The sequence below is a fragment of the Oncorhynchus mykiss genome, chromosome 29, assembly GCF_057628025.1.
Source record: "Oncorhynchus mykiss isolate SJ-2025 chromosome 29, ASM5762802v1, whole genome shotgun sequence".
Taxonomy (NCBI): Eukaryota; Metazoa; Chordata; class Actinopteri; order Salmoniformes; family Salmonidae; genus Oncorhynchus; species Oncorhynchus mykiss.
This window is the reverse complement of record NC_143050.1, coordinates 38,852,921-38,997,099: the sequence shown is the minus strand read 5'-3', so window position 1 is coordinate 38,997,099 and position 144,179 is coordinate 38,852,921. Positions and strand designations below refer to the sequence as shown.

At 42.5% G+C, this 144,179-nt stretch overlaps 5 protein-coding genes across 41 annotated transcripts in view; 1 reads left to right on the top strand and 4 right to left on the bottom strand.

Moving 5' to 3' along the window:
- Window positions 1-20,709, bottom strand: part of LOC110509593 (formin-binding protein 1) — a 107,900-nt gene extending 87,191 nt beyond the window's left edge. For 24 of the 36 annotated variants that reach the window (XM_090227148.1, XM_090227141.1, XM_090227143.1 and 21 more), the window contains exon 1: window positions 20,384-20,709. In XM_090227148.1, the coding sequence (XP_090083274.1) occupies window positions 20,384-20,407 (24 nt within the window). In that variant the 5' untranslated portion in view covers window positions 20,408-20,709. Of the gene's footprint in view, window positions 1-12,728; window positions 12,847-20,383 lie in introns of those variants that run through there. The other 12 variants (XM_090227142.1, XM_090227144.1, XM_090227137.1 and 9 more) reach the window with 5 other exon arrangements.
- Window positions 20,710-26,587: 5,878 nt separating this feature from the next.
- Window positions 26,588-31,701, top strand: LOC110509594 (RNA exonuclease 4). Its single transcript, XM_021590578.3, has 8 exons — window positions 26,588-29,077; window positions 29,231-29,595; window positions 29,868-30,020; window positions 30,308-30,501; window positions 30,653-30,741; window positions 30,839-30,913; window positions 31,014-31,088; window positions 31,188-31,701. The coding sequence occupies exons 1-8, from the start codon at window positions 28,865-28,867 to the stop codon at window positions 31,329-31,331; spliced, it is 1,308 nt and encodes a 435-aa protein (XP_021446253.3). The 5' UTR covers window positions 26,588-28,864; the 3' UTR covers window positions 31,332-31,701.
- A 63-nt stretch (window positions 31,702-31,764) lies between these two features.
- LOC110509595 (calcium channel flower homolog) lies at window positions 31,765-40,908 on the bottom strand. Its single transcript, XM_021590580.3, has 5 exons — window positions 40,312-40,908; window positions 36,846-36,918; window positions 36,608-36,733; window positions 36,122-36,229; window positions 31,765-33,596 (listed from the first exon to the last, which is right to left on the bottom strand). The coding sequence occupies exons 1-5, from the start codon at window positions 40,415-40,417 to the stop codon at window positions 33,509-33,511; spliced, it is 501 nt and encodes a 166-aa protein (XP_021446255.1). The 5' UTR covers window positions 40,418-40,908; the 3' UTR covers window positions 31,765-33,508.
- A 16,389-nt stretch (window positions 40,909-57,297) lies between these two features.
- ptcd2 (pentatricopeptide repeat domain 2) lies at window positions 57,298-61,631 on the bottom strand. 2 transcript variants are annotated; one of them, XM_021590581.3, is made up of 10 exons: window positions 61,275-61,631; window positions 60,776-60,868; window positions 60,546-60,675; window positions 59,909-60,026; window positions 59,643-59,721; window positions 59,444-59,535; window positions 58,630-58,743; window positions 58,474-58,548; window positions 58,262-58,375; window positions 57,298-58,118 (listed from the first exon to the last, which is right to left on the bottom strand). In XM_021590581.3, the coding sequence occupies exons 1-10, from the start codon at window positions 61,384-61,386 to the stop codon at window positions 57,894-57,896; spliced, it is 1,152 nt and encodes a 383-aa protein (XP_021446256.2). In that variant the 5' UTR covers window positions 61,387-61,631; the 3' UTR covers window positions 57,298-57,893. The 2 variants fall into 2 exon arrangements, with proteins under 2 accessions (XP_021446256.2, XP_021446257.2); XM_021590582.3 differs by having other exon boundaries at window positions 61,282-61,407.
- A 6,585-nt stretch (window positions 61,632-68,216) lies between these two features.
- LOC110509597 (microtubule-associated protein 1B) lies at window positions 68,217-130,979 on the bottom strand. The gene is made up of 7 exons (XM_021590583.3): window positions 130,584-130,979; window positions 124,154-124,255; window positions 90,477-90,559; window positions 77,400-77,540; window positions 72,168-77,151; window positions 71,754-71,992; window positions 68,217-71,541 (listed from the first exon to the last, which is right to left on the bottom strand). The coding sequence occupies exons 1-7, from the start codon at window positions 130,765-130,767 to the stop codon at window positions 71,386-71,388; spliced, it is 5,889 nt and encodes a 1,962-aa protein (XP_021446258.2). The 5' UTR covers window positions 130,768-130,979; the 3' UTR covers window positions 68,217-71,385.
- Window positions 130,980-144,179: the final 13,200 nt, after the last annotated feature.

The window sequence follows — 144,179 nt, the reverse complement described above, 5'->3', positions numbered from 1 at the left end:
GAATGTCATACATGATGAATAATTAGCTTCCCTACAGGAAAATACACTAACCTTCACACATCTAGATGGCCGGAGACAGCAGTGGTTCAAACTGTAGAACCCAGTTTCTACATTTGAATATAAACAATTATTTTATCAAAACAAAACTATGCCTACATCTGGGACCCTCAGGATGACAAATCAGAGCAAGATTACTGAATGTAAGTACTTCATTTACCTTCATAGGTGAATGTATCAAACCAGTTGCCGTGGTAAAAAATGTTTTGTTGTTGTGCACTCTCCTCAAACAATAGCATGGTATTTTTTCACTGTAATAGCTACTGTTAATTGGACACTGCAGTTAGATTAACATGTATTTATTCCAGGAGGGGAGTGTCTCTGCTGCTGTTACTAAGAAGCTTGATCTTGCAAGCTATTGTTAGCCACTTAGTTTGCAAAACCCAGCTGGAGAGAATGTGCAGTTATAATTCAATAGTTCTAAGATATATAGATGGCAAACAGTAGTGAATTTCATACAAGTGTAAATTGATCACCGCACTTAAATTGAGCTGCAGGAGTGACTCACCTCACGAAGCTCCCACTTTGCCTGTTGTGCTTCTTTGTAAACAAACACAAGTGACTGGCTCAAACCTGTTTTGGGAAACTAGTACCGGAAAAGCTTCATGATGAAAAAGCTTCATAATGAAAAATTATCTAAGGGGCGAAATTATGAATGCGATCTGCTTTATCTATTACCTAGTGCACAAGTTGACTGCAGGTATTTATTTAAAAATAAACTAATATTCAAAGCCCCAAAAAAAGAACTTACCAGAATGCTAACAAAATGCTAACAAGTACACTACATGACCAAAAGTATGTGTACAACTGCTTGTCGAATATCTCATTCCAAAATCATGGACATTAATATGGAGTTGGTCCCCCCTTTGCTGCTATAACAGCCTCCACTCTTCTGGGAAAGCTTTAGATTTTGTAACATTGCTGTGGGGACTTGCTTCCCTTCAGCCAAAATAACATTAATGAGGTTGGGCACTGATGTTGGGCAATTAGGCCTGGCTAGTAGTCGATTAGGCCTAGCTAGTAGTCCCAATTCATACCAAAGGTGTTCGATGGGGTTGAGGTCAGGGCTCTGTGCAGGCCAGTCTAGTTCTTCCATACCGATCTCGACAAACCATTTCTGTATGGACCTCGCTTTGTGCACGAGGGCATTGTCATGCTGAAACAGGACAGGGCCTTCCCCAAACTGTCACAAAGTTGGAAGCACAGAATCTTCTAGAATGTCATTGAATGCTGTAGCGTTAATATTTCCCTTCACAGGAACTAAGGGGCATAGCGCAAACCATGAAAAACAGCCCCTGACCATTATTCCTCCTCCAACAAACTTTTATAGTTGGCACTATGCATTCAAGAAGGTAGCGTTCTCTTGGCATCCACCAATCCCAGATTTGTCCGTCGGACTGCCAGATGGTGAAGCGTGATTCATCACTCCAGAGAACGCGTTTCCACTGCTCCAGAGTTTAATGGCAGAGAGCTTTACACCACTGCAGTTGACGCTTGGCATAGCACTTAGGCTTGTGTGTGGCTGCTCGGCCATGGAAACCCATTTCATGAAGCTCCCGACGAAAACAGTTATTGTGTTGACATTGCTTCCAGAGGCAGTTTGGAACTCGGTAGTGGGCGCTACGCGCTTCAACACCTGGTGATCGCATTCTGTGAGCTTGTGTGGCCTACCATTTCGCAGCTGAGCTGTTGTTGCTCCTAGACGTTTCCAGTTCACATTAACACGACTTACAGTTGACCGGGGCAGCTCTACCGGGGCAGCTCTAGCAGGGCAGAAATTTGACGAACTGACTTGTTGGAAAGGTGGCATCCTGAGGGTGCTACGTTGAAAGTCACTGAGCTCTTCAGTAAAGCCATTCAACTGCCAATGTTTTTGCTATGGATATTGCATGGCTGTGCACTTGATTTTATACACCTATCAGCAATGGGTGTGACTGAAATAACCAAATCCACTAATTTGAAGGGGTGTCCACATACTCTTGTATATAACGTAAACTCACTCACTTTTGTACAACGCCTTATTTTAGCGCCCCAAAAACGTAATACTTCCAGATCAACTGTAATGTCAATACCATTGTAAAGCACAATTTCTCCCCTTTCCAACAGAATCAATTACATGACCTAAACGCTGCCCTTTTCTGCATAATTCAAGAAGACAATGAGCCCTGTCGGGTCTTTTTTTTAAATGGAGGGTGGGGAAGCGAAACTAATGCGTGATAGTGAGAAGGAGAGATGTTGTGTGAAAAATTGCTTTGTTTCACTCATTCTGTCCAACTTATCACCTTATCGCCTCTAAGATGTAAATAAAACACTATAAAGAGTTTATATAATGTGTCATTACATAGCTATTTGAAGGTTTGTGTCGAATTTGAACAGCGGCTTTGAGAATGATGATGGCATGCAATGATGACGCAAAAAATGACTAGGTGTCCCCCCTTACCCCATTTCTGTCCATTTCTTGTTTTTAAATGATGAGGGAAGTTCTACACCTGGTGGAGAGAGATTGTAAGACAGAAATAGTTGCTTTATGCGTGCTGTACGTTACGACATGACGTAACGGAGGGTCCGTTTTTTCAACTTTTATCCAATACTATAGAGCCCTTACCATGTCGATCAACGCTTGAATGGAAACCTAGTTCACACCCCCGGTTTTGAAGTCAACACAGTCGCTACAGTCCCATTAGTTTTCTTTGTAGCCTCATTTGAATGTTGCGGTTGCGCACATTTGTACGGAATGGGGTGAGTTTACGTTATAGTGTACTAAGGACTCCATAGAGAGAGCAACATAAATGCTAACGAGTGTATTGCGAACATTTTGAAGATGCTCACCACTTAGCTAGATAGCTAACTAGCTACTAAATTAGAAAACCAAATGCACAATTGCAGAGCATCTAGCACATTTCAGACAGTTATTGACACACCTCCAGAAACACATTAGTCTCAGGGACCAGATAGTTAGTTATAAGATATCTAGCTGGCAAACATTTATTTTGGCATTCCATACTGTAATTAGATCACCTGGTACACTCTGCACGACAGTGAGTGACAAAAGGCGCCGGTCTCTTTTCGTTGGTCTCTTTTGCGTGTAAACAAACACCACGTGACTGGGGACGACCATAAGCTACATAATAATGTGACGGATGAAATGAAGAGCGCAATGTTCTTCATCTCCTAACGTACTGCACAAGGTGACTGCAGGTATTTACTTCAAAAGTAGCTACAGATATTCAAATCTATAAATGACATTTAAAAAAATCTAATAAATAGTTATTGGTATTGACGGTATTGAAAAACCATCCTGTGAGTTTTTCCAAATATGAATATTACAGAAAAACATTAAACAAAACATTTGCTTTGGAGGACTGCCTAGAATTGTGAGCATGACCACACAATTTATTGTCATCATGAGCCAAATCTATTGGTTTCTACCCAAAGTTGCAAAGGAAATGTTGTGATCTATTTAATAAACACAAGAGACATGCAAAAATGGATAAACAAGTGTGCTGGTATAGCATGAACAGCGGCATCTATTGGTCAGAACCTGTTACTTTCACACTACTTTACGGTAAATAATGCAACCGGCTTCAATAACTAATTGCTCTGAACAGGGGGGGGGGGGGAAACATCACTAGATTCACAGGGAATACGTTACATAGTATGGGCTATGTAAGCAATACTTCAGGCTGCAGCTTCCTACTACTTGTCAAACATAGAGAACTGATGATACTGTATACTGGTTGTCGGGGTGGGGTTGGCATGGGTGTGGGTTCCGTGGGTGGCTTAAAAAAAGAAAGATTTCTCATGTCTTTCTCATTGGTAAGAAGAAGTTTGGTCCAAATTGGATGTTGGATACCATATTTATTGAAAGAAATGATCAATTTGGGTGCAATCAATTAGTTTAGCTGAGATACAATTACATTTCTACAAAATAATTGTTCAGGAATGCCAATCGTACCTGTTTCTAACTCCAGAAACAATTTCAGAACAATCTGAGATGGTGGGTGTCATGGCTTGCTGAAATGACACGGAACGACTCACCAAAGACCTCTGTTCATAAATAGCCTATAGCCTTTCACTGAAGGCTAAAGGAAGGAGGGTAGTGTAACTCTAGTAGAAGGGCTTCTCGTTTTACCGTGGCCCTCCCAATCTTAGTTAGCACTGCTTCATATCGCAGTCCAGGAAGACCAGCAGGGTCAGTTCACACCACAAGGGGGAGGATCACATCACCCCCAAGTAGGAATCCACCTCAACACAACCTCCTGCCAGCCACTATACACCCAACGCTCTATTTTGGGGGGCTCAGATTGCCTGTACCGCATGTCTTTTAAGCAGGCACGCACCCTCCAGGTAAACACAACAGTGTATGGTGTCTGTTCCCGTGTTTTAGTTTAGTCAACACTCCAACATCGTACATAAATCTTTGACTAATGACATAGTACCTCTCTCTACATCACGTAGAGGCCCGGAAAGGCCGTGACCTCATGGTCTGTACAGACATAAACACAGACAGAAATGGCAAGGGCAACAATTTGGCCGTAAAGGTTAAAGTGTCGAGATGGGGCAGTATAGACATACTCTGTGTGAAGTAGGAAACAACCGTAAAGCCTTTTGTGAAGTGACCCTTTCTCTCTCTCTCCAATCATCAGAGAGGGTTTCATGCAGTCTGGACTGGAGACATTTCTATTTTATTAGTCATTTAGTCAGTTGTGATTAGAGATATTTCCTAAACCACCAAATAAAGGAATGCTGTTTTGGTTGCGTCTACTGCTCTGGCTCCTGGCTGTCACTCTGGCAAGTTCTTTTGGATGATCTGGCAGTACACCGTGTCTATCCATATATGGTTTGAGGCATGGTGGGTATGTGGAGTGAGGGATAAGATTCCATTATGTTTGTGTGGTCCAACTCTACTGTACCTCCATGGGGCTAGTCGGAGGCGAGCTGCATGCATGAGTACGTATCAAAGTAGGCCATTGTGGAAATGAGAACCAGGTTTTACGTAAGAGAGAGAGAGAGAGAGAGAGAGAGAGAGACACGTCAGCCTACTTATGCACCTTCCTCTCATTTCAAACCCGAAAATAGAAGGTATGACACTTCACAGATCTATCACCCGGACTGAGAATGTGCCTGTGGACGGTGATGAAATGGTATGCCCTTGCAGATGGTCCTTCTGGGGGAATGGATGTTGTCGGGGACATACTGGTTAATTAGTCTGCTATGGATGGAAGAGCAAAGATGTTCTGCAGTGACGATGACATGAAAGCTTAGGGCCACATGGGGTTACAGAGACTGCACTTTGGGGAGATGGGGTGGCTTCTACATTGCTGTACAATCTAACATGGACAAACATCTGGATATTAGTTTTGATTCAGCAATTGAAAGTTAATGTGATGAATTTACGGATTTGAGGAGACAAGCGTTAGAATGTCCTCACCAACATTCAGACTCGCCTCACAAAACAAAAAGAATCCCTGCATTGCTGTTAGTGAACCCCCTGAACCACACGATCTCTTCGGTTCTTCAGAGGATTAGATCCATGACAGTTTGAGTGAGTGAGTGAGTGAGTGAGTGAGTGAGTGAGTGAGTGAGTGAGTGAGTGAGTGAGTGAGTGAGTGAGTGAGTGAGCGAGTGAAGCAATGTAGGCTGGATCTGCCTAAAAGGCTATAGTTCATTCTTACTCCGCTACTTAGGCTAGCAGCCAGTGAGATACATACTCATTTAACTGACACAAGAGATAGGCCTGGGCCAATCAGTTAAATCATCGAAATCACTTGACATCAAACGGCCATTAAAAGTACCTGCCTTCCAAAGCACAGAGTCCTCGCTCTTTCATGTACTGTGTAAGCACATCTGGTCTGCATATTATCTCCCCCCCAAAAATCTAACGTTTTATTGTTTTTGTTGTTACGACTTCTATTTTTCTACTTTAATTTTCTTGTATGCATTTGTTGCTTTAGGTTACGGGTCATATTTTTCAACAACAATCCGTGCAGTTGGAATTGAAAAGACAAAATAAAAGGGGGGGATCTCTACTGTGAAATCAGTGGAACGCTGCATGCTTGCCAGCCGTAGAGCCCTTTACAAACACGTCTGTTGAGAGTGACTTGTGGCATACCCTCTCGATCTGGTCCCTGAGACTAATTTGTTTCTGGAGGTTTGTCAATAGCTTTCGGACCACTTCCCTGCATTTTGTATCACTGGATAGGGAGGACAACGTGGTGGACGGATTTGTCATATTATACTGTGGCCAGTTTGATTCTCTCTCTGTTTTCCTAACATCCTTCACAATACATTTATAGACACATAGTCTACACTGCAAGGTAGGACTCAATGCAGGACTCTGTGCAAAACGATGGAGAACTATCAGGGTATCGCAACAACTTCCTGTTTCAAAAGGTCTGTTTCCTCTCCAAAGAAACAACAGTTACTTCTACCCAGGGGACCAATCAATGGACCTGTTTCCTTTTGAAAATAAAAAAAAATCCACACAACACCTGGCATAATGAACTGCTGTCCCACGGTGATTGAAAAACAGGAACGATTTGAATACCTGATGGCGGAGATATAAGAAAACAGACAGGCCGAGAGGCACACTGTTCATGTCATAAGAGGAAATAATGCAAAGTTCTACGAGGAAGAAACATGGAGCTATGCCTACTAGACCTGGGAGGCGGTTTTCTTCCTCGTGTTAGCCAGGTGAAGCGAAAAAGGAAAGTGGCACGTCATCCTTTCAGTATTTGGACAGGAGAAAAATCAAACATTACTGAAACGTATGGTACTTACTAGAGGTCGACCGATTATGATTTTTCAACGCCGATACCGATTATTGGAGGACCAAAAAAGCAGATACCGATTAATCGGACGATTTATTTAAAAAAAATAATAATAATGACAATTACAACAATACTGAATGAACACTTATTTTAACTTAATATAATACATCAATAAAATCAATTTATCCTCAAGTAAATAATGAAACATGTTCAATTTGGTTTAAATAATGCAAAAACAAAGTGTTGGAGAAGAAAGTAAAAGTGCAATATGTACTATGTAAGTACACTAATGTTTCAGTTCCTTGCTCAGAACATGAGAACATATGAAAGCTGGTGGTTCCTTTTAACATGAGTCTTCAATATTAACAGGTTGTAGTTATTATAGGAATTATAGGACTATTTCCCTCTATACCATTTGTATCTCATTAACCTTTGACTATTGGATGTTCTTATAGGCACTTTAGTATTGCCAGTGTAACAGTATAGCTTCCGTCCCTCTCCTCGCTCCTCCCTGGGCTCAAACCAGCAACACAACGACAACAGCCACCATCGAAGCAGCGTTGCCCATGCAGAGCAAGGGAAACAACCACCCCAAGGCTCAGAGTGAGTGACGTTTGAAACGCTATTAGCGCGCGCTAACTAGCTAGCCATTTCACTTCGGTTACACCAGCCTCATCTCAGGAGTTGATAGGCTTGAAGTCATAAACAGCGCAATGCTTGACGCACAACAAAGAGCTGCTGGCAAAACGCACGAAAGTGCTGTTTGAATGAATGTTTACGCACCTGCTTCTGCCTACCACCGCTCAGTCAGATACTTAGATACTTGTATGCTTGTATGCTCAGTCAGATTATATGTAACGCAGGACACGCTAGATAATATCTAGTAATATCATCAACCATGTGTAGTTAACTAGTGATTATGATTGATTGTTTTTTATAAGATAAGTTTAATGCTAGCTAGCAACTTACCTTGGCTTACTGCATTCGCTTAACAGTCAGTCTCCTTGTGGAGTGCAACGAGAGAGAGGCAGGTCGTTATTGCGTTGGACTAGTTAACTGTAAGGTTGCAATATTGAATCCCCCGAGCTGACAAGGTGAAAATCTGTCGTTCTGCCCCTGAACAAGGCAGATAACCCACCGTTCCCAGGCCGTCATTGAAAATAAGAATGTGTTCTTAACTGACTTGCCTAGTTAAAAATAAAGGTATAAAAAAAATACAGATTTCCGATTGTTATGAAAACTTGAAATCGGCCCTAATTAAATCGGCCATACCGATTAATCGGTCGACCTCTAGTACTTGCATGACCATTTGACTACATTAGTGAGAGGATGGTGATGCGGTCTCTCTGTCTTCCAAAGAAGAAGTCCTCCATCAGAGCATCTGACAGCATGAGATAGGATAGGTCGACCTTGCGGCGATCGTCCTTGTTGGATGCACGACACACTAGAACTGACTGATGCAATCATCAGCCAGTCATTTGCCTTTGCCCTGAGAGAGAGCAAAATCAATGACGAGTCAGGAGTGATCAACCATGACGGCTGCACTAGCTACAGATCAATCCTCTTTATAAACAACCACGCACCATTATTGCCTAGATACAGTGCAGGTTAAGTTCATTTTGGATATGAGATCTCGAGTAAAAAGTCTAGGCCTGTTTTGCCTCTCATCACTCAAGGCAAGAGCAATCGAATGTTTCCAACATGAGCATAGATCTATCATGTCAGATATCTTGACCCAGAGCAGCAGATATACTCCACCACAGACCACACATTAGGCCTGGGGGAAACATAGATATCCTGGGTCATCATCACTAAATGGATGAGTTTAACCCGGGACCTGGCAAGTGGGGCACACACTGTGACATCATCATTGTCAGACAGGGGATGGAGAGAACAGAGGGGACCCGTCTGGCACGTGTCACAAACCGTTACCCATGGGGATAGGCCTGGGGCTAGTTCCTCCACATTGCCCCACCCGAGAGAGAGGGGGAGAGAGAGAGGGGGAGAGAGAGAGAGAGAGAGAGAGAGAGAGAGAGAGAGAGAGAGAGAGAGAGAGAGAGAGAACAGACATTCTGTGGTCTGACGCAGAGATGAGTTGGAACATTGGAGGAAATCCTGTTCTCATATGACAAGCAAACATACACCGTTTGCAAGAAGAAATTGCTAGATTTATATTTTATATTGTTCCCAAACATCTGTTCATCTCAACTTTCTATCAACGGTGAAGTCAACAACATCTTGGTTTGTTTGTGTTTTCTTCTTGCCTGCATCTCAAGAGTCAATCTCAAACCAGATAAATATTTATTCAGTTCATGTTTTAGGTTGCTAAGCAACATGTGTGGTGCAAGAGCCAATAATCTGCATGAGGGAGGCCCAGGGTCAACTTCTGCTTCAGAGAAACATTGGTAGCACTCACTTGTTCGGACTTCTCTCTCTGCGCTTGTGATCTAGGCTCATCGTGTGTAGGCCTACATCACTGATTAAACTGTGGAAACCTGTGGTGAATGTTTCAATTTAATTTTAACTATTGAAGCCTGTAGCTTCAAACAGTCACAGACAAAACACTGACTGTAGAGCACACCCACTTGACTCGAGAGATGTGCAAGCTATTAATAAGCACATAGTCCGGCCTACACCTATCTTCAACTCACCCCAACTATGAAATGCAAGTGAAAATATCAGGATATAATGCATTAATCAAGACGTGTTTTCTTTTCATCCCCTACTGAAAGTACAGTAAGATAACCATTTAAAGGAGACCATTAGCCAAAAACTTAACTGGACTGGATCTAAGGTTTTGATTGGGCTACATACAGTAGCTAATTTACAATCTGAGTTGTTGTTTCATGAGCCTTGAGATGTGTGTGACAAGTTAAGGAAGAGAGCGATCATTGCGTTTTGTCTTCTCTGGCACAGCAAGGTATGCAGGGAGCCGACACAAAACATGACAAATGACAGTCATTTGTTCCCCATTATTGTTTACTGTGGATCAAATAGCAGACAGCATTAGGGGCGGAGAGGGGGGGGGGGGGTGGGACCAGGTTCAGGTAACACACTGATTCACACAGGTGATTCACACAGGTGGCCAGGGCTACTGTGATTAGGCTCCACTCGTGTTCTCTCACGGTGTTGATGAGAGGGTTACAAAGACAGAGACGTCTCCTGACGATTACAGGTCCTACAGCACAGTGAGAAGGAAGACCTCAGTCCTTCCCATAGGAACACAGGGATGGGAGCCACACAAAATCATGTCCCCAACAGTAGTAGGGGAGAGTGGGGGGAGACCAGACACTCCGTCACCTGTCCTAAACAAGCTTAGTGTGTGTGGTAGACTAAACCAGATTAAACAGAACCCATTTGAATCATAGAGCCAAGGTTCTGCTATTTGTCATTGAAAATGTGGTTGAGTAGTTTCCTTCTCCCCCTTAACGTTTCACTCTTCTCCTTATCTCCTCCTCCTCCTCCTCCCCTGTGGAGCTCTTGAGTGGCACAGCGGTCTAAGGCATTGCATCTCAGTGCTAGAAGCATCACTACAGACACTCTGGTTCAAATCCAGGCTGTATCACAACCGGCCGTGATTGGGAGTCCAATAGGGCAGTGCACAATTGGCCCAGCGTCGTTTGGCTGGTGTCGACCGTCATGGTAAATAAGAATTTGTTCTTAACTGACTTGCCTAGTTAAATAAAAGTTTACTTTTAGTGTAGCCTGTCGTTGATTTGGCTACCGGTTTCAGGAGAGCAGTTCCCTTTAGGGAAAGAGACTGAGAAACTGAGGAGGCACATCCCGTGAAACCACACAATGACAGAAAGGCAGAAGCAATGTGAAAAGCAACACATCATATCATGCAAATCATTAGGCTACTGCTATCATGCCTGGCGAAAATCTGCATATCCCTACATCTCTCTCCCTGTCTTTCTCACACTTTCCCTTATTTCCCTAAAACACAGCACACCCTTTAATGCCTTCGCTCTTTCCTTCTGCCCTTCACCCTTCACTCTTCTCCTTCTCTCCTCCTCCTCCTCCTCCCCTGTGGAGAAAATTGGTTCTCCTTATCTCTTTCAATGCTCCTGAGCTCTTTCTCCTTTGTCCCTCCTTCCATCCTTGGAGTCATGTGGAAGAATTAGAGGTGAACCTATTCAGGCGGTGAACCTATTCAGGCGTCCTTGAGGGTCAGAGAGGGAGTTAGGGGGAGGGGGAGACATTAATAACACTGCCACTCGGCAGGTGGGTGAAGGAGTTGTGAAAAGAGGGAGGAAAAGGAGGAGGAGGAAGAGGAGCATGGGACCCCCTCTGTCCCAACAGGGAAAGGGGACATTGGGCCTATCTCCCCCACTAGGGTCCCAGTCCCCTGACCTCCCACTTCATTAAAGGAAAGGTTCACCCATTAGGAATGTTAATATTGCTCTCGAATGAGCCATTGATCATGTTTTTACGAAATTCCTACCTCGAGAAATGTTTAATTTAACGGAGGCTCTAGCACATTTCTCCTATTTGTCTGCCTCTTTAGCCCAGGGTGCATATCATGGTGCAGTTGCCAGAGATATTATAGAAAGGAGATAGGAATCCAATGAATGAAGGAGCGTATCACACACCCCCTCCCCCCAGCAGACTGTCGACCAATCGCGTGCACACAGCCATGCAATCTCCATAGAAAATCAGCAGTAGAATGGCCTTACTGAAGAACTCAGTGACTTTCAATGTGGCACTGTCATAGGATGCCACCTTTCCAACAAGTCAGTTCGGCAAATTTCTGCCCTGCTACCGCTGCCCTGGTCAACTGTAACTGTGGAAGAACTTGACTGGCCTCACTAATGCTCTTGTGGCTGAATAGAAGGAAGTCCCTGCAGCATGTTCCAACATCTAGTGGAAATCCTTCCCAGAACAGTAGAGGTTGTTATAGCAGCAAAGACAGGACCAAGTCCATATTAATGGCCATTATTTTGTAATGAGATTTTCGATGAGCAGGTGTCCACATACTTTTCGTCATGTAGTGTAGCTACATTTGCTAGATAGCTAGCTATCCAGCCCATAGAGAGAACATTGCATTGTGGATTTTGTAGTGAACTTGAGCCACAATGATTTTACATGTTGCTACCAACTTTATTATAATGCCAAAATTAAACATTTGTTCACAAAGAATATTGTTCTCAAAAATGAGTGTTATTTAACACTGTAAATTAAAGGAATGAGGGTGGATTTTTCCATTAAGACTCTCTCACTGAGAGGAAACAAGCAGGCTTGGGTTTCAGCCCTGGAAGTGACCTGAATGTCAAGTGAACCGCATGGGGTACATTGCAAGGGACAGGGACCCTGGGGGAATCCAGGGCCAGACCAGAGGTGTGGATCGGAACAGCGGAGGAGAAGGAACTCAGGAAACTAGAGAGGAAAGCCACATCTCAAACTTTAAAACCCTAGGCCATTCACAGCCCAGTACTGTACTCAGTACTTATCTAACAAGAGCTCGGCATTGTCTGTATCTATTACAACTATCGATGCATGAGCGCCAGTCAAACAAACAAAGCCCATGAGGTTTAGATTAATCTCAGTGAGTCTGGGACTCCAGCCCTGCCCTGTGGCTGCAGTCTGGAACCCTCCACTACACTACACTAAAACAGTGTGAGAGAAAAGCAACTTGAGGTACTTTCAAAGGGCCTCCTCGAGTCCCCGACAAACCACTTTCCCCTTTTTTATTAAATTAACGGGTGTCGGGCCAACAGACAGGCATGTGGCTACAATTAAACCACTAGACCCAGGCTAACATTCCTCCCTCTACTCCCCCGCTGCTGCTGTCCCCATCGAACCTGTCAGCTAAACATGCAGCTATTAAGGGCCAAGACTGGCACAGAAATGTGTTCAATTTCTTGTTGTGGAGTTGTGGTTGAGCCAACAAAAAAAACTCACTTTCAGTTGCTGCTCTCTGAGCAGTGTCGCCCTCCCTGATTCCATCGGCCGGTCAATGAGAGAGTGAGAGCTGCCTCAATGTGTGTATGGGAATGTGTGAGTATAAGTGAGAGTATCTACAGCGTCAGTGAAACGTTTGGACACACCTACTCAAAGCTGTCATTAAGGCAAAGGGTGGCTACTTTGAAGAATCTCCAACACTTTTTTGGTTACTGCGTGATTCCATATGTGATATTTCGTCGTTTTGAGGTCTTCGCTATTATTCGACAATGTAGAAAATAGTACAAATAGTTCAAATAGTTCAACCTTTTGACTGGTACTGTATGTCTGTGTGTGTTTGTCTGTCTCCTTCTCATGCTAACCCTGGCCAAACTCCTATGAGAAGTGAAAAACTAAACGGAGTGTTGAACTTGTTAAAGTAATAACCCCGAAAACGTTCTTCCCTTTCAGAGCCGGGATTTGAGCAGTGTACTGTGTAGTATGTGTACGGTCTACTTGCTATGATCCCTCTAGCGTAACTGAATTAAGAGCTTTATTAAGATTATAGGAACGTAAATGATTAGGCTTCCCTCTGTCATGGAATGTTGCCATGCTGAGTGGCGATCCGTCGCTCGGGGCAGGTGGAGCAGAGCTCCGACCTGAAGATCACTGATGTCAGGATTCAACCTTGTTCCCAGTTGTCGTGAAAGCAGCATACATCCAGAGAATGCCAGACTTTGATGACACCGTTTTATGACCAAATTTGCCCACAAGAAGGACCGCCGCGCCACCTTCCTGTTCAAGTGACCACAGCATAATAGTGATTCCAAAAATGTCTTGCATGCTGCTGTATAAATGATGTAATATGCCAGGGAGATATGCACACTGTAGCTAAGAAAGTAATACTGAGTGTATGTTGTGTAGTAAGCTGTTAGTAGCCCATGTGCCTCACCCTAATAATTGTGTCCCTTTCCCCTTCATAACTTAGCCTACTGTTCTGACTTGGTGGTGCACATGTAGCCTATAGCCTGTTTTAGATAAATGTTATGGGTAGTTTCATCATAGTGCTTGATGGTTTTTGCGACTGCACTGAAATGTTCCAAATTGACTGACCTTTATGTCTTAAAGTAATGCTGGACTGTCGTTTCCCTTTGCTTATTTGACCTATTCTTGACATAATATGGACTTGGTCTTTTACCAAATAGGGCTATCATCTGTATACCACCCCTACATTGCCACAACACAACTGATTGGCTCGAACGCATTACGAAGGAAAGAAATTCCACAAATTAACTTTTAACAAGGCACACCTGTTAATTGAAATGCATTCCAGGTGACTACCTCATGAAGTTGGTTGAGAAAATGCCAAGAGTGTGCAAAGCTGTCATCAAGGCAAAGGGTGGCTACTTTGAAGAACCTCAAATATAAAATATATTGTGATTTGTTTAACACTTTTTTTGGTTACTACATGATTCCATCTTTGTTATTTCATAGTTTTGAGGTCTTCGCTATTATTCTACAATGTAGAAAATAGTAAATAAAATAAAATAATGCATATAGATCAGAGTGGCAGCAAGTATCAAACCTTTAATGGTTGAGTGTTTAGCCATGTCCTTTTGATTGGTTTTGTCCTGCACTCACTGCCAATTTAGAAGCCTTTGTTAAGGTCTCTACAAGTGCAAGTGATATAAAACACCAACTATTAATTGGTATGCTGTAATACATAATTACATATAGTCTAAACAAAGGAAACACTCCCAGAGCAGAATTAGTTCAGTGAAGATCTTACACACCTACATTTAGAAATTGAGAGATTTTTATTTTTTACCTTTATTTAACTAAGCAAGTCGGTTAAGAACACATTCTTATTTTCAATGACGGCCTAGGAACAGTGGGTTAACTGCCTGTTCAGGGGCAGAACGACAGATTTGTACCTTGTCAGCTCGGGGATTTGAACTTGCAACCATCCAGTTACTAGTCCAACGCTCTAACCACTAGGATACCCTACCACCCCGATGGTCATGAGATGTTGTTTGGGTCCTAATATTAATGAGGTAGAACTACTACCACATATCACGTCAATTGGTACAGCACTCTCACGAACGGGTGCAACAAGTATAGCCTCTTAGAAGGCACGCCTCCAAATGTGTTGATGAGCCACAACAATACCAGGTGTTCCAAAATTACAGTATGGTACTGTATTCTGTGGGGGTGGTACTGAATTACAGTAAATTACTGGCAGCACAATAGCCAGGAAAATACTGTAGACTTACGGGAAAATGTTTTTAGATTCAAAAATACTAAACAAAACAGTATGGTACTGTAAGGGGGCAACAAATATAGCCTCTATCAAGGTTTCATTGTAATTCTACAGCAGTGTAACTGAATGCCATTGAGCCCCCATGATGCATTGCTTTTTACAGTACTGTACTGTAATATAGAATTACAGTCGGTAACTGTAACAAACTTGCTGCAATGTGTTACAGTGTAGAGTTCAGTGCTTCTGTAGTTACAAAATGTTTTCCTGGCCCGGTCCCCACTGCGAACCAATCACGGTTCACCACCCATGACTTTCTCCGTCAATAGCAGCATTTGTACGCAGCAGAGCTTCAGAGAAGGAAGAGAGAGGGGGTGCTCGGTGAGACTAAAGCTGTGCATACACAAGATACTGGTTTCCTTACTCAACTTATGCAAACAAAGAGAGAGAGAGAGAGGCAGGGAGAGGTCCAGTGTTCATACCTCCTGATGGGTTACAAGAGGGACACAGACACCTCAGGAGAGACTACATGCCCTCTGGACCAGAGAATGATCCACAGAGATTAGGCCTACACATGACATATTAAATATGGCACCAGTGGGCCTATATTTAGTACTAGCTCCGAGAAAAGGTATTCATAACAAAAACAAAACAAACCTAGTGAACAGGTAGGAGTAATCTGCCTATTTATTTGAATGTAATTTTGCATCATCAATTATAACAATGAGGAACGACAGCTAGGCCTACTATATAAGAACACTGAATTCGGAGCTGCAAGGCCAAGAGAAAGGATTTGTCCAAAAGAACTAAGAGCCAATAGAATGCGAGTTAGATTTACCGAGTCACTTCTGAGTTCGGTCTACACTGTTCAGAACTTTCTGCTCTCTGTGTCAAGTGGAAAATGCCTGTCTGTAGGTCAATAGAAATCAGATTATTTCTGAAGTCAACCAATAAACTGTCTAACTGAGACTCCCTTTACCTCAGTGGAAGGCTGTGTGCAGTGTAGGAGTAGCCTATGGACGACATCACTACTAGCTGAAGGAATGCGGCCATGGACCTATTCCTTTTCATTTAGACATGACAAGATTCATCCCCAGTATCATTACGTGGGGGTAGGCGATACACTACCACAAGTGATTCTACTCATATGGAATGCAATAACTCTAAGCCTGTTATGTCAGCCCATCGGTAGCCTATTACTGGTATTATTCACTCGCAAAGGCTCGCACACGCAGACACACACACAAGTACCTCACCAAAGGTATCTGTTTGATGAGAAACATAAATAAGTTGAATGACCACATAGGCCTACAGCAACTCTTGTTGACCACAGTTGTGTGTCAAATTCTCTCTCACAACCACTCCAAAAAAAGCATTGGGGAGCTGCTGCTTTGTTACAATGAAGCCAGAGTTGAAAACAGATAGTAACTAAGAACGATTTTCAATTAAACAGAAAAGAGCAACTAACCAAAACTGTACCATTACTACCTAAATGGAACATTCTCTCTCTAACGACGGGTAACCTGGTCTTTCCCTGCCTTTTCATTTCAAGACCAGCAGAAGCATCTGAGAGCGTCACATCACAAGAAGTCTGTCCACTTGGTCTATAACTCTCTCCAGTGATGTTCTTCTCTAGTGGTTGAGAAACACGGCTTGTTAACTGTGACACTGACTTCACTTCCTGAAATATCACTTCCTCACTCTCTGTGTGTGCTCAGGCCGAAAACACCACGAGCTGAGCTTGATAAGACCCATGGGGCAACACACCATTCCATAGGCCTACAAACGTAAGTTAAGATGCACTTGAAGAGTTTCATTCCAAAACGCTATATAATAATTTTCAGAAATGCTGGTGAATTAATATTTTATTGTTTTAAAGAAATTATGAAAGAGATTGGTGTATTTTCCCCACTATCTAATCATGGCATGGGGTTGTTAAATGTTTAAAATCTATCACTTGATGGTTTAATTTCGAGAGACAAATAATAATGTTTTTTTTTGCTAAATGCTATATATCCGCCTCACTCTCAGAGATATAAGTAGCACTGCTAGGTTTTATAAAATCAAATGTAACAAATGACAAAACATTTTATAACGAAATGTATAAATAATGCATTTGTGACATCAATATTTAGAAAAAAAATGTTTTTATTCACTACAGTAATATGAGATATGTATGTAAAACATTTATTTACATTTGACATTTCAGTCATTTAACAGACGCTCTTATCCAGAGTGACGTACACTAAGGGCATTCATCTTAAAATAGCTAGGTGAGACAACCACATATCACAATCAAATATACAGGATATGAACATTCCATTCTAGATAAACAATTGACATAGTGTTTTGTATCTAAAATCTATGAATGAAAAATCCTAGAACACTAATATTTTAAACACACATGAGGGTACCCATAAGCAATCATTTCAGAAGAAAGAAAGAGCTGTGAAAAATTGGTGCATATAGCGTTTTGGAAATAAACTCTTCACTTGTTCTACAAATGACAGCATAGAGATGTCACCACAGGACAAAGGGTGAAGACAGTGCCTACCCCAATCTTAAATTGGGTTTTGCATGACAGCAAGGGACACCAAACACACTAGCAGCTTTACCACTACTAGGCTACTGTAACGGATGTGAAATGGCTAGCTAGTTAGCGGTGTTAGCACTAAATAGCGTTTCAATCGGTGACGTCACTTGCTCTGAGACCTTGAAGCAGTGGTTCCCCTTGCTCTGCAAGGGCCGCGGCTTTTGTGGAGCGATGGGTAACGATGCTTTGTGGGTGACTGTTGTTGATGTGTGCAGAGAGTCCCTGGTTTGCGCCAGGGTATGGGCGAGGGGACGGTCTAAACTTATACTGTTACATTGGTGCCGTGACCCGGATCACTGGTTGCTGCAGAAAAGGAGGAGGTCAAAAGGGGGGTGAGGGTAACGGATGTGAAATGGCTAGCTAGTTAGCGCTAAATAGCGTTTCAATCGGTGACGTCACTTGCTCTGAGACCTTGAAGTAGTGGTTCCCCTTGCTCTGCAAGGGCCGTGGCTTTTGTGGAGCGATGGGTAACGATGCTTCGTGGGTGACTGTTGTTGATGTGTGCAGAGAGTCCCTGGTTCGCGCCCGGGTATGGGCGAGGGGACGGTCTAAACTTATACTGTTACACTACAGTCTGTTTGGTTGTAAAAAAAATTTTTTAAAGAGTGTCTGGTTCTTATTCAGCCCCATCAAAGCACTGAGCATCTAGTTGCAATGCATTATTTGCAAACGGTCCACCTCCACTGTGAACACTACCACTGTATGCTTTTCTGAAAGAAAGCAGACAGGAAAGCGTTTTGGAACACCCTGGGGCAATTATCTATCACCATTATCTGGCCAGCAGAGCACTGCATCTTGGTTCGGCAATAAGCTAGCGGTTAAGAGCGTTGGACCTGTAACGAAAGGTCGCTGGTTCGAATCCCTGAGCCGACTAGGTGAGAAATCTGTTGATGTGCCCTTGAGCAAGTTACTTGACCCTAATTTCTCCTGTAGGATGCTCTGGATAAGAGCGTCAGTCTGCTAAATGACTAAACTGTAGTAAGAAAAATAGGGCTGATGTCATGGCACAAATACGAGGCCTCAGAAGCACTAAGTGTTCTCCATAAACTTGGACCAGGGAAATTATTGGAGAAGAATTCAGGAGAACTGACCCGTTTGTAGCCCTCTCCTTCTCCCCACCTCTCTCTCTACCTCCGTCTCTCTCATGAGGAGAAACACGTACCAGATTTAACCATCTCCAGACCCCGCTGTTTCTCCATCTGCTAAAACTGACTTCATCTGTAGGAGGCAGGGAACTTAGCACACACAAGATTTCCCACTTGTTCCTATCACTGAGATTGAAGCATGTTTCAGATGTGAAGTACGCAACAGGCAATCAAGCAGGTTCTCATGGCATCCCACACTGTAACTTTGGAACCAGTGTCTCATTTTACAGCACAACAACAACTTCTGAAACAAAAGGCAAACAAGAGGAATTCCACAGGCTGTGACTGCTTATTAGGGCTCCGTAAAAATAGCTGTGGCAGTCCTGTAATCTTCTTCATTCTCATGCCGGAGTTTATGACACATTATGTGGGATTTGGGTTTTGTGTGTGTGGTCTGTTGTAGGCCTGTATCTTGGAATCCATCACATCTGAAGCACCTCTTCGAATATAGAATTAAGTTGCTTTCTTTTGGGCACCAAAAGCAGACAAGCTGAAATAAGTGAGAGCCTTTCTTCAAGGCTATTATACAGGGATTGATGTCTGTTGTAGGTCAACTTACAGCTTACATTTTTCTTCAAATTCTGGTATCAGGGCACATGAGTGGGTGGATGAAATGTGGGATCATAGCTGTGGAATTTGCAGTGGTATTCAGCTCTTCCCCCTACTTCTATTTGACTTCCTCACCCTCTTCCTCCTCCTCTTTATTTAAAATAAAGTTGAACAGAGGGCAATCACACGGTTTGGTTTCGCTAAATCAAGTGAGTTTTGACGATCCAGCATTGCACAACCAGTTTTGATTATGGTGCTTGCTTGATTGTTGGTTCTATGTGTGAGACATGAGAGGAGAACTAACTGTCATACAGCCCAGTGAGTGAGTGAGTTGTGTCAGTGTCGGTTCTGAGAAACCGCAGCCCTGGTATATCCTGTTCAACTTCCAACCGTCAACTCAGACTCTCCTCTGTTGCCAAGACAAACCATATATAGGAAATGTGTAGGCCGCTTAAATCTAAAACAAAATCCATAAGCACTGATAAGAATCCATCATATACCTGCTGCTCTTTTTTTGTTAAATATTCACACAATGTAGGCAAACTCATATTTTCAGAGTTTACAGGTACCCCACATCCACCAAACATTAATTTACATAGAATAATGTGTAGTCCGTGTCAATATGTAGGCTATTACAGTGTGTTCAGCTTTCTCATAACAAGAGAGACCAATTCATATGGTCAGGAATGGAATAGCGGTGAAATAGCCGAAGCACTGCCTGGAAACCCGAAGAAAGGGGTGTGTTTCAGATACGCATGTTAGTGTTATGTTGAATTGTGTTGAATTGGATGCATTGTGAAATAGCTCAGTGAAGATCATCATTATGATGTACAATCTACAACAGCCACATGCACAGCGGTCTGGAAAACCTAACTGCCTCAGTTAGAACTGGACATATTGACCACATCTATACAATAGCCTAGGCTACATGTCAGTCAAGGCAGGGAACATGATCAATTTCAATTCGCCTTCGTTGGAATGAGCTGATTGACTACTGGGAAAGATGGTATGGCTTTTATAGCAGTTGTTGCAATGTAGCTAATAAACATTCAGGCTTGGTTTGCAAGCAGTCTTCGGGATATTTCCTACTATTGATAGCCACTGATAGACCGTTATCTGCGCTGGTACTTACCCATAGCTCTGACCCCCAGCTCATGGTTCCAATGCGCTTTCCTCGTAATAATCCACGATTCAGACGGGGTGTACCGATGGTAAACCACTGAGGCGGGTATATATATCTATATCTTTTTTTTTATCTTGCTTTCAGGCTGACTGTCTCTTCGTGAGCGCCCTCCGAATTTGTCCTTCCCTCCTAGTGCGTTATTTTTTTCTTCTTCACCTCCTCATTCTGCCTTCTACAAAATGGCCAGAAGCCGCAGCATAATCTTCAAACGGAGAATGTGGTGCTGCTGTTCCGTGCTGAGGGCGGGAACAGCAATGACAGCGGCGGAGGCGCGTGCACTCAGGAAAAACGCACGAGAGTTTACGTAGTTGTGTGTGTGTGTGTGTGTGTGTGTGTGTATAACTTTTGTATATTATCTACCTCACTTGCTTTGGCAGTGTTAACACATGTTTCCCATGCCAATAAAGCCCCTTGAATTGAATTGGATTGATTCGTGTGACAATTGATAATCACATTATGATATGTATTTTTACACTGCGGTGACTGCCACCGATTTGCTCCTCAACCGTCCGTGTTTTGAATTAATTAACCATGACATACACATGGAGTAACGCTAAGAACAAATCATCCTATTAATAATGGGCCATGTCATATTATGGCCTTTATCGAAGTTCTAAAGGTTATGTAATATTTGTATCACTAGCCACTTTAAACAATTTCACTTTTATATGTTTACATACCCTACATTACTCATCTCAGTGTATATACTGCACTCTATACCATCTACTGCATCTTGCCTATGCCGTCCTGTACCATCACTCATTCATATATCTTTATGTACATATTCTTCATCCCTTTACACTTGTGTGTATAAGGTAGTTGTTGTGAAATTGTTAGGTTCGATTACTCGTTGGTTATTACTGCATTGTCGGAACTAGAAGCACAAGCATTTCGCTACACTCGCATTAACATCTGCTTACCATGTGTATGTGACCAATACAATTGGATTTGATTTGATTTGATGCATAAAGAATACTTCAAATGTAGACCTACATGTATTGTATGTATGTTGAAGTGTGATTTGGGTGCAGTGCTCTGAAACAGGATGAATGTGATGAATCATTAAGACAACACTGCTCCCTTGTGTTAAAGGATTTTTGTGAAAAACCTTTCTATGCCATCTCCTACTGGTTATCGTGGTTATTGCTGGGGATCAGAAATTATCTGTTCAGAGAGGCAGGTTGAGGGGATTTGGGGCATGGAGGTTGGGTTTGTTGTATTACTATATGGATCACACAACGTTGTTTTATTGATCTGTGTGTCAGTGTCAGCAGAGTATGCTACCTTGTAATTTAGTCGTATAAAAAAATATTATGCTAATGACGAGGAGGAAAGCGGTCCCATGCTGGACAGAGGAGTGTGGGGCAATGGTGAGGAGTAGGAACAGGGCATTTAGAGTACTGAAAAGCTTTCAACATCTGATTCAGCGTAAGCAGGCCCTGGTGAGGATAACTATCTGTCAGGCAAAGAGGCCATGTTGGCGTCGGTTCTGTGACAACATTGGAAGGGCGACACCTGTGGGAGAAGTGTGGGGGATGATTAAGAGGATGAGTGGGGTCAGAGGGGAGTGGGATTATCCAGTGTTGACGAGTGGGAAGGATGTGGCTGTAACAGATGAGGAGTAGGCAGAGATGATGGCCAAAGCGTTTGTCCAAGGCATAGCTCTGCAAATGTGTCAGGGGAAGGGCAGAGGGGGAGAGATAGAATGAGAGAGGAACATCCTGGAGTGCTGGATAGAAGGGAGGATGTAAATAAGGTGAAAAGGGCAATCGGTAAGGCTGGGTTAACCTCACCTGGGAAAGATGAGGTGTGCTATGTTATGTTGGCCCATCTTAGTGATGAGGCACTGGATAAGGTTTTGGTGTTGTACAACACAGTGTGGGAGGAGGGGAAACTACCAGGCAGTTGGAGGGAGGCAGTAGTGGTACCAATCTGGAAGCCAGGGAAGGACCCAACGAGACCAACAAGCTATCGGCCAGTAGCTTTAACATCACATGAATGTAAGATTATGGAACGTATGATTACAGAGAGGCTAACTTACTTCCTGGAGAGCAGGGGGCTAGTATGGCCACATCAGAGAGGGTTCAGGAAGGGAAGGGGAACTATGGACCCAGTGCTCTGCTTAGAAGCAGAGGTCAGGAAGGCTCAGGTGAACAAGGAGACTGTTGTAGCTGCCTTTTTTGATGTGGAGAAGGCGTATGATATGATGTGGAAGAAGGGGTTGTAATCAAGTTTGATGTTAATCTGGATAGAAGAAAGAATGTACAACTGGATAAAGGATTTCCTGTTTGGAAGGTCTATCCAGGTGATGGTGTGGAAGTCTCTATCAGGCCTGGTGGATAATGGTACACCACAAGGGAGTGTGATTAGTCCTCTGTTGTTCTCAATCATGATAAATTATGTTTACTCTCAGGTACAGCCAGATGTTAGGATGTCGTTATTTGCAGATGATGGGGCCTCATGGAAGAGGGTAAGAAATGTGCCATACATAGGCAGGAAGGTACAGGAAGCAATTGATGAGGTAGAGCGGTGGGCATTAATGTGGGGATTCAGGTTCTCTGTAGAGAAAACCCAGTGGTGGTAAATGTGATATGCTGTCTGACTAGGAAGGAGTGGGGAGCTGGTCTTTCCTCATTGAGGACCTTGTATGCTGCATTTATTCGATCTGTAATAGACTATGGCCGTATAGCGTATTAGACCTCATTGGAAAGGCTAAATGTCATACAAGGGCAAGGACTCAGAATATGTAGTGGGGCGTTTCGGATCTCCCCAGTGGCTGCACTACAGGTGGAGATGGGGGATATGGCATTGCGGATTAGGAGACAACAGCTGGCAATGCATTTTTGGGTCAACCTACAGGGACATGGGGTGTCTCATCCTGCAAAAGGGATTTTAAAGGCATGCTGGGAACATGAGCGAAAACAGAACACAAGCTTTGGGTGGGTGGGTAATACCCAGGTCAAAGGAGATGGGACTGTATTGAAGGGAGTTTAGTCCCACGGTAGCTATTCCTGTAAATGCACTGTGGCTACTCCCGCCTCCAGTAGTTAATCTAGAAGTGTTGGAGAGACTACAGAAAGAAAGGGAGGGTGTTGATCCATCTGATTAGTTTAAGAGGAGTCTGGATACTGTGTATCAGGATTTTGTGGCCATTTACACAGATGGTTCAAAAGATCCAATGACAGGACGTACTGGGTCAGCATTTGTCGTGCAGGAATGTGGGGTGGGAGTCATGAAACGTATTACAGATCGTCTGGCTATACAGTGCCTTGAGAAAGTATTCGGCCCCCTTGAACTTTGTGACCTTTTGCCACATTTCAGGCTTCAAACATAAAGATATAAAACTGTATTTTTTTGTGAAGAATCAACAACAAGTGGGACACAATCATGAAGTGGAACGACATTTATTGGATATTTCAAACTTTTTTAACAAATCAAAAACTGAAAAATTGGGCGTGCAAAATTATTCAGCCCCCTTAAGTTAATACTTTGTAGCGCCACCTTTTGCTGCGATTACAGCTGTAAGTCGCTTGGGGTATTTCTCTATCAGTTTTGCACATCGAGAGACTGACATTTTTTCCCATTCCTCCTTGCAAAACAGCTCGAGCTCAGTGAGGTTGGATGGAGAGCATTTGTGAACAGCAGTTTTCAGTTCTTTCCACAGATTCTCGATTGGATTCAGGTCTGGACTTTGACTTGGCCATTCTAACACCTGGATATGTTTATTTTTGAACCATTCCATTGTAGATTTTGCTTTATGTTTTGGATCATTGTCTTGTTGGAAGACAAATCTCCGTCCCAGTCTCAGGTCTTTTGCAGACTCCATCAGGTTTTCTTCCAGAATGGTCCTGTATTTGGCTCCATCCATCTTCCCATCAATTTTAACCATCTTCCCTGTCCCTGCTGAAGAAAAGCAGGCCCAAACCATGATGCTGCCACCACCATGTTTGACAGTGGCGATGGTGTGTTCAGCTGTGTTGCTTTTACGCCAAACATAACGTTTTGCATTGTTGCCAAAAAGTTCAATTTTGGTTTCATCTGACCAGAGCACCTTCTTCCACATGTTTGGTGTGTCTCCCAGGTGGCTTGTGGCAAACTTTAAACGACACTTTTTATGCATATCTTTAAGAAATGGCTTTCTTCTTGCCACTCTTCCATAAAGGCCAGATTTGTGCAATATACGACTGTTGTCCTATGGACAGAGTCTCCCACCTCAGCTGTAGATTTCTGCAGTTCATCCAGAGTGATCATAGGCCTCTTGGCTGCATCTCTGATCAGTCTTCTCCTTGTATGAGCTGAAAGTTTAGAGGGACCGCCAGGTCTTGGTAGATTTGCAGTGGTCTGATACTCCTTCCATTTCAATATTATCGCTTGCACAGTGCTCCTTGGGATGTTTAAAGCTTGGGAAATCTTTTTGTATCCAAATCCGGCTTTAAACTTCTTCACAACAGTATCTCGGACCTGCCTGGTGTGTTCCTTGTTCTTCATGATGCTCTCTGCGCTTTTAACGGACCTCTGAGACTATCACAGTGCAGGTGCATTTATACGGAGACTTGATTACACACAGGTGGATTGTATTTATTTTTTATTTATTTTTATTTTACCTTTATTTAACCAGGTAGGCAAGTTGAGAACAAGTTCTCATTTACAATTGCGACCTGGCCAAGATAAAGCAAAGCAGTTCGACAGATACAACAACACAGAGTTACACATGGAGTAAAACAAACATACAGTCAATAATAAAGTATAAACAAGTCTATATACAATGTGAGCAAATGAGGTGAGAAGGGAGGTAAAGGCAAAAAAAAAAAAAAAGGCCTTGGTGGCAAGGTAAATACAATATAGCAAGTAAAACACTGGAATGGTAGTTTTGCAATGGAAGAATGTGCAAAGTAGAAATAAAAATAATGGGGTGCAAAGGAGCAAAATAAATAAATAAATTAAATACAGTTGGGAAAGAGGTAGTTGATAGGGCTAAATTATATGTGGGCTATGTACAGGTGCAGTAATCTGTGAGCTGCTCTGACAGTTGGTGCTTAAAGCTAGTGAGGGAGATATCATCATCATTAGTCATTTAGGTCAACATTGGATCATTCAGAGATCCTCACTGAACTTCTGGAGAGAGTTTGCTGCACTGAAAGTAAAGGGGCTGAATAATTTTGCACGCCCAATTTTTCAGTTTTTGATTTGTTAAAAAAGTTTGAAATATCCAATAAATGTTGTTCCACTTCATAATTGTGTCCCACTTGTTGTTGATTCTTCACAAAAAAATACAGTTTTATACCTTTATGTTTGAAGCCTGAAATGTGGCAAAAGTTCGCAAAGTTCAAGGGGGCCGAATACTTTCGCAAGGCACTGTATATGCGGTGGAGCTGATAGCCATACTATTGGCCTTGCAGTGGGTGGAGGAAGTCAAGCCACACAGAGTAGTTATTTGCTCTGATTCATGTGCAGTGTTGATGAGTCTGCAGTCCTTTAGCTCACGTAGCAGACAAGACCTGCTTTATGAGGTGATACGAACCCATTGTAGGATTAGTCAAATTTGTATACAGATAAGATTTTCTTGGGTCCCACCCCGTATGGGGTGGATGGGAACGAGACAGTTGATCTACTGGCTAAACAAGCACTTAGTAGTGGGGATGTTGAGGTTTTAGTTTCAATGAGCAAGGAAGAGACAAAAATCCTGATATGGACAGTGATGTTGCAGAGATGGCAGGAGCAGTGGAGGGCAGGCATTTTTTTCAAGTACAGAGGAAAGTCGGGGAGGGGAGGGGAGGATTGCAGGAAGGGACAGAAGAGAGGAGGGTATTTACATAAGATTAAGGCTGGGACACAGCCAGTTGAATAAGACCTTAAATGTGATCGGAAAGCATCCAAGGGGAAAGTGTGAATATTGCCAGGAAACAGAGATCGTGGAGCATGTATTGCTAAAGTGTGGGCAGTATCAGAGGGAAAGAGAGAGGCTGAGATCTAGTATGTGGGAGAAGGCGATACAGGAAATTAGTTTAAAGAATATATTGAGTAGAACGTCATTAGATATAGTCTCAAATAGTTTGTTATATTTTTTAAGAGAAACGGGGCTGGCAGGTATGATTTAGTTTCTCCCTGTCTCTGGCCCACACTCCAGTACAGTAGGTGGCGGTAATGCACCATAATGTTGGATGCCAATCACCGATAAACCCCACTGAAGAAGCGGACTTGCTGTATGTATTGTCTGAGCACGGTGTAGATTTGATCCATAGTTCGGGGAATGGGAAATGGTGGTGAGTAGTGCGGATGAAATGGAGGAAATTGAGAAAAAGTTGGTGAAGCAACAGCTGTGCTGGAACGCAAACAATATGGGTGTCAGTTGTGATGATTTGGACCAGGAGGATGAGGGACAAGGACTGGAATGGTCGGTAGTGGAAAGATAGGAAAATGAGAGATCATGATACAGAAAGCAGTGGAGCATCTAGTAAAGAAAGCATGAAGAGGGCCAAGGTAGGAAGCAAAAGTACTTACGTGTTGGAGTGGAAAGTGTTGATAGTGTTTGATGAGACCACAGGGCCTCACTTACACCCTATCCAACTAACTAATGCCGTAGAGAAATAGGTAGGTGAAGTGAAATTAGCTCGATTAATGGAAATGGTAGATTGTTAATATTGTGTGGTAGCCTGGCCCCGCAATGTGTGGAAGCCATGTCCCTGGTGCTTATGCTAGATTGAGGGGAGTCATCACTGGGGTCCCAATATCTATGTCCACAGATGATATTAAAGAAAATGTGAAGGGAGGCAGAGAGATTGAGCCCAAAAGGTTGATCAGTAGGAAAGAGGGTCAAAGAAGTGAAAGCTTCTGTGATGTCAGTGATGCTGAGGTTTGAGAAAGTCTTGCCGGGAAACGTACAGGTAGGATTCCTTAGTTTCAATGTTAGAGAACTTGTCCCATATGCACTGCAGTGTTTTAAATGACAAAGAATGTGACGTGTAAAAGTGTAAAGGAAAGAAAATATGTGCCAAGTGTGGAGGGGCACATGATTACGGCAAAGCAATGTGAAGGTTAAGTGCTGTAATTGTGGGGGAGAACACAGTGCAGCATTTGGTGGATGCCATTGTTTGTAACAGTATAATTTTAAACCGTCCCTCGCCCATACCCGGGCGCGAACCAGGGACCTTCTGCACACATCAACAGTCACCCTCGAAGCATCGTTACCCATCGCTCCACAAAAGCCGCGGCCCTTGCAGAGCAAGGCGCACACTGCTAACTAAACTAGCCGTTTCACATCCGTTACACCATGTACAGAGAGGCTAGAGAGGCTCAGAGATATAGGATCAGTCATGATGTATCGTATGCAGAGGCCGTCAAACAGTTTTGTAGAACTACAGTGCGGACTGATGGAGCTTACATGGATGTACCTGGAGTAAGTGGACCTAATGTCAGGGCTGGTGCTTCTGATGGTCCTGGCATGGTTTTGAGGCCTGTTCAGAAATCTTGTGCTCATGAATGTGCTGTGTCAAATGACACTTTGATAATTGAATGAAATTGTCTTCATAGATTGTATTGGTAAGGTTATCAATACGACTCGGGATGTGGAAAGCAGAAATGCCAGGTAGAAGGTTATTGCGGAGACCGCAAAAGAGATATTGGGGGTAACAGATTGAAATGGTTGTTGACATGCAGAACAATCCTAAGGGTGGAGTGTTTCAGCATGATATAGATCAAGTTTAATGTGTTTGGGGAGGGTGTGGTAGAAGTCAGGGATTTATTTGTTGTTTTTTTTTAAATCATGGTAGTGCTGAATTAAGCAGATCGTGATTGATCGTACATTCCAGCACAGCATGCGGCATGCGATTGTTTGCGGACCGCCATTATAGCATAGAAGAAACGAAGAAAGAAAATGTTTCTAGGAACCAAGACCAACCCTCGTTTCCTGTCGGACATTCACATTTGTGACACATTGCAGAAGTACACATTTCAGCACGACGTACGGAAAAACATGTGTAGATATCTGTTTGTAAAGCATAACGAGTATGGCGAGTTTGTAAGTATTCATTAAGGTATTTGTAGAGGTGAACTATTGCGGTTCAAACCGTCAAATCATTGCTTTAGCAAATGTAATTAGCCAGCTAATTCACTAACTAATGCTTGATCTCCTGATCACATGTTAGCAAAACTAGCTAGCAAGCTAACGTCATCCAAGAAGCCAATTTACTGAGCAACAGGACGTTTGAAGTATAGTCGGCTGTCACATATTAAGTCAAACGCTAGTCGCTTAGCAATGTTTACTTTTTAGAATGAGACGTGAAGACCTAAAGTTATAATGAAAGTTCAGGCTGCCATTACACTGCAACGTGTCTTTAGCAGCTAACGTTAGCTTGCCTAACTCAAAAAAATAATTCGAAGAGGAGAATTGACAGACATATTTTCGAAATCAAAGCTCATAGTCCTCGAGATATGTCTAAAGTCAAGCCAGAGAAAACGGACTCTGCTGCTTCTTCTAAAACGCCAGAACCCAGCCAGGACCAAAAGAAAAAGAAACCTGTAAAGAAAAAGTTTTTTGAACACACCAAGAAACAACCAGTGGCTAAAGATCACGGTAAAACCAATGCATTGCTTCCCCCGAAAGATGCCGAACAGTTTTCAGCCAACTGGAAAACGTTACTAGAGGTAAGGACTTGGTAATGACTTGGCTAAGTCAGAAATGTTGTGATAAATATTTTGGATAGATGATAACAGACCTGAAGGCATTGGTGCAATGTCATTACTGTCTAAAATGGGATGTTGTGATGCTATTAAAGCTTGCTCACTCTCTACTTGCAGGTGTTCAAATCCAATCCCCTGCCAGTAAAAAATAAACCAGTTCAGCAGAACTCAAAGAAGGAAGTCCCTAAGAAACCCACTAAATACATTTCAAAGAAGGACGAGGTGGTGGAGGATAAGAAGCCTGCTAAAGACTTATCAAAGACAGTGAATGATGCAAAGCCCATGCAGGTGTACAGCAGGAAAGTAGGGAAGGACAGTGCCGTTCCCAATAAATCCCAGGTGAATGGGAAAGGTCCAGGAACATCGGGGACAGAACAGCCTAATGCCAAGAAGAAGAAACCGAACAACGCCCAGGTGGAGGGTAACACACAGATGAAGAAGAAGAAGAAAATAGAGGAAGTGGAGGAAAAGAAACCCACTGAGTAAGTCCATCCAGTGTTACCAATATCGCTCATAAGCAAAACATCTGACAGGTGTGTGTGTGTATAAATAACTATTGAGATTTTGACTTCAACAACCTCTCACTGTAGTGGAAGGCATGTGCACGGTTTGTGTCCGAGTGTTCAGTCACTTCAATAGTCAGTTGTCAAACTTGCATCCAAACATAAGATCAAATTGTCACATTATTTCCACTGGCACCTCAGTGTTGGTTAATGTGTGTGGGGGTTAATACATGTAATCTTTCCTCTACTAGATCGGACATGTGGTTTGATGGCGTGGACCCTGACGACATTGAGGCCACAGTGGGGACAGAGGCAGCGGATATCATGAGGAAGATGCAAGGCATTCGGAAGACAGATGCCCAGACCACAGAGAAGGCGCTGGTCAAGGACAGGGGGTTCGAGGGGTAAGTTAGAGGACACCAGCAGCTCCTAATCGTAAGGTGTATATCTGCATGTGCTCTATGACAGTAGCAACTGAGTTGGAAAAGTAGCGCTTTCTATAACAGACTATATGGCCAGATCCTGGATTAGCAGTCCTACTCTGAGACATTTTGTGGATATGGGCCCTGAGCTTACTTCACCATAAAGTACAGAGCAGAATGTTGTTGGCTGTCTTCAGTCACTTGAATGAAAAAAAAAATCTGGTGTGACCAAGCCTTTTTCTCTCCCTGTTCATCATGGCACTTGTCAGCCTTACTAAGGCGGTAGCTATGGACTGTGAGATGGTGGGTGTGGGGCCAGATGGAGAGGACAGCATTGTAGCCCGGGTCTCCCTTGTCAACCAGTTTGGGAAGTGCATCTACGACAAACACGTCAAGCCCACCGAGAAGGTGACAGACTACAGGACAGCTGTTAGCGGCATCCGGCCGGAGAACATCAAAAACGGTGCCCAGCATGAGCCAACCTCAGACCTCTTTTAACACTATATTAATTAATATTCATGTTCTTATGATGGCTTTGGAAATTTTGGACTAGATTTTCTGCGCATTGTTTTCAAATGTGACTTTTGTGTCATCAATGCTGTTATATGCTGCAGGTGAGAATGTAAAGACTGTACAGACAGAGGTGGCTGAGATCCTCCAGGGGAGAACGCTAGTGGGACACGCCATTCACAATGACCTTAAGGTACACTTCTATGATCTAACCTACACTAACTAAAACCTGACTTGACTTGAGAACATTGTCGACATTTACATAAACTTTCCATATTGAAATCTTTCAGATTTTGCTCTTGGATCACCCAAAAAAGAGAATCAGAGACACACAGAAGTATAAACCTTTCAAGAAAATTGTGAAGGTAAAGGCTGTTTTTTTGGGGGGGCAGGTATTATGTGTGACAGAAGGGGTTATAATAACACTATAAGAGGAATGTATGAACAGTGTCATTTTCTTTTCAGAGTGGTCGGCCCTCTCTGAAACTCCTGTGTAGAGAAATACTTAACGTCAAAGTACAGCAGGGAGAACATTCATCCGTAAATCAGCTTTTTATCAACATTTTTAAACATTTTTTAGATCACAATTATACAGTAGTCCTCTGTGAGCCGTAGCCAATGTCTGAGAATGTTTTGCAGGTCCAAGACGCCCAGGCGACTATGAGATTGTACACGATGGCGAAGAAGAATTGGGAAGCAGAGATCAAGGCTAGTCATAACAACCCAGACTTAACCAAGAAGACCAAAGAACCAAGGAAGCCCAAATTAGCAAAAGTCAAATGAACCTGACTGGTTCTGAAGTCTTAACTGCATCATTCTGTTATGGGACTGTGGACTAACCAGGTGGCTTGACTGAATTAATAACAAGTGTGTCTTTGGGAAGTGGATCGTTTGGTGACCCATAAGGATTGCACAAAGAAGTTTGTTCAAATGGATATTGACTTTATTCAAATCCCACACAGCCCAAATCACTCAAATATCCTAGTGCTCCTTCAACTATGCATCGATCTTTCATTCATTGTCTGGTACATCCTCTTAAGTGTTCAGATCGGGGTTTTAAAATGTAATCTCTTTATCTTCTAACGTCCACAGGTTAGGTTTAGAGAAGCTGTTGCATTTGTGGGCTTTAACATTAAACGTTTGATATCTTTAATCACATGCAGTATGTAATGTTTTTACACTTATGGATCATGTAATAACTGGGAAAAGACGGGCATTGTTTTAAAAGGCAGAATGTTTTTATTTTTGTCAGATGGGGAGAGAACAATGCCATATAATAAGCAACTGAGTTTGTGGCCTCCTTTTGAAGTTCCAGTTCATCGTGACATAAATAAGCGACCAACCAAATTCAACATCAATACACAGAAGCATATGCACGCAAACTACAGGTCAGTTATAATTTCTACTGCACGGGCAACCTGTTAACGTTTAAGATTAACGCTTCCCTTTTTTTGAGCCCATTGTTCCATAACAATATTGTGTGGCTGTATAGTGTAGGCATGAAGAACTACTGTGCCAAGAGATCATGACAAACTAAGGATTAGTGTCCCTCCTGTATATGGGCAATAGAGACCTCTGGTTTAATGCATGAAACATGTAGTCAACCCAATTTCTAGCTCTTTCCCAGTTGCTTTCTGTGTCAGGGAAGGTAACTGAAGCTACATTAGACAGCTGCTAACATGCTTATGTTGCATATTAATGAACTTAAGCCTAAATAGTATTTTATATTGTATGCCTTAGTGAGATTATCGCTGGTGTTCCTTCAGTGTTTCATTTTTTTAAATTTTTTTTTACAAAAGCTGGTTCATGTGGATAGTACCTTTTGCATTGGTTAAAGTGACCTGCAATAGCATGTTAGCTAGTTATCCAGTATCTAGGAAACAAAATAGGCCTACCTGAGAACTGGTTGTGGGTGACCATTTCAATGAGTAACTAAATTATTTCCAATCCAGAGCTAGTGGGAAATAATCCCAACGGTAGCATGTTGCTGAACACACCTGTGATCAGAGGTTGGACATAACAGTGTATATTTCACCTGACTGAGGGACAAAGGCAAATCATGGCTCTGTGTGTTACACACGAAATAGTCCCTGAATCAAGACACATTCCCTCATCAGTCCTTTAAAGCATGCTTCCATGGGGCAGATCCCACTACTGTATGTAGGGTCACAAACATTCTGAGGTGGCATAGATCAATCAGGTTCTAGAAGAGAACACCAATAGCATTTGAAAGGTTAAGAGGTGCTAAAGCAGCATAGCTATTCAACTCACATTCTTAATCGGGTTTTCTCAAGACACACGCAACATGCAGCTGTTTGATTAGATGCACATTTTTAGAATGCTGAGAAAGTAGCTCTTATACATGCACTGAAAGCTGTTATGATTCACGGTTACATCATAGTTCCGTGTCCGAGGTCCTCTGTAGGTACATTAAACCTAAACATCCATTGTATATCGCAAGTAATGGATATTAAACAAAAAGAGGACTTGTTATCTTTGGGTTTACTGGATGGAATGTATATACGTTTGGGATAACTGTCAATGGATGAATTTCCGGCGGCACAATGAGTAACATGATTTGGGGAAATAACTTCACAAAAACAAAGCTTTCACATTCACTATCGCCCAGGTTTCTTGAAAGGCGGATTGGCTAAGAGGGTAGATAACTTTTCCTACTTGCCAAAAAGGGTAACCAGGAAAACAAAAACAGCACAGCAGCTAAACCTTTATGTTAAAATGTCATGAAAACAAAATTCACACTAAGGACCAAACAACATTAAATATATATGGAAAAATTACACCAAGTAAGACATCAAAGATGCAGCCATTTAGGTAAATAAATAAACTCAGTAACAGAGGGAGGAAAGGAGAGGAGCAGGGATGACATCATTGTCCCTTGGTTAAGGATAGTGTTGTTCCTCTGTGGGAACAGATAAAGGGATGATGGGATAGCCATCTCACTATATTGACCCGTCAGTCGTCCCGGTCATCTTCTCCTCATCCCCCTGTTTCTCATGATTCAGCCTGGCGTAACTCACCGCATCGCCCCTGAAAGAGGGAGGAGAGAGAAGCAGGGAAGAAAGCATGACAAGTTAAATCTTATTCGTCACAAGCGCCGAATATGCAGTTAAGAAAATATTTACTAAATAAACTAAAGTTAAAAAAGATATAATAATGAGGCTATATACAGGGGGTACTGGATTAATGTGCTGGGGTACAGGTTAGTCAAGGTAATTTGTACATGTAGGTAGAGGAAAAGTGACTGCATAGATGTAACAGCAGTGTAAAATCAAAGAGAGGGGTGTCAATGTAAATAGTCCGGGTGGCCATTTGATTAGTTGTTCAGCAGTCTTATGGCTTGGGGATAGAAGATGTTAAGGAGCCTTTTGGATCTAGACTTGGGGCTCCGGTACCGCTGGCCGTGCGGTAGCAGAGAGAACAGTCTATGACTTCGGTGTTTGGAGTCTTTGCCGATTTTTTTGCCTAGTATATAGGTCCTGGATGGTAGGAAACTTGGCCTCAGTGATGTACTGGGCTGTACACACTACCCTCTGTAGCGCCTTATGGTCGGATGCTGGGAAGTTGCCATACCAGGCGATGCAACCGGTCAGTGCAGCCGTAAAACTTTTTGAGGATCTGGGGACCCATGCCAAATCTTCTTGAGGGGGAAACGGCATTGTCGTGTCCTCTTCACGTCTTTCTTGGTGTGTTTGGACCATGATAGTTTGTTGGTGGTGTGGAATTTAACTCTCGACCCGCTCTGTCGATGTGAATTGCGGTGTGTTTGGCTCTCCTTTTCCTGTAGTCCATGATCATCTTCTGTGTCTTGCTCATGTTGAGGGAGAGGTTGATGTCCTGGCACCACTGCCAGGTCTCTGACCTCCTCCCTATAGGCTGTCTTTATCGTTGTCGGTAATCAGGCCTACCTCCGTTGTGTCATCAGCAAACCTAATGATGGTGTTGGAGTCGTGCTTGGCCACGCAGTTGTGGGTGAACAGGGAGTACAGGAGGGGACTGAGCACCCACCCCTGAGGGGGCCCTGTGTTGAGGATCAGCATGGCAGATGTGTTGTTGCCTATCCTTACCACCTGGCTGCGGCCCGTCAGGAAGCCCAGGATCCAGTTGAAGAGGCAGGTGTTTAGTCCCAAGGTCCTTAGATTAGTGATTGAGCTTTGAGGGCAATATGGTGTTGAACGCTGATCTGTAGTCAATGAACAGCATTCTCACATAGGTGGTCCTTTTTTCCAGGTGGGAAAGGACAGTGTAGAGTGCGATTACGTCATCTGTGGATCTGTTGGGTCGGTCTGCGAATTGGAGTGGGTCTAGGGTTTCTGGGATAATGGTGTTGATGTGAGCCATGACCAGCCTTTCAAAGCACTTCATGGCTACCGACTTGAGTGCTACGCAGCGGTAATCATTTAGGCAGGTTACCTTTGCTTTCTTGGGCACAGGGACTATGATGGTCTGCTTGGGAGTTTTTCCTAGCCACTGTGCTTCTACACCTGCATTGCTTGCTATTTGGGGTTTTAGGCTGGGTTTCTGTACAGCACTTTGATATAGCAGCTAATGTAAGAAGGGCTATATAAATACATTTGAACATGTAGGTATTACAGACTCGGTCTGGGAGAGGTTGAAAATGTCAGTGAAAACACTTGCCAGTTGGTCCGCGTATGCTCAGAGTACACGTCCTGGTAATCCATCTGGCGCCGTGGCCTTGTGAATGTTTATTAAAGGTCTTGCTCACATTGGCTACGGAGAGCGTGATCACACAGTCATCCGGAACAGCTGGTGCTCTCATGCATGCTTCATTGTTGCTTGCCTCAAAGTGAGAATAAAAGGCATTTAGCCCATCTGGTAGGCTCGCGTCACTGGGCAGCTTGCAGCTGAATTTCCCTTTGTAGTCCGTAATATTTTGCGAGCCCAGCCACATCCAACAAGCGTCAGAGCCGGTGTGGTAGGACTTAATGTTAATCCTGTATTGAAGCTTTGACTGATGGTTCATCTGAGGGCATAGCGGAATTTCTTATAAGCGTAGCGATTAGTGTCCCGCTCCTTGAAAGTGGCAGCCTATAGCTCGGTGTGGATGTTGCCTGTAATCTATGGCTTCTGGTTTGGATATGTATGTACGGTCACTATGAGGACGAAGTCGATGAACTTATTGATAAAGCCATATTCCAGTCTGTGCTAGCAAAACAGAGCAGCATCCACGTCACTGGTACTTCCTGCTTTAGTTTTTGCTTGTAAGCAGGAATCGGGATAGAATTATGGTCAGATTTTCTGAAGAAAACAGGGAGATGTTGAATGTGAGATTCACAGGGTTACTTTGTCACTCAAGTGTATAAGGGGTATGAACAAAGCAGTCTCCTGTTACAAGACGTTACATTATTTTACATTTAATGAATCTTGTTACTGATTAATAACACCTGAAAATCTAAATGTTGATTGAGAAATTTAAACTGAAAGGGGAAAAAGTGCGAGAAAAAAATTTACATCTAAAATACGTACACTATGTACACACACAGTACATTCAAACCAAAATCTTGTCAATAAAAGTCTAAATAGAAAAGTCATACTTTTTGCCCAGGGAGGCGAGACCATAGAGGACACCTGTAGCAAAGGCAATGGCATTCCCAAACAACGTGGTGATGGAGAAGCTCAGGAATATGGGAAACAGTGCCATCCTGGAAATAAGAGAAACACAGGGATTGATTAAAGAGAATATGAAGTGTGTTTTTCAACTGTGATATAGGAAAAAGTGCCATCCTAAAAAATGAGTGTTTCCCAAACTCGGTCCCTTGGACCCCAAGGGGGGTCTTGCCCTAGAACTACACATCTGATTGAAATAATCATCAAGGTTAATTTTAATCAATTGTGTAGTGCTAGGACAAAAAACAAAATGTGCACCCCTTAAGGGTCCCAAGGAAGGAGTATGGGAAACACTGGATCACATTAAACCGGTAGTGGGTTTATCAACTGGTTAAAGGTTCATTTAAATTCTAGGCCAAGACAAATGGACAGGTGAGACCTGTGAAGCCAGCAGGTCTCAGTCCAGTTCTTACCCACAGTAGAAGAAGGCTTTCTGCCATGGCTTGAATTTGTCCGCTCTAGCCGCCACTGCATTCGCAAACTCAATGAACTGGCAGCAGAATGGGACTTCACACAGGAACAACACAAAGGCATTCAACCTTGAAACAGGAGGAGAACGTTAACACAGCGCTGGTGAATATTTTTTACACACACGAGCAAACACACAAAGGCACACACGTAAGGATCATATTGTGGAAAACTGAAACTTACACCATCCATACTCCAGCTGCGATGTTTAAGGGGTTGACAGTGACACACATCCACACTCCTGAGATGGCACATGCTTCAGTGGGAGAGAAAATTATATTACATGCAATGTTACATTTCTCATTATGCAACCAGATCAAGTACATACAGGCACAAATAGGGACACCATGAATACCAACAGACTATAATAAAAGGAGTCTTTGTTCCAAGTTAGAAAGATGATTCATACAAACTTATTCATACAAACTCAAATCAAATAAAGCTTAACTAGAAACCACAAGGGCCTGAATTTGTCATTTAAACGTGGTTTTGATACCAGGGAAACCAACACAAGAGGCTCAGCTCTTCTCTGGCAGAGAGCTATATTTGAGACAAATAGGAGGCAGATGATGGGTATTAATCAGAGTTTACAGGCCCCCTGCTAAGTTCCTACAAGGCCCCTGCTATGCACTGCCTGGTTGGCTCTGCTGGGTGCTACCAGTCCACTGTGAGCATGATTAGGGACCCAGACAATGGACAGATGGGATACTTACTCGTATTATATCCATTGTACTGTGTACACACACAAGTTGGTACAGACTTAAGTAAATTAATTCACACAGCCCACTACAGTAGCTCATCTTGTCTTTTGTACCCAACTTTGATTTTGGCAAAATTATTAACTTGTGGGGTTTGAAACCATTGAAAGATGCAGTATGCAGAAATTGCTCAAGCCATTTCCTGGTTGCTAAAATTCTAATAGTTTGCCTAATTTCAGTTTGTGACAAAACAAGCAAGTAAAGTGTAGAGAATCATTGTACCATCTAAACAGCTGTGAAATATTTTCCATAACCGACAATATTGTATTTTCAGCTGTTTGAAACTGGTGTACAACACCGAAAATAAAAGACATGAAGCATAGAAATAGCGCACTTAAAACAGATCTACCACTTCTTAGACATGCTTTCAATGAGAATGGCATATCTGTAACTTCTATTTCTATGTGAATTTGGTTAGGTCACCCAAAAAGTTACATACTGCAGCATAGAAAATCTTGAAAACACGGCTCAGGATTTCTATCAGGAGAGAAACCTTAAAAAAAATAATTGACTCCCTTTTTCTCCCCAATTTCGTGAAATCCAATTGGTAGTGACAGTCCTGTCCCATCACGGCAACTCCCGAGCCATGCGTCCTCCGAAACAGACCCTGCTAAGCCGCACTGCTTTTTGACACACTGCTCGCTAAACCCGGAAGCCAGCCGCACCAATGTGCATGCGACCGGCCCCCCACAAGGAGTCGCTAGAGGGCGATGAGACAAGGACATCCTGACTAAACCATCATGACGCTGGGCCAATTGTGCGCCGCCTCATGGGTCTCCCGGTCGCGGCAAGCTGCGACACAGCCCGGGATCAAACCCGGGTCTGTAGTGAACGCCTTATGCAGTGCCTTAGACCGCTGCACCACTCCGGAGGCTCTTGATGGAGATCTTATACTAGTGTGATTAAATGAAAAGTTATGGCACTGAATTTTTTTTTTTAATCCCACAGTACCAGACGAGACCATTCAGCTAACTAGCACACTCATGCCATACAACCACAGACACCCACACACAAGAAGACACACATACATGCAGTACTCTGCAGCAGCTAACATCAGAGGAAGCATATAGGACCTATCCTGCACTCTGATTCTACATCATGCTGAATAATACAGAGCCCATTGACTATGCAACGGTCCTGCATGGGAATGTGATACAGCGGCCAATACTCCGGTATCACAGCCACAGCAAGGCAGGAAAGGGATAGGTGGGAAGGGAGGGCAGGGCTGCAATAGACCTAATGCTGGGGAAGTGCAACATAAGCACAAACATCAACTCTGTCTGTCTCACAAAATGACTGTATAAATGAATGGACAAAGCCATTGATCATGTGTCACCATACATTCCTATGTGAAAATTTGGCTTCAATGCGCCATTGAGTTAAGTCGGTTATGATGGCGTCTCATGGAGGCGTAACATGTGCAGTTTGAGCTCGTCCAGGAAGTGAAGCAATTATTGGTACCTTGATTAAATTTTTTACTTATTTACATGAAAACTGACCACGAAGATTGCTATTTTTCCATTCACTATGAATAGGGGAACCTTTTTTCTGCTAACAATGCCTTCAGTCAGCCTTGAACCTCCGTGGCTTTAATAAGAAGGGCAGTCTTCTCCCCTGGTCCCACACAGAGTCCCTGAGGGAAGATATACTCTAGCAGACATTATAAAATAGAAGCTATCACTGAATAGATGACTTAGAAGATGTGTGCCAGTCAGGCAAGCAGACAGCCTATGATTGTGCCCATTCCCAGCCTCCTGGTGCAGTGAGGGGAAAAGGGGATACCTAGTCAGTTGCACAACTGAATGCATTTAACCCAACCACTCTGAATCAGAACATGTGACCAATGGGTTTAGCGCTGTACAAAGAGATGGGGTAGAGTGGTGTGCCAGTGCTTTGTCTGGGCGGGCAGACAGGGGCTCAGTGAGGAGACTGAAGGCCTTGACTAAACACTGTAATATTTCAAAGAATGCACATCAACAGAGCTTCCTAAAGAGAATATAGCCTCATTATCCAACAGCACAATACTCACAATTCTGTGTGTGTGTATCAACAATACTCGTATCACTGCCTGGTATGGCAACTGCTTAGCATCCGACCTTAAGGCGCTACAGAGGTTGGTGCATAGAGCCCAGTACATCAATGGGGCCAAGCTTCCTGCCGTTCAGGACCTATATATAAATGGTTGTCTCTACAACCGCACGGCAAGTGGTACTGGAGCGCCAAGTCTAGGTCCAAAAGGCTTCTACCCCAAGCCATAAGACTGCTGAACAATTAATCAAATGGCCACCCAGACTATTTACATTGACACCCCCCCCTGTTTTTACACTTCTGCTACTAGCTGTTTATTATCTATGCATAGTCACTTTACCCCTACCTTACAAATGACTTCGACTAACCTGTACCCCTGCACATGGACTCGTACCGGTACCCCCTGTATATAGCATCCTTATTGTTATTTTATTGTGTTACTTTTTTTTTCTTTTCATTTTTTACTTTTGTTTATTTAGTAAATGACTACTTATTGAACTGCATTGTTAGTTAAGGACTTAAGCATTTCACGGTAAGGTCTACACCTATTGTATTGGGCGATACAATACAATAGGATAAATACAACTTTATTTTATTCGATTTTTGGTCAAGGGCCATGTTAAGAAAATAAACAATAGGCTAGTATGCCAGGAATAGGTCATGAGAAAACCGTTTAAAATACTTGCCGGTAACATGCTTCATGATCTGTCACTGTCATGAAAGGCATAGACCCATTAAAACATTTAGAGACTGTAGACGTGGAAGCAGGGTGCGCCAGGACCGATTAGAATCGGACGGTCGTGTATACAGTAAGCAGGTGCAACCACAGGAGATAAGAAAATGGATGGTTAGCGTTTACTTACATACACCGCCCAGGACCCCAGCGATTTTGCAGAGCCATCGATACCACCATGACATGCCATCATCATCGGTGACAGGTTTTGGAGCTGCTGCCTCGTCGGAGTTCATTTTGCCCCAATAAATTATTCAGTGACTTGCCTTGTCAATATAACAATGGCCATTGGCTGGGGCTCACTAGGACAACGAAAGCTAACGTTACCTGGCCAACGTCAATGATATTGCTAACAGTTGACTAAAAACATATATTTCGTGTTAACGATAGCTTTGATCGTGTCTCTACTCTGGCTAGCTAGATAACAATCTATGGCGGTTATCAACTGAGCATGGTTTTGTCTTCAAGATAGCTCATAGCTAGCAGACTGGTTAACTTAGACGCTAACGGTTGCCTCTGTCGCCAAAGCCTGTTCGCTTGTGTCACTGCCAGTCGCCAAATCCTGTTAGCTTGTGTCACTGCCAATGTTAACCAACTTTCCTATCCAACAAACTTGCCAGTTATCCGTTTTTCTTTCAAATTAGACAGCTACCATTATTCATTTACACCATTCAAAAAGGACGATTATTACGACCTGCTCTCTCCACTGTTTCTTGTCCTGTCTTCTTCGGTGGGGTTTATCGGCGGTTGGCATCCAACGTTATGGCGCAGTACCGCCACGTACTGTACTGGAGTGTGGGCCAGAAACGGGGAGAAACAAAATCCTACCTGCCAGCCCGGTTGTCCTTAAAAATATTTCAAAATATTCGAGACTATATCTAATGACGTTCTACTTAATATACTCTTTAAACGAATTTCCTGTATCCCCTTCTCCCTCATACTAGATTCCAGCCTCTTTCACATATAAGAATTTATTGAACTTGCTGTGTTCCACCCTTAATCTTGTAAAAATAGCCTTGTCTCTTCTGTCCCTAAAAATAGCCTTGCCTGCCCTTAGTATCTCTATTCCACAGCTCCTGCCATCTCTGCACCATCACTGTCCATATCAGGATTTTTGTCTCTTCCTTGCTCATTGAAACTACAACATCAACATCCCCACTTCTAAGTGCTTGTTTAGCCAGTACATCAACTGCCTCGTTCCCTTCCACCCCCAAATGGGCTGGGACCAAAGTAAATCTTATCGGTTTAACCCTGCCATGGGTTTGCAGCACCTCATAAAGCAGGTCTTGTCTGCTACGTGAGCTAAAGGACTGGAGACTCATCAACACTGCACATGAATCAGAGCAAATAACTACTCTGTGTGGCTTGACTTCCTCCACCCACTGCAAGGCCAATAGTATGGCTATCAGCTCCGCCATATATACAGTCAGATGATCTGTAATACGTTTCCTGACTGCCACCCCACATTCCTGCACGACAAATGCTGACCCAGTACGTCCTGTCATTGGATCTTTTGAACCATCTGTGTAAATGGCCACAAAATCCTGATACACAGTATCCAGACTTCTCTTAAATGAATCAGATGGATCATCACCCTCCCTATCTTTTTGTAGTCTCTCCAACTCTTCTAGATTAACTACTGGAGGCGGGAGTAGTCACAGTGCATTTACAGGAATAGCTACCGTGGGACTAAACTCCCTTCAATACAGTCCCATTTCCTTTGACCTGGGTATTACCCACCCACCCAAAGCTTGTGTTCTGTTTTCGCTCATGTTCCCAGCATGCCTTTAAAATCCCTTTTGCAGGATGAGACACCCCATGTCCCTGTAGGTTGACCCAAAAATGCATTGCCAGCTGTTGTCTCCTAATCCGCAATGCCATATCCCCCATCTCCACCTGTAGTGCAGCCACTGGGGAGATCCGAAACGCCCCACTACATATTCTGAGTCCTTGCCCTTGTATGACATGTAGCCTTTCCAATGAGGTCTAATACGCTATACGGCCATAGTCTATTACAGATCGAATCAATACAGCAGCATACATGGTCCTCAATGAGGAAAGCCCAGCTCCCCACTCCTTCCTCGTCAGACAGCATATCACATTTACCACCACTGAATTTTCTCTACAGAGAACCGGAATCCCCACATTAATGCCCACCGCTCTTCCTCCTCAATTGCTTCCTGTACCTTCCTGACTATGTATGGCACATTTCTTCCCCTCTTCCATGAGGCCCCATCATCTGCAAATAACGACCTCCCAATATCTGGCTGTACCTGAGTAAACATCATTGATCATGATTGTGAACAACAGAGGACTAATCACGCTCCCCTGTGGTGTACCATTATCCACCAGGTGGCTGCTTGATAGTGACTTTCCCACCCTCACCTGAATATACCTTTCAAACAGGAAATCCTTTATCCAGTTGTACATTCTTCCTCCTGCCCCATAAAATCAAGCTTGATTAACAACCCCTCCTTCCACATCATATCATACGCCTTCTCCACATCAAAAAAGGCAGCTACAACAGTCTCCTTGTTCACCTGAGCCTTCCTGACCTCTGATTCTAAGCAGAGCACTGGGTCCATAGTTCCCCTTCCCTTCCTGAACCCACTCTGATGTGGCGATACTAGCCCCCTGCTCTCCAGAAAGTAAGTTAGCCTCTCTGTAATGATACGTTCCATAATCTTACATGCATGTGATGTTAAAGCTACTGGCCGATAGCTTGTTGGTCTCGTTGGGTCCTTCCCTGGCTTCCAGATTGGTACCACTACTGCCTCCCTCCAACTGCCTGGTAGTTTCCCCTCCTCCCACACTGTGTTGTACAACACCAAAACCTTATCCGGTGCCTCATCACTAAAATGGGCCAACATAACATAGCATACCTCATCTTTCCCAGGTGAGGTTAACCCAGCCTTACCTATTGCCATTTTCACCTCTGCCATGGTAAATGGTGCATTCAACACATCACTGACATCCTTCCTCCTATCCAGCACTCCAGGATGTTCCTCCCTCATTCTATCTCTCCCCCTCTGCCCCTCCTCTGACAAATTTGCAGAGCTATGCACTTCGACAAACGTTTTGGCCATCATCTCTGCCTTCTCCTTATCTGTTACTGCCACATCCTTCCCACTCGTCAACACTGGATAATCCCACTCCATTCTAACCCCACTCATCCTCTTAATCATCCCCCACACTTCTCCCACAGGTGTCACCCTTCCACTGGTGTCACAGAACCGATGCCAACATGACCTCTTTGCCTGACGGATAGTTCTCCTGACCAGGGCCTGCTTACACTGAATCAGATGTTGGAAGTCATGCATCCTTTTCAGTACTCTAAATGCCCTGTTCCTACTCCTCACCATTTCCCCTCACTCCTCCATCCACCATTGGACTGCTTTCCTCCTCCTCCTCCCTGAACTGTTTGGTATAGCCTCAGTAGCTGCCCCCACAAATGCTGTTCTCACCCAGTTATTCATACTATCCACATCCCCTCTCATATCCACCCAAGCCATCACCTGCTCCCTCAGCTCCTGAAATGTATCCCACTTTGCCCTTCCAAACACCCACCTACGTAGCACCCCTCCTCTCAACCACACCTCCACCACCACACATTCCCATCTAATACCTTTGCCTAGCATCCTATAAGGATTATCTTGCATTATGAAGGTGGCATATCCCACCCTACATCTCTGTCCCTACGAACCACTACATGTCCCTCAACTCCACAGTCGGTTTGAGACTGTACACACATCACATCAGGCTTAGCTGGCATATCTACAATGAACTACTTGAACTCCTGCCCATAAGCCAACAGGCTTTGAGCATTCCATTGTAGTACTACCACCATAACTAAGATCCAGTAATACATGACTCCACCCTCGGCTGATTGAGGTAATCTCGAACCTCTTCCCATGTCACCCTGTCGTACTCAGATGTCTCCCAGCAGCTTTCACTATTAGCTGAATCCGCTCTGTTTTACTTTAGCAGTGCTATTGATAGCTCCTGCTATGAACGTCACCAGCATTCTATTATCTATGTATCCCATATCGCCGCCTACCTGCCCCGTAATCCCCAGTCTAGATGCTCCTAACCATCTCTCCCTTGAACCTGTATCTCCCTGGACCTGGACCACCCTCACTGCATCAGCATATAACACCATTCTCTCCAATCTCACTTATTGCACCTCCACTGCCTGCTTCATTGCCTCACACCCACTATATGCCACATTTTGAGCACAGCTGCAGCATTTTGGTTGTACACGATCCCCACACTTCCCATACTCATGCTCCCCTCCATACATGGCACGCCTCTTTTTCTCTTTACAGGCTGTTACCACATGCCCAAACCTCTGGGAGTTATAAAATCTTAAAGCGTTCGGTACATAAGCCCTCACATAGTAACTCATACAGTACCAGTCAAAAGTTTGGACACACCAACTCATTCAAGGGCTTTTCTTTATTTTTTACTATTTTCTACATTGTAGAATAATAGTGAAGTCATCAAAACTATGGAATAACACATATATAACACATAATAACACATAGAATCATGTAGTTACCTAAAAAGGGTTAAACAAATCAAAATCTATTTGCATCAGATGACCTGGCCTCCACAATCACCTGACTGACCTCAACCCAAGACTGTTGGAAAAGCATTCCTCATGAAGCTGGTTTAGAGACTGCCAAGATTGTGCAAAGCAGTCATCAAGGCAAAGGGTGGCTATTTGAAGAATCTCAAATGTAAAACATGTTTTGATTTGTTTAACACTTTTTTTGGTTATTACATGATTCCATATGTGTTATTTCATAGTTTAGATGTCTTCACTATTATTCTACAATGTAGAAAATAGTAAAAATAAAGAAAAACCCTTGAATGAGTATGTGTGTCCAAACTTTTGACTGGTACTGTATATCCTATGATGACTTTATTTGGCAGTACCTGGTCCTTGAAGTGGAACAGAATAGACAGGTTATCTACCCTAACTCCACCCCTTGTTTTGTTTTTTTTTTACCTTATTTAACTAGGCAAGTCAGTTAAGAACAAATTCTTATTTTCAATGACGGCCTAGGAACAGTGGGTTAACTGCCTGTTCAGGGGCAGCTCGGGGGTTTGAACTTTCAACCTTCCGGTTACTAGTCCAACGCTCTAACCACTAGGCTATCTTGCAATCTTTGAACATTCACTCTCCTCTTTAGTGCTAACACTCACTCCTGTTATCACCCCTTTAATCCACTGCTTGATCAGTCCAGCTGCTCGGCACCACCTTATACTTCCCTATTTGCTTCCCTCTGAGAGCTTTTTCCCTCCGCGCCATGACTTTACAGAACACCAACAAGCTCCCATCTCTTAACACTTTAGCATGGATAACTTCCCCAATCAAGTATTTTATCACAGCCGTCAACCTTATCGGACTCATTGCCCCAACTCTCCCTTTCCTCCCTAAACTTCAGAATCACTTTATGCTCCTCCTCACCTCCATGCTCCCCTCGCGACTTATCTTGCCCTTCCTCTGCACTCTCTACCTCTGAACTGCCGCTAGCGTTGGAAGCTACGTTTCTCTCCTCAAACTCCTTTTTCTGCCTCCATAGACCTCTCGCTCCCCATCAAACCCCTACTCCCTTTCTCTCCCACTTTCTTTTTCTCACTCCCCTCTTTATTTGTACCACTATGCTCCATACTTGCTTCACTTTCTTCTCCATCACTATCCCCTACCATCTTTGACCCAGTCACAGCACAGCAGTGCCGAACCGCTCCCACACCGAGTAAAGTTTGATTGATTGATTGATTGTTTGATTATCAACGATTGATCGCTAGCCACAGCTTTCAGCCTCTCCCTCACTTCTGTCCACCATGAACCTCCCTGGACTGATTAAAATATTGTACGTCACCATTTGTTTACATGTGGGTGTGTTTCTAGCGTGTTTCTAGCAGTAACCTAACGTAGCCTGCCAGCACGTCGCAGGGGTAAAATAAACGCCTGAAACTAGATCAAAATCAAATCAAATTTTATTGGTCACATGCACATATTTAGCAGATGTTATTTCGGGTTTAGAGAAATGCTTGTGTTCCTGGCTCCAATGGTGCAGTAATATCTAACAATTCACAACAATACACACAAATCTAAAGTAAAAGAATGGAGTTAAGAAATATATAAATATTTGGATGAGCAATGTCAGAGTGGCATTGACTAGAATGCAGTAAATACATATAAAATGATTAAGGCAGTATGTAAACATTAAAGTGACCAGTGTTCCATTCCAAGCTATGTATATTTAGGGCAGCAGTCTAGGGCCCTGGCGGAGTGGTGTAGGGTTGAGTAACCAGGGGGTAGCCGGCTAGTGATGGATATTTAACAGTCTGATAGCCTTGAGATAGAAGCTGATTCACAGTCTCTTGGTCCGTGCTTTGATGTACCTGTACTGACCACACCTTCTGGGTGGTAGCGGGATGAACAGGCCGTGGCTCGTGGTTTGATGTTCTTGATGATCTTTTGGCCTTCCTGTGACATCGGGTGCTGTAGGTGTCATGGAGGGCAGGCAGTGTGCCCCCGGTGATGCGTTGGGCAGACCGCACCACCCTATTGAAAGCCCTGCGATTGCGGGCAGTGCAGTTGCCGTACCAGGTGGTGATGCAGCCCGACAGGATGCTTTAAATTTTGCATCTGTAAAAGTTTTTGAGGGTCTTAGGGGCCATGCCGAATTTCTTCAGCCTCCTGAGGTTGAAGAGACGCTGTTGCGCCTCGTTCACCACACTGTCTGTGTGGGTGGACCATTTCAGATCAACAGTTATGTGTACGTCAAGGATATTGAAGCTTTTCACCTTCTCCACTGCGGTCTCATCGATGTGGATAGGGGCGTGCTCTCTCTGCTGTTTCCTGAAGTCCACGATCAGCTCCTTCATTTTGTTGATGTTGAGGGAGAGGTTATTTTCCTTGCACCACTTCGCCAGGGCCCTCACCTTTTCCCTGTAGGTTTTCTCATCATTGTTGATAATCAGGTCTACTGTTGTGTCGTCTGGAAACTTGATGATTGAGTAGGAGGCATGCGTGGCCACACAGGTATGGATGAACAGGGAGTACAGGAGGGGGCTGAGCACGCACCCTTGTGGGGCCCCTGTGCTGTGGATCAGCAAAGTGGAGGTGTTGTTTCCCACCTTCACCACCTGGGGGTGGCCCGTCAGGAAGTCCAGGACTCAGTTGCACAGGGCGGGGTTCAGAGGGCGTAGCAGTGCAGACGTGGTTTGTCATCCTCTTGTTTGCTGTTTGTATTTTTCGTCTTTTTTGTATATATTTCAATTTATTTTTCAATCCCTTTTCCATTTTTTAAATTAAAAATACCTTCCGTTATTAACCCACCTCACTACAACTACAATACCTCTTTCGCCATCTGGCCCGGTCCCTTCGTTGACACGGCGCCCCGCCATACCACCACAACTGGTCCGCAGACATAATTCCATCCGCTGTGCCCTCAATCGGCCTTTGCCGGACGTCGGAGCAGATGCTTCTACTCACCCCGGCCTGCTAACTTTAAATGCAGTGTAGTAACGACTACGCCGCAGCTTCCCTGCTCCATCTATTGCTGTTCACTGGACCCTATGATCACTTGGCTACATAGCTGATGCTGGCTGGACTGTTAATTTATCACGGTACTCCATTTTGCTTTAGTTTTTTTGTTTATCTGTCGGCCCTAGCCCCGAACTCAGACCCTGTGTGTAGTTAACCGACCCTCTGCCCATTCATTGCCATTTTACCTGTTGTTGTTGTCTTCGCTAATTAGCTGTTCTTGTCTTACCCATTCTTGTCTTAGCTAGCTCTCCCAATCAACACATGTGATTGCTTTATGCCTCGCTTTATGTCTCTCTTAAATGTCAATATGCCTTGTATACTGTTGTTTAGCATAGTTATCATTGTTTTAGTTTACAGTGGAGCCCCTAGCCCCACTCTACATGCCTCAGATTCCTCCTTTGTCCCACCTCCCACACGTGCGGTGACCTCATCCAGTATAACCAGTACATCCAGAGAGGCAACCTCTCTTATCATCACATAATACACTCACTGCCTGGGCTTACCTCCACCATACCCCTGTCTGCACATTATGCCTTGAATCTATTCTACTACGCCCAGAAATCTGCCCCTTTTATTCTCTGTCCCCAACGCACTAGACGACCAGTCTTGATAGCCTTTAGCCGTACCCTCATCCTACTCCTCCTCTGTTCCACGGGTGAGGTTAACCCAGGCCCTGTGTGTCCCCAGGCACTCTCATTTGTTGACTTCAGTAATTGAAAAAGCCTTGGTTTCATGCATGTTAACATCAGAAGCCTCCTTCCTAAGTTTGTTTTACTCACTGCTTTTGCACACTCCGCCAACCCTGATGTCCTTGCCAAGTCTGAATCCTGGCTTAGGAAGGCCACCAAAAATTCTGAAATTTCCATACCCAACTACAACATTTTCCGTCAAGATAGAACTGGGGGGAGGAGTTGCAATCTACTGCAGATATTCTGTCATACTTTCCAGGTCTATGCCCAAACGGTTTGAACTTCTAATTTAAAAAATGAATCTCTCCAGAAATAAGTCTCTCACTGTTGCCGCCGGTTATAGACCCCCCTCAGCTCCCAGCTTTGCCCTGGACACCATATGAGAATTGATTGCCCCTCATCTATCTTCAGAGTTCGTTCTGTCAGGTGACCTAAACTGGGATATGCTTAACACCCTGACAGTCCAACAATCTAAGCTAGATGCCCTCAATCTCACACAAATCATAAAGGAACCCACCAGGTACAACCCTAAATCTGTAAACATGGGCACCCTCATAGATATTATTCTGACCAACTTGCCCTCCAAATACACGTCTGCTGTTTTCAATCAGGATCTTAGCAATCACTGCCTCATTGCCTGCATCCGCTATGGGTCCGCGGTCAAACGACCACCCCTCCTCACTGTCAAATGCTCCCTAAAGCCCTTCTGCGAGCAGGCCTTTGTAATCGACCTGGCCCGAGTATTCTGGAAGGATATTGACATCATCCCGTCAGTCGAGGATGCCTGGTCGTTCTTTAAAAGTAATTTCCTCACAATCTTAAATAAGCATGCCCCTTACAAAAAAATGTAGAACTAAGAACAGATATAGTCCTTCGTTCACTCCAGACCTGACTACCTTTGACCAGCACAAAAACATCCTGTGTGGGACTGCAATAGCATCGAATAGTCCCCGCGATATGCAACTGTTCAGGGAACTCAGGAACCAATACACACAGAAATTTGCATCCTGTAGCTCTAACTCCAAAACGTTTTGGGACACTGTAAAGTCCATGGAGAACAAGAGCACCTTATCCCAGCTGCCCACTGCACTGAGGCTAGGAAACACGGTCACCACCGATAAAATTATGATAATCGAACATTTTAATAAGCATTTCTCTACGGCTGGCCATGCTTTCCTCCTGGCTATCCCAACCCCAGCCAACAGCTCTAACCCCCTGCAGCTACTTGCCCGAGCCTCCCCAGCTTCTCCTTCACCCAAGTCCAGATAGCAGATGTTCTGAAAGAGCTGCAAAACCTAGATCAGTACAAATCAACTGGGCTAGACAATCTGGACCCTCTCTTTCTTAAACTTTCTGCCGCCATTGTTGCAACCCTTATTACCAGTCTGTTCAACCTCTCTTTCCTATCGTCCGAGATCCCTAAAGATTGGAAAGCTGCCGCGGTCATCCCCCTCTTCAAAGGGGGTCACACTCTAGACCCAAACTGTTATAGACCTATATCCATCCTGCCCTACCTTTCTAAAGTGTTTTGAATCCCACCGTACATTCTCCACTGTTCAATCCGGTTTCCGAGCTGGTCACGGGTGCAGATCAGCCACGCTCAAGGTACTAAACGATATCATAACCGCCATCGATAAAAGACTGTGCAGCCGTCTTCATCGACCTGGCCAAGGCTTTTGACTCAATCACCGTATTCTTATCAGCAGACTCAATAGCCTTGGTTTCTCAAATGACTGCCACGCCTGGTTCACCAACTACTTTGCAGACAGAGTTCAGTGTGTCAAATCGGAGGGCCTGTTGTCCGGACCTCTGGCCGTTTCTATGGCGGTACCACAGGGTTCAATTCTCGGGCCGACTCTTTTCTCTGTATATATCAATGATGTCGCTCTTGCTGTGGGTGATTCCCTGATCCATCTCTATGCAGGCAACACGATTCTGTATACATCTGGCCCTTCTTTGGACACTGTGTTAACTAACCTCCAAACAAGCTTCAATGCCATAACACTCCTTCCGTGGCCTCCAACTGCTCTTAAACGGCAGTAAAACCAAATGAATGCTCTTCAACCGTTTGCTGCCGGCACCCGCATGCCCGACTAGCATCACTACCCTGGACGGTTCTGACCTAGAATATGTGGACAACTACAAATATCTAGGTGTCTGGCTAGACTGTAAACTCTCCTTCCAGACTCATATTAAACATCTCCAATCCAAAATTAAATCTATAATCGGCTTTCTATTTCGCAACAAAGCCTCCTTCACTCACGCCGCCAAACATACCCTAGTAAAACTGACCCTCCTACCGATCCTCGACTTCAGCGATGTCATCTACAAAATAGCTTCCAATACTCTACTCAGCAAACTGGATGCAGTCTATCGCAGTGCCATCCATTTTGTTACCAAAGCCCCTTATACCACCAACCACTGCGACCTGTATGCTCTAGTCGGCTGGCCCTCGCTACATATTCGTCGCCAGACCCACTGGATCCAGGTCATCTATAAATCTATGCTAGGTAAAGCTCCACCTTATCTCTGCTCATGATAACAACACCCACCCTTAGCACGCACTCTAGACTGTATATCTCACTGGTCATCCCCAAAGCCGACACCTCCTTTGGCCGCCTTTCCTTCCAGTTCTCTGCTGCCAGTGACTGGAACGAATTCTTCCGATGGCATTGAGGAGTACACCACATCAGTCACTGGCTTTATCAATAAGTGCATCGAGGACGTCGTCCCCACAGTGACTGTACGTACATACCCCAACCAGAAGCCATGGATTACAGGAAACATTCGCACTGAGCTAAAGAGTAGAGCTGCCGCTTTCAAGGTGCGAGACTCTAACCCGGAAGCTTACAAGAAATCCCGCTATGCCCTGCGACGAACCATAAAACAGGCAAAGCGTCAATACAGGGCTAAGATTCAATCATACTACACCGGCTCCGATGCTCGTCTTATGTGGCAGGGCTTGCAAACTATTACAGACTACAAAGGGAAGCACAGCCGCGAGCTGCCCAGTGACACGAGCCTGCCATACGAGCTAAATCACTTCTATTCTCGCTTTGAGGCAAACAACACTGAGGCACGCATGAGAGCATCAGCTGTTCCGGATGACTATGATCGCGCTCTCCATAGCCGACGTGAGTAAGACCTTTAAACAGGTCAACATACACAAGGCTGCGGGAACAGATGGATTACCAGGACGTGTGCTCCGGGCATGTGCTGACCAACTGGCAGGTGTCTTCACTGACATTTTCAACATGTCCCTGACTGAGTCTGTAATACCAACATGTTTCAAGCAGACCACCATAGTCCCTGTGCCAACGAACACAAAGGCAACCTGCCAAATGACTACAGACCCATAGCACACACATCCGTAGCCATGAAGTGCTTTGAAAGGCTGGTAATGGCTCACATCAACATCATTATCCCAGAAACCCTAGACCCTATCCAATTTGCATCCCGCCCAAACAGATCCACAGATGATGCAATCTTTATTGCACTCCACACTGCCCTTTCCCACCTAGACAAAAGGAACACTTATGTGAGAATGCTATTCATTGACTACAGCTCAGCGTTCAACACCATAATACACTCAAAGCTCATCACTAAGCTATGGATGCTGGGACTAAACACCTCCCTCTGCAACTGGATCCTGGACATCCTGACGGGCCACCCACAGGTGGTGAGGGTAGGTAGCACATCTGCCATGCTGATCCTCAACACTGAAGCCCCCAGGGGTGCGTGCTCAGTCCCCTCCTGTACTCCCTGCTCACCCACAACTGCATGGCCAGACACGACTCCAACACCATCATTAAGTTTGCAGATGACACAACAGCCTGATCACCGACAATGACGAGACAGCCTATAGGGAGGAGGTCAGAGACCTGTCCGGGTGGTGCCAGAATAACAACATATCCCTCAACATATCCAAGACTAAGGAGATGATTGTGGACTACAGGAAAAGGAGGACCGAACACGCCCCCATTCTCATCGTAGGGGCTGTAGTGGAGCAAGTTGAGAGCTTCAAGTTCCTTGGTGTCCACATCACCAACAAACTAGAATGGTCCAGACACATCAAGACGGTTGTAAAGAGGGCACGACAAAGCCTATTCCCCCTCAGAAAACTAAAAAGATTTGTCATGGGTCCTGAGATCCTCAAAAGATTCTACAGCTGCAACATTGAGAGCATAGGGTTAGGGTTACATCACTGCCTGGTACGACAATTGCTCGGCCTTCGACCGCAAGGCACTACAGAGGGTAGTGCGTACGGCCCAGTACATCACTGGGGCAAAGCTGCCTGCCATCCAGGACCTCTACACCAGGAGGTGTCAGAGGAAGGCCCTAAAAATTGTCAAAGACCCAGCCACCCCAGTCATAGACTGTTCTCTCTACTACCGCATGGCAAGCGGTACCGGAGTGTGAAGTCTAGGACAAAAAGGCTTCTCAACAGTTTTTACCCCCAAGCCATAAGACTCCTGAACAGGTAATCAAATGGCTACCCGGACTATCTGCATTGTGTGCCACCCCCAACCCCTCTTTTACGCTGCAGCTACTCTCTGTTTATCATATATGCATAGTCACTTTAACTATACATTCATGTACATACTACCCCAATTGGCCCAACCAACCAGTACTCCCGCACATTGGCTAACCGGGCTATCTGCATTGTGTCCTGCCACCTACCACCCGCCAACCCCTCTTTTACGCTACTGCTCCTCTCTGTTCATCATATATGCATAGTCACTTTAACCATATCTACATGTACATACTACCTCAATCAGCCTGATTAACCGGTGTCTGTATGTAGCCTCGCTACTTTTATAGCTTCGCTACTGTATATAGCCTCGCTACTGTTATTTTTCACTGTCGCTTTTATTTCTTTACTTACCTATCGTTCACCTAATACCTTTTTTGCACAATTGGTTAAAGCCTGTAAGTAAGCATTTCACTGTAAGGTGAACACCTGTTGTATTCAGCACACATGGCAAATAAACGTTGATTTGATTTGAAGGCTGAGCTATAGTCAATGAACAGCATTCTTACATAGGTATTCCTCTTGTTCAGATGGGATAGGGCAGTGTGCAGTACGATGGTGATTGCATCGTCTGTGGATCTATTGGGGCGGTATGCAAATTGAAGTGGGTCTAGGGTGTCAAGTAAGGTAGAGGTGATATGATCCTTAACTAGCCTCTCAAAGCACTTCATGATGACAGAAGTGAGTGCTATGGGGCTATAGTCATTTGGTTTAGCTACCATTGCTTTCTTGGGTACAGGAACAATGGTGGACATCTTGAAGCAAGTTAGAACAGCAGACGGGGATAGGGAGAAATTGAATATGTATGTAAACACTCCAGCCAGGTGAGGATGCGGCTAGGGATGCCGTCTGGGCCGGCAGCCTTGCGAGGGTTAACACCTTTAAATGTCTCACTCATGTCGGCCATGGACAACATAGAACCCAAAGCCATTGGGAGCGGTCAGCGTCGGTGGCACAGTGTTAACCTCAAAGCAGGCGAAGAAGGTGTTTAGCTTCTCCGGGAGCAAGACCTGGGTGTCCACGACGTGGCTGGTTTTCCCTTTGTAATCCGTGATTGTCTGTAGACCCTGCCACATACGTCTCGTGTCTGAGCCGTTAAATTGCGACTCCACTTTGTCTCTGTACTGACATTTTGCCTGTTTGATTGCCTTATGGAGGGAATAATTACACTGTTTGTATTCAACCATACTTCCAGTCACCTTGCCATGGTTAAATACGATGGTTCGCGCTTTCAGTTTTCTATGAATGCTGTCATAGTCACAGTGGGAACAACATCTGCCTGATGAATTTAGTCACTGTGTCAGTGTATTCGTCGATGTTATTCTCAGAGGCTACCCGGAATATGTCCCAGTCCACATGATCAAAACAATTGTGAAGCAGCCTGCCGGGTGGCACAGTGGTTAAGTGGTTAAGGGCTCTGTACTGCAGCGCCAGCTGTGCCATCAGAGACTCGTCGTAACCGGCCGCGACCGGGAGGTCCGTGGGGCGACGCACAATTGGCCTAGCATCGTCCGGGTTAGGGAGGGCTTGGTAGGTAGGGTCCTTGTCTCATCGCGCACCAGCGACTCCTGTGGCGGGCCGGGCGCAGCGCGTGTTAACCAAGGTTGCCAGGTGCACGGTGTTTCCTCCGACACATTGGTGCTTCCGGGTTGGATGCGCTGTGTTAAGAAGCAGTGTGGCTTGGTTGGGTTGTGTATCGAAGGATGTGTGACTTTCAACCTTCGTCTCTCCCAAGCCTGTACGGGAGTTGTAGCGATGAGACAAGATAGTAGCTACTAAAACAATTGGATACCATGAAATTGGGGAGAAAAATGGGTACAATTTTAAATAAATAAAAAAATAAAAATAATTGTGAAGCAATTGGTCAGACCAGCGTTGAACAGACCTTAGCACGGGTACTTCCTGTTTGAGTTTCTGCCTACAAGAAGGGATGAGCAAAATGGAGTCATGATCTGATTTGTCGAAGTGAGGGCTGGGGAGGGCCATCCCAGAAGTTGGAGTAGCAGTGGTCAAGTGTTTTAGCATCGCAAGTACTACAGTCAATGTGTTAGTAGAACTTCAGTAGCGTTTTCTTTATTTGCTTTGTTAATATCCCCAGCTACAACAAATACGGCCTCAGAATATGTGGTTTCCAGTTTTCACAAAGTCCAGTGTAGTTCCTTGAGGGCCGTTGTGGTATCAGTTTAAGGGGGAATATACCCGGCTGTGAATAAAACCGAAGATAAATATCTTGGGAGGTAATACGGTCCGCTTTTGATTGTGAAGTATTCTAGGTCGGGTGAACAAAATGACTTGAGTTTCTGTACAAAAGTAATTTCCGACTGTATGTAATAACTTTCTGGGCTGATAATGTAAGAAATAACACACAAAAAAGCAAAATACTGCAAAGTTGCTAGAAACAGAGCTGCCATATCTGTCGGCGGCATCGTCTATACTACCTATATACTGGCGCATAATTTCTAGAACCATACTGTATGGTCTTTGATACTGGTTTTGATGAGAAGAAAAAACACGTTAGGGGGACGCTCTCCTTCCTGCATTGTTCAACCAATATAGTACATTCAGAGGTGGTAAGATATACTGTCGCCTTGTTAGTTGCGTTACAGCGTTATTATTATGTCTCAGTTTCAACTAGATAGCACAGCCACAAAGTCAAAATTGGCTATATTGAAAAAACTAATGAAAACAAACATTTCGCTTTTTGGTCATAGTTTAAGGTTAGGGTTAGGTATAAGGTTAGCAGTGTGGTTAAGCTTAGGGTTAATGTTAGCTTGAAATCACATTTTAACTCAATACATTATATTAATATGCAGTGTTTACGACCGTGGCCGTGGTAACTAGTGACGATGGTGCGTTTCCCCTGAAAACCGGAACATCATGTTGTTTTGGACTCAGCAGAGGGAGGCTAGTACCACAGATAGAGCAATGAGACAGATATTTCACCGGATGGATAAATGAGAAGCATCCGCTTGGCGGGTAGTTTGAGAAACCCCAGTGGCCAGCAGTGGGAGAAGATGGACCGATATGGATTTTGTCCGAAATTCTGCTAATTTTCTCTTCGATGAAACAGCTTAATACATTTTTCTGTTCCTAAAACTACAATTATGTTACGAACAGAGTGGACTAAGTTTAGTAGACTTTACCCTTTGCAAAAGTAAAAAAATAAAGAAGCGTTGTTTAGGAGTGCAAACGCGAATTGCGGTATTGCACATGCACACTTGGCAGAGTAGGCGTAACCTAACTGAAATATGCTGGAACGCATTGGATCCCAATAGGATCTCACTAGCTCGTGCTTGTTCTGCCCACTATGACTCATTTGTTTCCATCAGAAACGACACGCTGTGGTTTATCTTGGTTTAGTTATGACAATCTTTGCTGGTCCTGCAGATGCTGCACTCTACAGCGCCAATATTAAATGGGTGGGTGCATTCAAGATACAATCATGTGATCAGTGGTGTAAAATACTTATGTAAAAATACTTTAAAGTACTACTTAAGTCGTTTTCCGGGGCTATCTGTACTTCACTATTTATATTTTTGACCACTTTTATATATACTTCACTACATTCCAAAATAAAATAATGTCTTTTTTACTCAATACAGCTCACCTGACAACCAAAAGTACTCATTACATTTTGAATGCATAGCAGGACATGAAAATGATCTAATTGACATACTTATCAAGAGAACATCCCTGGTCATTCCCAATGCCTTGGATCTGGCTAACTCACTAAACACATGCTTTGTTTGTGATGTCTTGAGTGTTGGAGTGTGCCCCTGGCTATGTGTAAATTAAAACAAAACTTGAACATGTGGCCATCTGCTTTGCTTAACATTAGGAATTTGACATGATTTATACATTTACTTTTGATACTTAAGTATATCGAAAACCAAATACTTTTACTCAAGTAATATTTTACTGGGTGACTTTCACTTAGAGTCATTTTCTATTAAGGTATCTTTACTTTTACTCAAGTATGACAGTTGTGTACATTTTCCACCACTGCATGTAATGCTATTGTTTAGGGATACATAATGAGTGTTATGATTTACTCAGGTATATCTATGATGCATTTGTGTTATTGATTTTCTATTGTGTTATTGACTGTACGTTCATTTATCCCATATGTAACTCTGTGTTGTTTTTGTCGCACTGCTTTACTTCATCTTGGCCAGGTCGCAGTTGTAAATGAGAACTTGTTCTCAACTGGCCTACCTGGTTAAATAAAGGTGAAATAAAATGCATCTACCTAATGTAAGGAGGAACTGTTGACAGGAATCAAAGCAAAGTAGAGGAAAAATATTAGTGCTATCAAAACTAAGAAAAATACTGTTTTTATAGCATTCAATATTTAATACATTTTGATCAAACAATTACAGGTGTGTCTCACATACCCTTACATTCTTCTTTCCACACATTGCTGTCAATGTCTGATGTTATAGTGTTGCATTGATGTGAGGTGAGCATCCCTTGAATTCAAGGGAGCCTTTCCACAGCCAGGAGTTTATTCTTTCTGAAAGGCTCTAAAGGATCTCCCAAGCCATTGAACTTACAAGTATATCGGTTCCACCCTAAAGCATATTTTAGGATAGACCAAAAATACCAAGAAGGAAGGATACAGAGGGGTCTCTGGTTGAGAGGAAAGGTTGATTTCACTGAATGGTACAGTATAACTAAGGTCCAGGTGGAGAGAGAGAGAGCAAAGCTCAGAGACCATCTCTGTTCAGTCCCTTTTGAGTGGTGTGAGATGGCCATGACTGGGACAGCTAAGTTTAGGATGACTACATTGCAGTCGAACTGCACAGAATCACTGATCTACAAATCACCTTGCATCCCAAATAACTACTCATTATGGGGTCAAGATTGGTGATTCTGCACCACGAACCGATCCCCTCAAACATGCTGGGAGATACACCTAGTCCTCATCCTCACTCTGAGAGCAGAGTGGACTGCAGGGGCCTCAGAGTCCTCCGGCTGATCAATCTCTCCTCCATCATTCCTATGGGCATCCTCCTCTTCCCCGTGGGGGTGTGACACAACATTTCATCCAGGCTCCGTTGTGTCACCTGACCAGCATTTTGGAGACGGGACACTGCCTCCTCCACACCCGCCATTAAAGGACTGTCCTCACTCCGCAAACGCACCAGGTCCACCTAAGAAACACATCACACACGTATTGATTCATTATATTTGTGACTGGATAATAACGTATAGAGATAATAACGTATAGGAGATAATAACGTATAGGTTATGCATCAGACATTACAAACATCCATTTGTAGGGTGTTTTTCTCACCACTTCCTGTGCAAATTCAGGCTTCTTGATAAAGACAGTGGTGCTAGAACCCAAGGCTAGGGTCAGGATGAAGAGGGATTCTTTTACAGCTCCTGCCATAGCCAGTATCAGAACCTGGAACACCACCACAAAACTACATCAAATAGGCTGCTCCCAGGGTGGGAGCTAGACACATTACAAAGATATAGTGAAGACTGAATATTAGAACTCACTTTGAGATTTTGGCATATTCTGCTGTCAGTGCTCATAATCTGACCAAACATGGATTGTGCTTTTTCAACATCATTCTGGAAGGAAAATAAAATATATTGAATCACATTTGTATATGAGAGAGAAAGCGAGAGTGCGAGAGAGGATGGATGACCAACCTGTCTAAGTGCTAGCGCCACAGTGAAGCAGTAGGCGTGCCTGGGTATCATGTGTCCTTTGGTCTGTCCCTCCTCCATCAGGGCAGTACAGATTCTATAGGACTCTGGAGTGTTCTGGTAAACAGGAAACAGGGCATTACATCACCTATTGACAAATGTCATGCATATACTGATAAGATACATGTCACTATTGTAATCCCTTTTGGAATATTCAATGAGGGTTGTTGACGTCAACCGCCTGTATTCAGTTGAGCGAGATGCTATGTTACTAGCCTCATGCCATGAATATGCATTGTTTTTTTCCATCAAAGTTGACAGCATGTCACGTGTCCTACTTATTATCAGTACACTCCTAACAACTAAAGCATTACGAAACCTGTTTACATTGGACTCGTATGCTAGCTACATTTAGTTTTGTTCGATTAATTTCTCTCACGACAGCCAACAATTTATCTAGTTGGCTAACAAGGTACGCTGATCACGCTAGCTATGTGGTTATTTGCCGTGCTAGCCAATTTGCAGCTAGCTAACACCACCAAAGCAAAAAGAGAATGAACTGTGTCTCTTTTTAGTGTCTCTCTGGTAGCAAGTCAATTTGTGTATATGACACGTTTGTTCTGTTCTTTTTGGTTGAATCAAGAAATATGAACTTGTTATTTTGTGCTAGCTGGCCAACTAATTAGCTAGCTAGCACTGGATGTTTGCTCTGGAACCTCTTGGTTGTGCGTGCATATAGAATGTGTTATTGTTTTGACAGTTGAAAAGGTCTATAGGGTGGAACAATACAATGTCTGCAAGGTGGACAAATCCTCACCAGTTTATAGCAAGTACCAGTTGCTAATGTGAACGTGTCCTTGTTGAATGGCACACCTTGGTTCTTCATGTCTCGCAGTACATCCAGACCACCTAGTAGTATGGACAGGGTTTAGTGATGACAGAGATCAGTCATCTATAAATATACCTTTTCTTGTTGAATGCCTGCTGGCTTTTATTATTAAAAGGATGTCACTTACTCTCATATAATCCTTTCATAAACAGCATGTCTATGGCAATATTGAAGGAGGTTGAGTCCGAGAAGAATCCTCTCAAATCCTGTTAGAGAAAGAAGATCGTATATTTACAACTTGACCAAATACAGTATGTGTAAACTTCAATCAATGCCCTAGTCTATGGGACTGCACTAAAATAATTACATCATATGATCTCTATAGCACTTGTTATTCTTAGTTCATTCAGAGATGATTAATTATTATAGTCCGCATATTAATAGATTGTTTACCTTGTCTGTCAGTGTGGCAGCAGCCATCTCCTCCAGCCCCAGTTCATAGCACAGCCTCATGAAGAGAGGACCAAACTTAAACTCTCCAAATGCTACGTTTCTGTTCTCCTCATGGTACCTGGACAGCAGAACACACAAACATATACAAACACAGAAAGAACCATGACGAATTTCAACTGAATTTTGTTTTATTTAACTATTAGGCAAGACAGTTGAGAACAAATTCTTATTTACAATGACAGCCTCACCGGCCAAACCCTAACGATGCTGGGCCAATTGTGTCGCCACCCTATGGGACTCCCAATCATGGCTGGTTGTGATACAGCCTGGAATCGAACCAGGGTCTGTAGTGACGTCTCTAGCACTGAGATGCAATACCTTAGACCGCTGCGCCACTAAGGAGCCCCAGACTACCAGCATTAGTCAAACTACAAGATTGCATTAAACTATTTCAAACTTATGCTTTATCTGTCCCTAACACAGTTGAGGAGACTTCATCTTCTGGTCTGTTTTGACAGCTAATTGTGAGCATACTCAGGATAGAGTTTGTGAAGTATGTGAAGTATGAAATACTAAATCATCAGGCCAGTGGCCACAATGCATTAGCAAGAAACTAGTATCTCACTGTGACCCATACCTGTAGATGGCACCTCTGGCTGTGACCATGTCCTCTGCAGATTGGCAAAGGTGTAGAAGCAGCTTTAACTCATCCTTCAATACTAGCTGTTTCTTCATCAGCTTCTGATTAAATACCTCAATATAATGACCTGGAGAATATAACATGGGTCTGTCAACCTCAAAAGTAGTAGTTGTGGTACGGCAGTATTAGATCCAAACGGTAAGGTCATATCAGAATCAGTAGCCTACTTTTTGATCCGGACACTTGATGAGCCACTGCCAGTTTCCGCTGCTGAAATTCTTGTAGCTTGACAACATCCTCTGACAGCAGATGCCTTTTTGCTGAAATGAATGAAGCAACAGGAGTAGTCAGCATATACATGGATATTAATTAGCTTACGGTTAAGAAAGGGCTTTAGCTCAAATGCAACAAAAAAACTTTTGATGTCAATTTGACAAAAGCTGTAGGCCATCTGGACAGGACCGGGTACTGTACTGTACTTTCCCACTTATCTGAACAAGTTCAACACTTGTGATAATTGGCTGCATGCATTACACATTCGTATGGAAAGTTGAAGTAGTTCCAAGATAGATAAATATGATAACAGGACAGGAGAGACAGCTCAGCCGCCGTCACAACAACATTGATATTGAGTCGAGACAGATTCCGTGGTGGTCGACAAGCAAGCGCTAGCGGCACAGAAACTGCACCATGACATCATATACATAAAATACGTTAATCATATACCTCCTACCCTGCATGTCATACAGTCCGATTGTATGAGGCCACGACATAATCCCTTTGAGGGAATATCATGAAGCAGTACTCGGAAGCAGACACTGATTCTTCCAAGCGCCATGTTGCCCCCTGACTGTACAATTACTGCGACAACCAAGGGTGAATAAAAAAATCTGCTTTCGCTGCGCCGGGTTTGTTAGAAGCACAGCAAACTATTATACATTGACTAATTATAGTTATTGTTTACCATGCAATTAATAACTTATGTAACAATGGAGAAATATAAATATATACGTTTTATTCTCGACTTTTTCACGATTTAGTTGGTACATTCCAAAATGTCTGCGCCCTGTCACCGTGTTTACTAATTTTTTTTTTACATCGGATTTCCAAATGTCTACGTAAAACGAATATTTATTCTGACCAACGGACTGTCTTGGAGTAAAATAATCAATCTCTTTCCATCTCATTTCCATTCTTATTCGCTGTCCGATGTCTGGTAGTGTTTATATCAAGTCAAATAAATGAATTTCGCACATGCTGAACAGAAAGGTAAAACGTCATACAACCTGCAGGAGGCAGTGTTTCATACACAATTTGCTTCCAACCAATATGGTATAACAAAGATGTTATTTTATATTGACAAGATAGTCGAGTGACCACTATAATGGAAATATGTCCTCAAACACGAAATGTTAAGTGCTATCTGGCCTCCTTGGGACGTCCATACCGTAACCTTACCTTAAACATTTTACATTTCAACTACAATGGGGTAATGTGGGAGGCGCTATACGGACACTACATCACCAAAAGTATGTGGATACCCCTTCAAATTAGTGGATATGGCTATTTCAGCCACACCTGTTGCTGACAGAGGAGGAGAGTTTACAGTCTAGGCAGACACATAGGTATTTGTAGTTGTCCACGTATTCTAGCTCAGAACCGTCCAGAGTAGTGATGCTAGATGGGTGGGGCGGGTGTGGGCAGCGATCGGTTGAAAAGCATGCATTTGGTTTTGCTAGCGTTTAAGAGCAGTTGGAGGCCACAGAAGGAGTGTTGTATGCCATTGAAGCTCATTTGGAGGTTAGTTAACACAGCGTCCAAAGAAGGGCCAGATGTATACAGAATGGTATCGTCTGCGTAGAGTTGGATCAGGGAATCACCCGCAGCAAGAGCGACATCGTTGATATATACAGAGAAAAGAGTTGGCCAGAGAATTTAACCCTGTGGTACCCCCATAGAGACTGCCAGAGGTCCGGACAACAGGCCCTCCGATTTTGCACACTGAACTCTAACTTCGAAGTAGTTGGTGAACCAGGCGAGGTAGTCATTTGAGAAACCAAGGCTATTGAGTCTGCCGATAAGAATGCGGTGATTGACAGAGTTGAAAGCCTTGGCCAGGTCGATGAAGACGGCTGCACAGTACTGTCTTTTATCGATGGCGGTTATGATATTGTTTAGTACCTTGAGCATGGCTGAGGTGCACCTGTGACCAGCTCGGAAACCGAATTGCACAGCGGAGAAGGTACGGTGGGATTCTAAATGGTCAGTGATCTGTTTATTAACATGGCTTTTAAAGACATTAGAAAGGCAGGGCAGGATGGATATAGGTCTGTAACAGTTTGGGTCTAGAGTGTCACCTCCTTTGAAGAGGGGGGTGACCGCAGCAGCTTTCCAATCTTTAGGGATCTCGGACAAAATGAAAGAGAGGTTGAACAGACTGGTAATAGGGGTTGCAACAATGGCGGTGGATAATTTTAGCCCAGATGATTTGTACGGATCCAGGTTTTGCAGCTCTTTCAAAACATCTGCGATCTGGATTTGGGTGAACGAGAAGCTTTTTTGCTAAAACTATTATTATACTATTGATCAATGACATTTTCAGATCACCCAGTAGTGCTATCTGCAGGGTTAGCTCCAGGTAAATATTGCAGTTCTTCAGCCATTCCTGGACCTGTGACCAAAAACAAGCTACATACAGTATGGACAGTGCCAGAACAAATTATCTAATGATTCTGTCGCTTCGCAGCAAAATCTGCAGAGCTGGGAATGTTGTACATTTTGAATCCGGCGTCGTTTTGCATATCAATCAGTACGTCAAAAATCTCATCCCAACTATTTTGCAATCTTTATTGCATGGCTGTCAATTTGGTCCTTAAATGAAACTGGTATACTTTTGGATTTATCACAATTTTCTTTAACTAATTATGGTCTCTAATATAGGGCCGAAAGACAAGATCCTTACCTTTTCCTCCTCTTCCATTTTTGCGGTAATGCTGCAATTAGTTGGTTGTAATTTTGGTCAGAGCAGATACTGTATGTCCATATGCATGTGTGACATAACTCCAACAGTCCTATTTTTAATATAATTTATGAAGATTATTTTTTTATATATTTATTTTTTATTATCAATTCATTTTTTTAGATTTTAAACACAATATTTGTTGTATTATTTGTTCTGTCTTTTCTGGTGGATTAAATTGAAATTGCAACCAACTTCCTATGGCTTGTTTTAAAAATAGCGATATTTGGGAGATCATTTCCTTTTCAAATAACTGAAAGTGAGAGGTTGTGATCTGAATAAAGGGAAAAAGGCCATTCTTGAACATAGGGTGAGACGTTCTTACTAATTTGTTAGAAGACCAGTTCGGATTTAAGTATAACTTTTGTATGACTAAAGCCTTTAGGGAGAGGTCTAATGCTTTTATATTTAATAATTTCTGCCCTCCGAATTCATATTCATCTAATAAATGGACCTGTGATTTTTCCACAAATAGAAAGGTATTTTGCTTTCCATGGTAGCAAGATCTTATCTGTGTTTGCTAACTTTCTATTAAAATGTATTGGAGTGAGATCATTTCTTTCTTTCGGGATATGTATACCAAGTAAATCCACATCATCATCAGAACATTTTATTGGTAAACTACACGATAATGTAAAAGTTGTATTTTTAGTGATCAAATACATAATATAGTACACGTCATCATTTTGCCGTAATCCAGAGAGGTTAGAAACATTATCTAGATCCTCTATGAGGCTGTGGATGTCACATCCTGATCTGTTTCACCTGTCCATGTGCTTGTCTCCACCCCCTCCTGGTGTTGCTCATCTTCTCCATTATCCCCTGGGTACTTGTGTTCTCTGTTTGTCTGTTGCCAGTTCGTCTTGTTTGTCAAGTCAACCAGCGTTTTGTCTCAGCTTCTGCTTTTCCCCAGTCTCTCTTTTTGAAGCCCTGCTATTATTGTTGGATCTGATTTTAATGCTAAGATTTTGATGGCCATAATAATTAGATATGCCGATAGTGGACAACCTTGTTTTACTCCTCTTGACAGTTTAAAACTTTCTGAGATGTAGCCATTATTTACTATTTTACACCATGATTTTAACACATTTTGTAAGAGATTTTCTAAAATTGAAATGCTCCAGGCATTTATATATAAACTCCAGTTGTAATTTATCAAAGCCTTTCCAAAGTCAGCTATGAATAGCAGGCCTGGTTTCCTAGATTTTTCATTGTGTTCTATTGTTACCAGTACTTGCCTTACATTATCTCCAATGTATGGTCCATGTAAAAAAAACTGTATGATTAGAATGAATAATGTCCGACAATACCTTTTACATTTTATGTGCTATACATTTTGCTCAAATTGTTGCATCACAACACTGAAATGTAAAGGGGCCTCCAATTTTCATGGACTGGATTTTTATATTTCCCACTTGGATCCCGTTTCAGTAATAATTAAATCAGACCTCCTTGTTGAGTGTCTGCTAATCTACCTTTTACATAGGAGTGGTTAAAACATGCTGATAACGGTCCTATGTGTATGTCAAAAAAGGTTGGGTACGCCTCAACTGTTATGCCATCCAGCCCCAGAGTTTTCTCGGACTTAAAGGCTTTAATTGTATCAAGAATTTCCTCCTGTAATTTCTCCTCCACATGAGTCTTTCTGTATGGCTGTTAATTTTACATTATTAATAGAAAATCCATACAATTAGCTTTGGTTAGAGGATATTTTATTTATTTATCTAGGCAAGTCACGTAAGAACAAATTCTTATTTACAATGACGGCCTACCCCAGCCTAACCCTAACAAGGACGATGCTGGGCCATTTGTGCACCGCCCTATGGGACTCCCAATCACAGCCAGTGATTTGTTATTACGGTCTGTAGTGACACCTCTAAAACTGAGACACAGTGCCTTAGACCACTGTGCCACTTGGAAGCCCATAGGTTTAAAGTACTTTGCTTCCTCTTTCAAAATATAATTTGGTGAATTGTGGGTGACTCCGTCATTTGTAACAAGTTTCAGAAAATCATTTTTGGTAGCATTTCTATGATGAAGATACAGAAATATTTTGGGTGCATTTTTCCCCATATTCCATTCAGTTTGCTTCATTTTTTATAACATATTACACTTTATCTTTTTTGAATAAGTTCCTCCATTTCTTTTTGTTTTTCCTGTAACTTATTCTGAGCCTCTATGGTACAGTTTTTATTGCTATCTATCTGTTTTGTTAGACCTTCTACCTTGTTAGTATGGACTCTTTTGACCTAAATTGATTTTGTTTTAGAGATGAGTATTGAATTGCATGGCCTCTAAAGGCACATTTAAAAGTGTCCCAGGAGATTTGCTGTAGCTATGTTATGTTATGAACAATTCTGTTATAAATTCCTCTTCCCTAGTTAATAGGTTTTGATAAAAATGTCCTATATCCTTGCCCACATGGAAATTCAGTAACAGTAATGTATATGCCAATTATCTGATCGTCTGACCGCATTCTATCCATTATAAAAACCTTTTAAACATTTGGTGCCAACGAGAATGACATAAGAAAGAAGTCAAGAACACTGTGTTATCAGTCGGTCGGTCGGTCGGTCGGTCTCTCTCTCTGCATCTCTGTCTTTCGGTCTCTCCCTCTCTCTCTCTGCATCTCTCTCTCTTCCTCTCTCTCTGTCTCCCTCTCTCTCTCTCTTTCTTTCTTTCTTTCTGTCTGAACTCTCCTTCTCTCTCTCCCACACCCATTAATAGACAGTGTGGCCTTGGTGAATGTCCTTGACTAGACACATTCTTCTGACACTCTGACTGCCCCATCCTCTGTGTTGCTAGTCCTCTCCTCCCACATCCTGGCTGGTTTACATCCCTTGCTGGATTATCTGTGACATTGTGGAGCCTGAGTCTCTGATACAGTATGTACTTTTTGTAAGGCCTCCTAGACCTTAAAAAAGCTCTGTTCTTATGCCACTCCTTCTACCTGATGGTTTGAAAAACTTTCTGCATTTACAGTTATTGATCTCATTTAATATTCTGTCTTCATTTTGGAGAATAATAATGATCTTAAATGCAAATATCAGTTACAGTCATTCAGACATACTGCAGGTTTGTCCTGGCTTTTAAAGTGGACAGACACAACCAGCTGACCAATTCACATAGCTTATACAATGGGTCTAGTTTGCAACCCAGACTTTTTCCCCTGACTCTCTGCCAAGTTATTCCACTAACGACGGACTGTTCTTTGATTTATCCCTGTGTGCTCTTCGTCCGGGCGCTGGAAAGTGCCCCGGGGTGGGCCTGTGCCATCATCATTAATAAATAAATGTCCTGGCTGAAACGGTTGGCATGGGCCACCGAGTCGCTCTCTCTGACTCGCTCTCTGTTTACATCCCTGTTAGTGAGCATTTGATCTTTTGTCAAGATAATCCACCTGACAGGTGTGGCATATCAATAAGCTGATTAAACAGCATGATCATTACACAGGTGCACCTTGTGCGGGGACAATAAAAGGCCACTCTAAAATGTGCAGTTTTGTCACAACACAATGACAAATATGTCTCATGCAATTGGCATGCTGACTGTAGGAATGTCCACCAAAGCTGTTGCCAGATAATTTAATGTTAATTTCTCTACCATAAGCAGCCATCAACGTTGTTTTAGAGAATTTGGCAGTACGTCCAACCGGCCTCACAACCGCAGACCACTGTAACCACTCCAGCCCAGAACCTCCACATGTTCTTCACACATCTTCCAGCTTCTTCACCTGCAGGATCGTCAGTGAGGGGAGGGGCTGAGGAGTATTTTTGTCTGTAATAAAGCCCTATTGTGGGGTGAAAACTCATTATGATTGGCTGAGCCAGGCTCCCAAGTGGGTGGGCCTATGCCCTCCTAGGCCCGCCCATGGCTGCCCATCTGCCCAGTAATTTGAAATCCAATGATTAGGGACTAATTTATTTATTTCAGTTGACTGATTTCCTTATATGAACTGTAACTTAGCCAAATCTTTGAAATTGTTACATGTTATTGTATTTTTCAGAATAGATAGCGAGTGACAATGTCTGCACTCAGAATGACCCCATATGGCTACTGGGCTGGACACAGTTAATTAGGGTAATTCCCCATCAGCACTTCTGAGTAATTCATGTCATCTGGAGGAGTTACAAGTGTATGTGTGTGTTCTTGTGAGCGTGAGTGCGTGGTTGTGTCAATCTGGAGGGGTTACAGTGATAACCTTCCCCTGTAACTAGCTCATTAAGCCTCTGTTCCAACCTGTTCCAAACTGAACATGTGTTCTTGTGGCCCAAACAGACAGACACACGCTAACGTGCTGCTGGTAATGATGCTGCCATGGGAAAGGGCACCTTAAAAACTCTATAGACCACCTGCGAGTGCAATGCCCATGGGACAATGTGTGTCTCAAGGCGGGCTGCAGCCTAGACTAGACTAGCACGCCTATCCATCCCAGTGGTTATAACCAGTGTGACAAAAAGGTTGACTTCCTGGGCCTTCAATCTCTCCTCCCTCATCTCCATCTCTCCTCCCTTCTCTCTGTTCCTCACTATTATTCTACAATGTAGATATGAGTAAAAAATAAAATAAAACCTTGAAGGAGTAGGTGTGTCCAAACTTTTGACTGATATTGTACATTCATTCAGGAAAGAAGGACACCAAGACACACGTTCATGATTCTCCACAACATGAGTTTATTGTGGTTCTTTTTGTAGGTTTCCTTTTTAATAGTTGTGCCCTTTACATCAAATGTCCTATAGGAGGGGAGAGGAGATACTGCACGCAAATATCAGAAAAGCACTAAGTAATACTTTCACTTGAAACTAACCGCTACATTAGGTATGAGTTTGGAAAATGAGAGGGAGGATGCAGAGATCACGAGACAATTTTATATCACAAGGCTGCAGACAGTATTAACAATCATCCAAAAGAGAGAAAGATAGAGAGATTACAGGGATTATAGAAAGCAAGGAATACAATAAAGCAGTAGCGTGAGGAAAGGTCAAGAAAGAGTGGTGTGCGTGGTCGGTCGGTCACTATAGTTTGTAGTTGAACGGCAGAATGGTCATGTTTATGGTTAAAGGTTCCTGTTGCAGAGCTGTACAGGACAACTGGATAATTGCGTGGCCATGGAGACAGTAACTAAGTCCCTGCCTCTGGTTGGTTGACTGTACTAATTTGTCTACGTTGTGAGTTTTCACCTAACAGTGACCGTTCGTTCTGAGTAAAGGATGGTTGTATGTTCATGGCATCCAAATAGGCACGGTCATTTGTGGTTGACGTGTGCGGTTGGAGTTTTCTATTGTTCTGTTTATGGCTTCGCGTTACATTTCTTATTATTTGTCCTGGCTTTTAAAGTCTCTCGCTTTTTTGTCTTTCACACCTGGAACTCACACCCAAAACAGTCACTCTCCCTCGTGTTCTACTCTTCTCAAGGCGTATCTATACAGCGCTTTACTTGACTCATAGCGATTTTGGCAGAGGTACTGCCATATATATTTTTCTACAGACCTGTGGTTGGCCGAGGTTCTATACGTCCTCTTTGTGTAGCTACAGGGCCAAGGACTATGATGGAGCAGATTTAAAGACCTTAAAACGGCCAACATAGTCAGAGGATGGGGCTGCTTGTTTCACTTTTCACTCCATGCCATAATGGTGTAGCAGGCAACACCCCAAAGACAACCAACTATTAATGTACCTCCCACTGGGCAAAAACTGGTTGAATCAACATTGTTTCCACAACATTTCAAAAATTAAATTAAATGTGATGACGTTGAATCAATGTGAAAAAATGATTGGATTTGCAAAAAGTAATCAACATAAGCGAATTGACTCTTTTTTACACCCAACTTTTAATCTAAATCTAATCATGTCAACACTTTTTGTTGATTTCATGTTGAATTCACAATAGTTGGACGACTAATCCAAATGTAAATCAAAACTAGACGTTGAACCGACGTCTGTCCCCAGTGGGGCATGTCTTATATTAATTTGCACAGCCTTGCATTGTTATTTTGGCAGTTAAGGGCAGATTTCCCCATCCTTAAAAAGAGAAAAAATACTTGCTATATTTTACATTACTCATGCACATTTCTTTCGGCCAGTCACCCTGCCACAAAGCTATATATAATTATAGTACAGTGTTAAAAAAATAAAAATAAAATAATTCTAAGCTTAGGAACGCTTCACAAGCCGGAACATATTGTGGCACATTCAAGCAGTCGCTAGGGCTCCATTTGTGGTTGACACAAAAGGCTGCAGGACAGACTGAGCAGGAGAGTACAGTACATAGAGTTCTATTGAAATCAGTACAACACAAACGTTAGCAGACCATTTCTGGATCTTTCTGAACGTTACAGATATCATTTTGAAACAGTGCTTTTCAAATTCAATTGGTCAAGAAACATATTTGACATTTGGCCAACAAGTTCTACTTATTTGTAATGCACGTTTGACCTTGCATTAAACAATTCTCCCGCAAAAAGGTCATTATTTTTATACTGAATTGTATACGTTTAAAATGAATAAATAACAACTTTTAAAAACACTGAGATAAAATGTTTAAAATCATGAAGCCCATTATTAACTAATGGGCAAAACAATCAACAATATTTTGCAGAAACAGAATGGATACACAACGAATGGATACATCTTTACTAGAATTGTATTGTTCTCAAAATAGTCGCAATGGAATAAGACAGTTAACATGATCCACAGGCCCCTCAGTGCAGTTGAACTTTAACTTGCTCTATGTATTTCTTCATACTCCATCAATGCAGTGTCAAACGAAACTAGCTCTATACAGATAGAGACAGATATATGATAGTTGGGGACAAACTCGTTTTATTTTATTTTAAGTTTATGCTGCCTTCTATTTGTCCTCAGTGCATCAATCTTTTACATTCAATTCACTTCCTAAGGCAATAACTTAAATGAGTTCTCCTCGATCCTTTGGTGTATGCAGCTGGGTTAAATCAATCTTATATATTAGTTATTTTTATGGACAGAGATGTAATCAGTGGATTGAGACTGCTTGATGACCTATTAAACTATCAACTACCCAATATCTATGTTGTCAGCATGTACCAGAAGAATTTGGACTTTTAAATTGGTAGTCCCAACCTTGAGGATAAATTAATTTCATCATATCTATTTTTTATTATTGTTAGACCTATTTTTCCCCCAGTATGAACAAGTGTATTCTCATGGATTCTTCTATCTATATGTTACTTGATACATATATAATTGGTGCTCATGGGAAAGAGTTTTCTGAATAAATACATCTACGTCAAGAGCACCAATATATACGATGGGACCTTCTCTTCATGTTCTCCACACTGGTTTTAGGTCATATATTTAATACCAGATATTATTATAACATCATTCCTTATTCAAGGTGTTCCACAAAGCTGATGCTAACTTGTGTGAGATAGTTTGTTTGAGTATTGTGGACAATTACATTTGCGGTTGTCATTTCAAACTCAAACATAATTGTAATGTAAGCTATGCATTGTTCATTAATGTTGTTAAAGAGCCTTTGTTTAAATTACGTGTTTACGTGGTTTATACTCTATGTCTACGTCATCCCTCACCCCAACTCAAAGATACCACTAACAACATGATCCACTTGATCACTAGATCTCTCGGTTACTAGATCCTTTGATCAGGAGAGTCCAGAGGGTTGTTCCAATCTAAATTACTACGACCCCTTCCCTCCATCAGTCCCCTCACTCTGAAAGTGCATCTTGGAATGTCAATAGAGTGCACACTCCAGTGAAGGGAGAAATGAAGGGAAGAAGAGACGCATAATTTGGAACGGAACGAGGCCCGGGATCAGGTTCACAGCTCTATCTTGCAGGCGGGGAAGGACTCATCCTGCATGACCACGGTGGAGCTGGAGGCCAGCACCATTATGTTCAGGTCCTGCTGCTTCTCGTGAGTCTCCTGGTACCACTCCCTCATCACCTCTGAGTCATGGGTCGGGATCAGGGTCACCTGCCAACAGGGAAAAGAGGTTAGGGTTTGAATACAATATTTTCAAAAACTCAGAGCTTTGTTTGGTTCCGCTCTAAAAGGCCAATATATACAGGTATATATTATTTTTCCTCTATGTACACTTTTTAAGCCTCGTCTATCGTCTCTATCTTTCTGATACTATGGCATTATAACACAGTTAATTCCGATAGATTTTGACTGTCTCCCTGTACCTGCATGTTGTTTCCCCACGTGGCTTTGCCCTCCAGCAGTGAGTCCAGGACAGCTTTGCTGGGCTCCCGGGCCGTCTGGTCATTGCCACTGACTACATAGTAGGAGGACCTGACCCATTTGAAGAACTCTGCATCCACATTCTTGGCGCTGCAGTGGTTTGGGATGTAAACCAGGTCCATGTATGTGGGAGGGCAGTTGGGTACGGGCATTGCCGCTGCCGCCTTTCCACTACCTGAACCTGAGACAGAGATGTTAGAAAATCAACGTACATCATGGATGAAAGAAATGTGAAACTATACCGAGGCAAATAGCGCTTAAACCTTAAACTAGTTTTTTTTAAATCAGAAAAAGAAGCAAAGGATCTAAACACATGAGCAAGTATGAAAAGATGAGTGATGAGTACCAGGTCTTACCTGATGTGGCACTTTTCACACCCCTTGACGCAGAGGTATTGGTGGCATTTTTGGCATCTTTCCCTTCTCCTGCACTCTTTTTGGGAGAGGCCATTACTTTTGAATCCTTTACTTTTGAGAGCCCAGTCTTTCTGGCCGGAGAGGAGGACTTGGTCTTGGTGAGCTTCTTCTTCTTAGCTTTTTCAACTCCCTCTGCCTTTGAGTCCTTGTCCTTGGTCTGGTTGTTGTCGTCAGGGGGTGGCTTGTCGGCCTCCGGATCCACCATGGTGACATCTGGGTGGGCTGGAGACGGAGCAGAGTCCCTGGGGGCCACGGGAGGAGGATCTGCGTGTCTGTACGTTAGGGTTCTGTCAGTGGGAAGTGTCTCAGAATCATCCTCAGAGTCTATGTTTGCATCTGCGGTAATTGAAGGGCACTCCTCAGTCCCAGGGGGAACATCCGAATCTGTCTGGGACGGGGCAGATTCACTGATGGAGGTTGGTGGAGTCTCTTCACATTGCTTAGCGTGTAGTTTACTGCTGGGGGGTGGAGGTCCTCCATCTGACTTAGCCAGGGGCTTCTCTTCCTCCAGAGGGTTCTCCTCATTCATGAAGTACTCCAGGGGACTGGGGTTTATGAAGGAGGGGGACAGCTCTGTCTTAGGGTGTCGGTATTCACAGGAAGTCACCAAGCATAGGTCAACATCTGTTCTGGAACCAGAAGAAGGGCTCTTCTTGGAGGAGTCTGGATCCTTGGAGCCACCTGCACACTTCTGATAGTCTGAGAGGTTTGAGGAGAGTGGAAGGTAGGATGGGGAGGGAACCTTGGGACTGACAGGTGATTTGGAATCTCCACATTTGAAGGGATTAGTTTCTGCTCCCAGAGACATCTCTGTTTTCTGTGTGAAGCAAACATAGGAGGATGAAGAGGGGATGGCAGGGGATTTGTCCATCTGCTGGGCTAAGACAGGTGACATTTCCCTCATCTGACAAGGTGTAGTGGTCGAGGGGGTGGATTGGGATGCATCTGAAGGGGACACAGAGGTGGCGTGACTTGAGTCATTCTCTTTGAAGAGCATAGGCTTGTCCATAGTGGGTGGGCACTGCTCAGCGGGTCTCAAATCATTGTCCTCTGACGGGCTGTAGTCCACCTCTGTCGGCCCATTCTCCGTGGCGCGCAAGCTGCCTGCATAGGTGTGCTCTGGAGACTGTTTGTTGAAGTCCAGGGCTAATGAGTGGTCAGGGGACTCCTGACCAAATGACATAGTCGAATGTTCCGGGGATTTGGGCTCCTGTACTAGTGTCTTTGATTTGGCCGTCTTTGGTGAGATGTCTGGAGAGATTGACATGGGCCTGGGGCTGTCCCCCTTGGGAGAGATCTCTGCCTCCTGGAAGGGGGTTGGAGTCTGAACCACAGAGACAGACAAGGAGTCCTCCACCTCCGTTGATTGAGGGGAGCCGGCTTCAGCGTGGAGAGCAGGGGAAACGTCATCTGTCGTAGGCTCTGGGAATGAGCTGGTGGCCAGTGAGGTGGTGGAAGCCGAGGCGACGTGTGAAAAAGTGTCCTCTGCTACAGCCTCATCAACAGGGCTGCCCGATTTATCAGACGTGGTTCCCTCTGAGATCGACATTTTACTCTCCTCTTTGAAACCTGCGAAGGGGTTTGTGGATGAGACTGAGTTACTGTCTCTAGCTCCATTTTTCTTCTCATCTTGACTCAAGTGTATTGTTAACATTTGATCTAAATCAAAGTGTGTCTTTCCTCTTACTGGTGGTGGGCTCTTCATTGGGGAGAGCACCTTCTCTACAGGTGAGGTGTGGTCTGGAATTGGGTCATCCATGGGGCTGACCCTGATGGAATCCTCTTTGTCACCCGTAACCTCTACGATTACAGGACCATGGTCATTTGCAGGTGATATAGAGCCATACTTATCATCCACAGGAGACTGAAAGTAAGGTGTGTGACCAGAGGAATGAGGTGAGGTGGTTCCTTCCAATGTCTTGTCATCGGGGCTGGTGGAAGACCCTGCTGCTGCCTTTGATGATCCTGAAAGTGTTGTGCACAGCTCAATTGGTACAGCGAATCCAGAGGGGTATGAGTCAAAGGTTCCTTTAGGAGCTGAAGGGGAGCGTATGAGAGGAGAAGTAGTGGAGAGTGCAGAGCTGAGTCTTGCCGAATCAAGACCAAATTTGTCTGACTTGAATCCTTCCTCTTTGTCCTCTTCCAGTGACGATGGTGGAGATATTGTGGACGCAGAAGCGTGGTAGTCCCTGCCTTCAGTGGCATTACTCTTTGAATGGTCTGACTCTGGGCCGTCCTGTAGCGGAGACAGCCTCTTCCTCTCAAAGTCTCCTAACGTGGTTCCTCCAAACCTGGCCATGTCCTGAGAGGGAGAATCCTCTGTCTCATCGTTAGTGGTTTCATCACTCATAATGTCCCTTGGAGTGGACATTTCATCCATTGGAGTAGGCACACTGGAGATCTCAATAGTTGACTGGGTGTGGCCAGATGTAGCAGTGTATGCCTCGTCTCGGTTCTCATCATCTGAGGCTATTTCGTCTTCGTCGGAGCCAGCTGGAAGGGTCTCATCATGAATAGATGCAGCCGGAGAGAGAGGCTCAGATGTTATGTGAGGGTGTGTCACAGACAGACCCAGCTTCTGTACTTCTCTTTCATTTCTGTTATGATCTCTTACATATTGGTCTGCATCCGCACCCTCATCCTCAGAGTCCTTGTCTTCACTATCCTCAGCATGCTTGTCCATTTCCCTTCTCATTGGCTCATGGACCTCTTCTGTCTCTCCCTTCTTTTCATAATCTAGCCCAGTTCCCTCATCTTCAAACTTCTCACTGCCGCTGCCACTCAACTTGCCTTTATGCTCCTGTTCCTCTGGGGTCTCCCTGCTTTCTCCTTCATGCTCAGTGGTTGTGATCCCCTCATCCAGAGACTCTTCTGCTTCAGGAGACTCCTTAGAGTGCAGGAGGGCCTCTCTGTGGACCACCACCGGCTCTTCCTCCTGAACGATCTCCTCTTCTTTGAGCTCCTCAAAGTCCTTGGTGAGGTCCTCTGGAGAAGACATTGTGGCTCTTTCTGTCTCAAGGACCTCCGCAGCACAAGTGGCAGCTACCACTCCTGCTGTGACAGCTGCAGCTCCTGCAGCAGCAGATTTAGCATCCGTGGCTTTGGTGTCCTTCTTGGTGACCTTTGGTTTCCCCTTGGACTTAAAAGGGCTTCCAAAGTCTTTCTTTGTAGTGTCATCTTTTTTCAGAGGTTTTGGTTTTGGTGCAAGTTTTTTCCCTTCACCTAATGCAGATGAAGCATTTTTTACATCCTTGGATGGCTTCTTTATGTCTTTCTTTAGATCTTCTTTCTTTTGCTCCTTTTTCTCTTCCTTCCTTACCTTCATTGGGGAATCTCTCCTGAAATCTTTGTCTTTCTTTAAAATGTGTTTCTTTACCTCTTCTTTGTTTACCTTCTGTTCCTTTTTGGGTGTTTCTTGTTTCTGTTCCTTTTTGGGTGTTTCCTCCTTTTTAGATGTTAGCTTCTCATCTTCCTTCGCTACTTCTTTGTTTACCTCCTTTTCATCATTTTTCTTTTCTACAGACTTCCTGGGTTCTTTCTTGATAATCTTCTCCTTAAGAGCTTTTGGTTTAATTTCAGGCTTCTTCTTTTCTGGAGTTTCATGTGTCGGCTCTGCTTTAGCCTTCACTTCTTTTTCCGGTGCCTTCGCTTTCTCCTTTTTCACCAAAGGTTTCTCTTTTTTCTCAAATTTTTGGATCTTTTCTCGAGCTGATTCTGCGTCTGTCTTTGCCTTCTCTGGAGCTTCCTCCTTTGACTCCTTCTTGAAACTTTTGCTTGGTGATGGCCTTGAGACTGACTTCAGACTCTCCCTGCTGTCAGTTTTATGTTTCAACTTTGCCTGCTTCAAGGCTGGAGCCAAGTTAGAAGATAGCTCTTTCTGAGTGACAACTGGTTGCTTCAAAAAGTCCAAGTGTTTTAGTTTTTCCAAACCTTCAAGAATGTGATACTGAGTGGCATTTCCAGGGAAAAGAACTCGCACTATCTTCTCTGAAGGGTTTGATGGGTGCCACACGATCAATGAAGATATTGAGGTCATGTAAGAGATTGGGAGCTCTGATTCTTTTCCATTGGGCAGAAGAACAGAGGCTTTGTCTTTCTCACTACCTGTCCACTGCTTCATAAAGTGCTGCAGGTCCTTGCTGGTATTTGATGGGCTAAGCACATACATCTCAAGCTTCCCCACACCCATCTTCTGAAACAGAATGATGGGTTCGATTGTGTTCCCGACCGGCCTCTGCAGAGGCTCGGGCCTCAGATTCAGCTTGCTCAGGTAATGGAGAGTTTGTGCCACCTCTTCAATGTTTCTCCTCACCCTGAAGTTGGGTTCAGCAGGCTTCCCTATATTCTCAGGAATGTTCAAGAACACAACTCCAATGTCTGGGGATATGAGGTTCTTCACCCAGTCGCCGGTAGCTTGGGATCCATGGGACTGCTCTTCCTCCAGCTCAGCCATCTTCCTCTGGAGCATGCTGTTGATGCCAGGCAGGTTGTCATCCCCGATGTGGGTCAGGAGGATGGAGTCTACCCGGTCTAGGTGTCTCACCAGCTTCCAGAAGCAGGACTTACGGTCGGAGCCCCCGTTGATAAGCATGTTGAACCCATTCACCGCAAAGAGGGCTGAGTCGCCGCGGCCGCCGGGGAAGATGTAGCAGCATGGTTTTGAGAGCTTCAGGAAACCACCAGAGGTTGGTGGCTCCAACATGTCAAATGGCGATGGGATTTCTACTGACTCCGACAGGTATTCTGTGAACTCTGAGAGACCTTCCATCTCTGGGAGTATCAAGGGTGAGTTGAGCTTCATGTTGATGAAATCTTGTAGGTTGTGTTTGTCCAGGTTTGAATTTTTCCAGTCGCCTTGCTCAGGGCAGTAGAGGGCTAGGCTTGCTTTGTTTGCTGGGTGAATAGTGATGAGCAATTCACCAATCTGGGGAAGAGAGAGATATTTCCAGACTTGAGATAAAAATCATGACTGTTTGATCAAACAGAATATATTTATTAACACAATTATGACAGATAACAGATGACAAATGTATTGTATTGTTTCGGATGTATTGATGAGGGTTGCTCATTGATAGGTCAGTAAACTTCAGCAGATTAAGCATTGTATTACAAACTATACAATTATAATTGTATAGTAATTGTTTAGCAAACAATTTGCTCAATTTGTCTCACCTCGGGGTCTGTGAATATATCTATGAAGTTTAAGAAAGAGAATGAGCCGGACTGCAGAATCAGCTCTCCTGTGTCTTCAAAGCATTGTCCTGAAAGCACCAGCAGCTTGTGTCTGGCTGTGTCTGAGATCATTTGACAAACCTAGGCAGAAAAAAGGCATCAAACATGTCAGAAAGACATATGTTTCATTGGAGTTTCAGTGCAATTGTGACATGAATCTCTTTTGCAATCATAGTTTATGCTACCGCCAAAAACAGGAATAAATACAAGAAGGCCCACTATGACTTCTGCAGAGTCAAACTAGCAAAAGGACAATATAGGAAAAATGTGAAGTCATATTACACAGGCTCTGACGCCGGAGGCATGTGGCAGGGGCTACAATCCATTACGGATTGCAAGGAAGACCCAAACGTGATCTGCCCAACAATGCCTATCTACCAGACAAACTAAATGCATTTAATTTGGAGCCGGGCCATCACCGACCCAGAGGATTGGGTGATCTCGCTCTCCGAGGCTGACGTGAGAAGGGTCTTTAATCAGGTCAACACCTGCAAGGCCGCGGGCCCCGACAGTATTCCAGGGTGCATTCTCAGAGCATGCGCAAAACAGCTTGCAGGCATATTCATGGTAATTTTCAACCTCTCCTTGTCCTAGTCTGTAATCCCCATGTTTTAAGATGGCCACAATCATTCCTGTTCCTAAGAACTCTAAGGCTTCATGCCACAATGAATACCACCCTGTAGCACTCACTTCTGTAATCAAGTGCTTTGAGAGGCTGGTTATGACACACATTAACTCCTCCATTCCAGCCACACTAGACCCACTCCAATTTGCATACCGCCACAACAAATCCATAGACGGCACAATCTCAATTGCACTCCACACTGCCCTCACCCATCTAGATAAGAGGAATACCTATGTGAGAATGCTGTTCCTTGACTACAGCTCAGCGTTCAACACCATTGTCCCCTCCAAGCTCGGCACCAAGCTTTGGACTCTGGGTCTGAACACCTCCCTCTGCAACTGGATCCTGGACTTCCTGACGGGCTGACCCCAGGTGGTGAGGGTAGGCAACATCAACTCCACCACGTTGACCCTTAACACAGGGGCCCCCACTGTTCACCCACAACTGTGTGGCCACGCACAACTCCAAAACCATTATCAAGTTCGCTGACGACACGAAGTTGGTAGACCTGATCACCGGCAACGATGAGTCAGCCTACAGGGAGGAGGTCAGTGACCTTGCAGTGTGGTGCCGGAGCAACAACCTCTCCCTCAACATCAGCAAGACCAAGGAGCTGACCTTGGACTACAGGAAATGGTGGGGCGAGCATGCCCCATCCACATTGAAGGGGCGTCAGTGGAGCAGGTAGACAGCTTCAACTTCCTTGATGTCCAAATCACTAAAGACTTAAAATGGTCAAAACACACACGCACAGTCATGAAGAAGACTTGAAAAAGTTTGTCATGGGACCTCAAATCCTGAAAAGTTTCTACAGCTGTACCTTGAGAGTACATTGACTGGTTGCATCACTGCTTGGTATGGCAATAACACTGCCCTCAATCGCATGGCACTACAGAGGATTGTGCGGACAGCCTAGTACATCACTAGGGCTGTGCTCCCTGCCATCCAGGACCTCTATATCAGGTGGTGTGAAAAGACGGCCCGGAAAATCGTCAAAGACTCCAACCACAAGCCATGGACTATTTTCTCTGCTGCTGCATGGCAAGAGGTACCAGTGCATCAACTCTGACACCAACAGGCTCTTGAACAGCTTCTATCCCCAAGCAATACGACTGACGGACAGGACATGTCCCCCAAATTCTGAAATTGCATTTTTGTCCTCCTCAGTTTTATCATTGGAATGTCATACAAAACAAGGCAGCGGTGGGGTAGGCTGTTTATCCAACTGGATTTAGGGCCACTCTCACAGCGGGCTGATGGGCTGTGTGAAGGCAAAACTTCTGGAAGGCTGGCTGCACCAGCACGGGAGAGTTGAGCATAGTTCAGTGTATGTGTTGCGCTCGTTCACCGGCTTGTAAAATAAATAGAAACTGGCTACTCTTTAGTTGACTGATGTAGCTGGCAAGGTAACTGCTGTTTAACTAAACAGAAAAAAAACTAAACTAGTGTTTATTCGCAGTGCTGAGCTAGTATTGTAACCTGCAAGTAAAGTTAGCTAATGTTTCATACCCTCTCGACTGAGGTGAATAAATAGGTGAATGAATAAGCTATGCTAGTGAGTAGCTATCACAGCCTGATCAACTCTAGCCTCTAGTTATCTGTCAGATAGTAATAATAGCCACCTCATATTGCTATCTAACAGCAGATGTTTGTATGGACATGTTTTGTAGCCTTTGTTTTGTCACATTTCAGAAGTAAATGAACTTGGCAAGCTTTCGCCAGTTGATGTACCATTAGAGAGAGCGCTGGCTAAAAGTTGGCTTACATTAGCTATTATTTCTGCCTCAATCAAACTAAACCTGAATCAAACGATGAAACTAGAAGCCAAATTATTGAAGATTGATATTCTGACCTTTTAATCAGTGCAATGTGATTTGTATTAGTCAGTATATAAAATGTGCGTTGTTGATCTGTCAGTTTCCCAAGCTAATTCCCTACTTTTCACAATGGCACAGTAATAAACAGCAATAACATTACAGGCTTCACTGTCATGGTGCACAGTAGAGGTCACGCCCACACCTGCTGGCTTTCTGTCCGACTGTCACGTTCGTTGGAATGATGAGACCAAGGTGCAGCGTGGTATGCGTACATTCTCTATTTATTATATGAGCGCCGAACAAAAACAATAAAGAACACCCGAACCGTGCCGCTACTGAAGTGCACAACGACAACTTACTGTAGACAAGAACCCACAAACACCAAAGGGAAATGGCTACTTAAACATGATCCCCAATCAGAGACAACGATAAACAGCTGCCTCTGATTGGGAACCATATCAGGCCACCATAAACATACAAATACCTAGACCTACAAAACCCTAGACATACAAAAACACTAGACAATACAAAACTCCTAGACAATACAAAACCCCTAGACAATACAAAACTAGCGTATCCACCCTAGTATCCACCAAAATAAAAAAATATCTGAGATATCTCAGATCAGGGCGTGACACCGACTCCCACCTGCAACCGCAAGAACTGGTCCCAAACCCAACCGCAGTCCCACAATGTTATTTTAGGTGTACACTACCGTTCAAAAGTTTGGGGTCACTTAGAAATGTCCTTGTTTTTGAAAGAAAAGCACATTTTTTGTCCATTGAAAATAACACAGTATAGACATTGTTAATGTTTTAAATGACTATTGTAGCTGGAAACGGCATATTTTTTATGGAATATCTACATAGGCATACAGAGGCCCATTTTCAGCAAACATCACTCCTGTGTTCCAATGGCACGTAGTGTTAGCTAATCCCAATGTATCATTTTAAAGGGCTAATTGATCATTAGAAAACCCTTTTGCAATTATGTTAGCACAGGTGAAAACTGTTGTTCTGATTAAAGAAGCAATAAAACTGGCCTTCTTTAGACTAGTTGAGTATCTGGAGCATCAGCATTTCAGGCTCAAAATGTCCAGAAACAAATAACTTTCTTCTGGAACTCATCAGTCTATTCTTGTTCTGAGAAATGAAGGCTATTCCATGCGAGAAATTGCCAAAAAACTGAAGATCCCGTACAACGATGTGTACTACTCCTTTCACAGAACAGCGCAAACTAGCTCTAACCAGAATAGAAAGAGGAGATGGTGACAAGGGTCCCAGCAGGATCAGATGGTGATAGGGGTCCCAGCAGGGTCAGACAGCCAGGGAAGACCAGTGTACGGAGCTCAAGTGAATTTTCCATTATATTCAGTGAATGATACAAAGTTCCATCTTGAATTGATGGGTACAGTAGCAGTTTAAGATTAAAGTTACAGCCTGGGACCTGGGAATAATGGTCATTTCAATTATTGAACCATTGATTACATTCATGGATAATACACTGTTCAAAAAATAAAGGGAACACTAAAATAACACATCCTAGATCTGAATGAATGAAATATTCTTATTAAATACTTTTTTCTTTACACAGTTGAATGTGCTGACAACAAAATCACACAAATTATAAATGGAAATCACATTTATCAACCCATGGAGGTCTGGATTTGGAGTCACACTCAAAATTAAAGTGGAAAACCACACTACAGGCTGATCCAACTTTGATGTAATGTTCTTAAAACAAGTCAAAATGAGGCTCAGTAGAGTGTGTGGCCTCCACGTGCCTGTATGACCTCCCTACAACGCCTGGGCATGCTCCTGATGAGGTGGCGGATGGTCTCCAGAGGGATCTCCTCCCAGACCTGGACTAAAGCATCCGCCAACTCCTGGACAGTCTGTGGTGCATGGAGCGAGACATGATGTCCCAGATGTGCTCAATTGGATTCAGGTCTGGGGAACAGGCGGGCCAGTCCATAGCATCAACGCCTTCCTCTTGCAGGAACTATTGACACACTCCAGCCACATGAGGTCTAGCATTGTCTTGCATTAGGAGGAACCCAGGGCCAACCACACCAGCATATGGTCTCCCAAGGGGCCTGAGGAGCTCATCTCGGTACCAAATGGCAGTCAGGCTACCTCTGGCGAGCACATGGAGGCCCCCCAAAGAAATGCCACCCCACACCATGACTGACCCACCGCCAAACCGGTCATGCTGGAGGATGTTGCAGGCAGCAGAACGTTCTCCACGGCGTCTCCAGACTCTGTCACGTCTGTCACATGTGCTCAGTGTGAATCAGGTTCTCTCTGGCAAATGCCAAACGTCCTGCACGGTGTTGGGCTGTAAGCACAACCCCCACCTGTGGACGTCGGGCCCTCATACCACCCTCATGGAGTCTGTGTCTGACCATTTGAGCAGACACATGCACATTTGTGGCCTGCTGGAGGTCATTTTGCAGGGCTCTGGCAGTGCTCCTCCTGCTCCTCCTTGCACAAAGGCGGAGGTAGCGGTCCTGCTGCTGGGTTGTTGCCCTCCTACGGCCTCCTCCACATCTCCTGATGTACTGGCCTGTCTCCTGGTAGCGCCTCCATGCTCTGGACACGCTGACAGACACAGCAAACCTTCTTGCCACAGCTCGCATTGATGTGCCATCCTGGATGAGCTGCACTACCTGAGCCACTTGTGTGGGTTGTAGACTCCGTCTCAAGCTACCACTAGAGTGAAAGCACCGCCAGCATTCAAAAGTGACCAAAACATCAGCCAGGAAGCATAGGAACTGAGAAGTGGTCTGTGGTCCCCACCTGCAGAACCACTCCTTTATTGGGGGTGTCTTGCTAATTGCCTATAATTTCCACCTGTTGTCTATTCCATTTGCACAACAGCATGTGAAATTTATTGTCAATCAGTGTTGCTTCCTAAGTGGACAGTTTGATTTCACAGAAGTGTGATTGACTTGGAGTTACATTGTGTTGTTTAAGTGTTCCCTTTATTTTTTTGAGCAGTGTATAATGTATAAATGTACACAAAGGTAATTCTTTGTCATGCCTCATTTTAGTAGGATCAGATGGTGACAGGGGTCTCAGCAGAGTCAGGCAGCCAGGGAAGACCAGTCTGTGAGGTGATTTTTTGCAGATACAATACTTTATTCTCTCTATACAGCAATCACTGTACAAGCCAGATGCTATTTTAAGGCAGTCTGACAAACCTCTAAAGTTGATTTCCAAATGGTATTAAGGGTTGATAGAGATTTTTCCCGATGACACAAAACATGTCAAACAAAAATTGTGAGGAAGACCTGGGAGACGCTATTGATGATGATGAACGTAGAATGCCCAGTCATGTTCATATAATTTCAGACATAAATTACTGCAGTTTAAGACCAACCATTGAATGTACAATATGCCAGTGAAACTGAATATCATGCACTCAGAAATTGTATTATTCTGCTGGAAGTGTATAACACAAATGGGGACATATTTGCATATGTTGTGGTCTTGAAGGCTGGCTCAATTCTTTAATCTCAGCATGTCTACAGATTCTCCCTTCTCCCTATTTTTGTTTGCATGGAAATGTTGATACTGGAGACTGTTGTCAGAAGAAACTGTGTGACCTATCATTTATGAACTGTCTGTACTGGCAAAGGTTTTAGAAAACCTGATGAACTCACAGTTGAAAGACTTTCTTTGTAGTAACTCAGTTTCTATCTCCATTTCAGTCGGGTTTTCAAAGAATTACCTTGGTGTACATTTATACATTATATTATCCAAGAGAACCCTCAATGGGTTTTACCTCGTTAAATAAAGGTTAAATGAAAAAAAGATATATACAAAATTAATTGGAAGGTTGGTTATCCACCCACAATGTATGGAAGAAATGTCAAGTTATGTACAGTATCACTAGATTTGTTTTAAGATTAAGGGTATACTGTGCAACTTTCATAAGGTCTGGATGTCATATATGGAATACTGTATGACAAAAGGAGTCTATATTGAAAACATGCCCACGTCAGGGGAGATTTAGGCAATTCCTAGTTGCTGGGCTGCTCAGTCCTGGCCCTGGGGGTCTGCTGTACTGCTGTCACTCTGGCTTAGCATACCTGAAACCAATAATGAATGTTTCACTAAGATTCTAAAGCTGAGTGGGGTGTGTTAGGTTGGGGCGCTACGTGGACTCCTAGGGGCAGGACGGGGTGACCCAGCTATATTGTGTGCAAGTTATATTAGGCCTATGATATGAATTATATGGTGGGTGTACTGTTTTAAAGACAATCAAAAGTTGTATTTGAACTTTATTTGTAAGAGTTGTTCATTTGTTAGGCTATTGGTGTGCAACACAATATTGATTAATGTATTATCATGGATCGAGTTTAGTCTTATCAATCACTTAAACATATTTAATGATCTCTTACCTAGCTTGATGACTGTGGGCATTTTTGCTTACTTTTTGTTGTTCTAAATAGAGATGGCTAGAAGGGCCATGGGTCATATTATATTGTGTAGACATGCAGGAAATGTTCTTTAGATTTCCCACCAAAATGGGATGACCCCCAGACACCCTGCCAAGTTATGTCCCCCTCTGCAAATAGCACTGCTGGGTGATTTACAGCTTCTAACCCCAAGCCATAAGACGGCTGAACAATTACCTGGACTAACCTGTACCCCGGCACATTGACTCGGTACCGGTACCCCCTGTATATAGCCTCTTTATTGTTATTTTATTGTGTTACTTTTTTATTAAAAAGTCATAGTCAATAGATCAATAATATAATACTCTTAGAAAGAAAAAAATGACATGTACAATATGTAGAATCTATGAGAATAGAAAGGTTCGGAACTTTTGTGAAACATCACAGCACAGTTCAAAAATATTTGTCAAATAGAAATCAAAACTGGATGGTGTTCAGAGACAGATGGGAGGAGTTGAGTTGAGCTGAAGGATGGGACTAAAAACAAACAAAACATAACTATTGTAAAATATACTGGGTTCGTAGAAAATGTACGGTGCATTCGGAAAGTATTCAGACCCCTTCCCCTTTTCCAAATTGGTTTATGTTAAAGCCTTACTCTAAAATGAATTAAATATTTTTTTCCCTCCTCAATACCCTACAATGACAAAGCGAAAACAGGTTTTCGAAATTTTGCAAATGTATTCAAAATAAAAAACAGAAATACCTTAGTTGCATAAGTATTCAGACCCTTTGCAATGAGACTCTAAATTCAGCTCAGGTGCATCCTGTTTCCATTGATAATCCTTGAGATGTGTCTACAAGTGGACTGGAGTCCACCTGTGGTAAATACAATTGATTGGACATGATTTGGAAAGGCACACACCTGTCTGTATAAGGTCCCAGAGTTGAAAGTGCATGTCAGAGCAAAAACAACCAAGCCATCAGGTTGAAGGAATTGTCCATAGAGCTCAGAGACAGGATTGTGTCGAGGCACAGGTCAGGGGAAACTGAGCAATCGGGGGAGGAGGGCCTTAGTCAGGGAGGTGACCAAGAACCCGATGGTCACTCTGAAAGAGCTCCAGAGTTCCTCTGTGGAGATGGGAACCTTCCAGAAGGACAACCATCTCTGCAGCACTCCACCAATCAGGCCTTATGGTAGAGTTGCCAGACGGAAGCCACTCGTCAAGAAAAGGCACATTATAGCCCAACTTGGACTTTGCCAAAAGGCACCTAAAGGAATCCGATCATGAGAAACAAGATACTCTGGTCTGATGAAACCAAGATTGAACTCTTTGGCCTCAATGCCAAGCATCACATCTGGAGAAAAGCTGGCACCATCCCTACGGTGAAGCATGGTAGTGGAAGCATCATGCCGTGGAGATGTTTTTCGGTGGCAGGAACTGGGAGACTAGTCAAGATTGAGAGAAGGATGAATGGAGCATAGTACAGAGAGATCCTTGATGAAAACCTACTCCAGACCGCTCAGAACCTCAGACTGGTACGAAGGTTCACCTTCCAACAGGACAACGACCCTAAGCACGCAGCCAAGACAACGCAGGACTGGCTTCAGGACAAGTCTCTGAATGTCTTTGAGTGGCCCAGCCAGAGCCCGGACTTGAACCTGATTGAATATCTCTGGAGAGACCTGAAACTAGCTGTGCAGTGACGCTCCCCATCCAACCTGACAGAGCTTGAGAGGATTTGCAGAGAAGAATGGGAGAATCTCCCCAAATACAGGTGTGCCAATCTTGTAGCGTCATATCCAAAAAGACTCGAGGTTGTAAACGCTGCCAAAGGTGCTTCAACAAAGTACTGAAAAAATACTTATGTAAATGTAATATTTCATTTTTTAAATAAGCAAACATTTCTAAAAACCTGTTTTTGCTTTTTCATTGTGGAGTATGAGGGAAAAAAACTAGTTAATCCATTTTAAAATAAGGCTGTAACTTAACAAAAATACTTTCCGAATGCACTGTATATATTATGTATAAGCTGGAAGTAGAAGCCTAAGTGTTGTTGTCCATTAGTTTACTCCCATTAGGGGAGAGGTGGAAGGGTTAGGGGAAAATAATAATGGGTAATATATAAAACTGTATATGCAGTACCAGTCAAAAGTTTGGACACAACTACTCATTCCAGGGTTTTTCTTTATTTTACTACTTTCTACATTGTAGAATAATAGTGAAGACATCAAAACTATGAAATAACACATATAGAATCATGTAGTAGCCAAAAAAGGGTTAAACAAATCCTCAAAGTAGCAACCCTTTGCCTTGATGACAGCTTTGCACACTCTTGGCATTCTCTCAACCAGCTTCATGAGGTAGTCACTTGGAATGCATTTAAATTAACAGGTGTGCTTTGTTAAAAGTTAATTTGTGTAATTTATTTCCTTCTTAATGCGTTTGAGCCAATCAGTTGTGCTGTGACAAGGTAGGGGTGGTATTGAGAATAAAGCACTATTTGGTAAAAGACCCAAATGCAGCCCAAATAAATGCTTCACAGAGTTCAAATAACAGACACATCTCAACATCAACTGTTCAGAGGAGACTGCATGAATCAGGCCTTCATGGTCGAATTGCTGCAAATAAACCACTACTAAAGGACACCAATAAGAAAAGACTTGCTTGGGCTAAGAAACACAAGCAATGGACATTAAACTGGTGGAAATCTGTCCTTTGGTCTGATGAGTCCAAATTTGAGAATTCTGGCTCCAACCGCAGTGTCTTTGAGATGCAGAGTAGGTGAACAGATTATCTCTGCATGTGTGCTTCCCACTGTGAAGCATGGAGGAGGAGGTTTGATGGTGTGGGTGCTTTCCTGGGATACTTCTTTGATTTATTTAGAATTCAAGGCACACTTAACCACCATGGCTACCGCAGCATTCTGAAGTGATACACCATCCCATGTGGTTTGCGCTTAGTGGGACTATCATTTGTTTTTCAACAGGACAATGACCTAACACACCAGGCTGTGTAAGGGCTATTTGACCAAGAAGGAGAGTGATTGAGTGCTACATGAGATGACTTGGCCTCCACAAACACAAAACCTCAACCCAATTGAGATGGTTTGAGATGAGTTGGACCGCAGAGTTAAGGAAAAGCAGCCAACAATTACTCAGCATATGTGGGAACTCCTTCACGACTGTTGGAAAATCATTGCAGGTGAAGCTGGTTGAGAGAATGCCAAGAGAGTGCAAAGCTGTCACCAAGGCAAAGGGTGGCTACTTTGAAGAATCTGAAATCTGAAATATATTTTTTGGTTACTACATTATATAAAATATAACTTTTTTGGTTACTACATGATTCCATATGTGTTATTTCATAGTTTTGATGTATTGATTATTATTCTACAATGTAGAAAATAGTAAAAAATAAAGAAAATCCCTTGAGTGAGTAGGTGTGTCCAAACTTGTGTCCAATGTACTGTATATATTTACAAAAATCTATATGGGTGATTGGAAATGATGCAGACAATTACATTGATGGAAGCCACAATATGTCTGCAATGTTAAAGCTGATCTACCCACTTCTTTTTATTTATATATATATATATATATATATATATATATATATATATATATATATATATATATATATATATATATATATATATATATATATATATACAGTGCCTTGCAAAAGTATTCGGCCCCCTTGAACTTTGCGACCTTTTGCCACATTTCAGGCTTCAAACATAAAGATATAAAACTGTATTTTTTGTGAAGAATCAACAACAAGTGGGGCACAATCATGAAGTGGAACGACATTTATTGGATATTTCTAACTTTTTTAACAAATCCAAAACTGAAAAATTGGGCGTGCAAAATTATTCAGCCCCCTTAAGTTAATACTTTGAAGCGCCACCTTTTGCTGCGATTACAGCTGTAAGTCGCTTGGGGTATGTCTCTATCAGTTTTGCACATCGAGAGACTGAATTTTTTTCCCATTCCTCCTTGCAAAACAGCTCGAGCTCAGTGAGGTTGGATGGAGAGCATTTGTGAACAGCAGTTTTCAGTTCTTTCCACAGATTCTCGATAGGATTTAAGGTCTGTACTTTGACTTGGCCATTCTAACACCTGGATATGTTTATTTTTGAACCATTCCATTGTAGATTTTGCTTTATGTTTTGGATCATTGTCTTGTTGGAAGACAAATCTCCGTCCCAGTCTCAGGTCTTTTGCAGACTCCATCAGGTTTTCTTCCAGAATGGTCCTGTATTTGGCTCCATCCATCTTCCCATCAATTTTAACCATCTTCCCTGTCCCTGCTGAAGAAAAGCAGGCCCAAACCATGATGCTGCCACCACCATGTTTGACAGTGGGGATGGTGTGTTCAGGGTGATGAGCTGTGTTGCTTTTACGCCAAACATAACGTTTTGCATTGTTGCCAAAAAGTTCAATTTTGGTTTCATCTGACCAGAGCACCTTCTTCCACATGTTTGGTGTGTCTCCCAGGTGGCTTGTGGCAAACTTTAAATGACACTTTTTATGGATATCTTTAAGAAATGGCTTTCTTCTTGCCACTCTTCCATAAAGGCCAGATTTGTGCAATATACGACTGATTGTTGTCCCATGGACAGTCTCCCACCTCAGCTGTAGATCTCTGCAGTTCATCCAGAGTGATCATGGGCCTCTTGGCTGCATCTCTGATCAGTCTTCTCCTTGTATGAGCTGAAAGTTTAGAGGGACGGCCAGGTCTTGGTAGATTTGCAGTGGTCTGATACTCCTTCCATTTCAATATTATCGCTTGCACAGTGCTCCTTGGGATGTTTAAAGCTTGGGAAATCTTTTTGTATCCAAATCCGGCTTTAAACTTCTTCACAACAGTATCTCGGACCTGCCTGGTGTGTTCCTTGTTCTTCATGATGCTCTCTGCGCTTTTAACGGACCTCTGAGACTATCACAGTGCAGGTGCATTTATACGGAGACTTGATTACACACAGGTGGATTGTATTTATCATCATTAGTCATTTAGGTCAACATTGGATCATTCAGAGATCCTCACTGAACTTCTGGAGAGAGTTTGCTGCACTGAAAGTAAAGGGGCTGAATAATTTTGCACGCCCAATTTTTCAGTTTTTGATTTGTTAAAAAAGTTTGAAATATCCAATAAATGTCGTTCCACTTCATGATTGTGTCCCACTTGTTGTTGATTCTTCACAAAAAAATACAGTTTTATATCTTTATGTTTGAAGCCTGAAATGTGGCAAAAGGTCGCAAAGTTCAAGGGGGCCGAATACTTTCGCAAGGCACTGTATATAGCCCATCCCAGCCTTGTGCAGGTCTACAATTTTATCCCTGATGTCCTTACCAGCTCTCTGGTCTTGGCCATTGTGGAGAGGTTGGAGTCTGTTTGATTGAGTGTGTGGACAGGTGTCTTTTATACAGGTAATGAGTGGAGAATAGGTGGGCTTCTTAAAGAAAAACTAACAGGTCTGTGAGAGCCGGAATTCTTACTGGTTGGTAGGTGATCAACTACTTATGTCATGCAATAAAATGCAAATTAATTACTTAAAAATCATACAATGTGATTTTCTTGATTTTTGTTTTAGATTCCATCTCTCACAGTTGAAGTGTACCTATGATAAAAATTACAGACCTCTACATGCTTTGTAAGTAGGAAAACCTGCCATATCGGCAGTGTATCAAATACTTGTTCTCCCCACTGTATATAGCCCTTTTTCGCCCTAATTTGGTGATATCCAATTAGTAGTTACAGTCTTGTCCCATCGCTGCAACTCCCGTACGTACTCGGCAGAGGTGAAGGTCGAGAGCCATGCATCCTCCGAAACAGACCCTGCCAAGGCGCACTGCTTCTTGACACACTGCTCGCTTAACCCGGAAGCCAGCCCCACCATTGTGTGGGAGAAAGCACTGTTCAACTGGCGACCGTGTCAACGTGCATGAGCCCGGCCCGCCACAGGAGTCGCTAGAGCGCAATGGGACAAGGACATCCCGGCTGGCCAAGCCCTCCCCTAACCCGGACGACATTGGGCCAATTGTGTGTCGCCTCATGGGTCTCCTGGTTGCGGCCGGATGCGACACAGCCTGGGATCGAACCCGGATCTGTAGTGACGCCTCAAGCACTGCAGTGCCTTAGACCATTTATGTACTTATGGAATGTACTTACCTCAGTGCTGACAGCTGCATCTGAAGGGTTGATAAGAACTACTGTCTCGAGAACGCTGCTTTTGTGGTGAAGAATTCTCTGCCCTTAAAACAACAAAGGGAGAAAGAATAACTCAATCAATGTGTGCTGTGGAAAATATATAAATGAAATGCTTACATTTTTTGCTGATTGATAAACGTTTTTTTGATAGTGGGTGCATGTAAAAGCATGCCTTAAATAGCTAAAAATGTTCAATGGCCCTATTAAATCAGAGGCTACAGTTGCAGCAGATCATTTTTTTCCTTTGCCCTGTCAGGCCAGTATGGCATGTCTGCCCTCCAGAGACGAAATGTTCTTAGTAGTCTCCTCCACTCAATCATCAAGGCTGCACACACCCAATTACCCACACAGCCTACTAATCACCCACCTACCACCAGCCACAGACTGTCACCAAGAAGCTATTACCACCAGTTACCCACAGTCACTTCCAATTCAACCAGGGAATCTGTGAGAAAGAAACATCTCTTTGTAGTCTATTTGTTTCAGTATGAATCTTATGAATCCAGTGTTTCTTCATTAAATTGTTAATCTTATAACTCCAACTCCATAATGCTCTCCTTTAATATCAAAAGGCAATCATTAATCATTTATTGTGAAATCTCATGTATTCACTCTCTCTCTCTCTCTCTCTAACTGTTCAGATACAGATGTTTCTGACAGTCTTAATGCGACTATGTATATTGTCGTGTTCCTCCAGATGTGGCCTTTATCACTGCCTGTCCAATATAGCCATGAAATGGCTGGATCCGAGAGTCAGCCCAGCTACCCAGAATCTGACTAAACAAGAAATCACTGTTTTAGGAACTTTCAGCATCTTGCTTTATCCTTCACCATTATTATATATTAACTGGATAACCCTTCAACATGTTAATGCATGAATTCCGTGTTCTTACGCCACACGTCATTTAATGAGAAAACAGGACTTGTGCTTCCTGATAACTACCCAATCAAGAGCAAACAGTGAGTCAATCCAGCATCGGAATATAACAATACAAACCTGTCATTTAGTCTCTATTTAATTCAACTGTGTGCCTCTGCCTTTGGTTTGTGCTCCTCTGGTCCAAGTTGCACCAACACACTGAGGGCAACCACAGAGTCCTCATTCACCTACAGTAGTTGCGATGCCTGCCTTTAAATCACCTGAGTGGCATCCCAAATCACTGGGCATAGACTTCAATTCCATGTCTATTCCACACGGGTTCAGCGTAATTTCATTGAAATGACATGGAAACAATGTTGATTCAACCAGTGTGTGCCCAGTGGGAATCGATCTTTCTCTCTGTCTCCTTCTCCTCTCCTCCTTTCACTCATCGTGGTGAGCTGTGGTGGTATTTACCAAGAGGTTCTACAGTCATGGTATACTGCTGCTACATTACTTGTTTCAATGTTCCTCATAATTTACAAAAAAACTCTGCTTGATTTTTCACATATCATAACATGCCAACACTCGTAAAAGCTTAAGTTCTATCACTACTGGAGAACCAGGCCAGATTTGTAGAACTAACACCGTGATTGCAACAGAACAGAAATAACTGAAATGCATGATGCTTTCTTGGAGGTTGAGGGCGGGGTTGTGGATCTGCTCTGCTGGTATAAAGAAAGACTACCAGTCGTGATTATCTCAGAGAGAGGGAGAATGTCTGGGGGGCTCCATACAGCAGTAGGTTCTGGCCTCTGGGCTGATTTAGCCATACATATTTCATATTCCAGATCGATCCTCCTACCCATTAACCCACCTGCTGTACCCTCCTCCTGAGGGCTGTCACTCACTATGGAGGAGGTGCTCAATCTACTGCCACTAATGCAAGACTGGCTCACATATCAGAGGAATAGATTTAGCTCGATAGTAATGTTTCTTTTTCCAGTTGCGTATCCTGTAATGTATATATACAGTGCCTTGCGAAAGTATTCGGCCCCCTTGAACTTTGCGACCTTTTGCCACATTTCAGGCTTCAAACATAAAGATATAAAACTGTATTTTTTTTGTGAAGAATCAACAACAAGTGGGACACAATCATGAAGTGGAACGACATTTATTGGATATTTCAAACTTTTTTAACAAATCAAAAACTGAAAAATTGGGCGTGCAAAATTATTCAGCCCCCTTAAGTTATTACTTTGTAGCGCCACCTTTTGCTGCGATTACAGCTGTAAGTCGCTTGGGGTATGTCTCTATCAGTTTTGCACATCGAGAGACTGAAATTTTTTCCCATTCCTCCTTGCAAAACAGCTCGAGCTCAGTGAGGTTGGATGGAGAGCATTTGTGAACAGCAGTTTTCAGTTCTTTCCACAGATTCTCGATTGGATTCAGGTCTGGACTTTGACTTGGCCATTCTAACACCTGGATATGTTTATTTTTGAACCATTCCATTGTAGATTTTGCTTTATGTTTTGGATCATTGTCTTCTTGGAAGACAAATCTCCGTCCCAGTCTCAGGTCTTTTGCAGACTCCATCAGGTTTTCTTCCAGAATGGTCCTGTATTTGGCTCCATCCATCTTCCCATCAATTTTAACCATCTTCCCTGTCCCTGCTGAAGAAAAGCAGGCCCAAACCATGATGCTGCCACCACCATGTTTGACAGGGGGATGGTGTGTTCAGGGTGATGAGCTGTGTTGCTTTTACGCCAAACATAACGTCTTGCATTGTTGCCAAAAAGTTCAATTTTGGTTTCATCTGACCAGAGCACCTTCTTCCACATGTTTGGTGTGTCTCCCAGGTGGCTTGTGGCAAACTTTAAACAACACTTTTTATGGATATCTTTAAGAAATTGCTTTCTTCTTGCCACTCTTCCATAAAGGCCAGATTTGTGCAATATATGACTGATTGTTGTCCTATGGACAGAGTCTCCCACCTCAGCTGTAGATCTCTGCAGTTCATCCAGAGTGATCATGGGCCTCTTGGCTGCATCTCTGATCAGTCTTCTCCTTGTATGAGCTGAAAGTTTAGAGGGACGGCCAGGTCTTGGTAGATTTGCAGTGGTCTGATACTCCTTCCATTTCAATATTATCGCTTGCACAGTGCTCCTTGGGATGTTTAAAGCTTGGGAAATCTTTTTGTATCCAAATCCGGCTTTAAACTTCTTCACAACAGTATCTCGGACCTGCCTGGTGTGTTCCTTGTTCTTCATGATGCTCTCTGCGCTTTTAACGGACCTCTGAGACACTCACAGTGCAGGTGCATTTATACGGAGACTTGATTACACACAGGTGGATTGTATTTATCATCATTAGTCATTTAGGTCAACATTGGATCATTCAGAGATCCTCACTGAACTTCTGGAGAGAGTTTGCTGCACTGAAAGTAAAGGGGCTGAATAATTTTGCACGCCCAATTTTTCAGTTTTTGATTTGTTCAAAAAGTTTGAAATATCCAATAAATGTCGTTCTACTTCATGATTGTGTCCCACTTGTTGTTGATTCTTCACAAAAAAAATAAGTTTTATATCTTTATGTTTGAAGCCTGAAATGTGGCAAAAGGTCGCAAAGTTCAAGGGGGCCGAATACTTTCGCAAGGCACTGTATATTTTTGAACCTTCAACGGCCAATGGATCATGCACTCCAAATTAGAAAGGAGGAATAGGTTAAGCAGACGTAGTTCCTAGTCGAAGGACTTCTTTTTAATCCATGGTGGAAATGTTATGGCGGTTGTTGTTGTTTGTCTTGGATAGCTGCCTATACGATTTACAGCTTTTGATACTGACACACAGACTGCTATTGGAAATCCACAGCGTTTATTTTATTCCAGGGAGAGAACTGTGATTTTAAAATTGCGGAACAAGCTTAGCTCAGTTCATGTTCAAAATAACTGGTTGTCTCTTTGACGCTGTGTTGTACTTCCTGGCACAGTTCAAAGCTGGAGCTATTACTGTATTCTCTTGCCGTGTATTCATTCATTTTCAAAGGCTGGCTTAACAGCATCAGATTTATTACTTTAATGTCCAGGGGAAATGTTTCAACCCCACGGTCTTCATGGAGATTGATAAGCAGAACCCTGCAGCCTAGAACCGGGGCCTTTGTGTTTCTGTATGAGAATAATAATTGACTGTGGGAAACACAATCTCCATACACAAACATCACAAACACAGGCTATTTCTCTACCGGCCCCGTCTTCTTAGCAGGTGGCAGCTAAATCAGGCACGTGCACAGATGTAACAAGGTTACATTAAAAACAATTAAATCAATTCTCAGAAATACAACTTTACAAGTTTTACATGTGGAGTTAAATTCAACCACATTACAGTGATTAAATCCAACCTGCCTTTGCTAAGCCTGGTCATATTTCCGAAAGCTGCCTGAGAGGAGATTGGGCTGGGTGGTGGAGGAGGCGGCCTACACCTCTTGTGCTCAACAGGATATCCTCCATTAAGCTGGTACACTCCCCCTAAGGAGGATGGGTAAGAGGACTGTCGCCATGCCTTATCTACCTATGTCGAGCAAATGCCCCTTTTCGGTGGTGGTATAATTTACTCAAAAATATTTTAAAAAGTACAATATATACAATTTTTGAATTTTTCAAAAGACATTTGACAACAATATAACAATGTGACAATAACCTTACAAGACAACGAACATACAAAATGTTTATAAAATAAAAAAAGAAATGAGACATTGGCTCACACAGTCACATGCAGGAGGCTACATATTGCACATTGAGTGTGAAACATTAGATGAGGATTATACAGAGATGCAATCAATGAGATGTGAGGGGAGATTCTCAATAAAATCAATAAAGGGTGCACAACCAAGTAATACATTCTAAAATTGGGGAGGTTTAAGCCCCCTTGACCGTAATCAAGGGTCAGTTTGTCCTGGCTAACCCCTAGGCGTTTTACTGTGCCAGATAAAGTGTCTAGTCAGCTTGTTGAGAGAGAAAATGAATGCTGCGGGTACAGGGATGGGGAGAGATTTAAACAAATATGGAAATCTGGGCAGGACATTCATTTGAATTACATGAATTCTACTCAGTAAAACGAGTGGCAAGTCCTTCCATTTACACAGGTTGCCCTCCACCTTTGGCAACAAGCTGGCCAAATTGAGTTTATAGAGGTTCTTCAGGTTACCATCCATCAATATGCCCAAATATTTGAAACCATTATGCTTGATGGTATGACGGTCAAACACAAAGTTCAAATTTCACTTAATTTTTTACATTTTTATCTTGTATCCAGTAAATGAACTATAACACTCTAATAGGTTCTGCAAGTGAGAGAGGGAATGTTCTGGGTTCGTTAGAAACAAGATAAGGTCGACCACAAAAACTGAAAGCCCAAACTCAAAGCCGTGTACAGTGCCTTCAGGAAGTATTCACACCACTTGACTTTTTCCACATTTTGTTGTGTTACAGCCTGAATGTATAATGGATTCAATTGAGATTTTTTTTCACTGGCCTACACATAATGTCAAAGTGGAATTATGTTTTTTTTTCGAAATGTTTAAAACTTAATTAAAAATGAAAAGCTGAACTGTCAATAAGTATTCAACCACTTAGTTATGGTAAGCCTAAATACATTCAGGAGTAAAAATGTGCTCAACAAGTCACATGATAAGATAAGTATGATTTTTGAATGAATACCTCATCTCTGTATCCCACAAATACAATTACAGTGCCTTGCGAAAGTATTCGGCCCCCTTGAACTTTGCGACCTTTTGCCACATTTCAGGCTTCAAACATAAACATATAAAACTGTATTTTTTTGTGAAGAATCAACAACAAGTGGGACACAATCATGAAGTGGAACGACATTTATTGGATATTTCAAACTTTTTTAACAAATCAAAAACTGAAAAATTGGGCGTGCAAAATTATTCAGCCCCCTTAAGTTATTACTTTGTAGCGCCACCTTTTGCTGCGATTACAGCTGTAAGTCGCTTGGGGTATTATGTCTCTATCAGTTTTGCACATCGAGAGACTGAAATTTTTTCCCATTCCTCCTTGCAAAACAGCTCGAGCTCAGTGAGGTTGGATGGAGAGCATTTGTGAACAGCAGTTTTCAGTTCTTTCCACAGATTCTCGATTGGATTCAGGTCTGGACTTTGACTTGGCCATTCTAACACCTGGATATGTTTATTTTTGAACCATTCCATTGTAGATTTTGCTTTATGTTTTGGATCATTGTCTTGTTGGAAGACAAATCTCCGTCCCAGTCTCAGGTCTTTTGCAGACTCCATCAGGTTTTCTTCCAGAATGGTCCTGTATTTGGCTCCATCCATCTTCCCATCAATTTTAACCATCTTCCCTATCCCTGCTGAAGAAAAGCAGGCCCAAACCATGATGCTGCCACCACCATGTTTGACAGGGGGATGGTGTGTTCAGGGTGATGAGCTGTGTTGCTTTTACGCCAAACATAACGTCTTGCATTGTTGCCAAAAAGTTAAATTTTGGTTTCATCTGACCAGAGCACCTTCTTCCACATGTTTGGTGTGTCTCCCAGGTGGCTTGTGGCAAACTTTAAACTACACTTTTTATGGATATCTTTAAGAAATGGCTTTCTTCTTGCCACTCTTCCATAAAGGCCAGATTTGTGCAATATACGACTGATTGTTGTCCTATGGACAGAGTCTCCCACCTCAGCTGTAGATCTCTGCAGTTCATCCAGAGTGATCATGGGCCTCTTGGCTGCATCTCTGATCAGTCTTCTCCTTGTATGAGCTGAAAGTTTAGAGGGACGGCCAGGTCTTGGTAGATTTGCAGTGGTCTGATACTCCTTCCATTTCCATATTATCGCTTGCACAGTGCTCCTTGGGATGTTTAAAGCTTGGGAAATCTTTTTGTATCCAAATCCGGCTTTAAACTTCTTCACAACCGTATCTCGGACCTGCCTGGTGTGTTCCTTGTTCTTCATGATGCTCTCTCCTCTTTTAACGGACCTCTGAGACTATCACAGTGCAGGTGCATTTATACGGAGACTTGATTACACACAGGTGGATTGTATTTATCATCATTAGTAATTTAGGTCAACATTGGATCATTCAGAGATCCTCACTGAACTTCTGGAGAGAGTTTGCTGCACTGAAAGTAAAGGGGCTGAATAATTTTGCACGCCCAATTTTTCAGTTTTAGATTTGTTAAAAAAGTTTGAAATATCCAATAAATGTCGTTCCACTTCATGATTGTGTCCCACTTGTTGTTGATTCTTCACAAAAAAATACAGTTTTATATCTTTATGTTTGAAGCCTGAAATGTGGCAAAAGGTCGCAAAGTTCAAGGGGGCCGAATACTTTCGCAAGGCACTGTATCTGTAAATGATCTGTAAGGTCCCTCAGTCGAGGAGTGAATTTCAAAGCACATATTCTGAAGGCACTGCATGTTATAGCCTCAGCCCACGGTTCAATGGTGAGGGCGAAGAGGTGTGGGATAATAGGGAAACCCTGTCTGTTCCCCCTATAGAGAAGGAAAGAAAAGGAAGTAATCCCATTGATTGCAATCCTAGTTTTATGAGATCTTAGCTTTACGAGAGTGATTTTACCAAGTTTAAAAACATGATGCCTAAACCAAACTTTTCTAAAAAAGTGAAAGAAAAGGCCTTTTCGGTGTTGAGGGACACTGCAACACTAGGTCTTGTTTTTGTATCAAATACCTTTCTGAGATTATTGGAGGACAATCTATTACAGTTTTTTTGGATTGCTTACACACTAAAATTAAAAGTAGTACACTATTAGCAAAACCTTACACTCAAGAAGCAAAACATCAGCCCATATTTGCACAACTATAAGCACATTGTCAACCTCACACTTGTTGCAAAACTCTACACACAGTAATTTGCAAAACACTAAACAGACTTAACATACATTACACACAAAAATCTATCATGAAGTCACGTCCTTGCAATACCAAAGCACTGACTGTCAAATTACCACACCGTCCAACCAATTGGTTCAACACAGTCATCAGGTGTGCAAATACTCGTTTGCTTACAGTTTTTTCCAACTGCTTACACACAAAATCTTTTCATGTCACACGATTTTTGAAACCTCTCACTCAAAGTGCTAAACTACACACCAAATATCCAAAACCATAAGCTATTTCTCAGCCTTTGACTCAGTTGTCAATTGCATAAAACACTTTTTTTCAAAACACTACACACAATTCTCTACCTAAAACACAGAAATCTAACAGTAAGTGACTTGCTTTCCTTTTCCAAACACAACCAATCAAAATGCTACACTTATTCACCAGGTCACACACACACTCCTCACATGTGCAAACACTAATAGCTTAACTGATCACTAACCAATCACTGCTTTACTGTAGTATAGGCCTATAAATAGGTCAAAGGTCAGATTACCATTACAATGGATGCCAACAATGGACAGAGAGCAAGAGGAGTAGGAGGGAGAGGAAGAGGAAGAAGAGGACAAGGGCAAGGGCAAAGAAGGGAAGGAAGGATAGCCATCTCTGATGAGATTAGGGCAACACTTGTTGATCATGTGATCAACCACGGTTTGACCATGAGAGAGGCTGGACTGAGAGTCCAGCCCAACTTGAGTCGATTTACAGTGACGTCCATAATTCAAACCTTCAGAAATGAGAACAGGTATGCAACTATCTAATGACTATTTTAGCATTACAGTAATGTACAGCCGCTTCTCCAGGCAATGGCGGACGCATGTGGGGACATAGAGGTTGCCTCTGTCCAAGGTTGGATACGCCATGCTAGGAGATACTTCCCTCAATGTTTGGCAAGAGAAAACGTATCTCTTGATGTGGACGAAGTATTGTGGCCAGACCCAGGCCGGAGAAGAGATGAAGCGTAGCTTAGCACTGGTGACTGCCCCCCCCCCCCCCCCCTACCAATTCCTGGACTGCCCCCCCGGGACCCCACACACACAATTGTGTTCTTTACTGTATTCTAAAGAATATACTTTTGGTTTACATATGTTTATGGTTTTGTTGTATGCTGCTGTATACAACAGTAATGTTTGGCTTAATAAATATTTTCTGTTTCTACATTGCATTGGTGTTTACAGTGTACTTGTTACCCCTCTCAGCAGATTACTTTGACTGTAGAACATTGTATTGGTGTTTACAGTGTACTTGTTACCCCTCAGCAGATTACTTTGACTGTAGAACATTGTATTGAAATGTAGATTTTAGCCTATGAAAGACCAAAGAGCTTTAGATTTAGAACAACAGTGTTTACATGGTATATCCAGAAATGTACTATTATGAAAGCAGTGTTTGCCATTTGATGCAAATGCTTCATTCTGACGTGTGTTCATGGCATTTTGAATGCAGTGTTACATTTTGAAGGAGATGTGAGGCATTTTGCATTTTGTGTGTGCAGTTTTGGGAATTGTGTGTAGAGTTTTGAAAAAAGGAGACAGTTTTGAAAAATGTGTGTAAGCAGTTGGAAAAAACTGTAATTGTAGACACACCAATCAGGTGTATAAGCACTATAAAAAGCAGCAGGTGTTCATTGGTCTTCAAGCACAATGGAAAGAGTCAGAGAAAGAGTAAGACGACGAGGAGGAGGAGGAGGAGGACGACAACAACAACGAGGAGGAAGGGGAGGAAGAGGAAGACAAGAAGGTGCTCAAAGAGGACCGAATCTGACAAATGAGATCCGCGCAACACTGGTTGACCACGTTGTCAACCACGGCCTGACGCTGAGGGAGGCTGGACTGCGAGTACAGCCAAATCTAAGCCGATATACAGTGGCAAGTGTGATGAGAACATTTCGACTGGAAAATAGGTATTGTAAAAATATCATCATATCAATAACATCTGCACGGTTTCAGTAACTGCTTACAGTACTGTATTCTATGCACTATCAGCACTTCTGTTACCTTTTCCTGTGAAATTACTGTAATATTGTATACTGTTTTTTTCTTCTACATAGGATTGAGGGTCAGGGACGACAAGGGGGAAGGCCTCCTATGTTCACAGAACAGCAAGAGAGGGAGATAGTAAACATGGTTTTGGCCAACAATGCTATAACACTCAAGCAGCTCCAAGCTAACATTGTCAATAACCACGCCATTTTCAACGATATCCATCAGGTCTCAACAGCAACACTGGCACGCATCCTAAAAAAAAAACATATTCAAATGAAGCAAATTTATCGAGTGCCTTTCGAGCGCAATTCCGAAAGGGTGAAACGACTGCGGCATGATTATGCAGAGGTATGTATTCACTTTAGCAGTGTGATCTTGCATACTGTCTCAATCTTTTACTCTACTGTAATATGTATACTAGATCTACACTGAACTACACAATTTTGCCTGACACTGTTTTTCAGAGTTCTACGAATGGATGGAGAGTTCATTTACGTAGATGAGGCTGGGTTCAACCTGACGAGAACACGAAGGAGGGGAAGAAACATCATTGGCCACAGGGCTATAGTCAATGTCCCAGGGCAACGTGGGGGTAATATAACACTCTGTGCAGCCATTACACAGAATGGGGTCCTCCACCGCCATGCCCATATGGGCCCTTACAACACAGCACTCAAACTTACATTCTTGGACCAATTGCACAACATAACAGCAGCAAATCAAATCGATCATATGCAATACATTGTTGTCTGGGACAATGTCTTTCCACCGCTCTGCTCTGGTTCAGAACTGGTTTCAGCAACATCCACATTTCACCGTCCTATATCTTCCACCATACTCGCCATTCCTCAACCCTATAGAAGAGTTTTTCTCGGCATGGCGGTGGAAGGTATATGATCTCCGTCTCCAGGCTGAGGTACCCCTCATCCAAGCCATGGAGGAGGCCTGTGACCAGATGGAGGTAGCAGCAATGCAAGGATGGATTCGTCATTCAAGACGTTTCTTTCCAAGGTGTCTTGCTAATGACAACATTGCCTGCGATGTTGATGAAATTCTCTGGCCAGATCCAGCTAGGCGAAGAGACAATGTGTAGTTTTTTTATTTTATTTTTTTAAACTAAAGTGACGTTTGGTTACAGTATTATGAATCTCCATGTCAACATTTTGGGCGTGTTGAGAAATAAATTAGTTTCTTCAGTCTGCAACATTGGTCTTGTGTAGTGTTTGGTGAATTTACATTATATTTGTACTTTGTTGATAGTAGCCTACTCTAACCATAGGGAAGTAGAAGTGCTAAACGTGTTTATCACAGCAGAGTGTAACTCGTGCAAACAGAGTATAGTAATGTGAAACGTGTGTGTTTCATATGGTAACAACGTGTGGTTTTTAAAAAGAAGTGTATAGTTTTTACAAGAGTGTTTAATTTTGCAAAGGATCTGTAGTGTTTTGCCAATTGGGTGTGTGGTTGTGCTAATTGTGTGTAGTGTTTTGAAAACACGGGCCCTGTTTTGAAAATCGTGCTTAAGCAATCAAAAAAAACTGTAATTATGAAGCCAGTCTGATCTGTGTTGACCAGCAGAGGGATGCGTGACTCCAGTCTCTTAGATAACATCTTGATGGCCTATAGGAGGTGCACTTTAGGGGGTTTTCCCCTTTCTTGGGAATTACTGTAATCACGTCTTCAGAAAAAGCAGTTGCGGTCCCTGTTTTTTTTTTAAGTACCTCCGTAAGGTAGGGTACCAATAGCTCCTTAATTAGAAGGTAAACATTTAATGGCCTCCAACAATTCAGGGACTGAGAAATGATCACTCAGGCACTCTCTGTCCTCCTCTGGCATGGGAGGTTGAGAGAGGAGAGAAATAGGTTGATCTCTGATTGGGAAGTATAGAGTATTTCTTCAAAGTATCATTCATTTCAGTAGGGTGTAAGGATATCTCATTAGTAAGAGTTTCTATAGAATGAATTGTCTTACTTTCCCCTGTTTTCTGTTGCCATGCCGATACTATATGGGCTTTCTTTCCAAGTTCGTAGGATCGTTGTTTTGATCTAGTAAAGGCCCTCTCAGTTTGATATGTGTTCTGCGTACTATATTGCAGTTTTTTATTTACCAAGAGCCCGTATAGGTCTTTAGTCGGGCCTCTTTGATAGGTTTTTATCGAGCTCAAGAATTTCAGATTTAAAGGACATTCATTCCGGCATCGTGTTTTCTCTTCAACCCTTTAGTAAAGGCAATGATTTGTCCCCTCAGGTTTTCAATGCATCCCAAAGAATGAAACTGTCAGGAGCAGAGGGTTTGTTTGTCAAAGAAAAAAATATGAATCTGCTCTTCGATGGATGCACAACATTCAGGTTGCTTCAAGAGTAGAATTTATTTTCCATTTATATGCTCCATTTACCTTGGTAAGGATGGAGAGTGATATTGCCAGAGAATGGTCAGTAAGCAATCTGGGGAGATATTCAGTATCTAACAATTTGTGAAATAGCAAAAAGCTATGCATGAGTGTGTGTTGTGTGGGTGTGAATAAAAACAGTAGTCCCTATCCTGTGGGTGCCTCTATCTCCAAGTGTCTAGTAAATTGAGTAAAACTTGTAAGTAAAACTTGTCCCACCCATTCCCTCTTTAATTTCTTGTGTTCACCTGCTGTACGATGTGTTTGTTATAAAGAACACAATGTCAGCCTTTCATTTCTTAAGGTACAGTATGTATACACTCTTTTCCTCTTTACCGGGCTGTTAAGACCTTTTACGTATAATGTGACATATGTTAGTGGATTAAGCATGGGCTGGGTTTCAAATAGATAACCGAATGGTATACACTATTATGAAAATAATTAGGTGATACTTGAAGTGACCTATGTCAAATCAAATCAAAGTTTATTTGTCACGTGCGCCGAATACAATAGGTCTAGTAGGCCTTACAGTGAAATGCTTATATACAGGCTCTAACCAATAGTGCGGGAAAAAAAGAAGGGGTGTGTGTGTGTGTGTGTGTGTGTGTGTGTGTGTGTGTGTGTGTGTGTGTGTGTGTGTGTGTGTGTGTGTGTGTGTGTGCAGGTAAGTAAAGAAATAAAACAACAGTAAAAAGACATTTGAAAAAAGAGTAGCAAGGCTATATACAGACACCTGTTAGTCAGGCTTATTGAGGTAGTATGTACATGTAGGTATCGTTAAAGTGACTATGCATATATGATGAACAGAGAGTAGCAGAAGCGTAAAAAGAGGGGTTGGCGGGTGGTGGGACAAAATGCAGATAGCCCGGTTAGCCAATGTGCGGGAGCACTGGTTGGTTGGGTCATTTAGGTAGTATGTACATGAATGTATAGTTAAAGTGACTATGCATGTAAGATAAACAGAGAATAGCAGCATCGTAAAAGAGGGGCTGGGGGGGGCACACAATGCAAATAGTCCGGGTAACCATTTGGTTAGATGTTCAGGAGTCTTATGGCTTGGGGGTAAAAACTGTTGAGAAGCCTGGACTTGGTACTGCGGTAGTAGAGTCTATGACTGGGGTGGCTGGGGTTTTTAGGGCCTTCCTCTGGCCTTCCTCTGACACTGCCTGGTGTAGAGGTCCTGGATGGCAGGCAGCTTTGCCCCAGTGATGTACTGGGCTGAACGCACTACCCTCTGAAGTGCCTTGCGGTCGGAGGCCGAGCAATTGCCGTACCAGGCAGTGATGCAACCGGTCAGGATGCTCTCGATGTTGCAGCTGTAGAACCTTTTGAGGATCTCAGGACCCATGCCAAATCTTTTTAGTTTCCTGAGTGGGAATAGGCTTTGTCGTGCCCTCTTCACGACTGTCTTGTTGTGTCTGGGCTAATCTAGTTTGTTGTTGATGTGGACACCAAGGAATTTGAAGCTCTCAACCTGCTCCACCGTCGATGAGAATGGGGGTGTGCTCGGTGCTCCTTTTCCTGTAGTCCACAACCATCTCCTTAGTCTTGGTTACGTTAAGGGATAGGTTGTTATTCTGGCACCACCTGGCCAGGTCTCTGACCTCCTCCCTATAGGCTGTCTCGTCGTTGTCGGGGATCAGGCCTACCACTGTTGTGTCATCAGCAAACTTAATGATGGTGTTGGAGTCGTGCCTGGCCATGCAGTCGTGGGTGAACAGGGAGTACAGGAGGGGACTGAGCACGCACCCCTGGGGACCTGGAGTACAGGTGATCTAGATTTTTTTCCCCTCTGGTTGCACATTTAACATGTTGATAGAGATTTGGTAGAACTGATTTAAGTTTCCCTGCATTAAAGTCTCCAGCCACTAGGAGCGCCGCCTCTGGGTGAGTGGTTTCCTGTTTGCTTATTTCCTTATACAGCTGACTGAGTGCGGTCTTAGTGCCAGCATCTGTCTGTGGTGGTAAATAAACAGCCACAAAAAGTATAGCTACTCTAGGCAAGTAGTGTGGCCTGCATTTTATCACAATATACTCTACTTCAGACGAGCAAAATCTAGAGACTTCCATAGATTTCGTGCACCAGCTGTTGTTTACAAATATGCACAGACCGCCCCCCCCGGGTTTTGGCATCAAGGTTCTGTGGGTGCGTTCGATTTCTAGTGGCTTGGTGGAGTTGTTTATGCCCAGGACATCAGGGATCCACTTAGTGAAGAAACGATGGGATCACGGCCCTTGCTGTCTTCCTTCAATCCCACCACATGGATGTTGCTACGTCTGCTCTGGTTCTCCATCTAGTCCACCTTGTTTTTGAGATAGGAATAGTCCTTCTGCAGCTGTTTGATCACCTGGTCATGACATGTGATGGTATCTTCAATGGTGCTGATGTGCAACTCAGCCTCGGTTGCTCTCAAAAGCAGATCATTCAGGGAGGATTTCAGGCCGTCAAAGGAAGAATGAAGTTCAGACGATTTCTTGTACACTTTTAGTGAAAGACCTTTTTTACCATCTTGAATTTCCCGGAGGAGAGTAGCAAGCATGCCAGAAGAATTGGAAGTGGCTGCGGAGAGGAACCGTGTTGAACTGTCGTCAGTGCTCTCAGAGCTAATGCTAATCTTGCTAGCAGTGGCGTTGCTATCGTTAGTTTGAGATTCAACAAAGTTTTTGTCACTACCTCGCTGGCAATGAGCATACTGCTGGCAGGCTGATGGGGTGATGCAGACAGAACAAGCTTTCCATCCAATCCTGCAACCTCCGTTACCAATAGGCCGTATGATTTTGCTTGCTTTGGAATCCAGAGAAGTGACATGATATATCCCTAGTTGAAATTGGCTGCTTACATGAATGACTTTCAGCCCCACATGCAGGTATAAAACACAGTTTATTTCTGTAGCCTATCTTGCACTTAGAAAATGCTGTAATGACAGGCTACAATTGCACAGTGATTGTTTGCACATGGCAACAAATGGAGTTGGGTTGGAAATAGTAATAGTAGTCTACAATATTTCTTACAATCGTCTATTTTAACTGAAATAGTGTTGGTCATTATTAATAAGTGCAGCATTTCCACTTCAAAATAGTTTAGCAAAATACTTTACTCATCAGATTGTGCTGCATTCCCCTCTTGTAATAATTGCTTGACGAGTCTGTGACAGAGTTTGAGTGTTTTTTTGTTTTTGTTGGATTGAGCACATGCCCCCCAAAAGGACTGTGCACAGCCCTGCAGCTAATGGAATGAAAAAGTGGGCGTTTTGTTCCCTTTTTCAGGGTTTCTATGTAGATCAAATGCTTTGGTTAGTGCCCTACTTTACTTTTCTGCAGAGAACAGAAGGAACAGTTCAACCCAAAAATAAAATGTTAAAACTCAGCTATATGCAGTACTAGGCCACAGTCCCAGCATTCATTTTCTATAAACACAACTAACACACCCATCTCCGTGCACCTTGGAAAATGCCTCTGTTTACTTTATCCCTTTACATTACCTCTTAAACGAAAGAGATAACAATAAAGGAAGGGTCACTGAAGCTAGATTGACCCCTGACAATTACAGTTGCTTGGTTGATAAAAGGGCCCTCTCTGCTACCCTCTTCCACCCCCTGCATCCCTCTACCCCTCCGTCCTTCCAACCCCTCCACCTCTCTCTCAGTGGGAAGGAAAGGCCATGTGAAACTAGGGTTGGGCGGTATCCAGATTTTCATTTGGTCATACCGTCCTTCTCTTAGCCAGGGATTTAAGGAATTACCGGATTAGTACACAAGGGGGCACCAAACATACTATTGGGTGTATTAGAATGCTAACAACATTAGCACAAGTAATAGCGAATTTCCACAGAGGCTGCTAGCTAAATATGCATAAGAAAATAAACAAATTGCAAAGACAGGCAATCCAGCTCATAAAGTTATACATCTATAGATAGGAGCTAACAAATATAATTTTTGGTGAGTTTGGACATTTACAAGCATTTGTGAACAAGAGACATTGTGCAAATGAACAAAGTTTTGACGCATGCTTGTCTGAAGAACAGTACTGACTCTGAAGCAAAGTGTGTTCACCCTGTTTCTGTGTGGAGTCTGGAGTCGCTAGGGCAACGGGCCTGACTTTTCTGCTCTGAGAAGTTGGGGTAGGAGCAAACGAGCCAAGAAGGGAGAGGAGAGAGAGAAAAAAAAAGAAGGAAATCAAAAGATGTCAGTGGCAGCTGTACAGATAACTCATCCAAAGGGCTTTGACCTCTCAAACACGGCAGAAAGCTTACACAATATGATGCACTGTCACCTTATTAATTCAGTAACTTACTTAGATAACTATCAAGGCTTGTGTTAATGCGGAATTGTTCTTTTTTCACACAAGAAAAAAAGAAAACGTATAAGAAATCTCTAGCTGCGTTTTGTAAACGCAGATCTAAAATGTTTCTTATTGTAATTTCTGCTCGGCATCAGACAAATTTTGTTCTTCAGTTGCACCTCTCCAGTCGGATGAGAATTCATGAACAGCATTCTATCAGCAGACAACGCTGTGACTGATGTGTAGTTACTTTTCTCTGGTACATTTCTCAGAGTACCCAGCCTACTTTCTCTGGTAAAATGCGAGATTAACTTTAAGCAAAATATTAGGAAATTTAGCTGGCTACAATATTTCTATGATAAACATTAGAAATATGATGGCCATGCAACATTTTTGCAAAAAAAGACCTTGATTTTTCTTTGTAAGCATTTACTTGTGTGGCTTCAGTCCAAATAGCGTTGCACTTCTGTTGTCATCTGATGAAAATGAAGCTATTTCCTGCTAAATGTGTTGCACTAATATATTTTCTGCGAAGGAAAACTATAGTTGCACACACTGATTACTCTAATGAATCCAAAAAACACTTGACTTACAATATAAAATGCGACCCCTGTCAATACACACTGGGGAACTACAGTAAGCTTCATAATGTAAAATAAAGTGAAATGAAGAACGCGATCTGCTTCATCTCCTAACGTATTGCACAAGTTGACTGCAGGTATTTACTTAAAGTAGCTACAAATATTAAAATGCATTGAAAAACGTCAAAGAAATAGTTTCAATGGCATTGACAGTGTGGAAAAAACATCCCATGGCTAGGGCCGTTACGGTGACTGTTTTACCGCCACACCGGCGGTCACAAGTCATTTGTAGGGGTGGCAGGTAGCCTAGTGGTTAGAGTGTTGTAACCAAAAGGTTGCTAGATCGAATCCCTGAGCTGACAAGGTCAAAATCTGTCGTTCTGCCCCTGAACAAGGCAGTTAACCCACTGTTCCTCGGCCGTCATTGTAAATAAGAATTTGTTTTTAACTGACTTGCCTGGTTAAATAACAAATAAATAAAATCACCACAGTCAAATTCCATGTGACCATTTGCAGTAAAGCAAGAAACAGCACGTTCCTTTTTTTTGTGCAACTTTTTCAAATCATAGTCGAACACCTCATGTAACCTAGCCCATAGACCTATATGTTTTGATAAGGTTTGTATCACAACTAAAGTGGCCAAAGAACTTCTTAAAATGAAGCACATTAATCTGCTTTATAACTGGTGTTGAGCCAAACTGGCATACATAGCGCCGCAAGATAGGGGAAGATCATTTTCACCATAAAAAAAAAAACACCTTTATGATATAGCATTACATGCATAATCGCATTTGTGGTCACTTTTGAGAAAGGTGTTGGATTGTTAATTGATTGAATTTTGGAACATTCACACTTTCACACGTGTGCGCATTGCTGCGCTTATGATGTGAAGAAATAGCCTAAATAGTTTATCAACATGTGAAGCTAAACGTTCTGAACTGTTGCATCAGCCTCATTGCTTTTAAAAATGTTTTTGATGCGAGTGGTTGTATTCATTTGGGATCTATCGCATCCAACAACTGTCCCAGACTATGTTTTGATTAGGGTTCTTTCTCGCACAGAAGGACAAGTTGACCAATAGAATAGGGCAACTTTTGTGGGTGATAGTAAATTGACATAGGCTGGTGCTTTTGCTGTTTGTTGAGCCTAATCATCTTGTTGGCTGACGAAATGTAAATATGGACAGTTCTAACATCTTCAATAGAATAGAATAGAATAAAACTTTATTGTCCATCCAGAACGGACATTTTTCTTTGGCATCACCGTCCCTTAAAAGGATCACATACACATACATTCTCACATCATACACATTTAAACCAGTCAGTCCATCATGTTGCATACACTAAAAACATAGAGGACATTAAAACATTCACTCAAACAGCCAGTGCCACCAAGCTGCTGACCCCAAACCCCTTCAATTTCCTGATTAAAAACAGGCGCTGGCTTGCTTTAAAAAAAAATACAGTCTGCATTCTCTGTAAACCTCAGCTTGTTTTCAATTTGTGTCACAATTTGAAACACTCAACCACCTCCACTGGTTGGTCTTTCAGAAAGAGTAGTTGGGACATTGGTAAGTTGTTGCCATTGATGATCAGCTCCTTTGTCTTTTCCACATTGATGTTCAGACGATTTCGGCACCATTCTTGAAGGTTGTTGGTCTGTTTAAAATAGCTGTCCCCATCTGACGTAGCATCTTTAAAAAAGAGTTCTACCAGAGCCATGTCATCCACGTACTTAAAAAGGCTCACATTGTTTCCTTGGATCTTCATCTCATTAGTGTAGATAGTGAACAACAACAGGGAAAAGACACACCCCTGGGGCGCCCCTGTGTTCAGGGTCAGTTCATCAGACAGGACCCCATTCATGAGGACCCTCTGTGGGCAGTCAATTAAAAAGTCCTTGATCCAACATGCGAGGCCTTCATTGACATTCAGGTCCAGTTGTCGTTTCAGCTGTGTGTGTATTTGCATTGTATTGAAAGCTGAACTAAAATCAATAAATCAAATGTGTGCATAGGATTTTGCATGTTGAAGGTGACTAGCCACCATGTTCACCAAGGTCAGGGTATCATGCTCAGGTCCAGTTGATCTGCAATGGAAAAGGTAAGATGCTTACTAACAACCCTTTCCATGCATTTGGCCAGAAGGGGCGTGAGGGCCACAGGTTGAAAGTCATTTGGTGATGTCTTAGGCCCCTGATGTCTTAGGCACCGGTACAATGGTCAACACCTTCCAGGAGTTTTGGCACTGTACAGATGCTCAGCAGGAGTTGAAACAGTCGTGTGAAGACTCCCTTGAGCTGGTTGGCGCAGACCTTCAGAACTTTGCCCCGTAGTCTGTCTGGGCCCGGCACTTTGTGTGGCTTAATATTTGACAAGCATGAGGCCACCTCGTTCTCTGTTATCTGGACAGTAGAGGATTTGGGGATGCTCTCACATATTTGTATACATTCGTCTTTAAAATAGACAGTGTCAAATCTTCCATAAAAACAGTTTAGTTATTTTACAAAGAATGAACAGTCTGCAATTTTATTGTTCTCTCTTTTCCCTTCTCATCCCATCATTGCAGTAAGCCCTTCCCATGCCTGTCTTGGATTGCCTGTACAGAACCTCTGTTCCACTTTATCCTTGAAGTTGTTTTTTGCTTTCCACATTTTTGACCTGAATTCATTTTCAGTATCTCCTTTCAGGAATGCAAACTTTCATTGAGGCACATTTGAAGTCCTAAGACACCCAGGGCTTGTTGTTAGGAAATATTTTGACAGTTTTTGTGTTATTGACAGTATCCTCACAGAACTGGATGTGTGACGTAATAAGGTCTGTCAACTCGTGGGGATCCCTGCAAGAACACCTCCCAGTCTGTGATGTCAAAGCAATCTTTGAGCTCCTCCCTACTCTCCTCTGTCCATACCTGAATGGGTTTTTCGCGTTTCATCTGCTGCCTTTATCTCGGTAGGAGATGGATAAAGTAATGGTCTCATTTCCCGATAGGTGCACTGCACACTGCCTTGTATGCGTACTCATAACATTGCCATTACACTGGTCCAGGATGCGAGTTGAGTGAGTTGGACTGGTGACGTACTGTTGCAGAGTGGGGAGGTGCGCGGAGAGGTAACTGAGCTAAATGCCTACCACCCCGTAGCACTCACTTCCGTCATCATGAAGTGCTTTGAGAGACTAGTCAAGGACCATATCACCTCCACCCTACCTGACACCCTAGACCGACTCCAATTTGCTTACCGCCCCAATGGGTCCACAGACGACGCAATTGCAACCACACTGCACACTGCCCTAACCCATCTGGACAAGAGGAATACCTATGTGAGAATGCTGTTCATTGACTACAGATCAGCATTTAACACCATAGTACCCTCCAAACTCATCATCAAGCTCGAGACCCTGGGTCTCGACCCCGCCCTGTGCAACTGGGTACTGGACTTCCTGACGGGCTGCCCCCCAGGTGGTGAGGGTAGGTAACAACATCTCCACCCCGCTGATCCTCAACACTGGGGCCCCACAAGGGTGCGTTCTGAGCCCTTTCCTGTACTCCTTGTTGAACAACGACTGCGTGGCCATGCACGCCTCCAACTCAAACATCAAGTTTGCAGACGACACTACAGTGGTAGGCTTGATTACCAACAACGACGAGACGGCCTACAAGGAGGAGGTGAGGGCCCTCAGAGTGTGGTGTCAGGAAAATAACTCAACGTCAACAAAACAAAGGAGGTTATCGTGGACTTCAGGAAACAGCAGAGGGAGCACCCCCCTATCCACATCGAGGGGACAGTAGTGGAGAGGGTAGTAAGTTAAGTTCCTCGGCGTACACATCACGGACAAACTGAATTGGTCCACCCACACAGACAGCATGGTGAAGAAGGCGCAGCAGCGCCTCTTCAACCTCAGGAGGCTGAAGAAAAGCTCTCACAAACTTTTACAGATGCACAACCGAGAGCATCCTGTTGGGCTCTATCACCGCCTGGTACGGCAACTGCTCCGCCAACAACCGTAAGGCTCTCCAGAGGGTAGTGAGGTCTGCACAACGCATCACCGGGGGCAAACTACCTGCCCTCCAGGACACCTACACCACCCGATTTCACAGGAAGGACATAAAGATCATCAAGGACAACAACCACCCAAGCCACTGCCTGTTCACCCCGCTATCATCCAGAAGGCGAGGTCAGTACAGGTGCATCAAAGCAGGGACCGAGAGACTGAAAAACAGCTTCTATATCAAGACCATCAGACTGTTAAAACAGCCACCACTAACATTGAGTGGCTGCTGCCTACATACAGACTTGAAATCATTGGCCACTTTAATAAATGGATCACTAGTCACTTTAATAATGCCACTTTAATAATGTTTACATTTCTTGCATCACTCATCTCATATGTACATACTGTATTTCATACCATCTATTGCATCTTGCCTATGCCGCTCTGTTATTGCTCATCCATATACAGTTGAAGTTGGAAGTTTACATACACTTAGGTTGGAGTCATTAAAACTCATTTTTCAACCACTCCACAAATTTCTTGTTTACAAACTAGAGTTTTGGCAAGTTGGTTAGGACATCTACAGTGGGGCAAAAAAGTATTTAGTCAGCCACCAATTGTGCAAGTTCTCCCACTTAAAAAGATGAGAGAGGCCTGTAATTTTCATCATAGGTACACTTCAACTATGACAGACAAAATGAGAAAAAAATCCAGAAAATCACATTGTAGGACTTTTAAAGAATTTATTTGCAAATTATGGTGGAAAATAAGTATTTGATCACCTACAAACGAGCAAGATTTCTGGCTCTCACAGACCTGTAACTTCTTTCAGAGGCTCCTCTGTCCTCCACTCGTTACCTGTATTAATGGCACCTGTTTGAACTTGTTATCAGTATAAAAGACAGTATAAACAACCTCAAACAGTCACAGTCCAAAAACCACTATGGCCAAGACCAAAGAGCTGTCAAAGGACACCAGAAATAAAATTGTAGACCTGCACCAGGCTGGGAAGAATGAATGTGCAATAGGTAAGCAGCTTGGTTTGAAGAAATCAACTGTGGGAGCAATTATTAGGAAATGGAAGACATACATGACACAAGTAATTTTTCCAACAATTGTTTACCTACAGATTATTATTATTGTAATTCACTGTATCACAATTCCAGTGAATTGGTCAGAGTTTACTGTACATACACTAAGTTGACTGTGCCTTTAAACAGCTTGGAAAATTCCAGAAAATTACGTCTTTAGAAGCTTCTGATAGGCTAATTGACATAATTTGAGTCAATTGGATGTGTACTTGTGGATGTATTTCAAGGACTACCTTCAAACTCAGTGCCTCTTTGTCAAGATATCATGGGAAAATCAAAAGAAATCAGCCAATACCTCAGAAAAAAATTGTAGACCTCCACAAGTCTGGTTCATCATTGGGAGCAGTTTCCAAGTGCCTGAAGGTACCACATTCATCTGTACAAACAATAGTACACAAGTATAAACACTGTGGGACCACGCAGCCATCATACCGCTCAGGAAGGAGACGTGTTCTGTCTCCTAGAGATGAACGTACTTTGCTGTGAAAAGTGCAAATCAATCCCAGAACAACAGCAAAATACCTTGTGAAGATGCTGGAGGAAACAGGTACAAAAGTATCTATATCCACAGTAAAACGTGTCCTATATCGACATAACCTGAAAGGCTGCTCAGCAAGGAAGAAACCACTGCTCCAAAACCTCCATAAAAAAGCCAGACTACGGTTTGCAACTGCACATGAGGACAAAGATTGTATTTTTTGGATAAATGTCCTCTGGTCTGATGAAACAAAAATAGAACTCTTTGGTCATAATGTTTGGAGGAAAAAGGGGGAGGCTTGCAAGCCCAACAACACCATCCTAACCGTGAAGCACGGGGGTGGCAGCATCATGTTGTGGGGGTGCTTTGCTGCAGGAGGAGCTGGTGCACTTCACAAAATAGATGACATCATGAGTCAGGAAAATGATGTGGATATATTGAAGCAACATCTCAAGACATCAGTCGGGAAGTTAAAGCTTGGTCGCAAATTGGTGTTGGAGGGCCAGTAGGAGGCACTCTTTCCTCTGGTCTAAAAAATATCCCAATGCCCCAGGGCAGTGATTGGGAACACTTCCCTGTGTAGGGTGCCGTCTTTCAGATGGGACATTAAACGGTGTCCTGACTCTGAGGTCATTAAAGATCCCATGGCACTTATCGTAAGAGTAGGGGTGTTAACCTGGCTAAATTGGCTAAATTGCCAATCCGGCCCTCAAACCATCACGGTCACCTAATAATCCACAGTTTCCAATTGGCTCATTCATCCCCCTCTTCTCCGCTGTAACTATTCCCCAGGTTGTTGCTGTAAATGAGAATGTGTTCTCAGTCAACTTATCTGGTAAAATAACGGAAAAATAAAAAATGGGTCTTACAAATGGACAATGACCCCAAGCATACTTCCAAAGTTGTGGAAAAATGGCTTAAGGACAACAAAGTCAAGGTATTGGAGTGGCCATCACAAAGCCCTGACCTCAATCCTATAGAACATTTGTGGGCAGAACTGAAAAAGCGTGTGCGAGCAAGGAGGCCGACAAACCTGACTCAGTTACACCAGCTCCGTCAGGAGGAATGGACAAAATTCACCCAACTTATTGTGGGAAGCTTGTGGAAGGCTACCCAAAACTTTTGACCCAAGTTAAACAATTTAAAGGCAATGCTACCAAATACTAATTGAGTGTATGCAAACTTCTGACCCACTGGAAACGTGATGAAAGAAATAAAAGCTGAAATAAATCATTCTCTCTACATTCTTAAAATAAAGTGGGATCCTAACTGACCTAAAACAGGGAAATTTTACATGGATTAAATGTCAGGAATTGTGAAAAACTAAACTTCCGACTTCTGTATTTATTTATATGTATATATTCTTATTCAATTCCTTTACTTAGCTTTGTGTGTATTAGGAAGTTGTTGTGGAATTGTTAGATTACTTATTAGATATTGCTGCACTGTCGGAACGAGAAACACAAGCACTTCGCTACACTCGCAATAACACCTGCTAACCATGTGCACGTAACCAATCAAATTTGATTTGAACTGAATCCAGAGGTCCCTTGATATTTCACTGACCTCGTCTTCCCTCTTTAGGGTGTGTCCAAAATGCGTGAAAACGCGCTTGGTGAGGACATTTCACATCCTTGTGTTATAAAATAGACTTTGCCAAGACAAATGTAATTCTTCATGTTCTGAATTGTTCAAAAGGGGTCTTTCTCTAACATATCATTAACATTATATTTAAAAAAAAAAGAGCTGTATTTCGTAGTTTAATACTTCCAATAATAAGCACTGAACTAAGTTGACAGATGCGGTGCAGCTTTATCGACAAAATGTTTTTGGGGGGGATTTGAAAATAAAAAAATCTTGCGGTACGCTCAGTGCTCCGTTGACATTTTACAGAGATACGCTTGTTTTTGTGAGAAGTCTTTGAAACAGGTACTTTGTATTTGTCACGTTCTGACCATAGTTCTTGTGTGTTTTAGTGTTGGTCAGGACGTGAGCTGGGTGGGCATTCTATGTTGTATGTCTAGTTTGTCTATTTCTATGTTTGGCCTGATATGGTTCTCAATCAGAGGCAGGTGTTAGTCATTGTCATATTTAGGTAGCCTGTTTTGAGTTGGGTTTTGGTGGGTGATTGTTCCTGTCTCTGTGTTTTGCACCAGTTAGGACTGTTTTCCATGGTTTCTTGTTTTGTATATGTTTATTGTTCACGTTATCATCTTTATGAAAGATGTTTATAAATAACCACGCTGCATTTTGGTCCTCCTCTCTTTCACCAGAAGAAAACCGTAACAGTATTTAATATGAACACCCTATACTAAAATATGAAAATACTCATGTCTCAATCGATATCTATCTTACCTCTATATTGTTTTATGTCCTCTGGATTTGAGAAGAAAGATGACAAGTTCAATGGTAGCCTTAATTCTCCCACAGCATCCAGCCTATTTTCCTGATTTATGACCACTTTTTTTCCTCTGGCCTCCATTGATTTAGTTGCCCTAATTTTTACCATCCTACAAAGGTAAAAAACTTTTGTATTCTGTTAGTCTACACCCAGGAGGTTGGTGCTACCTTAATTGGGGAGGACGGGCTCGTTGTAATGGCTGGAGTGGAATAAGTGAAATGGTATTAAATATATCAACACATGGTTTCCATGTGTTTGATGCCATTCCATTTGCTCTGTTCCATCCATTATTATGAGCTGTCCATCCCCTCAGCAGTCTCTGCTGGTCTACACCTGTTTAAAATTTTATTAAATTTTTATTTGTTAAGCTTGCATTAAGTGACGGAAGCTGGAGCTGTTCCTTCAGTACAGATCCTGGTGAAACTGAAACACTCCAAAGATGATGCCTAGGGCTTCTCGTCCTATCTGTGCGTTAGTTTCTGCTTTTGTTCAATGTCCTCGATGCGAAAGCAATCCGCTTCTCTTCACCAGAATGCATGATCTGCTCCTGGAATGTCTCCTCCTTGTTTTCAGTCTCTGACATTTTCTCGGGGCTCTTTTTGTTTCTGCAGGCTCGTTTGATGTGGCCCTTTTTATCACAGGCTCAGAAATCCATGTCCTTACAGCAGCATGTACACGCCTGATGTCCCACATTACCACAGGGGTTCCGAGTGGAGCAGCAGTCTAAGACACTGCATCTCAGCATTAGAGGCATCACTACAGACACCCTGGTTCGAATCCAGGCTGTATCACAACCGGTTGTGACTGGGAGTCCCATAGGGCAGTGCCCAGCGTCGTCTGGGTTTGGCCGGTGTAGGCTGTCATTATAAATAAGAATTTGTTCATAACTAACTTGCCTAGTTAAATAAAGGTCAAATTAAATATATATAATAATAATGTGCCTTGATCTCCCTGTCTCTGATATCAGTTGCAACTCTGTGCACTTTTACTGATGAACTCAAGCCTCTTTAGCAGCTAGTTCCATGGACACACTGACTTCAGTTGACTTTGCCATGGTCAGATTACTTTCAGTCAAGTCTATTTTGTGTAGCTTCACTCCGTTAGGCCACATACTAGTCTGTCTCTAGTGGTGTCATTTAGAACATCATTCAACTCACAGTGCTCTGATAGTTTATTTAATGCAGCAGCAACCATCGTCACTGATTCTCCCTATTCCTGATGTATTCTGTGGAACCTAAACCTTTCAGCAATAACTAGTGGTTTTGGTGAAAAGTGTCCTTTCGGGTATTGTGCACAAACTGTCATTCTGTTACTAAACTTTGCATCTCTACTGTTCTTCAAGTAAATGTATTTTTGTAAGATGTTCTGTAGAAATTGTTAAAAGTAGTCATTGTGCATAGACTTGTTTAACTTTGCAATCGTTGGTTTTGGTTGGACATACATTTTAAAGTGAAAAATATGAGTCTCCGTGTCACTCCGTTATCATGGCATTGCCCAGGATTCAATAGTTTTTATTAACCATAAGTGATAACGCTGTTAGTATGGTAGGCTTTTGATGTTTTCAAAGCTTTTAATTGAGGATCAACATGAGAACAGATGCTTAATTATGTTTGTTAATAATTGTGTTTATTGGGGAAGCGGTGTTAAAACCAGGCCAATTTACAGTTTAAAAGCACACCAGCACAGTACATAGCTCAACATGAATAACACCATCATTTATTCACCATGCAAAATGGTAATGACATTTCTAGTCAATTATCTCCTAGGAGCATATTATTTATTTATATCATATCTAATTACATTTTTGATTGTGGGGAATACTAGATGAGAAGCTTCTCATAAATCATCACTTATAAGACTTTACACAGCTTATTATTCTCTCCCTCCACATTGTAAAAAAGCCAATTCACCAACTACTTAATCAGCGTAATTTTGCAAGTTGAGTGGACTTCAGAAGGACAAGAATATGAGATAATGTGTTAGTGTCAACAAACTCCGCTCAAAATCAGCTGAATTTAAACAAGCTTGTTGAGTGAAATTACAAATTCATGTTTGCTTAAAACAACTCAACCTTTTCCACTATTATCATATTTCCCAGGATGCTATCTTGCAGGTTGATTTTCAGAAATGCTTGTTTCAATATCTGTTTTTGCATGTACTTTGATTGGTTGATTAATCGTATGCTACACAAACATAAATTACATAGATTTCTTTCTAATCTGTTAGTAGAAGGATTTATTGCACCTGTTACTGAGATGGCTTTTTCAGTTTATATCATTAAGGTAGTCTCAATAAGCGATATAGTTGGATATCCACTCTGTGGCTGAATTCCAATAGGAAATGCACATCACTTTGCAAGCAAGCATAATGCAATTTTTCTTAACCAAGAGTTTCAACCCACTGTGTTAGGGTGTAACTCTCAAAGAAAGGCCTTATGATAAATGTAATGTCATAAAGTGTTTATTTTTAAAGATAACATGTTCACTTAGGCCAGGCCTGGGCAATTATTTTCCATGGTGGGCCACATTAGAATATATGTTTGCCATTGCGGGCCAGAATCATATTACAGGATTATACATCATGTGTATGACTGTGTTGACAGTCACATCTACTGTAAATCACCTCCAGATATGCTACTTATTATACTTTTTTAACATGCACAGAAATAAACCACATCCATGTTCTCCTTTTGGTGGGTATTTTCATTATTACACATGTAATGAACTACACGGAGGGAAAAGTACACTGTGTATTCAGCACCACGGACATAACCCTTGTTAACGGGTATGCACAACAACACAAGAAAGAGAGAGAGCTCAACATTACATTTAAACTACTCAGTCAGTGTGGGGAGTGAAGTCTCTGATGGGCATTGACTAGAGCAGTGAAGTCAGGTATAGTTTCTGACATCGCTATGCGCAGGATTGCTGAGAGATGACCTGTGCCTTGACTTGTTATATTTCATCACTGAAAATGTATGTTCACATACATACAGTAGGTTGACCCAAACAGTACAAACATCTTCTGAGCATGACTCCTAATCTTTGGAAAGTTTTGTTCATCGAGAAATGCATAGAACCTCGTCAGTGAAATTGTTTTGAATAGCTCTCCAATCACGGCATCAGACTGAAGATCGATAAGCTCAAGTTGCAGGTCAGTGGGAGCGTTATCCACATTAAAGGTGAAAGGAGAGGAAACCAACAGCATGTCATTTTCCAACACTGAGAAAACTCACCGTTCAAAGCACGCAGCAGCGATGTATACTTCTCCCGCTGGTCATCTGATAGGGAACAGACTGGTAGTGTCGGAAGGTGGGTGAGATTGCTGGCTTCAACTTGGTCGGTCAGGAGGAGTCATTTTCCCTTGAAGGTTTTGACAAGGATGTGCAAAAAGGCCCTTCCCTTGTAGTTCGGAATTCAGTTCATTCATGAGGGCCATGATTTCCACGGTGAAGGCAGAAACAGCCAACCGTTCTTTATCTTGCAGTTGAGGGAAATACACATATTTTCCTTTCATTTGCAAAAACTCTGCAATCTCCGACTTCAGGTCCCACACCCTTTCAAGTTCCTTCCCCAAACTCAGCCATCTCCTGTTTATGTGGTAGGGGAGATCTGCATGACCCGACTCTGTCTCTTCTAACAGTGAGACAAACTGCCTGTGGTTTAAAGATTTTGCTCTTATGAAGTTTACCACTTTAGTGACTGTATCCACAACATGGCTCATTTTCAGAACACATTTACAGAGCACCTCCTGATGAACAATGCAATGCAGGAAAATAATTTTCTGATCTGGGTTCAGCTCAGCTACTTGATCTTGTATCCTTTTCAAAAGGCCAATGTTTTTTCCTGCCAAGTTTGGTCACCCATCAGTGGTCAGACTGGATAACTTTTCACACACTTACTAACGTCCTCCAACAATATTTCCCTGTGGACTTCATTAACTGCACTGAAGCAAGCTCCTCTGTAATTTCAAAGTCTGGGGTTATGCCTCGTAAGAATATCAACAACCACAAAATAATTGACCTTGTCTTTCAACTGCTGTTCCATATTCTCTGCAATGTCCTCATCACGCCGTTTCACTGTTCGTCTTAACAGGGAAACATTTTCAAACAGCTATCTTGTTGGGACAAAGTATTGCTGCAGAGTCAATTAAACATTATTTCATGAATTCGCCCTCAGCAATTGGCTTGTTATGTCTAGCAATTTTGTGGGACAGTACATACAGTTGAGGTCGGAAGTTTACATGCACCTTATCCAAATACATTTAAACTCAGTTTTTCACAATTCCTGACATTTAATCCTAGTAAAAATTCCCTGTCTTAGGTCAGTTAGGATCACCACTTTATTTTAAGAATGTGAAATGTCAGAATAATAGTAGAGAGAATGATTTATTTCAGATTTTATTTATTTCATCACATTCCCAGTGGATCAGACGTTTACATATACTCAATTAGTATTTGGTAGCATTGCCTTTAAATTGTTTAACTTGGGTCAAACGTCTTGGGTAGCCTTCCACAAGCTTCCCACAATAAGTTGGGTGAATGTTGGCCCATTCCTCCTGACAGTGCTGGTGTAACTGAGTGAGGTTTGTAGGCCTCCTTGCTCACACACGCTTTTTCAGTTCTGCCTACAAATTTTCTATGGGATTGAGGACAGGGCTTTGTGAGGGCCACTCCAATACCTTGACTTTATTGTCCTTAAGCCATTTTGCCACAACTTTGGAAGTATGCTTGGGGTCATTGTCCATTTGGAAGACCAAGCTTTAACTTCCTAACGGATGTCTTGAGATGTTACTTCAATATATCCACGTCATTTTCCTACCTCATGATGCCATTTTTTTGTGAAGTGCACCAGCCCCTCCTGCAGCAAAGCACCCCCACAACATGATGCTGCCACCCCCACAACATGATGCTGCCACCCCCGTGCATCACGGTTTGGATGGTGTTCTTCGGCTTGCAAGCCTCCCCCTTTTTCCTCCAAACATAACAATGGCCATTATGGCCAAATAGTTTTATTTTTGTTTCATCAGACCAGAGGACATTTCTCAAAAAAGTACGATCTTTGTCCCCATGTGCAGTTGCAAACCGTAGTCTGGCTTTTTTATGGTGGTTTTGGAGCAGTGGCTTCTTCCTTCCTGAGCGGCCTTTCAGGTTATGTCAATATAGGACTCATTATACTGTGGATATAGATACTTTTGTACATGTTTCCTCCAGGATCTTCACAAGGTCCTTTTCTGTTGTTCTGGGCTTGATTTGCACTTTTCACACCAAAGTACGTTCATCTCTAGGAGACAGAATAGGTCTCCTTCCGAGCGGTATGACGGCTGCGTGGTCCCATGGTGTTTATACTTGCATACTATTGTTTGTACAGATGAACGTGGTACCTTCAGGCGTTTGGAAATTGATCCCAAGGATGAACCAGACTTGTGGGGGTCTAGCTGATTTCTTTTGATTTTCCCATGATGTCAAGCAGAGAGGCACTGAGTTTGAAGGTAGGCCTTGAAATACATCCACAGGTACTTCTCCAATTGACTCAAATGATGTCAATTAGCCTATCAGAAGCATCTAAAGCCATTACATAATTTTCTGGAATTTTCCAAGCTGTTTAAAGGCACAGTCAACTTAGTGTATGTAAACTTCTGACCCACTGGAATTGTGATACAGTGAATTATAAGTGAAATAATCTGTCTGTAAACAATTGTTGGAAAAATGACTTGTGTCATGCACAAAGTAGATGTCCTAACCTACTTGCCAAAACTATAGCTTGTTAACAAGAAATTTGTGGAGTAGTTGAAAAACGAGTTTTAATGACTCCTACCTAAACTTCCAACTTCAACTGTAGCTAGCTCTCGCAATTCCGTTGTTTAATGAATGCAGTTTTGTGAAAAGTCCTTACTGCTTTTGCAAATGAGAAAGTAACTCTGCACTTGATGCACTTGCCATCTGCTCAGAAGACATATTCCTATGGTTCTCTGCATGCCTCATCTGGAAGTGTCGGGACAAATTGTAGTCTTTCAAGACAGCAATGCTCTCTTTGCACCCTTTGCACACAGCTTTCCCTGATACCTCAATAAGGACATATTCTATGTTCACTCTTGCTGGAACACCCTACATTCATTGTCTGCTTTCCTTTTCTTTGAAAAACTAATTTTTGCGCAATTTATAGCTAGCTACTATTTGTAACTGTGACTTGTGTTAGCCTGTGAGTCACTGTCTGTCCTCGTGCAGTTATTTATATGTTCCTTAAAAATAAATCAGTTAAAGTTAAATCATTACACAAAGGCATGTATTCAATGGGCTTTTAATCTGAATAACAAATATCTTTCTCAAAACTTTAGTAAACCAAATTCTTTTTGTGATCTGAGCATGATTCCACAGGCCATATTGAATCAAGTTGCAGTCCACATATAGCCCCCAGGCCAACCTTTGCCCAGGCTTGACTTAGCACTTGCTTGGTGATGGCTAAATTACTACAATGCATCGAATACAACAATGCTGTCTCTGTCGCTAACAAATACAGTCATGGGCGGTAACTACAATTCACTGGAAAGGCACTCTGGGAAATATGTAAATAAGGTAGAATACATTCTCAAGTTGAATTGTTTGTTCACTCAACCTGAAATTCAAAGTTGAGTGAACATACAATTTAACTTGATAATGTATGCTGGGTCAGCTATATGCCCAAATGTTGAGCCAACTCACAATCCTATTGCAGCTGGTTACATTATGGGGTGGCAGGGTAGCCTAGTGGTTAGATCGTCGGACTAGTAACCGAAAGGTTGCAAGTTCATATCCCCGAGCTGACAAGGAAAGGCACTCTGGGAAATATGTAAATAAGGTAGAATACATTCTCAAATTGGCTAACCCACTGTTCCTAGGCTGTCATTGAAAATAAGAGTTTGTTACAGCCTAGTAAAATAAATAAAAAATTACAATCCTATGTTGAATCAACTTCAATGCTATTTTATTGAGCAAACCCACAATCATATTGTACGTTGAATCAACATGTTTATTTTTTCTTCTTTTTTTTTTTTACAGTGCATCCCTCTCTTCCCTCCTTTTATTGTGAGACCCAGGCTACTGAGGAGTTCATCTGTCTCTCATTCCCCCAACTCCCTCCTTCTATCCCTCCCTCCATCAGTTCATCGAGCTAATTACCCACGGTTCTCCTGTGCATCTGCACCCGGGCCGCATTGCTCGGCAACAACACACACACAGAGAGGAAGAGAGGACGAGGCTGGAGGAGAGAAAGAGAGCGAGAGGGATAACAGGAGGAATAAAGAGGAGGACAGTTCACCTCACTTAAAGGCTTTTATGCTCAGTGAGGTGAAAGTAAAATGGCTACTAACCCCTGCTGTGTCACTTGTTTAGCGGTCGACATAAGAAGTGTATTTTGACTAGACACACAGCTAGAATCCACACAGCTAGAATCCAGTTTCGACCACTATGGTAATAAATGGCTTTGGTTTTCATCTATATTTAGCATCTATTTTGGTTTGTTTGTGAGGATTTCATATTATTTGAATGTAGCATGACTCAATGTATTCCACTGCATCCACCAAGGATATCCCAACATCACACAATCATTGGCAAGAATAAACTAAACAAATTGAATATGCAAACCTCTAGGTATGTAAATATACAAACTGCTGCTGATTCACCAGCTGTCAGTTGACAATGACACAACCCAAGGTCAGAGAGGTGAGATCATAAAGGCAAACACACACACAAACAAACACACTTGTTTTTCTATCCTCATGGTGACTTAAAATTGATTTCCATTCAAAAACCCTATTTTCCCTAAACCCTAAACCTAAACCTGTAACCCTAACTCCTAAACATAACCCCTTGCCCTAACCATAATTGTAACCCTAATTGTAACCCTAAACCTAACCCCTAAGCTTAAAATAGCCTTTGTACTCGTGGAGATGTGGGAAATGTTCTCTTCCAAGGATAGTAAAAATATGAATCTATGTATACTGTCTAGGTACAGTTCAAACTTACACCAGGTAGGTGTGTGCTTGTAATTAACACAAACCACGACACCTGCCATCTATTCTCTTTTGGCTGGAGCCATCAGCCCAATGGGCAGCCTAGCTGATCATGCATGACCTGTATGGGTTATACTTTACAATACAGAGACAATATTCCATAGTAATACAAGCTGTATATTCCAATGTAATAGCATGGATATTAGGTAGATTATACGTATGGAATAAGGCCTATAAAATGGGAACCCTTGTGAAGCCAAAAGTTTGGCTGCACGTCTGTTCCTGGTCAAGGTCACCCTGTCCACTGTCATGCCACATGTCCTGCTAGCTATTAGTCTATCAGGACCACTGCTTTATTGCCCACTCTATAGGGAGACAGCCAAGCTCACTGCTGACACTACAGATCCAGAGACATATAATACAATCACAGACAGCACAGAGATCACACACTAAACACTGCTGGGGGTTACTGCACCTAGTACCTGACGAAGGAGAGAGAATTAGAAGGAGAGAAAGAGCAAGAGAGAGAGAGCGAGAGGCATCCTCTGAAAATGTAAAGAAGTGAAGTATAGGGTGAATATCCAACATTAAACACGCATAGACTGTAAAGTTGCCAATGGTGCGTTGTCACATCTTCACGTTTGTTTTGTGCTTGACCTTACCTCGTACGTCTGCAGAGAAACGGGCTGAATGTCTGGAGACAAAGAGCTTGAGTTCTTGGTCTAGGTTACAGTCGATGAGGTTGGTGTCCCATGAGCGAATCCCTGCACGGAAAACAAAACAAAAAGATTGAGGAACAGAAAGACATCAGTGCAAAAACCCACTTCTTCTATCACTAGGCTAGCCAGGCAGAGGCTAGCACACTATGAATATTCCCCATGCATGTTGCATCAAGGGCCATCCCAGCTAGCAGGTAACATTGTGAGAACCATATGTTTCTTAGAGCTTGGTGAGAGCGTGGTTGTCCTATGTTTAATTTGCATACCTTCCCATAATGTTCTGGGAATGCTGCAGGATACCCAGCTAGCACATAATGTTCTGAGAACCATATGTTTCTTATTAAGTGGGAATTGCAGTACCTCAGCATAACGTTTCCTTCACGTTTCCTCATGGTTTTATTTAAAGTAATGTTCTCAAAATGTTTAGAGAATGTTAAGAAACATCATTCTTCTGTGAGAATTTCAGTCCTTCAGCATAATGTTTTCTACAGGTTTCCTCATGGTTCCATTTACTGCACCTGTACATAGCCCACCTATAATTTAGCCCAAACAACTACCTCTTTCCCAACTGTATTTAATTTATTTATTTATTTTGCTCCTTTGCACCCCATTATTTTTATTTCTACTTTGCACATTCTTCCATTGGCAACAGGTCCAGATTTGTTCAAATTATAAGTTTCAATGTTGTCACCAGCATCTATTAAACATTGGTCTCACTCATCCTGGGAAACCAAAAATATACATTCCCACAACTTCCAAGGAACCAAATGTGTTAGCTGGGTTGGCAGCAGGTCCAGATTTGTTCAATTTATAAGTTTCAATGTTGTCGCCAGCATCTATTAAACATTGGTCTCACTCTTCCAGTTCATTGGGCCTGTCCTGGAATTAAAATATACAATTTGGCATGAGAGAGGAAATCTATAAATGGAAATATCTATAAGTGCTTTAACTTCAGTTTGCCAGGTGCTTTGGGTGGTGCTGCTGGCCAAGGCTGAGTCATGATAACCAGGATTATGTTGTTGTTTATCAACTCTCCTTGGCACTGCTGCTTACATACATATATACATATATATATATATATATATATATATATATATATATATATATATATATATATATATATATATATATATATATATATATATGTATGTAAGCAGCAGTGCCAAGGAGAGATTATTCTACAATGTAGAAAATAGTACAAATAAAGAAAATTGTAGAATAATAGTGAAGACAGCAAAACTATGAAATAACACATTATGTAGTAACCAAAAAAGTGTTGAACAAATCAAAATTGATTTTATATTTGAGATTCTTCAAAGTAGCCACCCTTTGCCTTAATGACAGCATTGCACACGCTTGGCATTTTCTCAACCAGCTTCATGAGGTAGTCACCTGGAATGCATTTCAATTAACAGGTGTGCCTGGTTAAAAGTTAATATGTGGAATTGCTTTCCTTCTTAATAATGCATTTGAGCCAATCAGTTGTGTTGTTACAAGGTGGGGGTGGTATACAGAAGATAGCCATATTTGGTAAAAGACTAAATCCATATTATGGCGAGAACAGGTCAAATAAGCAAAGGGACAGTCACTCATTACTTTAAGACATGAAGGTCAGTCAATCCGGAACATTTCAAGAACTTTGAAAGTTTCTTCAAGTGCAGTCGCAAAAACCATCAAGCGTGATAATGAAACTGGCTCTCATGAGGACCGTCACAAGAAAGGAAGACCCAGAGTTACTTCTTCTGCAGAGGATAAGTTCATTAGAGTTAACTGCACCTCAAATTGAAGCCGAAATAAATACTTCATACAGTTGAACTAACAGACACATCTCAGCATCCACTGTTCAATGGAGACTGTGTGAATCAGGCCTTCGTAGTTGAATTGCTGCAACAACAAAAAACACTACTTAAGGACACCAATGAGAAGAAGACACTTGCTTGGGCCAAGAAACACGAGCAATAGACATTAGACCAATGTAAATCTAGCCTTTGGTCTGATGAGTCCAAATTTGAGATTCTTGGTTCCAACCGCCATGTCTTTGTGAGATGCAGAGTAGGTGAATGGATGATCTCTGCAAGTGTGGTTCCCATCGTGAAACATGGAGGAGGAGGTGTGATGGTGTAGGTGCTTTGCTGGTGACATTATCTGTGATTAATTTAGAATTCAAGGCACACTTAACCAGCATGGCTACCACAGCATTCTGCAGTGATACGCCATCAGCTTGGTGGGACTATCATTTGTTTTTCAACAGGACAATGACCCAACACACCTCTAGCCCTCTGTGTAAGGGCTATTTGACCAAGAAGGAGAGCTGCATCAGATGACCTGGCCTACACAATCACCTGACTTCAACCCAATTGAGATGGTTTGGAATGAGTTGGACCGCAGAGTGAAGGAAAAGCAACCAACATGTGCTCAGCATATGTGGGTACTCCTTCAAGACTGTTGGAAAAGTATTCCAGGTGAAGCTGGTTGAGAGAATGCCAAAGCTGTCATCAAGGCAAAGGGTGTGTACTTTGTAGAATCTAAAATACATTTTGATTTCTTTAACACTTTTTTTGGTTACTATGTGATTCCATATGTGTTATTTCATAATTTTGATGTTGTCACTATTATTCAACCATGTAGAAAATTGTTTAAGAAAAAGAAAAACCCTTGAATGAGTAGCTGTGTCCAAACTTTTGACTGGTACTGTATATATATATATATATATATATATATATATATATATATATATATATATATACAGTGGGGCAAAAAAGTATTTAGTCAGCCACCAATTATGCAAGTTCTCCCACTTAAAAAGATGAGAGAGGCCTGTAATTTTCATCATAGGTACACTTCAACTATGACAGACAAAATGAGAAAAGAAATCCAGAAAATCACATTGTAGGAATTTTAATGAATTTATTTGCAAATTATGGTGGAAAATAAGTATTTGGTCACCTACAAACAAGCAAGATTTCTGGCTCTCACAGACCTGTAACTTCTTCTTTAAGATGCTCCTCTGTCCTCCACTCGTTACCTGTATTAATGGCACCTGTTTTGAACTTGTTATCAGTATAAAAGACACCTGTCCACAACCTCAAACAGTCACACTCCAAACTCCACTATGGCCAAGACCAAAGAGCTGTCAAAGAACACCAGAAACAAAATTGTAGACCTGCACCAGGCTGGGAAGACTGAATCTGCAATAGGTAAGCAGCTTGGTTTGAAGAAATCAACTGTGGGAGCAATTATTAGGAAATGGAAGACATACAAGACCACTGATAATCTCCCTCGATCTGGGGCTCCACGCAAGATCTCACCCGTGAAGTCAAAATGATCACAAGAACGGTGAGCAAAAATCCCAGAACCACACGGGGGGACCTAGTGAATGACCTGCAGAGAGCTGGGACCAAAGTAACAAAGCCTACCATCAGTAACACACTACGCCGCCAGGGACTCAAATCCTGCAGTGCCAGACGTGTCCCCCTGCTTAAGCCAGTACATGTCCAGGCCCGTCTGAAGTTTGCTAGAGAGCATTTGGATGATCCAGAAGAGGATTGGGAGAATGTCCTATGGTCAGATGAAACCAAAATATAACTTTTTGGTAAAAACTTGACCTGTCGTGTTTGGAGGACAAAGAATGCTGAGTTGCATCCAAAAAACACCATACCTACTGTGAAGCATGGGGGTGGAAACATCATGCTTTGGGGCTGTTTTTCTGCAAAGGGACCAGGACGACTGATCCGTGTAAAGGAAAGAATGAATGGGGCCATGTATTGTGAGATTTTGAGTGAAAACCTCCTTCCATCAGCAAGGGCATTGAAGATGAAACGTGGCTGGGTCTTTCAGCATGATAATGATCCCAAACACACCGCCCGGGCAACGAAGGAGTGGCTTCGTAAGAAGCATTTCACGGTCCTGGAGTGGCCTAGCAGGTCTCCAGATCTCAACCCCATAGAAAATCTTTGGAGGGAGTTGAAAGTCTGTGTTGCCCAGCAACAGCCCCAAAATTAGGCCAAAATACCAGCAACAGTGTGTGACAACCTTGTGAAGACTTACAGAAAACGTTTGACTTCTGTCATTGCCAACAAAGGGTATATAACAAAGTATTGAGATAAACTTTTGTTACTGACCAAATACTTATTTTCCACTATAATTTGCAAATAAATTCATAAAAAATCCTACAATGTGATTTTCTGGATTTTTTTCCTTATTTTGTCTGTCATATTTGAAGTGTACCTATGATGAAAATTACAGGCCTCATCTTTTTAAGTGGGAGAACTTGCACAATTGGTGGCTGACTAAATACTTTTTTGTTCCCTCTGTAATACAAGACAGTAACAACATTGACCCCAAAGTGCAGATAACAACCAGTAGGCCTATAGGACAAAATAAGGTGCAACGTATTGACAAGCAGTCTGGACACGGTCAAGTCCAGGGATAACATCATGGAGGTGATGAAGACACAAACAGTAGAACACCAAAGGGTGAAGCCTGGTCTGTGCTGATTGATTCATCAGGAGAGAAAATGCCCTGCTAGAAGATGACGAAGCATTACTGGAACTGTGTGCACAGCATGATGCAGCTGTGTCCAAATCCTGATTGATATCTGACATGACCCATTCAAACCAGACATTAATTAAACAACACATGCAACAAGCTAGCCAAGAACGCAACCAAACGCATAATAATAACAAATACATAAATATTATAATAGGTTTCAAAACAAATGTCTAGTTTTCCCGTTAAAGTCCCTTAGGGAATTAATGTAAAGCATACATTCTTAGCAAAGGCCTATGAACAGATTTGACATCATAATTAATAAATAACTCTTCAAAATATAGGCCCCATCTACTAAGCATAAATACATTTTTTTGTGAATATGGCCTAAAATATGAACGTGTAGGATTCCATCATATGTTGTTTTTATAATCCATGCAATTCTGTTAATAGTGTGTTTATACTGTAAACAATAGAATATAGGAGAAAACCACAGTATTAATTGTCATTGATCACTCCTGTGCAGTAGGCCTCAGCAGGTTTTTCAGTGTTCAACAAGTTTATGAAACATGGCGCTGTAATCCGCGCACACATTTTTTTTCTACCGCCACAGTTTCTTCTTGTCATGCCAACCTGTATGACCACCCAAGGCCCAACCAATGCTGACAGACGACACAAGCACCGTCATTCCCAAACGCCTTTATGTTTATGTTTGAATAGTGCTCCCTACGACTTTCCGTAGGGACCGCAGTGCGGAGTGGGCCACGCCTACATGCCGGTGTCGGATGAGAGAGACCATGGTACAGGAATGAGAAAGCAAGGATGAGGAATGGGATGGGTCCTGTTGGGGCGGGCACGGTGGATGATTTAAGATGCAGCAGCAATAGGAGTGTTATCACGCATGTACATAAAGCAACATCGTGTTCAAAATATGGAACTATTGGAGTGCGCACACCGGCCAATAAGAAGCCTAGCCTACACCCTCCTTTGTTGTTCCCGTAGGCAAAATGTGACACAGTGGAACAAAAGCTGTCTCAGTAAGTGCGAATGCAAAGTGTAGCGATGCTATGTAACACCAAAAATATATATATTTTTATAGTTTAGGTGTGGGTAAAGGGCACAATATAGGCCCTGGCCCCTCTATAACAGTAGGCCTATGAATACATTTCCGACAACGAAACAACGGATGCACTAAACCAAAACATGACAAATGTATTGACGCAGGTGGTCTTATATCCTGGCCCTGATCCGCATCACATCCCCAAGAAAAGAAAAAACATGTCTCATTGACGCACAATAAGAATGCTGAATCATTCCCGAATCCCGACAGCTTTTCCACGTGTGTGACTGATTTAAAGTAACACTGCAGAATATATTATGTTATGCAAAGGTAGGCTATACCTTTACATAACATAATATAGTCTGTCCTATAGAAATGGTGTATGGAGGAAGGTGAAGGGGGAAAGGGTGTTGAGGTGTGGACCGATGCCATCTGTTTGATTTGCGTTAAACCACAGATTTGCAGATACCACACTGGGATGGGCCGTGCGCGCAGCCTGCAATAACATATCACTTTAACAACAACACAATCATGTTCACGTTTTTTCTGGTTGCCCGAGGGCATCATTGTCAATAATGCCTATGGAAGTGGATACATCCAAAATTAGATAGTGTTATGCGTAAAGTAGCCTAAGTTACAAAAGCATGGATCCAGACTTGGCGCGTGATGTAGGCCTAGGCTAGTTCTTCTCACAATATTCCAAATAAGATAGAGTATAGTTGTAGCCTATGACAAAGCATGTTGTTGCTGCCGCTACCATCATAGGCTAGCCTACACCACATCCTCAAAATCGTAATAGGATATCGCATCCCTCAGTCTTCTTACCTTTTTCTATATCGGCAATGGCACACTTCAAGTGATCCTCCGTGACCATTTCCCCAATAACCACAAGCAGGTAAAATTTGTTGTCAACAAAACGGTGCGAGAGACTCGCGGACATCGGGGATGCCATGACGTTACTCGAGTTGCTTAAAGTCTCAATATCTGCGGACTCCACAAGCGTCGCCATCCTCGCATTCACACCAGGCAGCACACACCCCTGTCCGGCTAAGGAGTTGAGTGATCGTCACCAGACTTACAGTGCGCCGTGAAAGGAGTGGTCCTGCTTTTATACCCCTAGACATTGTGTCATGATTTGCAACTGGGGGAGGAGAGGGACACTAGAAATCGGTGCTCTGGTGCGCTCTTGCTCCCATCCACAGCGAATCAAACTATGGGATCAATATCATGCCAAATGTTTTCACAAATGTAAATCACTTTCCACAAATGTAAATCACTTTCCACAAATGTAAATCACCAATCCACAAATGTAAATCACCAATCCACAAATGTAAATCGCTTTCCACAAACAAATACCTTTTTAGTTGTATTTGTAAAACGATATATTGCATTAGATTTTTTTTTACAACTGCTGTTCATTCCCAAGTGCCTTAAGTCAAATTACCTGTTATATTTGGCGCATGTGACAAATAACATTTCATTTGATGATTTGATTTGATAATATCACGGCATTACCTAGTATTCCCTTAAGTACATTCTCCAGCTCCCCTCATTGTGAATCCCCAGTTTTTGATATGGTAAGATACATCACAATAAACAGATGTGTGCATATTAATTAGAACAAAGCCTATCTTGACTGTCTGACAATTATGTAAAAAAAAGAAGACACTTTTGACATGAAAGGAGTGTTCAAAAGACAAGGACATGAAAGCCAGACAGCTACACTCTTAGGAAAAAAAGGTGCGAAGTATAACCATACAGGGTTCTTCGGTTTGTCCTCATAGGGGAACCCTTTTTGGTGCTGGGTAAATCCCTTTACAGAGGGTTCAATCTAGACCACTCTATTTAGGGTTCTTAGAGAATCCCCTGTATATGGTTTTACCTAGAACCCACTATGAAGGGTTCTGCCTAAAACCCTCTATGAAGGGTTCTACCAAGAAACATTTGATCATCTAAAGGTTCTTCATAGAACCCCTATGAAGGTGTGGTACCGACAACCCTTTTATCTTTGGAGGGTTCTTCCTAGACCCCTCAATGAACAATTTCACCAGCCTTATTAGTTTTTAAAATTGTATTATTTATGACAATTTATGACAACCTGGTTAAAACCTAACACAGCGGTGTTGGGAATCTCCTGATTTAAAAGCCACATTAAGGTCAGCAAACCACATTATATTGGCTGGCAAAGTGATGTGTAAGTCCTATTGAAATACAACCAGAATTAGGATATCCAACAAGTAGAATTGTTAATCACCACACAACCTGCATAAAAAATGACTGACTGAGTAAGGAAGATTAAATATTGAGACTACCTCAATCATCTAAACTGGAACAACCATCACAGTAACAGGTGCATTAAATCCAACATATTAGATTAGTTTAGAAAACGGCATTATTTATTTTGCAGCACTTACTGGTCAAAATTATTATAGCTGACATCGCACATGCCGCAGCACATGCGCAGGGTAGCCTTTTTGTCTTTTACTAAAAACCAATACAACACCAATTAGGTGGTTGTTTGGCAAAATTAAGATTCGGACATCATTGGTCACACTCTTCTGATAAAGTGATACAAGCATCGGCACACTGCTTCAAAGTAAAATGCTTAGTGATTTCGAATCATGCCTCGGAGCTCCAGTATCAAATGTAACGTCACTAATTCCAATAGGAAATACACATCACTTTGCAAATCAGCATAACGTGACTTGCAGGTAGGGATGCAAAATTCTAATAAATTGCCCAAGCGTCCCAGAAATCCCAGTTGGAAGGTTCCAGTATCCTTCAACCAGGATGTTTTGAAAATCTGGGAATTTGGGGAAAATGAACAGAATTCTGCAACCCAACTCGCAGACCTGATGTCACATGTAAACCATGAGTTTCAGACCACTTTATTGGGGTAAAGCTAGGCATCAAAATAAGGCCTTATGAGATGTGTAATGTATTGTCATAAAGAATTTAATTATAATGATAACATCCATCTAGGAACTCACTCGGTGAAGGCCACATGGCTGAAACTAAACAAATTTGACAACCATGTCTCTGTCACTAACAAATACAGTCATGGGTGGTAACCAGGGGCGCAACTGTTGTTTTTAGAAGTGGGGGGACATATAAATATATATTCCTTTTATCCAGTCGGATAAACACTCCAAACAGCTCGGAGGCGTCCGCATGGTCCTCGTGTTGTGGTCACTACTTTTTTGCCCCACTGTATTAAGTGCGACTAGATAGGTCTCACTTGGTGAAGGTCACAGAACTTACAAAGTATGAATTCAACAATCATGTCTCTGTCACTAACAAATACAGTCATGGGTGGTAACTCCACAATTCAATCGAAAAGGCAAGGCACATTGGGAAATGATTGCATGCGTGGCTTAGTGGGGTCATTAAACTTACATATACCTTACTCTAAAAAACATTTGTATTACTCATATTAAGGTAGTACTGCTCACTTCAGCTTTATACTTTTCTTAACAGATATTTTTTGGGGAATCACTTTCATCAAAATGTTTGAGTAGCCAGAACTTATTTGGTTTTACAGTGAATTAAGGAGATGAGAAATCAGTGGGCACGTTGGTCACCTGCTTTCAAAGTGTGTTGCATTATGGGGATAAAAATGGTCCAACTTGCGCCTTCATGTCGAGTGCATTAACCTTATTTAAAAAATCATGTGTTCAAAGTTATTGAAGTTTTGGCTGCAGTCAACTGCATGTTCCTGCAGTTGCTCTTCTCCAAGTTCATCCTGCAGCCATCACCTGCATTGTGGGAGGCTCTATTGTCATCCAATCAATTAGGGTATTTTTGATTGACCCACACAAAGGTGACCGAAGACGTGTTTGAAACAGGAACCAACTCTGCCGCAATTCATTTATACAGTGGATATGTACAAATTAATGTGGTATTTGAGGCTCTCTTTCACCAATTGATTGAACAATGTGCACACACACGCACGCACGCACGCACGCACACACACACACACACACACACACACACACACACACACACACACACACACACACACACACACACAAAGTGTCCAAACATTAAGAACACATACTCTATCCATGACCTAAACCCTATTCGGACAAGATTAGTTTTACTGGGGGAGGTGGGGTAATGTATTTGAGGCGCACGAGCACAAAACACCACATCTGTAATTTTCATCCTGTCCGAATCCGCCATGTCAGTAATTTCTACATGGCAGGAGAGTAACAATTCCAGCCAGAGTGACCAACTGTTTTTTAGGGAAAAGTAGTCCCGTGCGAATTGACATTCCTGTATTTTGAGAGAAATATCTGAGTTTGGCAGGTGTTGCTCGCGCGATTTGAGCAAGAAAGCGAATAACTGATTCAGATAAATTGAACAAAGTGCTGCGCGTAGCCTATATACAGTATGAAGGGCCTATTTGTATCAACTTTCACAGTGAATGCTTTGTCTGTATGTTTTTTGCGAATGAATTCACTTCAAATGCATCATAAAAAAAAGATTGTGCCTATTTAATGCAACCCTTGCTGTCAATAGATCGCGAAGCCACATACAACTGAACTAAACGTTTGGAAATGTCAAGTTCACTTTCTCATCCATAGCCTAAAAACACATACAGTATCAAGTGCAAGTGTGCCATTTGGCTCACATCTGAAGGCTACTGGGAATTTAGGATGTCTTAGCCTAATGATTATGATCACACTTCCTTTATTCATGCAACCGTTTGTCTGAACACTGAATATACTGTGCCTTCGGAAAGTATTCAGAACCCTTGAATTCTTCCACATTTTGTTAGGTTCAGCCTTATTCTAAAATGTATTAAATTGTTTTTCCCCCCTCATCAACCTACACAATACCCCATAATGACAAAGCAAAAACTTGCAAAAAAGCAAAAAAATGTCAAACTGAAACATCACATTTACACAAGTATTCAGACACTTTACTCAGTACTTTGTTCAAGCACCTTTGGCAGCGATTACAGCCTCGAGTCTTCTTGGGTATGACGCTAAAGGCCTGGCACACCAGTGTTTTGTGAGTTTCTCCCATTCTTCTCTGCAGATCCTCGCAAGATCTGTCAGGTTGGATGGGGAGCATTGCTTAACACATCAATTTTCATGTCTCTCCAGAGATGTTCGATCGGGTTCAAGTCCGGGCTCTGGCTGGGCCACTCAAGGACATTCTGAGACCTGTCCTGAAGCCACTCCTGTGTTGTCTTGGCTGTATGCTTAGGGATGATGTCCTGTCAGAGGGCCTGAGAGCTCTGGAGCAGGTTTTCATCAAGGATCTCTCTGTACTTTGCTCCATTCATCTTTGCCTCAATCTTGACTAGTCTCCCAGTACCTGCCGCTGAAAAACATCCCCACAGCATGATGCTGCCACCTCCATGCCTTCACTGTAGGGATGGTTCAAGGTTTCCTCCAGACATGATGCTTGGCAATCAGGCCAAAGAGTTCAATCTTGGTTTCATCAGACCAGAGAATCTTGTTTCTCATGGTCTGAGAGTCCTTTAGGTGCCTAATGGCAAACTGGCTGTCGTGTGCCTTTTACTGAGGAGTGGCTTCCGTTGGGCTTCAATCTCCACAGAGGAACTGTAGCGCTCTGCCAGAGTGACCATCAGGTTTTGGGTCACTTTCCTGACCAAGACCCTTCTCCCCCGATTGCTCAGTTTGGCCAGGCGGCCAGCTCTAGGAAGAGTCTTGGTGGTTCCAAACTTCTTACATTTAAAAATGATGGAGGCCACTGGGGACCTTCAGTGCTGCAGACATTTTTTGTTACCCTTCCCCGGATCTGTGCCTCGACACAATCCTGTCTCAGCGCTCTATGGACAATTCCTTCGACCTCGTTGCTTGGTTTTTACTCTGACATAACCTGTCAACTGTGTACCTTTCCAAATCTTGTCCAATCAATTTATTTTACCACAGGTGGACTCCAATCAAGCTGTAGAAACATCTCAAGGATGATCAATGGAAACAGGATGCACCTGAGCTCAATTTAGAGTCTCATAGGAAACGGTCTGAATACTTATGTAAATAAGGTATTTCTGTTTTCATTTTTAATCAATTTGAAAACATTTCTAAAAACTGTTTTTGCTTTGTCGTTATGGGGTATTTCGTGTAGATTGCTGAGGAATTATTTTAATTTGATCCATTTTAATTTGATCCAAGGCTGTAACGTAACAAAATGTGGAAAAAGTCAAGGGGTCTGAATACTTTTCGAGGGCACTGTAGGTGATATTGCATAGGGCCATATTGTTTTGTAGTGGCAAGTTTTGTATGTAAACATTAACCAAGGTAAGCACACTAAGTGTGTTTGTTGTTTGCTGTCATTTGATGGCTTGCTAAAATATCAGTCAGTGTTGTCACGGTTTTCTGTATGAGAAGGAGAGTCGGACCAAAATGCGGAGTGTGGATTGCGATCCATGTTTAATAAACAAACGTAAAACAAGAATCGATACAAACACTACAAAACAAAGAACGTAACGAAAACCGAAACAGCCCTATCTGGTGAACAACACAGAGACAGGAACATAAGGACACTAAGGACAATCACCTACAAAACACCCAAAGAATACGGCTGCCTAAATATGGTTCCCAATCAGAGACAACGATAAACACCTGCCTCTGATTGAGAACCACTTCAGACAGCCATAGACTTAACTAGATAATCCTACTAAGCCACAAAACCCAATACCTAACAAAACCCCAGGACAAAACACACCACATACAAAAACCCATGCCACACCCTGGCCTGACCAAATAAATGAAGATAAACACAAAATACCTCGACCAGAGCGTGACAAGTGTTTAGTTATTTCACTTTGTTTCAAGATCGACATCATGTAATTAAATCTCAATTTATTTCCTTCATATGGCTTGATTAGCCTTCAGAGTTGTATTTATTAATTTAAAGTTTGAGAGTTGAGTTGAAGATGTAAACTATTAACAGAAGATATGTTATTACACGATATATCCATTACTTTTCTTTTATACGGTCGTTACTGTTTGTCAAAATAATTCTAGAGCACTTATGTTACTTTTATATTATTCAGGGTCCCTGTTTATTCCAGACAACTATTTTTCTCGGATACTCTTCTCCTTCAACATTTCTCTTTCATTTTATCCTTGAACAAGAGACATATTCCTCAGATGTTGACTTAAAATGTTGGACTTCACAATAGGGTGACAAGATCATGGCTCATCTCATGCTGCTGGTGTGGCAATCATTTTCAGACATTTTCCAAGTACAGTTTTAGAAAGCGCGTGTGATGATGAGGGTCTCTGGATAACTACTGTTTTCAAATATAATGGGTCACGTTACATATGGGTAACTATTTAAGGTTTTAACATACAATCAAGAAACAATCTTCTTCTATCATCTATTAGCAAACTCTTAACTGAGTTGACAAAAACGACTACTCAACAGATAACATTATTGTTGGAGGTGATTATAATGGTTGCCCCTGATGACCTGATGGATAGGTATCCCACCAGGCATTCAGCCCATTGTTTTAATAACTCAATTCTTCATTTCTGCTCCAATTTTCAACTTTACGATATTTGGCGTTCTCAGAATCCAACTTTAAAACTATTTTATTGGTTGAACTCTACAACTAGCGACAGAAGATTCAACTCTAGAATTGATTATTGTTTGGCGTCGTCCAATCTTCTGAATCTTGTCAGTGAATGTAGTATTTCCTCAGCTCCTCTGACAGACCATTGTTCTTTCTTTTTGTTTAGATGATGACAATAGTTTTTCTAAAGAATACTGGAAATGTAACTATTTTCTTTTAAATAATTAGCATTTTTGTTTACAGTCTAAAGATCTTATCAGAGAGACCTGTCTCGATTCTGCTCTTTCTGCTACTAACAAATGGGAAATGATTCAATTCAGAATTCGATGTCTTGCCATCACTACTGATGAAATGCTATCTCAAAAAGGAATTCTATTATTGTTGATGTTAACAGGCTGAGCAGTAAACTTGATTTAAATTACGATGAAAAAAGCTGAGCTTGCTAAATGGCAACATGAAATGGACGACATATACAACGATAAGGTACAGGGTGCCTTCATCCACTCAAAGGCCAAATGGATTGAGAAAGGTGAGAAATTACATATTATTTCTTTAATTTGGAGAAAAGTAGGCAGACTAGGTAAAGCATTTCATCCATGTATGTTAATGTATTATATCTGATGAGCTTGAAGTGATTATTAATAAGTAAATACACTCTTTCTACAGCCAAAACTACAACATCAAAAGGGTGGATAATGAAACAATATTTCTGTTATCCAAACATTGGGAAGGATTCGTGGGTATTTAAAGAATAGGCAAGTCCAACAGTTGTTGTTTTGTGATATCATGAAGGACGGTATAACTAAATAACTGTACCTCTACAAATATATACGGCCCAGTTATCACATTCACATCTAAATGTTGAGGAACTTATATGATTAAATATGAAACTATTTGTGAGAAGATGTAATGTGATGTTAGCCTTTTAAATGAGAGAATAGTTTTTCATATAAAGTCTTAACCAGTCAGTGACCACACCCACGTGAGCACAGACATTATGTCGGCGTCATGGAACGACCCATTTGCCAGAGTGCATAAAACCCCTCGTGAAGAATTAACATACCAGACCAAGCGGATGGGGTTGAACTAGACGTCACGAATGGTTAGAGTCTATGAGATGAGAAAAACGTGGAGCGTGGCTGCATGTTTAAATGGTAGGAATTTAAATCTCTAGAGACCAGTACATTGCCGGATTGCTACAGGCGTGTACAAAGGTTCTAGCTCTACATTAGACCAGCGTGACCGACAGCGTGAGCTGAAAAGTACGAAATGGTTAGAAACTCTGAAAATCTCTCTCTCTCTCTCTCTCTCTCTCAAAGAAGAAGAAGAAGAAGAAGAAGAAGACTGGAGCTGTTTAGTCTAGTAACCTCGACAAGAACCACCGGATGGTACTTTGAAAGATCCATTCGAACAAACACTTCCTCTGGAAGATCCGGTCTAACAGACACCCTGAGACAGAGACGCTACAGCTACAAAGGACATGGTGACATCCGGCGGATAACCAGAGACTTTCTGTCGAATTACTTCCCGTAGATGGATTGAGTGTTTTCAACAGAGAGACAGCAAGACAACCACACGTAAATATATACATTGCAATTCTTTCAAATGAGCGCCTGTTCATGAGCAAAGTATTCACGTTTCCATGAGCATAGTTATCAGCTGTATGTACGATCGTGGAATTCCTTTGTCTCTCCCTTTCCCTCTCTTTTGAATCCTCCATTTTGTGTAACAAGCCATCATATCGGTTTAGTCCACCAGAGACCTTTCATTGCATTGTGTTTGTAACCAATAACTATACCGTGTGTGTGTGTGTGTTTATTTATTCCTGTATGATTATTTAGTTAGTTAGTAAATAAATAATTAGGCCAATTTGTATATCGTTGATTCATCATTTATGCTAGGGAATTTTGCGACATTCAGAATGAGACTGATAAGGTAAATCATAATTAATTAATTGACTGACTGATGGAAGAGATATTTATATCTTTAGAGTTTAGTCAGGAGATAGTAACTCGTTAAATAACTTTTTCCTTGGTGCCCAGATTACTACTTAATTAATTGTTATATGATTCATTTATTTGCATAATAATTGAACGAGGTATGTAATTATTTTATAAAATAACAGTCAAACACATTAATGATAGTTACTACATGACAGTTCTTATACCCAAAACCAAAGAATGACTCTCTTTACTCTGACAATTGGAGACCAATCACATTGTTGGCAACTATAAGTCACAAGCCAATGTCTATGCTAATAGGCTGAAAAAAAGGTTACAGTGAGTTCATAGAAGAAGATGGGTTTATATTGTTTTTAGATTTAAAAAAAATGATTTTGACACTTTAGAGCACAACCTTTTATTTAGAACTCTCTCTACTTTTGGGTGCGGGGAGAATTTCTGTAAAGTGATAAGGATGATGTATAGTGATACTAGCAGTTTGGTGGCTACGAGTAATAGAACATCCAAATCAAATCAAATCAAATCAAATTTTATTTGTCACATACACATGGTTAGCAGATGTTAATGCGAGTGTAGTGAAATGCTTGTGCTTCTAGTTCCGACAATGCAGTAATAACAAGTAATCTAACTAACAATTCCAAAACTACTGTCTTGTACACAGTGTAAGGGGATAAAGAATATGTACATAAGGATATATGAATGAGTGATGGTACAGAGCAGCATAGGCAAGATACAGTAGATGGTATCGAGTACAGTATGTACAAATGAGATGAGTATGTAAACAAAGTGGCATAGTTTAAAGTGGCTAGTGATACATGTATTACATAAGGATACAGTCGATGATATAGAAGGGAGGCAGGGAGGGCAGGTGGGTGAGTGTGTGTGGTGGGGGTGGGGTGTTTGAAAGTGGTGGAAGGATTTTAATAAGTAAAGATGCAGGTCTGTGGGAGATTATGTAAAAATATCCTACTCCTCTCCTAATTCACCAAGAAGTGTCTGTCAACGGAAATCAAATGTATTGATGAGTTGGAACTAAACATAGGGAATTGAAGCATCCATCCACATGATACACACCATATATTTCCTTTATCATGTGATTCACAGGTTTGCTCTTTGGAGAATCCCTTGTCTTGCCATTGTCCCGGTTGTCCCGGTTACACAATAAGAGAGTGGACTGTAGATGTAGGGTGTGTGTTATGTGTTAATAACATTTACACCAAGTTACCCAGCAGGCTATGCGGGCGGGGAAGGTGGTTGAAGAATGCCTTGCATGGCTAAACAAGGAGTTTTCTAGCTGAAGTATATGTTCATTAGAAGTGGTTAAACCTAAGCCCCGGTTTATCATTATTCAAAGAACAAACATAACATGGTGTCAGATTGGTAGTCGCTATGACGAGACAGAGAAAAGAAAGGAGTAACTGCACATTTCCGTGCCGAAAATGTAACCTTCTACCGCTAGTCAAGTGACGTGAGTAGTCGAAGATGCTAGCTTGCAAGAGCGAGGGCAACAAGCCGCAGCAGCGAGAGTGACAGCAGCGAGAGCGAGGCTGCATTGGAATCTGTTGATGAGCAACATACTAAAGTAAGAGAAATTGACACTGTTCTTGTTCTCCGTCATGGATAGGCTTAGTCCTCCTACTCCTATGCAGTTAACAGGCAATCTAGCTGACAATTGGAAACCTTTCAAGCAGAGATTCAATGTCTACCTAGCATCCAGTGGAGCAGGGGAAGATGATGACATTGAAAGCTTCCATTTGTCTGCATGTTATTGGAGAGTATGCATTGGACATTTACAATAGCTTTCAGCAAGACGAGGCAAACTTGACATTGACTGTGCTAATGGCTAAATTTGAGGAGTACTTTGTACCAAGCCAGAACGTCACGTTTGAGAGATACAAGTTTTTCTCTCATGTTCAGAAACAGGGAGTCAGTTTTGACCAGTATTTGGCTGAGCTGAACACACTGAGCAAAACGGGTGAATTTGAAAATCTGAAAGACTCACTAGTGAAAGACAGGACAGTCTGTGGCATACTTGAAAGTGGACTCACGGAGAGATTGCTGCGACAGCAAGATTAAACTGTGGATTAAACTTTGGATAAAGCAGTGAATATGTGTCGGGCAGCTGAAACCACCAGAGCACAAGCTAAAGAGCTGTGCAGGGATGAGACGTCAGTGAATGCAATAAAAATAGAGGAGCAACACACACAACGCCTTACAAAACAAAAACAAGCAAAAGAGAGAAACCAAAAGACTACATGTGTAAAATGTGGATTCATCCACAAGCCCCCAAAAATGCCCTGCATATGGCAAATCATGTAACAACTGTGGGAATAATAATCATTTCTCAAAATTCTGCAAAGCTGAGACTACAAAGAAAAAGGTTCACACAGTCGAGGAGATGGAAGAATTCTTTGTTGATTCTGTGGAAATATGCAATGCAGTAAATGCTGAATGGGTTGTGCCATTGAAGGTGAATGAAACTATAATACCATTCAAGCTTGATACTGGAGCACAGGTAAACCTGTTGTCGCTGGATGACTACAAAACACTGAAGGTGAAGAGCAAAATACACCCGGTGAAAATGAAGGTTACTGGTTATACTGGGGAGAACGTACCAGTCAAAGGAAGCTGCATAGTAACTTTACAGCACAAAGGAAAACATGTTTGAGGGTCTTGGATGTTTACCAGGAGAACACAAAATATGTACAGATGACAATATTACTCCAGTTGTAAATGCATGCAGAAAAGTTCCATTTGCACTGAGGAAAAAGCTCAAGGAGGAACTCAGACGCATGGAAAAGATGGACGTCATCACAAAAATGGATGAACCTACAGACTGGGTAAGCTCACTGGTTAGTGTGGTGAAAAAGAACGGCGATCTCAGGATATGTCTAGACCTGAGAGATCTCAACAAAACAATAAAGAGAGAGCATTTCAAGTTGCCAACCAGAGAAGAGATAATGTTGCAGTTTGCTGGAGCAAAGTGGTTCAGTAAGCTTGACGCCTCATCACGATTCTGGCAAATGAAGCTAGACGATGCAAGCTCAAGGTTATGCACAATCAACACACCTGAGGGCAGGTACAGATTTCTTTGTCTACCATATGGGATTCTCTCAGTGCCAGAGGTCTACCACAAGACAATCCACATGATCTTCGAGCACATTCCTGGAGTGGAGACCATGATGGATGACATCATCATCTGGGGGCCCACAAAAGAAGAACACGACACGAGAGTGAGACAAGTGCTGGACCTGACATGGAAATCAACCTAAAACTAAACAAGGGCAAATGCGAGTTTGGTGTGAAAACACTTACCTTCGTGGGAGACATACTTTCAGAGGATGGAGTCAAACCAGATCCAAGGAAAACATCAGCCATCAACAAACTGGAGCGCTCCAAAGAACAAGGACGACGTGAGATGCTTCTTGGGCATGTTCACCTACCTTGCAAAGTTCATACCTCAACTGTCAGCATAGTCCGCTCCACTCAGATGTCTTCTGGAACATAAAAATTAATGGGAATGGTCCCATGAACAGGAAAACTGCTTCAAAAACCCAAAGAAGACAGAAGAGCCCGTGCTCAGGTTCTATGATCAGAGAAAAGCACAACGATTTCTGCAGACGCGTCACAGTTTGGCCTGGGAGAAGTTCATATGCAACAGCATGACGACACATGGCAACCCGTCGCTTATGCGTCCAGTGCCTTGACAGGGGCAGAGACAAGGTATGCACAAATAGAGAAAGAACTACTGGCGAGCACATACGCTTGCAAAATATTTCACCAATATGTCTACGAACGAGACTTCGAAGTAGAAACCGACCACAAACCATTGGCGTCAATCATGTCTAAGCCACTGAATGATTGTCCAATGAGAATCCAGAGAATGTTGATCAGACTGCAAAAGTATGATGTGAAGATGATCTATACCCCGGGAAAGTTAATGTTCACTGCCGACACTCTTTCTCGAGCAGTCGAAAAGAAAGAGAGCTTCGACACACAGAAAAACACTGAGATTCAGGCCTACGTCGACATGATCGTAGCATCACTTCTTGTGTCTTCTGAGAGAATGGAGCAGATCAAAAGAGAGACCGCAGCTGACCAAACAATGACAGAGTTGAAAGAAACAACACTGATAGTATGGCCCCACACAGAAAAACAGCTGTCCAAGGAGAATACAGGATTACTGTATGTGTAGAGCAGAGCTCACCGTTGTGAATGACATAGTGTTCAAAGGCAACAAGATTGTCATTCTCATGACACTACGCAAAGAAATGCTACAGAAAATACACAAGGGCCACTTGGGTGAGGAAAAATGCAAACGACGAGCACAAGAAGTATTGTACTAGACAAGAATGAACCAGGAAATCAGCCAGACCACTGCTTCATGTGAACTGTGTTTGACCTACAGGCCAAAGCAGCAAGCACAGCCGCTAATGCTTCATTCAGTACCCAACTACAAAGTTGGAGTTGACTTTTTTGACAGCAACGGCAAAAGCCACATTGTTGTTACCGACTACTACTCAAACTACCCTGAAGTAGCAACACTGCCAACTTCCTCCAGCAAAGCTGTAATCACCTACCTGAAATCAGTCTTTGCAAGACATGGGGCTGCATCTGAACTGTACTCGGACAATGGTCGCAGTTCTCAAGCTCCGAATTCCGATAGTTCGCTAACGACTGGGGATTCCGACACAACACCTCCAGCCCCAACTACCCAAGGTCCAACGGCTTAGCAGAGAGTTCAGTCAAAATTGTCAAAGGTCTGTTGAAAAAGGCACACGATGGAAAGGAGGATTTCCTAAAAAATCTGATGATCTACAGCAGCGCACCGCTGCAGAACGGACTTTCACCTGCACAAATGTTGATGGGACGTCACATTAGAACCAACCTACCCATCCATGAGGA

Bases quoted from the DNA above. Each gene is read 5' to 3' on its own strand.
- LOC110509597 (XM_021590583.3), bottom strand. From the start codon at position 130,767: ATGGCGACGCTTGTGGAGTCCGCAGATATTGAGACTTTAAGCAACTCG. The intron at 124,256-130,583 runs GTAAGAAGACTG...TTTTCCGTGCAG, and splicing joins CATTGCCGATATAGAAAAAG to GGATTCGCTCATGGGACACC. The intron at 71,993-72,167 runs GTAAGACCTGGT...TCTCTGTCTCAG, and splicing joins TGTGAAAAGTGCCACATCAG to GTTCAGGTAGTGGAAAGGCG.
- LOC110509595 (XM_021590580.3), bottom strand. From the start codon at position 40,417: ATGAACTCCGACGAGGCAGCAGCTCCAAAACCTGTCACCGATGATGAT. The intron at 36,919-40,311 runs GTAAGTAAACGC...CTCCCACTGAAG, and splicing joins TGGGGTCCTGGGCGGTGTAT to CATGTGCCATCTCAGGAGTG. The intron at 36,230-36,607 runs GTAAGAACTGGA...TCTTATTTCCAG, and splicing joins AAAGCCTTCTTCTACTGTGG to GATGGCACTGTTTCCCATAT.
- LOC110509594 (XM_021590578.3), top strand. From the start codon at position 28,865: ATGTCTAAAGTCAAGCCAGAGAAAACGGACTCTGCTGCTTCTTCTAAA. The intron at 29,596-29,867 runs GTAAGTCCATCC...TTCCTCTACTAG, and splicing joins GAGGAAAAGAAACCCACTGA to ATCGGACATGTGGTTTGATG. The intron at 30,021-30,307 runs GTAAGTTAGAGG...GGCACTTGTCAG, and splicing joins AAGGACAGGGGGTTCGAGGG to CCTTACTAAGGCGGTAGCTA.
- ptcd2 (XM_021590581.3), bottom strand. From the start codon at position 61,386: ATGGCGCTTGGAAGAATCAGTGTCTGCTTCCGAGTACTGCTTCATGAT. The intron at 59,722-59,908 runs GTAAACAATCTA...TTTCTCTAACAG, and splicing joins CTGCCACACTGACAGACAAG to GATTTGAGAGGATTCTTCTC. The intron at 58,376-58,473 runs GTGAGTTCTAAT...GTGGTGTTCCAG, and splicing joins GAATATGCCAAAATCTCAAA to GTTCTGATACTGGCTATGGC.